Source organism: Crocuta crocuta, unplaced genomic scaffold, assembly GCF_008692635.1.
Source record: "Crocuta crocuta isolate KB4526 unplaced genomic scaffold, BGI_CrCroc_1.0 scaffold45, whole genome shotgun sequence".
NCBI classification, from domain to species: Eukaryota; Metazoa; Chordata; class Mammalia; order Carnivora; family Hyaenidae; genus Crocuta; species Crocuta crocuta.
In genome coordinates this window covers 1,550,108-1,679,828 of record NW_027530544.1, presented here as the reverse complement: position 1 = coordinate 1,679,828, position 129,721 = coordinate 1,550,108, and the positions used below count along the sequence as shown (strand labels likewise).

At 47.3% G+C, this 129,721-nt stretch overlaps 1 protein-coding gene across 1 annotated transcript; it reads right to left on the bottom strand.

Annotated features, from left to right (window-relative positions):
• Positions 1-8,608: 8,608 nt before the first annotated feature.
• PDIA5 (protein disulfide isomerase family A member 5) lies at positions 8,609-103,255 on the bottom strand. The gene is made up of 18 exons (XM_077767720.1): positions 103,240-103,255; positions 102,709-102,965; positions 82,258-82,384; positions 79,100-79,187; positions 68,577-68,660; positions 68,276-68,321; positions 63,999-64,091; positions 59,557-59,617; positions 51,371-51,438; positions 44,325-44,416; positions 44,146-44,217; positions 37,575-37,711; positions 24,931-25,001; positions 24,256-24,416; positions 20,205-20,335; positions 15,573-15,643; positions 9,188-9,322; positions 8,609-8,839 (listed from the first exon to the last, which is right to left on the bottom strand). Exons 1-18 carry the CDS (start codon positions 103,253-103,255, stop codon positions 8,759-8,761), a joined length of 1,791 nt encoding a protein of 596 aa, XP_077623846.1. The 3' UTR covers positions 8,609-8,758.
• Positions 103,256-129,721: the final 26,466 nt, after the last annotated feature.

Below are 129,721 nucleotides of genomic sequence, written 5' to 3'. Positions count from 1 at the left end.
GATTTTGCTGGGAAAGAATTTTCTAAATCTGTTTATCTAAATACACATACATATATACATATACATATATATGAATACATATATACATATACATATATATATGAATACATATATATATATATACACACACACAACCACACACACAAACATGCATACACACACAGAGAGCATACATGTTTGTTCATAAACCAAAAAAAGAAAACAAAACAAATTCTTGGCAGGATACACATCAAACTTGACAGCAGTTATTTCTGGGGCATGAAAAGAGAGGACAATAAAGACAGTTTCTCTCTCTCTTTCCTTCTCACTCTCTCTCTCTCTATACACACACACACAACTTGGTTATTAAATTAGTGTACATATATAAAATATATATTTCTATATATAAATATACATATGTACACACATAACATATATGTATATACATACATAAATATATAAATACTAAGTTAATAACTAGATACATTATTTTATATATAATATAAATGTATAATATATTTAATTATTAGCTAGGTACTGGTTGATTTGGTATTACAGAAAAGATATATAGAATAAAGACAACATTGTAAAAAAAATCAACATTGGTTTAGAATTTGAAGAAAAGCACTTGCTTGCTCTAAATAATTTCAAAATTTTTAGCTCAGACAAATCTGCCCCCAGGATGCTAGAAGAATGTGGCTGGCTGTGTCATAGTCCAGGAAAGGGAAGATGTACTAAGCAGGCATTTAGTTCAGTCATGACTAGTGGGGTCTGGGTAGATGGCAATGACCACTAGAAAGAAGCATCACCAACTAAAAGTTCTGTCGGTAATGGGGGAGACAAAGGGATCCTGGGTCACATCTGAGCTCAGCTACTCAGCAGCCCTGTGGACTTGGACAAGTTGCCTCACCTCACCTAACCTCCTAGAGCCTCGGCCTCCCCATCGCACCACAGCTGGGTGTGAGCACTGGATGAAATGGAGCAGCTAAAGATGCTTCCACACTGTAAGGGGTTGTGCCCAGATGAGGTGAAGCTTTATTATTCTTTCACAGGTTATTAGATCGAATTCAGCAGAGGAATGTGATTAGATACGGTATATCCAGACCTCAACAAAACATCTGATAACATTTTCCATTGTATTTTTCAGGCAAGGCTGGAAATATGAGTTGGAGGCTGGAGCAACTGAGTGGGTTAGGAACCTGTGGCATGGCCATGCCTATGGACGTTGAACTAATGGACTGACAGGAAATTTCTGCTGGCCTGTCGCAACCTTCCTAGGCCATACCCTCTCTTTCACAATTTAATTCTTATCAAACTTGCAAGTGACATGGAGTTAAAGATAGAAAGCTTGTCGGAGACAAAAACAGAATCTAAAACACCCTGTCAGGCTAAAACAAAGATGGATTTTTCAAGATAAAATGTAACTAAAATAATTTTGCCTTATAATTATATCAAAAATATAATTTGCAAAGATCTTTAAAAATTATAATTCCCAGAGTTAAAAAAGCAGGTAATTTCATATACTCTTGGTAACACAGAAGGAAATTGACAGTACATATAACACGCCTTAAAAGTAAGCACATTCTGGGGCGCCTGTGAGGCTCAGTCAGTTAAGCACTGACTCTTGATTTCTGCTCAGGCCAAGATCTCATGGTGATGAGATTGAGTCCCTCGTTGGGCTCTGTGCTGGGGATGCAATCTATTTAAGATTCTCTCTCTCTCTCATTGCCCCTTCCCAGCCCCACACACATGGCACATGTGCTTTCTATCTCTCAAAACAAAAGCATATTTTTACCCAGAAGGCCACTTCTGAAAATGTGTAAAATGACAAAACCAAAGATATCCATCCCAGCATTATTTATGACCAAAAATAACTATAAGTAATATACACATCTAATGAAACAGATCTGTAAGCAAAGGATGATATTCACATAGGATGAAGTACTATATAACAGCAGTTCTCAACTAAGGGTTGATTTTGCCCCTCCAGGGAATTTTGGCAAAGTCTGGAGTCTTCTGGTTGTCACAATCTGTTGGGAAGGGGAGGTGCTACTGACATTTAGCGGGTACAGTTCAGAGATATCGCTAAAACTTCTCCAATGTACAGGAAAGCTCCCCATGACAAAGAATTGTATGTCCCCACCAAATGTCAATAGTGCCAACAAACAGTGTTGAGGAGCTCTGTTATATAGTCTTTAAAAATTATGTTGAGGAAGAATATCTGATGATACACAAAAATATTTAAACATTTTATAAAAAATTTTCAAAGTTACAAAATACCAAAAGATTTCATTTGTGTGTGATAAAAAATGGAAAGACAAGACACCAACATACTGAGTAATAACTGAGGAGTAGCAAGTTTATGAGTGATTTAAATTTTCTTCTGCATGCTTTTCTGCAAAGTTTCTTATCACACCTTGAAGACCAGTGAAGAAAAAAATTCAATGAAAATGAACTATCAAGGGTTGGTCTTTTCTGTAAGCAGTGTGAAAAAGTTTTGATGGCTTCGGGTGACACTGAGCCTGCAAGCTTAGACTAGATTAGCCAAGTCCATTTTATAAGATCTGCAATGAGGGATTCATGGTCCTCTCCCCCATGCTGTCCAGGTCTCACCTGGACTCTTGTGTTCAGTACTGGCCACCATATTTTATCAGAAATGTAGGAGTTGTGTATTTACACAGTGCCTATTTATGCAGAGAAAGATGCACGTGAGTGTGTATCCCTATTTAGTAACTGATTTAGTAGAAGCAGTGATCTCAGTCTGACCCAATACACTGAAAATTCTCTTCAGGCAACTATAGGATGACTCCCTAGGTAAATGCCCAGTCTTTCAGAACTCCCTTCCTCTACTAGGTGGGGACAAAGTTTCAATCTGTCCTCAAGACGGTCAGGGAGGGGCCTAGAAACACACCAGGTCCTGCAGATCCTTGCACCCCCTGCTGGTCAACACTGCATTTGCTGTGGTGGCTGCTAAGGGTGAGCTGGAGCTGCTCGGGGGTGTTCTGTGCCTGTCTGCCACTGAAACCAGGGGCTTCCTTCCTACTTGAGTCCAGGCTGGGCACCACCTCACCCCTGCCAGTGCTGTGGACCCCTGAGGTTGGCTGTGATCTCTCTGAGGTGACACCGTCTAGCAAACCCAGCCAGATTTGTCAACTTCTGTACCCTTCTGGGGGAAGCACAGGAAAACTCCAGATCCTGGCCACAATGGAAGCACAGCTGCCTAGAGAGAGAGTTAAACTTAGGCCTCCCTGCCAAACTGGGCCACTAAATTGATATATTGAGGGCAGGCTTTTCCCCCCCAATGTATAAAAATTTTTTTGTGTGGGAGATTGGGGGAAGGGAAGCACTTTTTATTTTGGTGTAATTTTCAAACTTATAAAAAGTCACATATACCTTTTGCCTAAGATTCACCAGTTATTTACATTTGTGTCTTTGGCTTTATCTTTCTGTGTGTATGCATGAGTACACACACACACACACACGTGTATGCATGTATGTGCATGTATATACACACATGTGTAAGCATGTATACATGCACATGTATATACACATGTGTAAGCATGTGTATATACACATGTATATATATTTCTGTATATATACACATATATGTGTACATATATATTCTTTTCCTGAATCATCTGAAATGATAAAATCCCAGAAAAAATTTTGATATAGGCAGGATTATTCTAAAATTTATGTGGAAAAGGAACTACAAGAGCTAAAAACAATTTTGAAAAGAAAGGTAGTGGGAGAAATCAGTCTACTTGATTTCAAGACTTATTATATAACAAGTACATAAGCATAATCCTATATAATTGTATATATCATGCATTATGTATCATATATATATATATAATCAACAGAACAGAGAACCCAGAAATAGACCTCTGTAAGTACAGCCAACTGATTTTTTACAAAGGCACAAAAACAACGCACTGGAGGAGAGAGTCTACAGCAAATGTTGCTGGAAAAATTGGACATCCACAGGCCTGATCAAAGTTTCACACCTTCCACAAAAATTAACTCAAAATGTAACCTTTGTTTAAATGTAAAACTTCAGAAAAAAAAAAAGAAGAAAAATTTTTTAAGACCTAGGGCTTGGTGATGAATTCTTAGATATGACACCAAAAGCATCATGCATGAAAAAAAAAAGTCGATATACTTTATTATGCCAAAATTAAAAACTTTTGCTCTGTAAAAGACCCTATTAAGATGAAAAACAAGCTATAGATGGGAGAAAATATTTATAAGCCATATATCCAACAAAGGACTAGTATCTAGAATATACAAAGAACTTTTAAAATTCAACAATAAAATTTGAAAAATTAGAAAATGGGCAAAAGACATGAGTAGGCATTTCACTGAAGAGGATAAACAGCAAATAAACACATGAAAAAGTATCCAACATCACTAATTGCTGGGGAAATGTACAGTAAGACCATAATGATATCTTACTATACACCTATTAGGACAGCTAAGATTTTTTTAAATGATAATAACGACAATACCAAATGTTGGGAAGGATATGGAGAGACTGGATTTCTCATACATTGTTGGTGAGAAAGTAAATGGTAAAGCCACTCTGGAAAAGTTTGGCAGTTTCCTTAAAAGTGAAAAACACCCTTAACATATGACCTTGTATTTATATTCCTGGGTATTTATCCCAGAGAAATAACAATTTACATCTAGATAAAAGGCCACTTTATTCATAATGGCCCCAAACTGGAAACAACCAAAATATTCCCTAATAGGTAAATAGTTAAAATGTGGTACTTCCATCCATACCATGAAATATAGCAATAAAAAGAGACAAAATACTGATACATAAATTTGGATGGATCTCAAGGACATTACGTAGAATAAGAAAAGCCCATCTTAATAGATAACTTATTGTATGATTCTACTTATATAACATTCCCCAAATGAGAAAAGCATAGAGATGGAAAATAAGTTAGTGGTTGTCAGTATTTGTGACCAGAGGGAGGGGAAAATAGGTGTGAACATAAAGGACACAGCAGAAATCCTTACAGTGATGGAGCAGTTCAGCATTTTAATTGCAGTGTTGACTTTGCAAATTACACACCTGATTAAAGACATAGATGTGTGGAATTTCAAGGAACCTTGAATAGCCAAAATGACCTTAAAAAAGAAAAGAGTTGGAGGAATCTCCCTTCTTGATTTCAAAATTTACTATAAATCTACAGTAATCCAGTGTGATACTGTCATAAAGACAGACCAATGCAATAGAACAGAGAACCCAGAAATAACCCCTCGCATTTATAAATCATATCAAATGATTTTGACTGTTCACTGAGGAAAGGACAGTCTTTTCCACAAATGGTGGTGGGGAAACTGAATAGCCATATGTAAAACAACAAAGTTGGACCCTTTACATTTAATTCAAAATGGATCAAAGTCCTAAACATAAGGCCTAAAGCTAGGGACACCTAGGTGGCTCAGTCAGTTGAGTATCTGACTCTTGATTTTGGCTCAGGTCATGATCCCAGGGATGTGGGATCAAGCCCCATGTTGGGCTCTATGCTGAGCATGTAGGCTGCTTGGGATTCTCTCTCTATCTCTCTGTCTGTCTCTCTCTCTTTCTTCCTCTCTGCCCCTCTTCCTCATGTGCTTTTTCTCCAAAATAAAAATAAAATGAAATAAAAGACCTAAAACTATTAAAGTTTTAGAGGAAAACATAGGGCAAAAGCTTTGGATGTTAGATTTGGTAATGATTTCTTGGATATCACACCAAAAGCATAGGCAACAAAAGAAAAATATATATATACTGGACTTTATCAAAGGTAAAAACTTTTGTGTATCAAAGCACATTATTAAGAAAGTGAAAAAGACACCCCACAGAATGGTAGACAATCATAGATTACATATCATAGATAAGGGATTAATATCTAGAAAATATACAGAACTCCTATAAGACAGCAACAACGACCAAAAAAACCCCAAACAACCCATTGGGCAAATGGGCAAAGGACTTGAATTGGCATTTTTCCAAAGAAGATATAAAAATGGCCAAAAACAGTGAAAAGATGCTCAATGGCATTAATCATTAAGGAGATGCAAATCAAAACCACAATGAGATACCACACACACACACACACACACACACACTCATTCACTTCTGAACCTAGAGCATCACTTTCCTGTGTCTGGCAGAGGTCTCTGCAAGCCAAGCACCTCTAGAAAGGGAGGCAGCAGCGTGGGGAGGACAAGGGTTCGGGGACCAGCTCTGAAGGCTCCAGTTAGGCAGGGATGGGAAGTCACTGGAGCATTGGAGGCACGGGGGAAGCAGAGTAAGGTGGGAAACTGAGGCAAACCAGTGGGAAGGGGAAACAGAAACAGTAACCCAGAGGAGAGAAGCTGAGGTGAACGTTATGTCAAAGCGCCAGAAAGAAGACTGGGAATCAGTTCTCTCCTATCACGTATGCTTCCTGTAGAGACCTCAGTCTGCAAATGCAGGATCCAGAGGAATAGAGGCAGTGAGATGACAGCAGGTCCTCAGGGGTAGAGAGGGGTCTGCATGGAAGATCAATGAACCCCAAATGAAACAAGCGTGGGCATGAGGAATGGAACTAACCAGATGCCACATTACAGGCTCCATCTGCAGAGTTCCAGGATCGGAGAATGAGGGTGAAGGGTGCAGGAGAGAGTGTTCAGGCAGAGGGTGGGGGTGGGGAGTGGAGGAAAGGAGCTCTGTCCATGGAGGTCGCTGCCCAGAGCTTGGGTGAACTTACTCAGGTCATGCCCAAAGTCATGACGAACACCAGACATTCCAACAAAGCCTTTTAATTACAAAATCCTGCAAATAGAGAAGTCAAGAGGACGCCATTCCTTGGTGCTTTCAAGCCTTCACCGAGAAACCAGACCACGCAAATCTGACCTGGAGGCCATGGAATGGACAAAAAGAAAGCAAGCTCTGTGCCTTGAAGGTCCAGTGGTCCTCAGGCAGGAAGTGGCTTTTGTCAGGCATTGTTCTAAAGATGCAGTTAAAAACAACTTTTTTTTTTTTAAAGTAGGCTTTACACCCACCACGGAGCCCAATGAGGGCCTTGAACTTAGAACCTGAGACCAAAACCTGAGCTGAGATCAAGAGTCAGATACTTAACTGACTGAACCACGCAAGTGCCTCAACAGCTTTTTTGGAAGACACAAGCGAATCAGTTCCTCCCACAAGGGCTCCACACCACCATTAAGGAAAAGCATGTCCGTGTGCACACGTGCTCCCAAGAGCCCCCTGTAGAAATGGGAACCTCACAGTGTCAGGGTGACATGGCTCCTGTATGCCCGCGTGCAGAGCCCAGTAGGAGCTTGGTGCGTGTATTTAAATGCACGCTTTTTTCTTTCATGCCCATTCACCTGGGGCAAGACCAGAGGCCTTGCTGAGGAAGTGCGTGCTTGGGATTAAAAAAGGAAGGCCGAAGCAGCAGGGGGTGGATGGGGAAGCGGGAACCCCCAGTTTCCCCTAACAGAGGAGTGGCTCGTGTCAGCACAGCCATGAGGAGCTCTGCGGCTCTGTGCTGCTCTGGTCCTCCTCTCAGCAGACTCGTCAGCAAGGACAGATGCCACAGACAGGGGGACTTGTCTAGGAGACAAGGGTGCTCCTAAAGGCCAGGCCACCAACAAAACCACACTGTGAGCAGTAGGTGCTTGGGCAACTCCGCTTCTGAACTACCCAAATACAAGGCAGGACGGCTGCTCATAATTAAAGTCAAGGCAGGGCTGTTCTCCCTGTGGAAAAGGGCCACTGAACGGCTAAGCAACGTCACAGGGTGCTCTGGCTCTGACAGCACCGTTGGGCAAAGAGCCGGTTAGTCACCCAGTGATGCAGAAACATGACCAGTGTGGGAAAGCCAGTCAGGAGAGAGATGTATGGAGGCAGGAGGCAGAGTGAGGCATCAGGTAGAGCAGGGGTCTGGGCGGCACCCATCCATGGAGAACATGGTTGAGGGAAGGTTTGGAGGTTTCTGTGGAGGGGTGAAGGGGTGCTGACCCAGAATCTGCATGCCTACAGAGAACATCCAAATGAAACAAGCGTGGGCATGAATGATACCTGTTTTGTTGTTCTTTTTGAATTTCCATGTGTTTCATCCAAATGAAACAAGCCACCCACATCCCCCACCCCACCCCCTTTCTAGCCAGCGTGCAGACCAAGCAGCAGCACAAAAGCTCCTTCCCCACTCCATTCTAGATGCCCCTGTGAGCCCAGGCTTCACCACAAATTCATCCCTGGAGACTTAGCTTTTCTGTAAAGGGAGAGCAGGGAGGGACTGGAGAGAGGAACAGAGAAGACAGAAATAGTTGAGGAAAGAGAAACATGTAAATGAGTTCCAGGAAAATGCACACATGCTGAAACCACAATGGTCCAGAAAAGGCTAGTACTTGGTTACCGTCAGCTTCAGCATCCCGTTTTCCCTGATTATCTTAACGCATTTTCTGTCCAAACCAGTCATTTCCAACAGCATATTCTGCGGTCTGATCTTGTTCTGTTCTCCCATGGCTGATAGAGGCAGTGCCCACACCACCCTCCTCACGCCCTCCCCCCTGCCTCCCAGAAGAGGACTTCATGAGTACCCACCTGTTACTACAGGCTCCGTGGAAACAACCCACACCACCATACAATTGGTTTAACTTTATTTCAAAATTGTACAAAATGGCCATAAGTGGCTATAAAAAATTTTGTCTTCAGAACACGTGGAAATTCAAAAAGAACAACAAAACAGGTATCATTCACAGTGTAATGGAAAAGCTTTCTCTGAGGCAGAAATTACAACTCTTCCTTCTTCTTTCCTAGTCTCTCGTGGTCTCCTTCCCGGAGCGTTCGAATAAAATTGGTAAACCCCAATTCCTAGGAGGAATGGGAAGAGAAAGAGAAAAAGAAAACTTTAACCCGATGCGAACCCTCTCTCCCCTTTCCCTGATGCTCCTCTGGACAGAGAAGTGGCTAGTGGAGGCAGCTGGCAATGTGGGGACGGTCTGCTTGGCCACTGGAGAGCCCTTTCTGACACCCTGGAACCCGTCCCTGCCCCTGGAGTCGGAGTCTGGGACAACCTCTTGGGGCACCCTTCCAGCGAGGCTCACAGCCCTGGCTTCTCAGCTGAGTGCCACCGCTGACCTCCGTTGTGCCCAGAAGCCTCCCTTTACTGCCCTCCTCAGTAGTTTCCCTGCCCCAGGCAGTTGCATCTCCCCAGCTCACCGTCCGATCGCTGTCATACTTCTCTGCAAATTTCCCGTAGTGGTAGTAGTGGAATGTGGGGTAGGCCTTGATGGCCTCCTGCTGACACAGGTCTTGGTTTTTGTCTCTGACACAGTCAACAGCAGCACAGGCGATCTACAGGCCCAAAGAAAGGGTGGGTCAGCACAGGACGCCTCCCATCTGAGACCAGGGGCCAGGACCCTCTGCACATAGACGGCACGACAGGCTCACATCATGTTCTTTTTTTTCTCCTCAATGGCAGGGATGAGCTGAACCAAACAGCCCCAGCCCAGAGCTCCACAGAGACTCGTGATGCTTGTTTCCAATTCTCAAGGCAGCTGGGTAAGGTTAGGGGACTCAGATTGCCACGCCCGCAGACTACCCTTTAAGAACAACAGTATAATGACCATCAAGGAAATCATGACCTGAAAGCATCTGTCAACACCACAGGTTTTGTGAGGCTCATTTCTATGAGGCATAGTAGGACTCATTCATTTATCAACTAACACTTCCTGAACATCTATTTGGGGAGGCAGGATACCACCCAGATTAAGAACAAAAGCTTCAACATCAAGTTTCCCAAGTGCAAATCTTGGCTTGGCTGCATATTAAGACTTAAGGTAAATTACCTAGCCTCTTGGTGCCTCAATTTTCTCATCTGTAAAATGGGGGTAATGACAATGCCTCGGTTACCAGGAAATTATGAAGACTGAGTCAGAGAATTCAGGGGAGGTGAACTGGCCACAGGACCTGGCACAGGGTTAGTGGTCGGTAACTGTTAGCTGCTGTTATAATCACGCCTACCGGCCCCAGACACAAGCCCTGTCTCCAGTAGGAGCTCAGCGTCTGGTCAGGGGCATCAGATAAAGAGACAACTCCGAGGCATGATAGGAGGTATGATGTGCAGAGGCGGTCCAGGTGCCAAGGAAAGTGGCACAAAGGGGCTCTGCCTGGTTTGCATCTGAGCGGCAGCCTGAAGGAGGAGGGGAAAGAAGTTCCAGCCAGGGAGCACATCCCAGGAAGTGAAAGTTAGTTCAGCAGGACTAAAGCAACCAGGGTTTTTAGTCAGAAGGAGGTTCTTGGCTACTGGCTTCTTCCTGCCCATCTAACAAAGTCCACATGCTGGGTAGTGTTTCCTTATTACTTATTGTTTTTTCAAAATAAGGTATCAAGCAAATACAGAACCTTTTTTCTGTTGCAGTCACAAAGCAGGGAAGCGGGGGAGAGGATCGCTTAATGGGAACACACCATACACAAGCATTACAGAAGAGGGGAGGGCAGATTCTGAGGAGAGGCAGCATTTACCCAAGTGCTGCTATGTGCCAAGCCTGTCTAGATGCCAGGGGTACAGTGGTGACCTTGAAAAAGTGTAGTCATTAAGTGACTGCCATCCTTACTGCAGGAAGGCAGTTAATAGACACAGAACAAGTGAGATCATTTTAGAGCCCAGTGAATGCTCCGAAAAAAATTAAAAGAGGGTGATTCAAGAAAGCAATAGCCAGAGGGGCGGCTTTACAGCCAAGGAGGCCTTTCCGAGGAGACGGCATCTGATCTGAGATTTGAGTCAGGAGGAAGCGGCAGGTGCAGGAAGGCCTGAGCAGAGAGCACCCGCGCAGAAGGACCAGCCCATGCCAGGACCACAGACAGGGACAAGCACGCTGCCTTGGAGAACCAGAGCCCATTAAGGCATTGACATTGAACTACCACCATGCTGGAAAGAAAGTTAAAATCATTAAATAGCCACAATTCACATGGTGCTATGGCTGCGGGCTATTCACAGTTGGATGGAGGTTCCCTTTCCAGCTAGGAGAGCCCTGCAGTCCACCAACAGTCACATTTGCTGGTCACTGACCTTGTGTCTGAGTGAGCAGGGCCACTGCTCTGCATGCAGCGGGACTGACAGAGTGACGTGTGGCCTGCGCTCTCTCTGGTCACCAGCGTGCCACACTTGCCCCTTCCCCGCCCTCACGCTTCCCTCCCACTTCAGCTCCATAGCGGCTGTACAACAAGACTCCTCAGAGCAGAGTTTGCAAACTTACTGCGTGCAATCCATATCTGGCTTTCAGTCCTGTTCTGTTTGGCCCACACACAGAATTTAAAAAAATAAATAAATAAACCTGAATTAGCTGCCAACCTAGAAAAAGAGCCAGAAGATTTTATATAAAAGTTTGGCTCTCCAGCTTCTCTTTAAATGCTGGATTTGATGGCATGTGCTCTGCATTCCCAGGCAACGCGTGGCTCAAGCAGAGGGCAGCGGACTCCTGTGGCCGGGTTCGACTGGTCGTTTGCTGGAGTCTATGCGGAGCCCGACTCACGGGGCCGGCAGGTGGGCCCCCCACAGTCTCCTGAGAACCCCAGCTCATCCTGTAAAACATTTTCTGAATTATTTAGAAATCTGAGGCTCCTCTGGCTGTCCTCGGCGTTCCATTTCTTGGGGCCCGGCCCAAGGGGGAGACCTCGCACATGGGGCAGCACTCTGCATCCGGCCCTCCGTGAGCGGCCAATGCTCCTGTGCTATGCTGAGAGAGAGTGTGATGGGCGCTGCTCCAGGCTGCTGCTCTCCCTGCATCTGCTCTAAATTATGAATTTAATTTGTATACATGCCCCGGAGCTGTGGGAAATACAGTGTATGGTTTTATAAATTGACTAAATTAAAAATGTGTACTTACTTTGAATCCCCTAAACTACCTGCCAGCCACATACACACAGAGTGCTACTTCTGGCTGCAAAGGCTCCTCTACCTTCCGTTTCTACAGGAGGAGAGGAGTCAAGCGCAGCTCCTTCTAAAGGAAGTGGCTTAGGGAGGGCCTGTGTATCTCAGTCGGCTAGGAGTGGACTTGGGCTCCCGTCATGATCTTGCAGTCTGTGAGTTCAAGCCTTGCTTTGGGCCCTGTGCTAACAGCTCAGAGCCTGGAGCCTGCTTCAGATTCTGTGTCTCCCTCTCTCTCCACCCCTCCCCCATTCACACTCTGTCTCTCTCTCTCAAAAATAGACATTAAAAATATTTAAAGGAAGCGGCTTAGACTCTGGAAAGACGACAGCAAATATTCCTCTTCTCATCTATCCTCATTTCTCCTGTCTAAATGCCTGCACCCCTTACACCCACTCCAGATTTATACTGACTGAACTACAGTACTGAATGTACACTATCACTTCGAGATTTGCTCCATGGTACTTGGTATCCTGCCACGGCCCCTTGGCCAAACACTTGCTAACTGGCGCCCATAATTCTTGGCTGCAGGGAACCACTGCGTCAGGCCAGTGATGGATGAGGCTTGAGAACATGGTCCCTTGTAAGGTCTCCAGGGCCTGAACCTAATCACCCATGCACTAATCTGCTCATGAACCTTCCTGCTCTGGCTCCTTCCCTGTCTGCTCCCCTTCTTCCATTCCTGAGGTTGTAGCCTGGGACCATCTCCCAAATAAACCCCCTATACACAAGGGCCAGAACTGGAGTTTGCTTTCGGGAGACATCTGACAATGCCGATTTATATGGTTCTGAGCTGCCCCTTTCCAGCTGGACAAGTGTGACAGAGTTTTTTAACCTCTTGAAGATTCAATCTCCTCTTCTGTCAGATGGGAGATTAATAATACCTAGTTGGTTAAGCTGATGAGGACAGCATGACATAATGCTCTCGAGTATCAGTGGAAGAGTTTTCAGAAATATCAAATAAATTATTGTTTCTTCATTCAGTCAATACTTACAGAGGTTTTAGGTGGCAAGACTGGAGGGGATTCAGGGACAAACGAGGTCCCTGCCCTCAGGGAGTCTTCCTTTCTGATGGACCGAGAGCCTTGTAAACACAAGGGACTAAACACACCAGGGCCAGGGTTCCATCTGCTCCTGCTAAGGGCACCTGTCCTGGGATGCCCTTCACACCTGCCCAGAGCTGCCTCCAAGGCCAGCCCCACCCCAGCCTCACCTTGCCAGCCCAGCGGTCGCCTGACCCTTGCCTGCATCCACCCACTTCCACCTCGGGTCCTTGTCCTCCGTGGCCCCTTCCCTACCGTCGTCTATTCCAACACTAGTGGCATGCAGCCCTTTCTCCGCCCAGTGTGTCAACTGCTAAAGTTCTCCAGTAAGCTCCTGGGAGGGGGTGGAGGCCCCCTGGCTAAAATATGAGCTGCCTCATGCGGCTTTATTGATTCAGTAAAATAAATCTCTGCAGGAGCTAATATTGACTTTGGCTATGAAAATGGAAGTGAACAACCAACTGCATATTGATTGGGGAAGGAACAGAGACTGGCTTCTGGGTAGAAAAAAATACAATTCCAGCTAAGAAGTGGCAGCATGGGGTGTCTGGAGGAACGAGGAGTCAGGAGACTCTGTTCTAACTGTCAACGACACGCCGGGTGTCCCTGGGCAAGGGACACGGTCCTCTCTGGGCCTTGACCCCTCATGAATAGGAGAGGGCTGGATGGGCCACCAGTCCCCAAACACCAGTGGCCAGTACAAGAGCCGGCTCTTAAAAATTACAAATTCCTGGAACTGTAACTAGACATCATCTGATGTGATAGTCCTAGGCTGCAGCCAGCGATCGTGGCACCAGTGACTTTTGTCCCCCAGGCTGAGAACAAAATGCTTCCCTGCTATCACTGAGAGCTGCCTCCAGGAACCCCGGGCCTGGCAACTGCCTGGCAGAGAGGGATCGAGAGATTAAATGTGTTCCTGGACATGAGGGAGGGTGATCTCTGGCTTGGAATAACGGAAGCTGGGAGGAGAGAACAGAGGGAATAACACAGAGGGAATGACTCCAGGAAAAGGCAGGTGACGTTACTGGCCTGAGTTAAGACAAGTGAGCAAAGGCATATCAGCATCTCAGAGAAGAAGGGGTCCCCGTGGAAATGGAGCCCTTGTGCATCGGCAGATGGGAAAGAGGAAGAGGAGGGCTGACTCTCAGCTGCTCACTGTGGGCAGAGCCAGCCTGGCCCTGCCTGGACTGATGTGATCCCTTCACAGATCCTGGAGCCATGGAGACCTGAGCGGCCCAGTGGGGGGCGGGCAGGGAGACCCCACACCTCAGCCATTCTCCTGTCTGCCGAGTGATCTGGGTGAGGGATGAAGGGAGTCAGTGTGGAGTGGCTGACAATCCGGGGCTGGCTCCAGGGAGTAAAGACCTCCCCACACCACCCAACCAACACCCAGACTGTGAGGGAGTCCTGCCGGACCGCACCTCCCCTGGCGGACCTCCCGCATGCACTAGCCCTGGGTGGCAGGAGGGGCAGGCAGGGAGGAAGATGGAAGGTGGGAAGCCCCTTCCTGTCACTCCCCTCTCAGAGCAGGCCAGGTGGCAGGCAAAGGAGAAAAGGAGATGGGAGCCATAGGGGCACAGCCAGAACCTGTGGGTGACTGACAGACATCCTGAGTCCAGGGAAGGGTTCTGGGGTCTGAGTCATAAGTCTGCCCCCTCCCCACTGAGGGCCCCAGCCTGGCTCTCTCTGCCCTGATATCCCTGTGCAGCTCTCACATGTCATCACGGGGGCAACCCCCGGGGGGTCCACACATGTGTGTCCCTCCTCCCTGGGCTGCACCTGAGGACCTCACTCAGGACAACGTGAGGCACTGCAGCAGAGATGCGTGTGACTTCGAGTCTGGGTGTGCGTGTGCACGCTACTGGGGCCTCTTGGGTGACCAGAGTCCCAGGCTGGGAAGAATCATCTAGGGCAGTGCCCTGATCTTTGAGAGAGGAGGACTCGAGGCCTGAAGGGTTGACGTGACTTCTCCAGGTCACACAGTTTAGCACAGCCAAGCTGCAATGGCCTGAGTTCCCAGGTCTTCTCCTGCCACACAGCCCTCTGGCCCCAGAATCATGTGCTCTCACCCAGCAGGGACCCACGCTGCTCTCGCTGCTGGAGCTGCCTGGGGGACGTGCCCGGGGGTCCCCTCTGCCCCCACTCTAATCCGATCCCGTAGCCCTCGCGTGTTAATTTTATGGTTCATGGGTTGGCAGCTGCAGGAGCCTCTCACTTTGGCAGGATGAGGCTCTGCAGGCAGCCTTGCTCTCCTCCACCGTGGCCGCCTCCAGTTGACTTTTGTTGAATTTTTTTATTTGTAGTTTCAATTATATAAGTAATGCGTGACTACAAATCCTACTGTAAAAAGATTCAAGCACTAAGAAAAACATAAACAGATGACCCCTTCACCGCCCCCCTCCTTCCAATGAAGGGCCGTAACGGTTCAGTGTATCCCTTTTAGCTGCCTTTACAGCCTCCATTCAGCCTGCTCTATGCTGCCTTTATGAAAAGAATGTCCCGGTTCCCAGGAATTCTCTGATCTCAGCAGAGCCTATTCAGGAAGGAGAGCTGAATGGAAGGGAGGAAGGTGTAGAACTGGCAGCAGAGCAAAGTCAGAGGCAGGACAAGAGGCAAAGAGGGGTCTCCTTACCTTTCGGTCATCTTTAAAGATGTCGGCAGTGGCCGTAAAGTGTGGGATGACCTTCTTACAGTGCGGGCACCCTGCGGGAAAGGGAAGGACACGGTGATGCACGTGTAGGGGAGGCCACAGAGCCAGGCGTCCCTCCCAGAGCCGACAGAGAAGCCTCTCCAGGAGCTCCCCTCCACTCAACTGACTGGTGGGGGTGGGGGGGGCTTTCGTCTGACTCCCACTGCTTGCACACCACACTGCCAGAATCCTGTGTCACCTCCGCCACTCAAACACTGCCCTGTGTTTCTGTCGTCAGCACGAGGGCTTTGTAGGAGTCCCTGTGCAAATGTCAGGTCCACTACTGCCCGGGACCTCCCACCCCACAGCCTCCTGTCACACAGCGGGTCTAGGAGGCTGAGGGTGGGGGAGACAGTCACTGCAATCTTGCTCTGCAAGCTCTGTCCATGGAGGGCTGCCCCGGGAGCTACAGCAGAGGCAGCATTGAGCTTGGGAAGGGACAGTGTGCGTTCAGGCCTCTCTGAGCCTGTTCAGAGCCCGCTGCTCTTGCCTTACGGACAGTGGTAAATCTGTCCATGTCATACTGAGTACACGGGACTGAGAAAGGCGGTGGCAGGAGCAACCATCTGAGTCTCCACTGCTCACGTTTTGCTGCTAACGTCTACATTCCCAGCAAATCCCTACTCCACACCAAGCAGCCAGACCAGGCCCCAGGTCTGCACACTATCCTTCTACCCTCTGCTCTACAATCAAACTAAATCCTGGATCTAGGGACAGGAGACCCAGGTCAGTCTAAGAGGAGAATAAGGCACTGGGTTATCAGGGCCTGGGTTCCTGCCTGTGGAGAGAGGCCTATCACAATGGATGAGGACCCGTAACTCCGGAGGCCCAGCATGGGACAGTGGTGCTAGTGTTACCTGAAGTGACAGACCCCCTTTCTTGGCCCTTACAGCATTAGCAGACCCTCAGCATCAACAGACCCAAACCCGAGCCTACCTCTTTCCAGCGTTCCCCAGATGCTGAGCACGTCTGCCACGAGATCAAAACTATCTGAAGGAGGGTTTCCCTGACTGTGGTAACTAAGTCTGATCAAAACACAGGTGCCAGAGGCCAAATGCCCTATGGGGAGAGGTGGTGAATGGTCAGGCCGGCCAAGGCGAGGAAGAGAAATAGCTTTGCTCTTCTGCTTTTTCTCTCTCTCTTTTTAAAATTTTTTCAAAATGTTTTTATTTATTCTTGAGAGAGAGACAGAGCATGAACAGGGGAAGAGCACAGAGAGAGGGAGACACAGAATCTGAAGCTGGCAGGGTCCGATGTGGGGCTCGAACTGGTGGACCGTGAGATCATGACTTGAGCTGAAGTCGGACCCTTAACTGACTGAGCCACCCAGGTGTCCCTCTCTCTTTAAAATAAAATAATAATGACTGACATTTCAAAGAGTTTTGTGAAACCAAATTAAAGCTGAGCTACAACTTTAATCTGAATGTAGTGGGGTGCCTGGGTGGCTCAGTCGGTTAAGCATCCAACTTCAGCTCAGGTCATAATCTCACAGTTCGTGGGTTCGAGCCCCACATCAGGCTCTGTGCTGGCAGCTAGCTCAGAGCCTGGAGGCTGTTTCAGATTCTGTACCTCCCTCTCTCTCTGACCCTCACCTGCTCATGCTCTCTCTCTCAGAAATAAATTTAAGAAGTTAAAAAAAAGTTTTTTTAAATCTGAATGTAGCATTTGGCCAGTTCCTGAGATGGGCAGGACGCCCACGTGGCCTGGCTGGTGGAGCCGCCAGCTGGCCCCAGAACAGTGTGGACAGTGATGGGGAGCGGCAGGAAAGGGCTTCTCCTAACATCCACTGCAGGTGTAGAGAAGGGAGCTGGGCTGGTTGTGAGTTCTATAAGAACAGAATGCAACAGAGTGCCTAACTGGTGGCAGATACTAACAGATGACTTTTTAACAGCCTCAATGGCAATTACAAGAACACGTTACTAGCCTGACCCAATAGAGGGAAGAATAGTTCAAATTCACGAAAACTTCACACTATAAAGGAATGATGGTTTATCTAGAGGGTACAATTGCTAGTTGACAAGGCTCACCAGAGCACCATCCCTGCGGCACCTAGCAGTCCCCCGTGGGTGGCACACAGATGCCCACTAATAGCATTAGGCTGGCTGGAAAGAAGTTATCCTCTCCTCCAAATCTGGCATCGCTATTAATTTTTCCTTTCTAAGTTCTTTGCTTACTGAATGTATAAAGGTAACTGTCAGCCAAGTGCAAATTCCTATTACCATCAATTTAAAGTATCCAGGTCTCAGATTAATCACCTTCTGGTGCATCTAATTTTATCATTATCCGAAAGAAAGAGCATGGCAGATGAATAACTGGAGGGGAGGCTGTTTTAGAAAGGGGGGCATGAAGATGTTCCCAAGAGGTGTCAGGTGGTCCAGAAGAGGCATGATCTTTTAATCTGGGCTCTTTAAAAAGGTACCATCTATGTGCAGCAGGAAAGCAAAGAAGCTTCCCAGAGTCGGGAGACAGAAAAAAAGACCGAGGACAGGACAGAAAATTCCAATGCTAGAGACTCAGCCAAGCTGGCCTAAGAAGGGCAGTCACCATGACCAGACCACTGAGAGCAAAGGGGGGCTTGGACCAGGAGAGGACAGTGAAACAGCCAGAGGAAGATCTCTGTAGAAACTGGGAGGAGGTGGGAGGACGAGGTGGGGGACATAGGGAAGAGGTAGGAGGTCGAGGGGACATGAGGGGAACTGGGAAGTAAGGGACAGGTTGGGGAGGTGGAAGTGGGTGGGAGAAGGGAGGTAGGGGGACATGGGGAGGTGGGAAGGAGTAGAGATTGGGGAAGGCTATGGGAGTTGACTTTGGCTTTTCCTTTACACCTTTATCAGGTATGTGATCTTTCTTAGTATTGGGTTCTTCATATTTAAATAAGCATAAGGATGTGTTATATACTACATATAAATAAATATACACTGTTTTCATAATGGAAAAAATTTTAAAGATTTGCCTTTGGATAGATCTGCCTCCCTGCTGAGCATCTCTGGAGAAGAGTTCAGGCACAGGAATGTGCAGTAGCAAAGGGAAACTCTAGGTGCCAGGCCCTTTGTCAGATGCCGCGTCGCTCAGTGGAGCGGCCCTGAATGGGCTGTTTTGAGTTGTTTCTTGCCAGAGTGTGCAGACTGTGAAGCCATTGAGGCGTGGCAGGGACCATGCCTCCTTCCCTTGAATCCTGGGCCCCAGATAGCATTCAGAACACAGTGGTTCTGTGAGGGAGGTCGTTAGCACCCCAGTGGGGCAGGAGTCCTGACTCCAGATGTCTGGGGGAAAAAGGAGAGCAATTCCAGGGGAATGTATAATCTGGACTTCCTCAAGTCCACCCAGGGATCGGTCAAGGAAGGATGTCTGCTTCTGCGGCCAGGGTTTCACTGCTGCTGAGAAAGCTCGTACTCTCTGAATTGCATCTATGATGGAAAGAAAGCGCCAGCCCAGGCTGCGGGGAGGCTCTTTCGCCACAGTGCTCCAAGGCCGTGGGTGGTCACACATCTTCCGGGTCTTAGTCCTGCGCACAGCATTCTGCCCAGAAGAAAGACGGCTTCTCAAAATCCACTCAGCCTTCTAGGCAGGTTGTAAGGACAGAGGAGGGCAGTGAGAGGCTCTGCAAGGAACGGAGAGAGCCCAAGGCCAGCTCCCACGTGGAGAGGAAAAGCCGAAAACAGAGGGACACTGGCTGTCTGAGGGTCTGAGGCTGGGGAAGGCGGGCAGGTGAGAGGGAAGAGAGACGTTACGGCTTACTGACACTTGGAAAGTGGGGCAGGAGGAGAGACAACAGGAGGGCTGGCTACAAGCAAGCGGGGTTATGACTACATTGGGTTGCGTGGCTTCTCTGTAGAGCGAAGCTTTATTATCCCCACTCCATTAAGCTGGGCTGTAACCCGGGGGAGAGAGACAAGGGCAACAGAGGGGTGGGAAATTCAAGAGACTTCCCTTTGAAGTATCACTTAACTTAAGATGGAACACACAAAATCCAAAGGTCACAAACACACGTGTCACTTCTTCAACTGAAACTTTGATTAAAATGGGGATGGAGTGGGCAGCTCACAAGAATTGCTGTGCTTTCCCCACAGATTCAAACCCAATGGCGTCAAAGCCACGTGGGGAAGTCAGGGGGCAGGACTGGGCTGGGGGTGCTCAGGAAGACCAGGAAAGCAGAGGCCAAAATGGGTCAGCTAAATTCCAGAGTTTGAAGGTGAAGTCAGTACCTGGTGGAACAGAGGGAGCCAAGGGATAGACGGAAGTGGCAGGTGGGAGGCAGAGAGCCTAGAAGATTCCAGGGACATGAGGAGACTGAATAAATTTATGGCAGGCTCTTGCCATAAACAGCAGCAGAGGGCTTTACGACTGATGTGAGCAAGGCTCCCTGGAAAGAGGGAGAGACCCTGAAGAGCTAACAGAAGGAGGCCTTGGATTTGGAAGAAACTCAGCCTGGAATGAAACTGAGGAGCCTTGTTCATAGCAGGGATGAGCCCAGGGTCCACCTGTGGCTGCGCTGTTCCCTGGTGGGGGATCTTCCTGGTCCAGTCTGGCCCAGCCCTCCACCTCGCACACTGGTGAGCGCCCCCAGCTACTTACAAGGGGCATAGAACATGACCAAGGTGTGCTTCTTCTTCTTCAGCGTCTCCCGGAAGTTGTCCCCTACCAGGTGCAACACGCTGGTCTGCTGCTCCTCCCAGGTGGGCTCTGGGGGTGGAGGGGCCTCAGGGCTGCAGGAATGGCAAGAGGGGAGACAGTCGTCAGGGGAGGCCTGTGTAAGAGCAGGCACTTCCACCTCCACCCACACAGAGGAGCAACAAAGAAGAAATCACTTTGCATCCTTTCTAAACTTTAATTTAAAACCTGAGTTTAAACATGAACAAATCTGTACCACCAGCAAAGATATTCTGATTCCCTCTGAGGAACCTATTAGAAAGCCATTTTGTGGGGTGCCTGGATGGCTTAGTTGGTTAAGCATCCGACTTTCACTTGGGTCATGATCTCGCGGTTCGTGGGTTCGAGTCCCGCGTCGGGCTCTGTGCTGACTGCTGGCTCGGAGCCTGGAGCCTGTTTCAGGGTCTGTCACTCCCTCTCTCTCTGACCCTCCCCTGCTCACGCTGTCTCTCTCTCTCCTAGAAATAAATAAAACATTAAAAAAAGAAAAAAAAAAGAAAGCCATTTTGTGACGGCGTGGAAGACCTGGGCCCCTTCTAGGGCACGGCAGTCTCTCTGGGGGTCAGCCATCATCTTGCCATGGGTACAGAAGTTGTTTCCCCTGGGTTCCCTCCCCTACTCCCTCCTGCCTCTTCTGGGGCCCTGAAGGACACTCCATTATCTTCTGCTCCTGAGCCTCTATGCTGGTGGAAAGACCAAGGAATGAGGTGGGTCTGGATTCAAATCCAGATTGCTTACCACCTGTGTGACTTTTTACCTAAAGTCACCTATTTACCTATTACTAGACCCCTCGGAGCTTCATTTTCTTTTGTGTTACATGAGTACAATGATACCTACTTCGTGGGAGCCCTGTGAAGAGCAGAGACAGTGTACATAAGGCACCTAGTCATGCCAGTGACTAACAGCTGCTAAGAGCCCATGTGCTCTAAGAAATACTGGGTGTTCACTGTGTTTCTAATTTTTCAGCCTTTTTCTGTCCACTAGGTCTCTCCACTGTGCTTCACAAAAGGACAGATCTCGGCATGGCCCCTGTGAAGGATGACACACAAATTCATGAAGCGTTCCATATTTTTTTCGTGATGAGAACTGGGTTTTATACATAAGTGATAAATCACTAAGTTCTACTCCTGAAGCCAATATTATACTGTTACATTAACCAACTAGAATTTAAATAAAAACTTGAAAAAAACAACAACCCAGAAACACATGGACAGATCTCAGGGTCTTTCAAAAGCCTTCTGCACCCGGTGCTGCCACATCATCCCCTGCACTCTCTTCTTCGCCCCTGCACAACTGGTTTCCACCCCTGGCTTCAGCCCTGGCCCCAGCCCCGAACCCAGCTGAATACAGCCCTGAGCCAGTCCAGGCCCATTCATCTCTCAGAAGTCCCTTCTAACAAGTGTTCGCAGGGTCTCTTTCCTCTTCCGGTTCTATCTGAGCCCCTGCAATTTTCAGAAGATCTCATCCACTTGTATGGCTTCCATAATTCCTGTGCCTGAGGATGACTAGAGCCTGGACCTCTCAGCAAGGCTCCCTAATTCCAGGTGTTTTTGATATTTCCACTGGAAGGCCCCACCTGGAGGTCACCCCAATCCTAACAAAACTTGGGACGGATCACTCTTTCCCCTCCTCTACACCTCCCAAACCAGCTTTCCCCCCCACCTCTCCATTTTGGTCAAAGGCACCCCACTCTTGTGACCAGGACCGGGCCTTCCCAGCCATCCTGTCCTCCTCCCTTCTCTAGGTCCCCTGCCCTAACGCTGGCTCATGGTTGACACTGCCCACCAGACCTCCCTGCGCTGCCTTATCCCTGAATCCTGCCTCCCCGGGGTGGCCTGCTGGAGGGCATGTCTCAGTCACCCATAGCACCTGAGACGGAGGACTGAGGCCTGTCACCCAGGAGCAGGGTGAGGCACGCTGGCTGAGGCCGATGGTGTTTCCAGGCTGGTACACTAGTGTACCATCTCAGAGCTATCTGCTGTTCGTGCTCCACCTGAGAATTCTTTCCGAGCTCCCACTATTTGTCTCTGGGCAAGGCCGCTAACCTCTCTGAACCTAAGTTCCTTCATCAAAGAAAGAGGAATAAAAACTCCTGACCTCACAGGATCTGAGGATGAAATGGGCAACAGATATAAAAGCAATTGGCAAAGCCTGGGAAGGTATTACCACTTATGTGGCACTACTGTCAGTTATAGATCCAAATAACAGCTGGCATCAATAATAAAAACAGCTTCCTTTCTCTGAGTATCGCCACCCCACACACAGTGCTGAGCACAGTAGTCTAATTTAATTCTCTAGAGGAGTCTTTGGGGAAGTGTCTGTTTTACAGATGGGAACAGGCTTAGCGAGGTCAAGTAAATGCCCAGGGTCACAGTCTAAGTGTAGGTCTCTCAGACTCCATATTCCATGCTTTTACCCTCAGTGCTTTTCAGGTGCTCCACAGCAGAGACTGTGCACAGAACAGACACAGATCCTCCGTGCTCACTACTTGCAGCCAGGTCTCTCCCGATTCCCTCGGCTCTCCCACCACAAGCACAAGCACCAAGAACTTGCCCGAACCCCCACCCCGCTCCATCCTCCCAGTGTACCAGCCCTGGCACCGGGGAAGCGGGTGTGAATAGCAACTGCTTCTGCTGCCAGAAGGCCCAGAAGAGTAACTTGTCCCTCCTGGAAGTGAGCCACTACTCGCCTCTGGTCCCTAAGAGGGAGGCCAGGCTACTCTGAGAACCTGCCGCCGGTGATGAGCAGGACAGAGTGGGAGAAGCTGAGATTAGGGTCTGGCTAGTGCACCCCCCTCTTCGCAGGGGTCTTTCATGAATCTAGTGCTACCTTTGCTCCCATTCCATAAGTGGGTATTTCTTGAAACACTATGGCTGTGGGTTCCATTCCCACTTCCTGAATCAAAGCTAGATTCAAAGGAGAAAGTCTCCTTAACTATGTCCTAACAATGTCCTCTCAAGCAAGGCCCGGGGCTTCCTCCATTTCCCAGGGCACCTGTGTGATGGTTCTTCTCTCTCATAGGACAGGGAAATGCTAAGGTTCCTAAGACCTTGGGTGAGGAGGAGGTCCTTGGGCTAGTAATTATGAGGCTCCTCAGGTTCGCTGGACTTGCAGGCTGTTCCGAGCTGAGTTGTGACCGCACCTACCTCCTACCCCCCCATTTACATGTTGAAGTCCCAGCCCCAAGTACCTCAGAATGTGACTGTACTTGGAAACAGGGTCGTTAGATAATTAAGTTAAAATGAATCCACTGGGATGGGCCCTACCCTAATCTTACTGGGGCCCTTCCAAGAAGAGGAGATTAGGACACAGACACAGAGGGAAGACTGTGTGAAGACGTGGAGAGGAAGAAGACAGCCAAGGAGAGAGGCCTCAGAAGAAACCACCTCTGCTGACGTCTCATCTTGGACTTCTGGTCTGTGGAACTGCGAGAAAACACACTTCTGCTATTAAGCCCCCAAGTCTGTGTTGACTGTTGTGGTAAGTCAGCAAACTACTACACACAGAGGGAGCTGTTCACAATCTGTATTGTAAGCCCAGACGGCCACAGGCTGCCTCATGGACACACTACCCGAGGCCTAGTCAACCACCAGCAGACCCGGTCCTGGGTGAGTCCAGCTCTGAATGTGCAGAGCTGTGTGTGTCCTTTGGTCATCAAAGCAGGTGGCATAAAACGCATGATGAAGCCTGAGGCTAGGTCATGGGGAGAGAGGGTCCTCTAAGAAGACCGACATGCCACCTGCTGGCACTGGTGCCAGTGAAACCACATCCAGGGAGGCTACCAGTGATGTGCTGCATGAGGTCATGTGGCCAGCACACCTGAGGTGGCTCAAGATTGGGGAAATCAAGCCCACCTTGGCTCTTGTGGCCCAGAGCCAGGGTCAGCAGCCCCTCAGGTTCACTCTGTCCCCTCCAGGCCAGCTCCAGTGGCCGCCAGCCAGGAGTCAGGGTGTGCTACCGAGACTGCCACACTTACTTTCGCATCCACTCAATAAAGTTCTTCTTTGTTCTGAGCGCAGGCACTGCATGTTTCTCTCCGTTCTTAAAATACTTCAATGTAGGAAACTCGGAGATGTGGAATCTTTCTGCCAGGGCCTTGTTGACAGTGGCATCGACAGCTGCAAGGACACCAGAGCTCTGGGATGGGGGAGAGGCCAACCATGCATGACAGCCTCAGACACCGTGCTGGCAGAAGAAAAGCCCAGACGCCAGCCCCCAGCAGCCCCGGCCCGGCCAGTATGTCACTGGGAGTGGCTGGCTCCATGAGCTCATATATTCCAGGGAGTGACCGGACACTAGAAAGTCCATTATTTCTCATTTGTAGGCTGAAATGAGACTTTTAAATCTGCCCTACCACTGAGGCTGTGTAGACTGTGCCTGTTCCCAATAGCCAGGGTCCCAGAGAAAAGAGAGAACTGTGAGGCTTCACCCCAGAGCCATGAACCTGGGTTCTTGTGGGAACATGGCCCCATCATCTCCCTGCTAGGGGCCCCACTATGTATGACATATATACTCGGGGACAGTGAAGTACTGTAGACCTCAGGGACCAGGAAAGTGGCTGTGGAGCCTGCATGGGAAAGTCACTGTGATTATTCGTATCATTGATTCTTAAAGAAAATGGTGGTGGGGAGGTTAAGGAAAGGAAGCTTACGTCTGCTTCTCCATGGAGGACTTCTGCCGCATTCTCGAACTCTGGCTTCATTTTCTTACAGTGTCCACACCCTGTGGGAAAAAATCAAGAGAAATCATCCCCATAGCATGGAGGCTCCGGTGATGTCCCCTGCCTCTGAAGACAGCTGGGACCTATTCACAGACACCAGGGGGACCTGACAGAAAAGAAGTAACACCAGCTCAGAAAAAAGAAATCTTTTCCCTAATCTACTTGGTAGAGGTGTGCAAGAGGCAACAATTAAGTCACTACATGAAAAACGCTGGCCATATATATCTACAGGTCCTATACTGGACTATACATACATAGGTCCTGTGTGCCTCCTCTAAGAGCTTCATATCCTCACAATAGCCCTGCAAGGTATAACCTGACATTATCTCCATTTTATAGATGAGAAAATTAAGGCACCAAGAAGGTGGGTGACTGGCCAAGGCTACGTACACAGCCACAGGTCACAGAGCTGGGCCGAGAACCCAAGCAATGTGGCTGGAGGCCACAACCACAGGCAGTGTGTGTGTTTCCCAGTGCCACGCCATACCACCGCCATCCCCTTCTCCAGGGCAGAAGGGAGTCTGGGCCTTGAACCGGGAATAAACATTCAGAGAAGCAAGAATACATTCTAATTGTCCCCACAGGAGAGGATGTATGATATGATAGGCACAGGGATCAGGCTTGTCATTTCCAAATGCCTATGAGTCTTGGTATAAAGATTGTTCTGCCCTCTCCTCCAACCACACACATGCAGTAGCGTCATAAATAATATTAAATAATAAAAAATAAAAAAATAAAAAAATAATAAAATTTGATACATTAAAAAGCAAGCAAGCACTTTGATAGGTGATGTCAGGACATTGGTACATGGCTTGCATTTTAGTAGACTGCTTTTCCAGCTTCTAACACTGCAGGGGCTGTGAAGCGAGGAGGTCCAGACTGGCTCAGGCTCAACACGGCTGAAAGGGGAACCTGGCTGTGTGGAGGCCACACCTGAAGCAGGCTAAGCAGAAGGCAGGGACAGAGCTCAGCCTTCTCGTGGGGGGTACTGCTGTGTGGAAGCCGACAGCACTGCAATTCTGTAACTGACTTGGGCAAAAGGAGGCAGACAGACACACCAATATTAGCCGAGGCCTTCCACAGCCTCCAGAAGCCACCAGGCCATGGGAAGGGCTTTCCTGCTTTCATCTGAGCACTGGGCTGGGGCAAAAGTTTCTGTCTCTTCCAAGGTCATTTCCCCCCCTCCTCCCCCGCCCGAAAAGCTCAGCCCCAGGGGGTGCCAGAATATAAACACGCCCCCTCCATGCCTGCCTGTCCTCAGTCCATGTTCACCCGTCCCTCCTTGGGACAAGGGCTTTCACAGCGGCCGTGCTGCATAGTAGAAACTATGCATCCAGGCCAGAGCTGGCAAGCCCCTCTCCTGGACAGAGCACTCTGGGAGCCATGAGATGACTCTGTGGATGGAACTGTCCTAGTGGAATTCAGCCCAGGGAGCAGCTACAATGCTCAGCGGCACCAGCATTTTGTTCCTCTTCAAATGGGCCCAAGGATAAGGGACACCTGTGGGTTCATGGTCTGCCTACAGCTGACTCAAGATGCCATGAAGCATGGGGGTATCAAGGTCACCACTGACATTGAAACATAAGAACATCATTTGCCAGAAATGAACATTTAGTGCTATCACAACCCATTTGTCACTTTCTAAGCAATCAGGTTATAAACGGTTTTTTGTTTGGTTTTGGTTACGTTTGTTTGGAACTAAAAACATGTTTTCTCCAAAGAAACAATTTTATACGCAGATTCTATGCAGGTTCTCAGGAATGACTACAAAAACCCATTTAACAGAATGTGCCTGAAGCATGCGGAGCACACAGTGCTGTTTCTACTCCACTGAACTGTCCCCCAGATGGAAAATATGCACGACCTGGCTCTGGGCACCATGCAGGCCTCTCCCTGCAGGCAACAGCTCCTCAAAAAGGCCAAAGAGAGAGCATCTTCCTCCACTCAGGGTGGGGCTCTGGGCCTTCTTGGGTCACTGACACTCTGGAGAACTTAAAAGCTTCTCCTTCCCCTCTCTGATGCATATAGAGTCCAAATGTATATATAACTTCATAGGGATCCAATCCCCTATCTGGCTCACAGACCCCAGCTAAAAGCCAAGGCATACAAGGCCAGACTTAAAGGCATTCTTTCCCATGAGAGGTGGGGCAAGAGAGCACAGAGCTGTCCCTACAGGTGTCCGGGCTCAAGTATCCATTCACACCGATCCACATGTCAGGAGTAATGGAATATTCTANGGGAGTTCTATTGTTAGTTGCCTGAGGAACCTCCACACTGTTTTCCAGAGGGGCTGTACCAGTTTACATTCCCACCAACAGTGTAGGAGGGTGCTTAATATGGACTATATTAAAATGAACTTTTTGTTATTGTTCTCATAGTAAGCCATTCTCTGGAGCTTATGGTCAAGATGAAGGGGTTCTAGAACTCTTAAAGTGGACCCCCACTCCACCGGCCTGCCTCCAGGCTGACAGCTCCTGGCAGCCTGCCCCAAGGGACCGCCCCATTTTCCTGTTCCCAGACCCTTCCGGACTGGGGTGATGGAGGCTCACCTTGCATGAAGAGAAGTCGAGAAAAGGAAGCTCAGATGAACTCCTAATGCTGATCTGTCACCCAAGAATTCAGCCTGCCCTGGAAACGAGGGAATGAGTGGACAGGGCCACCCACTCAGTCCAGGAGGCACAAGGGAGACACCAGGGCAGGCCTACAAATACCTGCGCTCAAGACGCCAACTGGCCTCTAAAAAAGGCAGAAGAGGCAGGGAGACTCACCCGACCACCCTCTCCCATAAACAGGATATGAGTGGTATCGTCAGGCCAGTGCCAGCAGGGCACATGGCCAAGGTTGGCAGTGGGATGGAGTGGGGATTGGGGGAGGGAAGACAAAGAAAAGCCAGCCACTGCCACCAACAGAAAACCACTGTTTCTTTCCAAAATGTCCTAGTCAATGTGGCAGGAGCCCTGAAGATGAGAGGATTCACCTTCATACCTTTATCAAGTTCCAGCCCTTTGATGCCACTGCCCTGCTGGGGCAGCAAACAGACTTCCATTATCACCAGCCAGCTTCTATCAGTGGTGGGCCAGGGATGGACTCTGAGCCTGCGAACTGGCTCACTGGGAGGAAGGGTCTATCACAGACACGGGAGGGACACGTGGAAGATATGCCAGGAAATGTCCAGCCTCTTTAGCTTGCACTCATGCCTCTCTCCTGAACTTCCAGCCCTGTCTCCCAGGACTCTCCTTACAATAATAAAAGTACTTGCTCACTGTACTGGGCTTTGCCAGCCCAATGAGACATGCGGAATGCCCAATGAGACATAAGCTCATTAGAGTCAGAGATGGGCCCCAACATGGGATTGAGGTGGATCTTCCGGTTGGAGTTCCCATCGCTGTGTCCACATGAGCCCACCTTCCCCCCAAAGTTCTTCTGTCCACCAGCACCCACTCCTCATCATCACAGCCCCTGCCCTGGTAGACCAGGCATCTTTACACAGTGCCTACCAGGCTCTGGCCCCTACCTTGAGTCCTTAGTTCATTCCACTCCCACCAAACCAACCATTTCTCTTCTACTCACAAAGTACTTATTCATATATTTCCATGGCATTTAATTTTGTACTGCCTTGTGACTGTTATATCTCTGTCTTCTGATATTTAGGAGCCGCCAGAACATCTTTTCAAGACATAAATCAGATCAAACATCCTTGGTTATAACTTTGCAATGGCTGCCCATCACAGATAGATCAAAATCCAAACTCTACCATGGCCATAAGCTACACACCATCTGACTCTCCTACCCACCAACCTCAGCTCTAGTCACCTCTCTCCTGTCCTCTGCTCTGCAGCCTGTGGCCTTCTTTCTGTTCTATCACACCAAGCTCACCTCTACCACATGGCTCTTTATGTTCTCTCATCTGGAACATCATCTTTCCCCCATATGCATGCATGGCTAACCATTTCACATCATTCAGGTATTAGCTCAAATGTCACTTCCACAGAGAAAATTCCCTGACCATCTAACCCAGAGTAGCCTCACACCATCATGTTCTCTTCCAATATCCTGTTTACTTTCTTAACTGTACTCAAAAAAAAAAAAAAAATGCAGTAATCGGGAGGCATCTGGGTGGCTCAGTCAGTTAAGCGTCCGACTCTTGATTTCGGCTCGGGTCATGATCTTGCGGTTCTTGAGTTAAAGCCCGGCTTCAGGCTTTGCACTGAGAGTGTGAAACCTGCTTGGGATTCTCTGTCTTCCTGTCTCTCTGCCCCTCCCCAGGTTGTGTTCTGTCTCTCTCAAAATAAATCAATAAACTTAAAAAAAACAACAACTGGAGTCATCTTCTTTTTGGAACCTGTCCATTCCAACTGAAATGCAAGCTCTGTACAGACTTGGCTGTGTGTCTAGCTCACCAGCACATCCCTGGTACTGACGATAGGAGTCCACACACTTTCTGGATGAGCTAACCTCATGCCCACACTGTTCAGGTTTACACCTGTGCACACAAGGTTTAACTGGACTAAATTCTTTTGGGGCAAGAGTCATGCTTGTACCCGAATAGCTGCTAGTTTGACTATTTAGTATAACCAGCAGCCAAGCCAGTTACTGTGCACATACCCTCCCTTCCCCACCACCATTTATTCACTTCTGCTCCTTACAAGGTCTGGAAAACATCTCTGGAAATCTCCAACATCTATGGATTTTGTTCTACAGCTTCTCGTTCATACCCTAGAGTACTCTTCCCTTTGCTTGTAGCATTAATTCCCCCTGCTCCCTGAATAAGATACTAAGGCTAGGCAATAAACTTCTGTAAAGAGAGTTTATGACAAGGAGACTGACCAGGCCCCACAGAGGAGAAAGGTCTGGCCAAGCGAACATCTCGCTTGCTGGCACCCACCTGTTCTGGAGCCCTGTGGGTCATGGGCAGTGCCTGCCTTGACCCCAGCCTGGCCTTCAGGATGTCCTGGCCATGGGGGCTGCGTGAGAGCCAGAGGAGGAGGTTATAGAGTGGGAGCAGGGCTCCAGCCCACTGCGTTTTAGTGTCCTGATTGTGATTTGATAGGCCATTAAGCTTTATTGCCAAACTTCCTTGTTGGGTTTTTATCATCTGTATAAGTGCACTTACACTGATTTTCATGACCTGGCACAGGGGCTGTGTGTTGACTCCTCAAGCACATTCTTTTCTGGCTTCAGGGAATGTTAGCCTCCCGTCAACCCCAAGCTTTCCAATTCCTCTGGATTATATTAACTTTAATTATACCTATGATTTTATTACAGACCAGCTATGGAGACTTTCCTGGATCCTGGGACCAGGATTTTCCAGGGGACCAGATAAATCTGCACAGGTCTCATGTAACTGGGACTCTATAGGAGCCTGAGTTTTCCTATCCACATTCCTGCTGCCTTGCCTGGAACTTGGCTGAGGGCATGTCAGGGAAGTGGGGCACCTACAGATGCCAGCAGAAACACTCACGTTTTAACACTGTGATGAGCACCCCCCCAGAGACCTCAGAGCTCTTTCAAAGCTTCTAGCTGTATACACAACAGAGCTGACTCGTAGATACTCACAGATACTCTGGAGCAGCTCACACACTGATGGATGTCTCTATCCATCACACAGCCCTCTTCTTGTGGAAAAAGAGAGTGGAGTTTTTTTTTTCTCTTCCTTTACATTACTGGAAAATGTAGATAACAAGCTTTTAAAATTTTTTCTTCCAGGCTTCTATCCTAAGGAAATAATCTGACATGTGGACAAGTATTTATGCATGAAACTGTTCTCTGCAGTGTGATTTATCATAGGGAAATACGGTAAACAACTCAAACCTTCAACATTATGGTGCCGGCTAAGTAATTTATGGTGCCATTATACAATGGAATATTATGTGACCACAAAAAGCATGTACAGAAAAGCATTTTTAATAACATAAGAAAATACAAGATAATTTTAAGAAAAATTTAAAGGAAAACCATGCATGGAAAAAAGGACTTAAGGAAATAAAATTAAATCCTTCCCATCTGGCACAAGAAGATTAAGAATACAGTTGAATTAAAGAAGAAGATGAAAAAAACCCAAAACTATTAGAACAAAATGCAGGGCACTGGTTTTTTATCCTAGTGGTGGAATTCCCAAACGATCCATGAATCCCAGAGGTCAGGATGGTGAAAGGCAGGCTTGCAGAAGGCTCAGGGGTGCAGGTTTAAATCCTGGCTCTACCTTTCTGGCTAAGTGACCTTTGGCCTGTTTCTCAACCTTCTGGTACCTTTCTGTCCTAACCTGTAAATTAGGGATAATCATGATATCTACTACCTCTTAAGATCTGTTGTAAATATCAAATGAGTTAGTAGATGTGAAGTTCCTGATCCATAGTAAGTGCTCCATAAATATTCTACTCACTATTTGATTAAAAAAAGGAAGCTCTTATACAATGAAAGGCACCATAAAGAAAGTTAGAGCTAGTAACAGACTACAAAGAGAACATGTGGCACACAGAAAACATATCAAGATCACTATCTATAAGTACAGAGTTCCAGGTCGAGAAGAAAAAATCCGAGCAGAAAAATGGGCAAAAGATACGACTAGGTGGTTCACAGAAGACCTATGGAAGGCTGACTAGCACATGAAAAGATGCTCAATTTCTCCAGAGGCCAAGGAGCTGTGGACAAGTTGCCCTTTTGCCCAGTGCGGCAGGAACAGAAAAGGCTGACAGTATCCATGGCTTGTGAGGATGCAGACTGTCACACACTGCCAGGTGTGGTGAAGCCTTTCTGGAAGGAAGCTGGCAGTATCTGTCGAAGCCCAAGCACACTCATCATGCGGTCCAGAACTTCAGTTTCAGGAGTGAGTCATGAATATTTAGACATGTTCCCAAGTACCTATGTTTACAGATATTCGCTGCACTGTCTGACTAATCAAAGACTGGTGACCAACATCTATCACTAGGGAACGGTTTAAAATCTATACCTCAATTATTAAATACTATTCAGCGGTTGCGAAGATTGATGTACATTTATATGCCAACATTTACATGTACACAAAAACAGCTTCAAGACCCACTGGTAAGTGAAAAAAAAAAAGCAAGCCACAGAAAAACAGACAGGAAATGATCCTATTTACATAAAAAACCCAAACTCAAAACACAGGTAGAAGGAAGAAGCACAAAAGAAGGAGAAAGATATTCCAACTGGTAGCAGTGGTCAACCCTGGGAGGGGGTCAGGGTAGGGAGCGGGGACTTTCACTGTTCCCACTAGATTCTTGTGTATCCCTTAAACCTTGCACTGCCAATAATAAAAACATTGTTGATATTGTTCTTACGTTATTTGTGCAATTAAAAAATAAAAGTGATAGCATGAAGGAGTTTTACAGCATGATAGCTACATAAACCCACAAGTCAGAAAACACTCTATTTACCTATATGTTAATTTAAAAAATTTTTAAAAACTAAAAACAAGGGGGAAAAAGAAACTGGAAAGAATGACGACAAAAAGTGAAAAGTGGTTGCTTCTGGATTAATGGGATCGTAGGTAGTTTTTTCCCCTTGATCATTTATACTTCTCTGTCCCTTCTAGATTTTCTACAAAGATCAATAAGACAGAAAGTAAGAACTAGAAAATCTGGGGCCTGACAGGGCTCTGCTACCCAGCCCAGGGAGACAGCCCAGTTCCTGAAAGGCAGGCCAGGCCCAGTGGCCTCCAGCACACACTTCTAAGAAAACCCCCGGACCTGCTGTCAGGGAAAGCAGGTGGATGCGGCAGGGGTGCATGGGAGGGACAAGCTACTCCCCGCGGACACTCTCCCTGGGAGCCCCCTTTGCTCCTTTTCCCATCCCCACGAGGGTGACGCCCACTCAGGCAGTGTCCTTCCCTGGCCCAATGCAGGGCTGTGGACACACGGAGAGGGGGGAGCCGGTGGGTGTTACTGCAGCCAAACACACAGTGACAAGGTGAGGACAACGCATTGTGACTTTTCTCCTTCAGGACGTTGCAGAAAGAAACAAAAGGCTCCAGGAGCGGCAGTAGTCAGTGTCCTGCCACCACACCCCTTTTGGACACTGTCCTCTGTGGGGTCAGAGAGCTGGGCCTGGCGCTGCAGCCTCCCCCAACCATGCCAGGCCTCACACCGAAGGCCAGACGGATGCAAGGGGGAAGCGCTGAGCCATGGAGGGCTGCCCCAGGGCCACGAGTGAGGCCCCCACTCTATCCCTGCCCTGCGCAGCGCACACCCTCCTCTCATAGCGCACTGCTCACACTCAGACGGTCATCCCCAGGAGGCTCAGCCCAAACTGGAAGGCAAGGTTCATGGGGCAAAGCTGCTTGTAAATCTCAGCTCCTGTCACTGTGGTGTGATGCGGGCCAGGACTGGAGCTAACGTATGTGGAGGACCCTGCACCGGGCTGAGCCTGTGCTTATTTGCTCTGACAACTTAGGCATCAGATGTAGAGGCTGCAGAAGGATCTATGTGAGGTTTCTATCCCACTCCAGCCAGCAGGGAAGAGGAAGGGAAAGAAGGTGAGCAAGAGGAGCGGCTGAGGTGGGAAGTAAGTGGCAGCAAAGTTGGAAAAGAGAGTAAAGAAACAGGAAGCCGCTGGAGGTTTGATAATAGCGACAACAGATGCCCTTCCTGCCAGGAACCCAGGGGGGCAGCTCCACAGGCACCCTGTGGAAGTTCCAGGCACAGAACCAAGTGATTCGCCTCTGGAACTTACAGGTGCACCCACCTGGGGCAGGCACCATTCAGGTGGAAAGTCAAAGACCCTTTCCCTTCCTGGCCTTTCAGAGTGGAATCCGGGAAGCATCGGACACTGAGCACATGCTCTTTGCATAGAAAGAACACTGCAAAGAGGGGCCATGGCTCTTTCTGGGAGTCAGTATCAAGAAAGTTAATTTTCTTCTCTATATTTTCCCATATTATCCTTTTATAAAATGTATGTGTGCTCCTTTTTAATTACCAGAAAGTCATAAAAATAAATTTGGCTTTTTAGTTTGAGCCCTATTTCAGTCGGTTGGCATCCTTAAAAACCTTAAATGCAATTGTCTGATATTTTAGCTAGCTATCCTTCTTCCTGCTCTAACCCTTGCAGATTTAGAAGTATGCTTTGTTTTTAGAGTGTTAACAAAACTGCTGAATAAAAAACAAGTACCACCCTCTATAGAGGAACAGGCTGGACTCACAGTCATTCAGCCCCAAGGAGGTGCTCCCGTCAGGGCAGCCCCATCCCGCCCCTCTTATCCATGCAGTCAGGAAAACAGAGATTTGCTTTTGATAAAAGAAAGACATGCTAATTGGTGAACCCAGTAATCGTGTCCCAAGAAACAGATGAAGCACATCCAGCAATCCTTAGTAGAAGCTATGGTCTCATGTGTTGAAAGATCCCAACTTGTTCTTCTAAGCCTCCAAAATGGTCTACTTCTAAACCACTTCCTGTTTGCTCTGGGATGGAAACCTGTAATACTACTGATTTCCAGAATTCACCTTGTATGCGCTTGGGAAACCTAGGACAGTACTGCCAGTCTCTGGCCTCCTGGCATTTGTCCTTTTCTCCGGGTCAGATGCCACAAAAGAGGTTTCCCAAGCACTGTGGGTTCTGTGGGGCACTCCAGCATCAGACGCATAGCCTGGCAGCCAAGGGCTCTGTGCCTGCAGCTCTCCCCTCCTGGGTTCTGAATTCTCTCCAAACTGCGTGCCTTCTCTCCCTCCCCTAGTGACAGACCATGCTCCTGGATAGGATAGTACTGTGCAGAGAGATTATTCAATGGAGAGCCATTCTCTCTGATGGGAACTTGAACAGGCGGCTCATCAGGAAGTTTCCCCTCATGCTACTGCCCTGATCCCTATCACTCCCGGTCCAGCAGAAGTAAACCCACACACGCACACACATGCACAGCCAGGGGCCTATCAGTACCTCGTCTGAGAATGCAGGGGCCCTCACAGGCAGACACCTACCAGCAGAAGCCACAGATGTCTCCTGTTTGATAAGTTTGAAATCAAAGCTCCTTCAACAGGGCTCTACACAGAGTGGGGTGGCTTTCAAAATATTTATTAATAACAATGACTAATGGGGAAAACAAGAGCCATCTGGTTTCTAGTTCTCTTTTTCTAAATTAGCTTTAAACAACTTTATTGGTTTGTTTTCTCATTTCTTAAGCCCTTACTCTATGCCCACAGATGACCTTGGGTGGGGGAGGGCTGAAGTAATGAACAAGACCCTTTTGGTTCTGGGAGGGAAGAGGATGGGTTATGAGAGTAACGGACAGACAGACAGGCTCCAGGCCCCAGACCCTGTAAGCACCAGCTACTACAATGGATTGCTCACAACTGAAGACTACAAGAAAGAACACAGACAAAAATTACCAGTGTGCAGCTCGGGTTCTTAAAAAGAAAGGGCTTAATAAACAATTATTAAACAATTCCAACATGGGGCGTCTGGATGGCTCGGTCAATTAAGCATCTGACTTCGGCTCAGGTCATGATCTTGTGGTTTGTGAGCTCAAGCCCCGCTTCAGGTGAGCCCCACTTCTTTCTCTCTCGCTCTCTTTCTGCCCCTCGCTCACTTGTACCCCCCCCCCCCAAAAAACAACTCCATTGTATCTGGTACAAATTGTTTTGGCATAATATACAGGATTCACCAAAGGGGATCCACACTCTTCAGGCTGACACCCATATACCACAAACCACAGCTCATACCACTCTGTACTGTGTCAGGAGCTGGGTAGGCTCTCTTGATGCAGGCTGCAAGGACCAACATGTAGGGGTGAAGTTCCCAGGGGGGAACTAAACACAATCAGCCAGTACTGCTGGGACAGGGATGTAGGCGGGGTGATCCCAACTCTAGAGGCAATGTAACTTCCTGCCAGACTTGCTTCCATCAGCAGCTCAGACAGGGGCCAGGAGAGCACATCTCAGCCAGGAAGGCGCTGCAGGGCTCGATGGCGGGTAGCCTTTCAGTTCCCGCCAACCACAGGGACACGCTCACTAAGGCCCTGGCAGGGCTGGGGGTGAAGTGCCCCCAAGGCTCCATCATCACCCTTAAGCAGGAAGCTCTATGAAACTGAGTTTTTTGGGTGTTTTGTCAGTTTTCTAGAAATTCAGAAAAAGGGGTGTAGAAATATTTTCATTTGGATTCTCTTAAAAATTTGACACTTATTAGAAAGAAGGGAGCTGGGGAAATCCCAGTAGTGATCTGCTTATGAACAGCTGCCAACTAACCAAACTCATGTGATACAGCAGAGGAAGGGGAGGGCGGGGAGTCCAGGGCTCAGCAGTACGGGACTTACAGAGCAATGGACAATTTGTGCCATTTCTCTGTGAGACAGTCTCCTTCTCTGTAAAGTGGGGCTAATCATACTTGCCTTTTGGCGCTGTGGGGAAGGTGAAAGATGACCCTGGGGGGAGCCACTTTATCACCACAGGAGGATACGGAGCTGTTGGCATAAAGATCCCTACACTTTCGACGATTAGTACTGCATTCTCCTCACTGGTTATGTCTCCACGGACAGGACGCTTATGACACTGATCTATAAAGTAGTTATTTCCAGGGGCACCTGGGTGGCTCAGTCAGTGAAACATCCAACTCTTGGTTTCGGCTTAGGGTTCGACCTCAGGGTTTTGTGGATTTGAGCCTGTGTCAGGCTCCATGCTGATAGTGCAGAGCTTGCTTGGGAATCTCTGTCTCCTCTCTCTCAAAATAAATAAATAAACTTTAAAAAATAAACCCAAAGTAGTTATTCCTTACTTGTTTTTCTTCACAATTTCTTCCCTGCCATCACTGGACCAAAGATCTGGCAAGAGGCAAGAGCACACACCCCCAACTCCCACCTGCCCCAGGGTGCTGAGGACCCACCTTGTTCACTCACAGCGGTGGGCCCGCCTTTCCTAAGAACTCTGAGTCCCAGGGCTGTCATCCCCTTGCTCACCTCTCCAGGAGCAACCTTCTCCCTCTTGGAAACAAATTACAACCAATTTTCCATTCTCCATGAGAATGGGGAGGATCCTGGTGTAGAAAACTCCTGAGCTACAGGTCTCCCAGCCATTATCGCAAACACCTTTTACAGCACTCACACATTTCCCTTCCTTGATCTGCTGTGGCCACTTCAGGGCCATGAAACTTTCAGGTGAAGCAGGAGGAAGGCATTTTAGATTCTAGGGGATCTGAGGCTCCAGACCTGGCCTCCCTGGGCCCTCTCGGCTCCTGGGCAAGATACAAGCTCTGTTGGGGCCTCAATTCCCCCCACCTAGATTAGAGGCGATTACTATTCCAGGTGGTATTTCAGGACCCCTCCAGTCCTAATTCCTCCAATTCTGGGAAATTTGTTTGCATTTCCCCATTTATGCTGACTTAGAGGAAGGTGCTCAGGGCCACTAGGTTGAGCTGAGAAACACCAGAGCCCGATGAGGACCTGGGTGCTGTTCCAATGGTGATGCAGAGTGGGCTGCGTGCGCCGTGGGGGTGGGGAGCCTCGCCTGGCGCCAACGCGTCCTGGCATAGAGGAGGCATCTGACAGGCCAGTGCTCACTGGACTCGCGTCCCAGAGCAGTGCCTGTCCTATGCTGAGACAGTAAAGGCTGTGGCAGGAGCAAGGTTCCACTCACATGGGGCGTGGAACATGACGAGAACAGAGGAGTGTTCCTTCACAAACTGGTCAAAGTCTTCGTCGGTCAGGTGATAAACGGAGCCGCCCTCATCTGCCCAGGGAGTCTCGGGGACCTGGGGCTGTGGCGGCTGCGGACTGGAAGACCAAAAACAGGCAGAGCTCAGAGCAAGCCCGGGGCCTGAGCAGCCCTTACGAAATCCAGCCCCCAGGCGAAAGCCCCCACCGCTTGGCGTGGCCTGCTGCAGGGGCTCACCAGAAACCCCTCAGTGGAAAAGCAGGGGTGAGCGACCTGGCCCTGCCCGCCCTGCCATCCCCTCAGAGCCCCAGAGGTGCTGAGCTGATGTCTTCTTATAAACGGTGCTTTCAGCTAGAGCTCTCTAGTCAGCTCAAGAAACCCCACTTCCTCCCAGGAATCTCAAGGTTCTATAGCATCTCAAGCTCTTCCAAACTTTCAGCAAACTGGCAAGAATAAATAGCAACAATAAAAAGTGACCTTTGGAAAAGCTCTTTGTTGTGCTTGGTAGCTCCCCACAGGCAAGTGCAGAGAGCGGGGAGAGGAAAGACTGGGGCGGTGGGGGTATGTGCAGTCATATGGAGGAAGGAAAGAGGCCGAGTGTCTGAGAAAGACCAAGTCTGGGGACTTTACCCCTTACCGGGGAAAGGGCCAGGAAGAGGAGGCGGCCACATGGGTGGTGCGAGGTGTTCAATGACCAGTGTGGGAGGAAGGTCATGATGAGGAAGAGTACGGCCAAGGGAAGCAAGGTCGGGGGCACCCTAACCTTGATGGCGTCTACACTATGTCACTAAACCTTCCTAGAGACAACTGGATAACTGGAAGGAAGTTAGCCAGTTCTCTCGGAAGCAGAGAGCTGGGACAGGGAGCCGGGCTTGCAGGTCAGTCCAGATCCCTGTTCCCCACCTGCTGGCTGAAAACCCAGGGAAGCTGTCAAAGCCCCCAGGAGCCTGCTTCCACCTGAGATGACGGCATGCCAGTATCTGCGTCACCAGTTGTTCTGGGGACAGGCTTGCAGGGGCCCCCTACTGCTCCAGAGATGAGGACAAGACTGCTGGTGACACAGAGCTCCGGCTGCTTTGCTGCCACACGCACCTTTGCCAGAGCGCCTTAATTGCCCCTCTAAAAAAACCCTTTAGGATGACAAATGTGAAAAGACAACCATTGTTTCCTGCCTTTGAGAGACTACAGAAGGAAAAGAGTGTACAGTTCCAGCAGCCAGAGCTAGAAATGACGAGAGAGAATGTGGCCGACACAATGGAATCTGCTGAGCCCGCCCTGCACTAGCAGAGCGGAACCTGCCCCTCCCGCCCCACAGAGGGTCTGGGTTTGATGTCATCTTCAGAAGCGCTCCCTCCTGGTGGCCTCAGCCACCCTGGACCCAAGCAATGGGAAACAGTAGTGAGAGGGCAAACCACTTCCAGCCCATGCACGGCAACGTCAGATGGGGCTGGGGATAAAATCGAGCTTTAGAATGAGTCACTAGCCAGACAGCGGTCCCAGACCGACACCAGGAGACCTGGGCTCCCATACTTGGGGGCTTCAAATACCACCAATTCCACTTCAGGGAATGTATCTTTCCAGTATACCTGCACACATGCAAAGCCATGTATGTGTGAGGTATTCACTGTAGAGTGATCTGTCATGGCAAAGACTAGAAACAACCTGTGTTGGTTGGTAGGAAATGGTTACATGAACTGCAGTCCACCCACACTATGGAGGTTCAGCATAATGAAGAACAAAAAAGCTCTTTATGCATGGACATGGATAGACCACGGGACATACTGAACAGGCCATAATGTACTAATTTTTACAAAAAATAGGGAGAGATAAAAGAAATTAGTAATCTGCATTTGCTTGTATCTGCTTAAAGAAACTAATCAAAGTTGTTGCCTCTAGGGGGCTGGGGTGGGGAGCAGGAAGAAGGAAACACATGGAAGCAAGACTTAATCAATGTAGGATTTTTAAGTATCTTTCTAAAGAATCATTTTTATTACGTAAATGGAATCTATTCAAAAATTAAAATAACTTTTAAATATCCTGTGACAGCACGGAATGGAGAAGCCGCGGCTTAGCTGCTGTACAAATGTACGAAAGTGCCTGAGAAACTTCTAGTTAAGCACAGAGAACACACTCTAAAACCACCAAAATAACAGTACAAGACTTAAAAAGAAGAAAGTAAGAACACACAGAAGGAAAAAGAACAGGAAAGAACACAACGGCGAAGACAGAAAAAGAGGTCAGTGTGATTTTAGAAGCTAGGAAACCGACCTAGCAAAACAGAAGGCAGAGGCCTGAGGTGCTGGGTGTGGACAGGGGGCGGGGGCCAGACAACCACACCCATAGTAAAGGCTCTGACGGACCCCGAGGCATCAGCCCTGAAAGCAAGGCTGTGGTGGGGGCTGTAAACAAGGGCACACGGGAAGCCGGAGTGGCCAGGCCCTCAGACCCCGGTGCCCACGCTAGCAGCCAGGTGAACACCCCTCTCCCACCCGGTAGACAATAGCGGACTCTCTGGAGAGCATTGCCAGGGCTGGGCACAGCGGCAAGAGCACTCCCCGGACAGAGAAGGGCTGAGGAGAAGTCTGAGGCCAAAAACAATCACTAAATAATGCCCTTTACCGTCTGACACAATCACTAAATAATGCCCTTTACCGTCTGTCTCCCTGAAGACTGGGCTCCCACTTACCGCTGTACCTCCCACACCTACCACACACACGCCCAGAAGATGCTTTCTGAATAAATGATGGAATGAGAGCAGAAGAATGGCTGAAGGAACTGGAGTGTTAATCTGGAGAAGACGTGGGGGACACAGTAGCTATCCTCAAATGTTTCAGATTGCATCAGGAAGAGGAAATAACATTTATTGTCTATGGCTCTGAAGGGGAGAACCAGCAAGTGGAAGCTCCGAAGAAAGAACCTTCAGTCAATAGAAGTAGAAGCTTCTACCTTCAAGAGATGAGAGGGAGAGAGCCATACTGGGAGTCACAAGAGCTGGTCTGAGTCCTATTTCCTCCATTTACCAGGTCTGCGGCTTAGGCCACCAGCCTGACCTCAGACATCTACAAGATGGATAATTTGGAGACCTTTCCTTACTTCCTAGGTACACCTAGACAGATAATGCTCCAGAGTGAGACATTTTACAAATTTATAAAGTACTACCTGAATGTTCCTAGATATCATTCATAACTGAAATCACAGAAATCATTAAAACATGAGTGGGTGACCTCAACATGAGGCAAGGCCCAGTTTTCTAAGGTGTTTGAGTGGGACTGAGGTAGGTAACCATACCTGTTCTAGAGGTAATGCACACATTATAAGGGAAACTCTAGGGGCAGATTCACTGATGTTTCCATTCCCTTCCAATACTGCGACTCTGATTTCCTGTGCTCTCCAGACTGGGAAGTTCACACAGATCAGATCCCTATCTGAGGCAGGTGCCTATGCCACAGATGAGAAGATGCAATAAGCATGAGAAGTCAATAAAACTTTGTGAATGCTTGCTGTTCATTGCTGGTTGGAATAAAAATACACAGGCAGAAACGGGTGGCTAAGTCAAAATGGACTGCCACATATATACCCTGTATGTGCCAAGCCCACTCAGCAGCATGAAACCTACAGAGAGGAGAATGAGAAACATAGCCAGTGGGAGCCCAAGGGGGAATACCTGCCATGATCAACACACCTACCCCAGGGCCCTTGCACACTCAGACCCCAAGGTCTTCACCTGGTCTCACTCAGTGCCCAGTGGCCAGCCACTCATTGGGGGCAGTGGGGGAAGGAGATATGGATTCCTCTCTCCTGGACTTCTGAAAGTCATCCAGAGAATTAGCAAGGCCAGATCCATTCTCATCCTTCTCTACTTGGCCACACATAAGCCCTGAGCAGCCAAGAGGGAGGCCCAGGGAAGAAGGGCAAGGAAGCAGGAAAGGTGAGAACACTGCTACCCACTAAGATGTGGGACAGAACCGGTAAAGACATAAAACACCTGGCATGGTGGGGGAAGAGGGGCACTCCTGGGTGATTCAATCAGTTACGCATCCGACTTCAGCTCAGATCATGATCTTGCAGTCTGTGAGGTTAAGCCCCACATGGGGCTCTGTGCTGACAGCTTAGAGCCTGAAGCCTGCTTCCTATTCTGTGTCTCCCTCTCTCTCTCTGCCCCTTCTCTACTCACACTCTGTATCCCTCTCTCTTTCAAAAATAAATAAAACATTAAAAATTTTTTAAAAAATCACTCGGCACAGGGAAAAATCACACACAGAGCTGGGTACCTGTAGGGGGAAATCTGCAAAGAAATTCACAAAAACATCACAACACAGTTATCTGACAGTGGGGGAAGAAAGGACTTTTCCTTTTGTTTAAATATATTTTTAAGTTTTTCTGTAATAACCTATCTCACTTGGAGAGTGTTGAAATGAGGAAAGATTTTTAAAAAATTAAGGCAGCTGGCAGCACAGTGACATCGCTAGCTCGCGCTGGGGTATGAGAGGAGGCAGCTCACTGGGGGTCCTTCAGGACCTACTCTAGCTGTGCTGGTGGGGGTGAGCTGCAGCCATGCCTTTGGGGGAGCTGCCCCCACGAGTGCCCCTGACTCAGTGATCAGGAGTAGTTGGGCAACTGGGCAGGGCTGCTCAGGGAGACCCCGATGCTGCACCCCCCTACCCTGGAGTCACCCCACCAACCTTCTCAGCCTGGAGACCAGCGCTGAACCAGGAGCTGCCAACAAGGTTTTCTTCCCACATTCTGACACAGGGTGAGGAGAGGGCGGAAGGAGGGGGTGGGAAGTGGGGAGGCGCTAGCCCAGGGCTGCCTCAGGGTCTCAGTCCAGAGCAGAGTGTGGTGGAGGAGGTGGGGTGGCAGCGGGCAGAGGGTGGGGGGTGGGGAACAGAGCGCCAGGCTCCAGTGGGGAGCTGATCACCTGTCTCAGAAACTCCACTGAGGTGCCCCCTTGTGCAGGGTTAGCAAGCCAGGTCTGAACACTTCTTAAAAGAAAACTAAATCTTATCCTTCCAAGAAGATAGGAGTGTATTTTGAAACCAGAAAAGGTTACAGAAGGGGAAAGGAAGCAGACAGATTTTATGCTCTGGTGACAAAAGAGATGGCTATTTGTTGAAACCTTCTCCCAAAGCAGAGTGAGCTGTGTCTGGCTGGAGGAGAGGACATGCTTATTATCAAATGAGAAAGGATACCAGGGGGGTGAAGGCCCAGGTTAAGACAATGAATACACAAGATGGGGGGCGGGGGGGGCACCTTCCCGCGCAGAGACTGGAAATGAGTGATAGATGGGGACAGACATGTGGGAATGCTTCCAAGAAACAAAAGATGCTATGCAAACACAGTGCTGCCGCTGTGTTTTATCTCCTGGGGACTGACACAACAGAAGACTGAGATTCAACAGTTAGAATCTGACAGTTTGTTGTTGTTTTGGGGGGGGAAGGGTACAAAATTCACCCTCCTTTCCCATTCTGAAAATGCACATTTTCCACCTCCATATCTTTGGATAACTGATCTTTTAACCTTCTGCCCTCGGGGAATGGTGTCAATAAAGAAGGGGTAGGGGCTCCAGCCAGAACTCAGGGGAGCTGCCGCTGCCCAGGGGCAAACCTGGCCCCGCTCCCTGTCACCTGCAGGGGCCTGGACAAGCTCCTTATCGCTGTGCTCTGCTACCTTTTTCATTAAATAAGGCTAACGACAATGTCGTCCTTACAAGGCTGTTCTGAGGATTACATGAGAATCCACAGAGAGTCTTTAGAACAGGGTCAGTCACAAAGCAGAGTCCCCAGAAATGTTAGCTGATTATTATTCCAATAATTATGCACAAACTGCCATGCACCGGCAGTGACTAGTAAGCCCCAAACCGATGACAGGTAGAGCCAGAGCAAGCAGGGTTAAGTGTTCAGCTGGGGATGGCCCGAGGACACTGCCAGAAGAGGTGGCCTCTCCCTTGCTCCTGTGACGGGAAGGGGTGGGAGGGGGGACAGACTCCTCCTTCAACACACCAGTCAAGGTCATGCCAAAGCCACACGCCTAGCATGGTGGGGGTCCAGGTGAGGGGTACTCTGGGTCACAAGGATCTATCCCGTTACAAACAGGAATCACAAGGTGGCCATGAAGCAGCGTCTGTGGGGAGTGCACATGAATGGCAAACACTCTGCAAATCGAAGGTACGAGAGTATTTCCCAGGTGCTTCACAGCACCTAACACAGAATTATGTTTGAAATAAGTGTTCAGTTGACAATTCAATTTTCAGAGAGACCTGCAGTCGCTCTCTCAAAACTGACATCCGAGGCGAGAAACACCCTTGGCCGGCAGATAGTAAGGGGAAAACGCTGTTTGAAACACTGTCACCGTGGCCAGTCACACCAAATCCTCCTGGCTCCCATACCCTAACCCTGCAAAGACCCCATCCTCCCCCTAGAAGCAACCCAGAAACCACTGCACGGGCAGCACAATGGGCCCTTTGCCTTCCTGCTTCTCTTCTCCAGGTCCAGCCGCAGCCCTGTGACCAGGGCACCCTCCCTCCAGGCACACCTGAGGCAACCACCCCACTTACTTTTTCAGCCACTGCACAATGTCCTCTGCTGTGGACCCATAGTTGTCATACTGGAACAGAAACCGTCCTTTCCTGTGAAATGTGGACAGACAACATGGGCTCAGCCAGGGGTGCAAATGCCATCCCAGGGCGGGGGGCAGGGGAGGGGGAAGCGAGCGTCCGAAGAGAAGCAGACTTACTCGAAATAGCAGATGGTGGGGTAGCCTCGCACGTTATACTCCTCCTTGATGTTTTCAAATTCTGAGGGGTAGACGTTCATCCCAGCCAGCACCTAGGAGCAAAGGGAGAACAGGCCTATGGGTCCACTGCCCCACAGACGACAATCCTCGCCCCCTCCCACCCCGCCTTGTCCATGCACAGCCTATCCGTCTATCCCACCAGAAATAGATGAAGGGGACAGAGCCTCACAAACTGACGTGCAGCCCTGGGCAGTGGGGGGAGCACGGCAAGCTAACCCAGCCAGGAATGAGGGCTGAGAGCTCTGGAAGACGCAGGGTCCGGGCCAGGTGTTACCCTCTGTACAGGCGTTCCTTTTACTTGCCTGCAGGGGTGCTATCCCAGAGTGAAACCAAAGTTCTGAGGGCTGAAGAAGGCACTTGGCTTTGCCACCAAGTTCAAGCAGGTCCTAGAGTGGGGCCGCTGCCATCCAAATATATTTTATGCCTCCTCCCTGCCCCTGTCAACTAAAGTTGCATTCCTCTCTTAAGTTACAACCACTGCTCAGCCTCCCCACAACGTCCTCATGGCCTGTCCTCAGTCTGTCCACCCAGGTTTTGTGTGCAGTGTTCTTGAACCTCCCAGCTTGCATGTGGCCAGGGAAGAGTGTGGCTCTTGTGACGGTCCATATGCTGGACTCTCCTCCCTCCAGACTCCCAGATCCCCCACCCCTCTCCTCCTGTTTGTAACCATCACCTACAGCCTGACTGCACCATCTCCGAAGTCTGAAAATGTTCTGACTTCAGGGGTTCCCATATCCAACAACCCTAACTGGGAAAGGAGAATTTTAGTAGCTGTGTGACTGACAACAGGGCTAAATACTAAGAACAACGCAGAGTCCTCTAAAACTCCTTCCCTGAAGCAGCAGTCTTTTCTAGGGCAGGATCAGGTGCCTGGAAAGAGGACTTTGAATCTGTTCCTACAAGAGAATGAAGATAGAGTGGCCAGATATAGGAAGGCTGTTCCACAAAGCAGGGCAGCATGGAGGAGAGGGGAAAGGAACTTCAAAAACCCAGGAGCAGTTATAGAAGCAGAGAGAAGAAACCCGGGAAGCTCATTTTGCTGAACAACATAGAAGGAAACATAGGAAGAGGAAAAGGATAACAGCTTCAGTGGACAACAAACTTGATTCAGAAGACTGCATCCACTGAGGAATCGTGGGACTCTGAGCAAGCCACTTACCTTCACTGAGGCTCCCTGTGTGGAAGACGTGGGGCGTTGAGAATATCATAGGGCTCTTAAGAGAACTGAACCAGCACAGAACTGATGTTCAGTAATCATCAAGTTCTTGATTTCCTACCAAATCCTCCTGGTGATGAAAGCCTCTGGCAGCACCATCCCCAAGAGGCATCTAAACAGGTCTTTCTGGGGCACCTGGGTGACTCAGTTGGTTGAGTGTCCAACTCTTGATTTCAGCTCAGATCATGATCTCATGGTTGTGGGATCAAGCCCTGAGTCGGGCTCTGCACTGAGCATGGGGCCTGCTTGGGATTCTCTCTCCCTCTCCCTCTGTGTGTACATATAAGTGTGCTTGCACTCTCTCAATAAGTAAAAAACATTAAACATTAAATTGTTTTATGTACCTAGCACAATGCCTTAGACACACAATAAATGTTTACTAAATCACTGATTTCCACACACCCCCATCCCCCATCATTTGTGGGATGCTGCAAGGAATACAGGGAGAATTGGCCTGAAATAGAACTTACTAGAAGCCCTGGAACCCTCTAAAAGCCATTCTGTTCATTTCCCAGACTGATTCAGCAGTCTGTTCCAGTAATAATTGCCTACTTTAAAGTTCTTTTTTTTATTCTAATTGATCTCCCTAGTGTCAGTGCACATCCACCATGAGATTAATCTTCCACATCCTCCTCTTTCATTACATCACTTCCCTGCACAAAACCTTTCAATTCCACTAAATATGGGCTAGAATCTAACTCCACGCTCAAAGATCATACTGTCCCTATCTCATTTCTGAATTCTTCTTTCTTACAAAACCCTTAATTGTATACCTGCCAGAGTCTAGGTTTTTGATTCTCCCAGGAATTGAATAGCCTGAGACTTCTGCACAGGGAGGAAGTTGGACTGCTTGCTGTCTAAGGCACCTTGCAGATGGGTAATATACCACAGTGGCCAGGAGCCCAGTCTCAGGCATCAGGATGCTGGGTTCAAGTCCTAACTCCCCACTTAGTAGACACATTTCTTTGAATAAGTCAGGTGCCTCTGTGCCTATTTCCTCATGAACAGCCACCTTTTGTGACTGCTGTGAAGACTGAATGAGATAGTATAGGTGAAGGATCTACAGCACTTCAGAATATGCTAGCTGTTTTCACCAATACTACGAAGCAGCTCTGAACTCTACCCAAATTTCCAGAGCACATGCTTCTCATCCCTCTGCTTAGGATGCCCACTTCCCGTCTCTCAGTCACTACCAAAAGCTTATTCATCCTTGAAGGCAAATCAAATCCCACCTTCCCGGACAGCCTTTCCAAGCCACCTTTGCTTGTGATGAGCTTTCAACTCTCTGAGTTTCTGGAGCACTCTTGTACCACTTGGAGGCATTTATTAATGAGATAAATATTTTTTGAACAACTATGTATACTCTTTGGAGTCTGGAAAGCCAAATGAGGCAAAAGTGGCCTCAGCCTAAAAGTTAAGGCCACAATGCCTGACCCGGAGCCACACGTGCCAGTGCCGTCCAGTTAGTGGGACCCTCTCCGCCTCATGTTCAGCCCATGTCCTGACAGGAACAATCCTGGATGCCTAGCAGAGCAGACAACACGTGTACTGGTGCTCGAGGGAGAGGAAGACTTCCACAGACATTTCAGAAAGAAAATGTGGAAGCAAGGCAAGACAAGATGCAACCCAAGACACAGGAATATGCTAGTTTAACTAGACTGTAGGACACAGAAGGGGGCAGGAAGAGAAGGCTGGACAGGTTCATGAGCTCACTCTGGAAAAGCCGTTAATGCCTAAGAAACCAGGACTTTAGTGAAGAGGTGATGGAGGGTTTTCCAGCTGCATTCGTTTCTTTTCTTTTCTCTTCTTTTCCTTTCCTTTCTCTCTTTAAATATAAACAAGTCAGGCTGTAAGGGGCAAGTCGTGGGTCAGGGAGAGAAGTAAGCAGTATTCGGCAACCACCCTGTGTGGGCTAACCAGGGCCTGACCCAGGATGGCAGGCAGGGAGAGGGCAGAGGGCATGAGGAAGAGACATGTGTGAGGACGCCCTAGGAAAAAGGCATGCTGTCAGAGGAGCCTGGGGTACTTGGGAAGAGTCATGAAAGAAAGCTGGCAGTTTGCTAGATGGAAAGGTACTGAATTTTATTTTAGACACTGCATTTGAGACACAGGGAGAAAACTCCAGACCAAGATGTCAAGCAGGGAATCTGATACATGGTACTGGAGCTCAGGGACTCAGGCCCCATGGAGCTACATTTTGTTGAAACTATGGACGTAGATAAAATCACTGAGGAAGAGACAACAAGAAAAGCAGTGTCAAGCCGTTACTCTACTGTGCTAATAAGAAAAGAGGCTGAAAAGAAGAATCTTGGGAGCACCCTCATTTAGTGAATGGGAGGAACAGGAAGTACAGAGCAGTAGAGGGGGTCAATCATGTGTGTCTATGAAGTGTCTGCAGCTCACAGAACTGTTTCCACATGCCAGGCACTTGCTCTTCACAGCAACCTAGTGAGGTGGGTAGGGTTTGCATTATAATCCCATTTTACAGACAGGGAAACAGAGACTCCGAGGCTATTTGCCCAAGATCTCCTTGCTGGTTAGTTAAGAGCCAGGTCCAGGGTCTGGTCTGCACAAGTCTGTCACCATGACCAGCCCATGTCATGGCGTTTACACCTAGATGGCCCATCATGGCCAAGATTAACAAAAGCCTCGGTGTGGACCTTGGTAACTAGCAAAGCTGGGAAGAGGAGGCAGATGGGGACAGGTTCGCTCTGATGGCTGCTCTGAAACAGGGAGCAGCAACGGCTGCTGACAAAGATGGCAATTAGCAAGAATAGATGGGACAGACACCAATGATTCACCAGACATCAATGACAGCAAAGAGAGGCAGAACTGAGTTTGGAAAATGGCAAAGGCTGAGCACCCCTGATCTGGCCTGGCTCCCATCTTAACATCATCAATTTGGACACCTCCCAAGAAATCTGTAGAGAAGGGAGGTTTCTGACCCTTGCCACAGACATGGACAAGCCAAAAAGGGCTCGCGGATGACAGAGACGACAAGGAGACTGGAGGTGCCAGTCCGGCTGAGTCTCAGCAGTGGTGAGGAGGTAGGCTTCTGATTTCTGGGGACTCGAAGCACATCTCTGCCCTGCGTGGGAGGATGGAAAAGAAGCACGCTTCTGGTGTCCTCCTCTCTGGGGAGCTGCGGCTGTACCAGGAGCCGTGGCCTCCAGAGGCCTCCCACAGCAGTTGGTGCCCATGTGGCCGGACCTTTCCCTATTTATGGAGCTGGGAAAGGGTGAGAACTTTCAAAAGGTGTTTTCCTAAGAAAGACAAAACGTACCCCACGCATGTTCCTTCCCCAGTGCAGAAGGAAATGAATGCATTCACACAACACAGATGCCTTAGGCCAAGGGAACTAATACCCAGGCAAAGCTGGGCTTGACCAGCCAAGCTCTCCAGGTACCCAGACAATCCCACTGAGTTTTCTGTAACGTTGTCTAGGGAACTGGGACAGTCATTTTGTACATGTCTTCACTTGGGTGCAGGCAGGAAAAGCAGGCACTGTTGTTGTTGTTTCCTTTTTTGGAAGTAAGTAACCCTTAAAACAAATAATCTTCAAGGATAATCTTGAGAAAGAGCCTAGTATGAGCCCAGGGCAAAGGGCAAGCCCTCAACTCACAAGCATCCTTCTCGCTTTGTTTCTGTCCTTTCATAACTAATGCTCTGAATTCCTTTAAAAAGAGGAACATTTTTAATGTAAATACAGAGCCTAAATTAGACATGCTTGGGAGTGATAAGCCACATGTTCATTCATTCACTTATCAGTATGTATGGGGTACCACAAGCGTGGCCCTGTGCTCTGTGGTGAAGAAATAGATGTGAACCAAACAGTGCCCCAGCGCTCAGGAAGCTCACACTACAATGAGAAAATCATACTATAATAAGTATCAATTAGTGAAGAAAATGATCTGGAATGAAAGCAAAGATGGCAGACCTGGCCATGCACAGCAAGGACAAACTATGGGAGCATGGAAGGGACTGGAACACTGAGTTTGGCAGGTAGATGCACCATTGGCTGAGAATCTTCCAGAAGGTGCACAAGACCAGCACCAAGGCCTCCTCTGCTTTGGTGGAGCTGGCCAGGTATTTGTGATCTGACTGGGGCTGGAGCTATTTAACTTCCAATGCACCGCAGAGTTAGGAAGTTGAGTTGGGAGTTTTCTAAGGGTATGCGAGTATGGGTAGGGAGAACACTGGGTAATTAAGTCTTTTCTCCAGGCAAAATAATCATGATATATGCTATCTATTGAGGCCCCAAAGTGCAAAGTGAAACTTCCCCCGAGTGATGTATGCGTGCCCCAAGGCCAAACATCTCCAGGCGAGTTGCTAAAAATTCATTAGTGAGAAACAAGCAGGACCTTGGTACTGCCCCAGAATGAGGTCAAAAGAGAAAGCACTGGTTCTTTGCAACCCAGTCTTGTAGCCAGCTAGGCTAGCAGGGCTGTCACCATGTCCAGGTGCTGCCATGTAAACTTTTTAAATTGACTGAATTAATCACCAACTTCATTTGATCTGTAAAGATATGATTAAGTTTTTTTTTATTTTTTTAACATTTACTTATTTCTGAGAGACTGAGAGAGACAGAGCACGAGCAGAGGAGGGGCAGAGAGAGAGAGGGAGACACAAAATCCAAAGCAAGCTCCAGGCTCTGAGCTGTCAGCACAGAGCCCAATGCAGGGCTCGAACTCACAAACTGTGTGATCGTGACCTGAGCCGAAGTCGGACGCTTAACCAACTGAGCCACCAAGGCGCCCCTCATGATTCAGTTTTAAGACCTCAGAACTCCCTTAGTGGGACTTTGACCAGCCCCGAATGGTGACAGCCCTCCTCCCCACCACCTTTCATAAAGAGTGTATGGATTTTTCCATGCTCCCTAGAGGAGCCAACAGCTATTTTTCTGTCACCAGCAACAAAAACAAAACAAAAAACCCTCAATATCTGTGTGGCTCAGGGTACATGCAAAACTGGATAGACACACAGCACAGAAGAGACGAGGCTGGCAGGTGGAGGCTGCACAGAGATGACCTGGACCATCAGTGTGTGGCCCTGAGTCCCGTCTTCCCTGCCCTTGCTGCACAATCCTGGTTGTTGTTCTTTCCTGAGGCCCATTTCCTCAGGGGCTCCTTTTCCCCCTCCTGTCCCTGAGAGATGGGCATCCCCGAGACAACCCTGCCTCCTGTCTGCTTCCTGCCCCGACACACTGCACACTCTCCTTCAGAGAGTACCTGCGAGCTCAGTCTCCTGCGCCCCACCTGGACTGCCTCTTTTTGCTGTCGTTTCCATGGCTCCTCTGGCCCCAGAGGAACCAGATCCATGGCAAACCTGGCAGGAAACTGCCTTGTAAATCTGCTTGTGCTCTGGGCCCACCACCAGTCACCAGGCCCCTTTTGCTGCCACTGGGCTGCCCAGCACCAGGAGCCTAGGCCCAATCTGGAGACTGGCCCTGATGTTCTGTTCACAGACCCTGCCCGCCCAGCAATACCACCTTTGCTTCTCACTTGTTTCCTGGCTGTTTCATCACTGGCCTCACTTGGACAAGCACTGAACTCTCCTGGTCCCAGCAACTGTCGGGAGTTCTTACCATCCACCAAGAACAGGTGTGAATCACATGCCCAGGGCTCAGGTCAGCAGTGGGAGGGTGACTCCTCGAGATTTTCAGAGCTGCCCTCTCCCCGCACCCTGGGCCCCTTCCTCCCACTGCCTCTCCAGGTGAGAGGGAGAAGTCTGGGACCCGGCCAGCCCTGCCAGGCCCGGGGGCCTCACTCACAATGTGGCCTCGCAGCTGGGTCGCGGCCTTCTGGAAATGTGGCATTATCCTCTTGCACACGCTGCACCCTGGTCACAGATAGGAGAGGAACAAACTTGGTTAGAGTGGGTGCCCGGCCCTTGCGCCCTGGCTTCCCTCCCCTCAGGCTAACATTTACCAGCAAACATTTACCCAGCCTGCAGAAGGGCAGAACTGCCGCTGGCCCTGGGGACACGCTGGCCCAGGGGACACGGAAGGAACAGGAGGCCCCGCCCTCCAAAGAGCGTACAATCTTGATGGCGTAGATCAGGACACAGCCCAGCAGTCCCTCGATAAATGTGGGGCTGACTAAGCAAATGTGACATAGCTGGAGAAGGGCAAAAGCGTGGAATAGTTGAGGGCTGATAATGAGTTCAACAGGAATTCAGGGAATCCAAATAGGTGACAGGGAAGCACAGTCAGGGACTACAAATGAACTTGAATCAGATGCCATTAGGAAGAAAAATGTACAACCACAGGAACAATGACTTTTGGGATTTCAAAGCCCCTTTTCTTACATCAACAAGAATAAGTGGGCAGTGAGTGGAGATGGGTTGAGTGTGAAATACTGGCTCTGGCCTCGCGGGAGGAGCACACCAGGCCAGGGTCGGCACATCTGAGTGCCTGTCCTCTCTGGAGGTGCTGCATGGCCCTAGACTGGTCACCTCTTCTCTCTGGGCGAGAGCTCCTTCTGGCAAATGTGGAGTGTTGGAGCAGATCACCTCAGGCCCCCTCCAGCTCTGACATCAATGATTCTGTGATGTCTCTGGCTCAACCCTCTGTGGGATTCTGTGGTCACTCTTCTCCTGGGAGGATGAAGGCCCCCCAAGCCTTGGGGGACACAGGGCTGACACAGCCAGGCCCCAAACACCCACTATTACTTCAGAGTGACCTTGATTTAAAACCTCTGCTCCCCCACCCTGCCCCTGCATCAATCAGAGCAGGCCACATTTCGGCAGTGACCCCACAGGACATGTGTACCAGTTTCTTCAGACACAAGGAATTCGGACATGTCAGGCTGTTATTCTTTCTGACAGCCACTCTGCTGCAAAAGGCTTTGAGATGCACCTGAAGACTGTAGACACCAAAGCTGACTGGACTTCCGTGTCAGGCTGGATCTCATCCCAATGTGACGGGGGGCAGGGCCACGCAGCGGCAGGCGGACAAGTGCTAACCCATGTCTAGCTAACACCCTGGCAGACTGTGGGCAGAGTAATACAGATCGGAGGGGTGCTCTCATCCACGGGGCAGATACACACGCTGGAGAACCGTGAGCAGGACCAGGGTTCCACTGGTACCTCCCCAGCTCCATGGTCCCTCTGTGACATTCCTGCCCGGCAGACAGAGGGACACACACTGTATACACGCCGGCCTGGGCTTGGGTCTGTGCCATTAATTCAGGCTCAGCCTCAGGGAGACTCGGGACAGTGAGGGCGGTTGCATGGTCAGCCCACGGCATCTGCCCGCAGAAGACAAGACGTACCTCTCTCCGGCAGCTGCCACACGCAGCCCCATCCCCACAGGTGTCATGAAGAAAAGAACAGGACATTTGTCGGGGGACATTTCCTACTGTGGGGCACTCGCAGAGGAGGTAAACAGGTACAACAAGGCCAACCTGGCCAGGCCCCCATGCTCCACGGTGGATGCCACACAGTAGGGACAACAGGGTGGGGGGTGGCGCACACAGCAGACAAGACTCTCAGCTCTGGGAAGTATGAGACCCAGGTCTCCTTTTGACTGGCTGCTGCCTGTGTTAAGCCTGAGCAAGTGGTGTGAGCCTCAGTTTTCCCATCTGTGGACTGGACACAGCGTCTGCCCTGCTGAGGGGCAGAGCCAACACTTGGGAGGACAGAACCGGACACTCAGCAGGGGAGGCACCATCAGTATAAGACCTGAGTGTCTGCTCCTACTAGGTCTGCGGGGGCAGGGATGGGGGGAACGATACTCCACAGGCAACAGAGGATGTCACTCCCAGGAAGGAAAATAAGTGGGGAGGGGGAGTACACTTGGAGTTCATCCACTCTTTACTCAGTGGCTTGATGAGATGGGGCATGGAGTCTGACACCCACTGGGCCATAGTCATCAGTCAGGGGCTTAATTTATGAACTGTCCCCACAAAGGTAATGTCTCTCTTTCAGCTGTGCCTGTCTGCAGCCTGCAGCAACATTACCCTCATGTCCCCCCAGACCCTCATGGGTAGAGCCCAGCAGCTCTGGGAGAAGAAGTTAGTGAGGTGAAGAGGTGACGGAAGAGTAATAGGAAGCTACAGGCCAAACCAGTTTCCAATTTAACTTGACCAAAAATAGAGCTGGTACTGTGATCCCTATCTGAATCCATCTTTCAACGGATTCACCTGGGAGGCACGGGAAGAGAGAAGACTAATTGTTACTCTCAAACCCCTAAAGTTACAGCAGTCACCCTTTCATTTTCTCATTAATTCTGTCAACATTTACTGAATAAACAGTAGGTCCTAGGGACCCAGATTCCTTGTCACAAGTAAAGCCTCCCACTGCCTTTGGGTTCATTCACCCCAAACATGATCAAAGGATCAGAGTCCTAAAAGACTTGCCAATTATGGAACTGGTGTGTTTCCAGGAATAAGCTGAATTATGAGGCCATGAAGGCTTGAGTGGACTAGTATATAATAAAAGCACAAGTTTGTTTCAATAAAAAAAACAACAAGAGTCCTGGGGTTACCTGGGACCCAGGAGGCCATCCAATCTGACCCCTCCACAAATTTAAACTTAATATCTCTGAGTTTTCTCCCTCCCTTCTCGACTATTAATTGCTCTGTGACATCAACAACAGACCTAACTTCTATCCCAGCTCTCCATTATATAAAGGTAATAACTATGCTTGCCTCTCTGCCTGCTATGATGAGGAGGAAGGACACCCTCCCAGACAGCCTGGGAAAGGGGTAGGAGGAGAAGGCACACACATTCTAGTGCAAACTGCTAGGGAACCACTCTTTGTAAGTGATGGACTAGTGTCATTATAATGAAACCCACATGGCTATACCATGATCCTGCCTTGTGTCATGAACTATATACAGACATATACTTGGTTTTCATCTCATCTAACCAATACTCTGAATCCTGAAGGGTTCTGAGATAAACCAACGGGGGCCCCCTCCTCAAGGGGCTGGGTAGGCAGGACAATTCCTGAAGCAACTCACAGCTGAGCAGTTAATAAGAGCCCTCCAAGGAGAAACAAAAAGGGTGAAACCAACTAGTGAACATTAATGAAGATAATGACCCAAGGTTAAAGTGCATTCTGACCAAAGTGACTATTCTGAGCAAAGCCTAATCTAACAAGAAGTAGGACACCAGGGCCTCCTTTCTATAGGCAGGCACACCCCCAAGGCCAGCGAGGTGTCTGAGAGGAGGCTGGGTTAGGGGGACACCCAGCAATCAACAGGGGCTGGGTAGAGGCTATTGTCATGGTGAACAAACTACAGGCCTACCTAAGTCAGGCAGAACCACCAGAACCTCATAAAAGGGCAGCTATCCAAGGAGGTATGATCATTCAGGTGGAAATGGGAGGGGGCTTTGTTCAAAGAACTTCTCAAGAAGGGGGATTCAAGCCAGGCTTAAAAGAGTAAACAGAAATGAAATGAGAAGTTACAACTCATATCACAGAAATATAAAGGATCATAAAAGATTAGTATGGACAATTAGTCACCAAAAAGTTGGATAATTTAGAAGAAATATGCAAATTCCTAGAAACATACAATCTTCTAGGACTAAATCAGTAAGAAACAGAAAACCTGAACAGACCAATTACTAGCAAGGAGATTGACTCAGTCATCAAAAACCTGCCAACAAACAAAAGTCCAGGACCAGATGGCTTCACTGATGAATTCTTCCAAACATTCAAAGATTCAATATATACTCTCCTCTAACTCTTTCAAAACATTGAAAAGGAAGGGAATACTTCCAATACATCTTATAAGGCCAGTTACCCTGATACCAAAACCAGACAAGAATACCACAAAAAGAGAAAATTATAAGTCAACATCCTTGATGAACATAGCTACAAATATCCTCAACAAAATATTAACAAACCAAATTCAACAAGACATTGAAAGGATCATTAACACAATCAAGTGAGGGATGCAAGGATAGTTCAATACCTGCACATCAATCAACATTATACACCACGTCAGCAAAATGAAGGATAAAAATCGTAAGATCATCTCAATAGATGCGGAATAAAAACTCAATAAAATTCAACCTCTATTTATGATAAAAACTCTCAACAAAGTGGGTAGAGAGAGGGCATATCTCAACATAATAAAGGCCATATATGACAAACCCACACCTAACATCATAGTCAACAGGAAAAAGCTAAAAGCTTTTTTCTTCTAAGATCAGGAATAAGACAAGGATGTCCACTTCTGCCACTTTTATTCAACACAGTATTCCTAGCCACATCAATTAAGAAAGAAAAAGAAATGAAAAGCATGCAAATAAGAAAGGAAGAAGTAAAACAATTACTATTTGGAGATGACATGATACTATATATAGAAAACCTTAACAATTCCACCAAAAAACTGTTAGAACTAATAAATGAATTCAGTAAAATCACAGGATACAAAATGAATATACAGAAACCTGTGGCATTTCTACACACTAATAACAAACTAGCAGAAAGAACAATAAAGAAAACAATCCCATTAAAATTACATCAGAAAGAATAATATATCTAGGAATAAATTTAACCAAGGAGGTGAAAGATTTGTATACTGAAAACTATAAGACACTGATAAGAGAAACTGAAGATAACACAACTGAAAAAATATTCCATACTCATGAATTAGAAGAATTAAAATTATTAAAATGTCCATACTACTCAAAGCAAACTACAGATTCAAAGCAATCCTTATCAAAACTCCAATGGCATATTTCACAGAATTAAAACAAATAATTCTCTAATTTGTATGTACCACAAAAGATCCCAAAGAGTCAAAGCAATCATGAGAAAGAACAAAGCTGGAAGTATCATGCTCCTTGATTTCAAACTATACTGCAAAGCTATAATAATCAAAACAATATAGTGCTGGCAAAAAAAAAAAAACAAAAACCAGACACCCAGATTAATGGAAAAGAACTGAGAGCTCAGAATTAAACATATACATAGCTAATCAATTTATAACAAAGAAGTCAAGAACATACAACAGAGAAAGAACAGGCCCTTCAATAAACAGTACTGAGAAAACTGGTCAGCCACATGCAAAAGTATGAAACTAGACCACTATCTTATCCCATATGCAAAAATTAACTCAAAATAGGTCAGAGACTTGAATATAAGACCTGAAACCATAAAATTCTTAGAAGAAAATGTAGGCAATAAGCTCCTTAACATCAGTCTTAGCTATGTTTTTGTGGCTCAGACTCCAAAGGCAAGAAAAACCAAAGCAAAAATAGACAAATGGGACTACTTCAAACTAAAAAGCTTCTGCGCAGTGAAAGAAGCTATCATCAAAATGAAAAAGCAACCGACTGAATGGGAGAAGATATGTGCGGATCATATATCTGATAAGAGGTTAATATCTAAAATACATAAAGAATACATACAGCTCAACAACAAACCAAACAACCCGATTAAAAAATGAGTAGAGAATCTGAATAGACATTTCTTCAAAGAAGACCTACAGATACCAACAGACACATGAAAAGATGCTCAACATTACTCATTATCAGGGAAATGCAAATCAAAACCACACTGATATATCATGCCACACCTGTCAGAATGGCTTTTACCAAAAAGAAATAACAAGTATTGGCAAGGATGTGGAGAAAAAGGAACCTTGTGCACTGTTGGTAGGAAGGTAAATTGGTACAGCCACTGTGAAACACAGTATGGGGATTCCTCAAAAAATTAAGAATAGAACTACCATATGACCCAGCTGTTTGACTACTGGGTATTCATCTGAAGAATATAAGAACATTAATTTGAAAAGATATATGCACTCCTATGTTTATTGCAGGATTATTTACAATAGCCAATATATGGAAACAACCTATATGTCCATCAATAGATAAATGGATAAAGAGCTGTGATGTACACACACACACACACACACACACACACACACCCCAGAATACTACTCAGCCATAAAAAAGCATGAACTCTTGCCACCTGCAACAACATGGATGGACACTGAGGGGAATTATGCAAAGTGAAATAAGTCAGAAGGAGAAAGACAAAAACCATATCATTTTACTTCCATGTGGAATCTAAAAACTAAACAAAACAAAACAAAAAGAAACTCATAGATACAGAGAACAGGTCAGTGGTTACCAGCGGGGAACGGGACCTGGGGTGTGTGAAGGAGGGCCACTGCAGGGTGATGGATGATAGCCGCTGATACTCCTCCAAGCCAGGGACAGGCCAGGGCACATGCACATCCCACCACGCAGAGCCCCTCTCTCTCCAGTCTTTGGTTTTCTGAAGGGCATAGGTAGATCACAGAGCCATAGCTCTGGGGGCCTCATACAGGCTCTATTCCAGGGTTTTTCAATCTGTGGGCTGGGACCTGTTAGACTATAGGGTGGCCCAGGCAGCATATTTGAGGCTTTGCACAATATACTGTCAACTACTCAACTCTGCTTAGCTTTTGAGAGCAGCCACAATGTGTAAACAAAGGAACATGTTTATGTTCCAACAAAAGTTAATTTACCAAATAAGACGGACAGTCCATGGGCCATAGTTTGCAGATCCGTTATTAGAGGTTATGAAATAGTAGGAAAAACCAAAAACTTCTGAATAAAACAAAATAGACTGGGATGCCTGGGTGGCTCAGTCAGTTAAGCATCCGACTTCAGCTCAGGTCATGATCTCACAGCTTGTGAGTTTGGGCCCCACATCGGGCTCTGTGCTGATAGCTCAGAGCCTGGAGCCTGCTTCGGATTCTGTGTCTCCCCCTCTCTCTGTCCCTCCCCAGCTTGCACTCTGTCTCTCTCTCAAATATAAATAAACATACATACATACATACCTACACACATACATACACACATACATAAAATAGAAAAGAGAAATCATGCATACTACATCTGGCAGAGTGGATAGCAAGTAGTAAGGGTAAGTATGGTTTTTGTAAAACTGTTGTTTCAGCTTATTTACTTATTCAACTTATCTACTATAAGTATACATAAGTGACATGTATACTTATAGCACTAGGTTGCAATGAAAAATATTTTTACATTAATACTAGGAAATACAGTCAAAAAGTCTGAAAGCCACTGCTCTGATCCAACACCTTCTCTTATACAAATGGAAACTGAGGCTGGGGCAGGGGATGCCTGCGTGACTCAGTTGGTTAAGCATTCGATTTTGGCTCAGGTCATGATCTCACAGCTCCTGAGTTCGAGCCCCATGATGGGCTCTGTGCTGACAGCTCAGAGCCTGGAACCTGCTCCTGCTTCAGATTCCGTGTCTCCCTCTCACTGCCCCTCATCTCCTCACTCTCTCTCTCCTTCTCAAAAATAAACATTTTTTTAAAATTAAAAAAAAAAAAATGAAATGGAAACTGAGGGGCAGGGAGGTGAAGGATTTGAAGGAGAAGGATTTGACCAAGGTCACCCAACTCAGTGTTGGCATAGCTGGAATTAGAACCTGGATCATTGTCATCTCAATGATCTTTCTGCTGTTCCCATGGCTTCATGCCTCATCGAGAGAATGAACCAAAATATGAGGCCCTTTTCTCTCTGATCCTGATCCCCCCACACCTCCCAGGTGGCACCAGCAGAGGTGTGCAGGAGCCAGAGCTGGGTGAACGGCTACCCCAGGGGCTGGACAGGCTCTGGCTGGTGAGCAGCAGTGGACCTAGCGAGTGGGCATGGCTGCACTGCATGTGGCCCCACCAGGCACACAGCTGGTGGCAACAGAATTCCTGGGGAGGAGACCTGTGCTCTTGCTAGGTGGAGCTCTGGGCAAAGAGGGCAAAAAGCTGCTGATTCCAGCGACAGAAAACCTGATGTGGGCAGCATGAGGGGAAGAGCCAGATGAAACGGCAAAGAGGCAGAGAAGGAGAGGTGGGGTGAGGGACGCACTTCACATTCTAAGAGGCCTGGGGCTAATTCCCATTCCCCCGCCTTCCAACCCCCAGCTGCCTGTTCCAAGAGGCTGAACAATGAACTCTGGCCCAAAGGAGAAAGGTCACTCACAGGGGGCATAAAACATCATCAGGAGGGGCTTTTCTTCCTTCTTCAGGAGCCGTCTGAAGTCCTGAGGCACAAAGAGAGAACATCGCAGGTCACACACAATAACTCAACAGGGAGGCGACATGCCCCACCCCCACCCCCCACCCCGCATTGGGGGTGGGAGGCGCCACCGTGGCTGGAAGAGCGCGCCGGCACTTCAGACGTCCCACGCTCTGACTTGGGGTTTGGGGCATGCGGCCAGAGTTTCAGCCTGTCAGGACAATCTGTACTACCCCTGCATATTACACGAGGAAACTGAGGCCCTGAGGGGACACACGGCTTTCCCAAGGCCACCTGGTGCAATGAAGTGGTCAGGACAAACTACTAACTTTCCTTGAAGCTCCGCCTGAACGATTAAAAACCTGTTAGCTATTTGTGTCCCCTGAGGCTCAACAAGGCTGCCCCCTCATGTGATTTATGGAGTGGTTTTATTGTAGGGGGGGTGGTTGTTTTCGGGTGGCCCAACTTGGCTAGATGGGGATCTGCGGGTAAGGTGACACAGGGCTAACCCACACTCACTATCCCTTTCCCCAGCCCTGCGGTCGTAGCCCATGTGCCCAGGAGCCCAGCATGTGCCCAGAAGCACACGGATGAGGCGTGCCCCCTACCCCCACGAGGTTACAAGCCAAACAGACCATCTGTATTTGTAGAACCCTCAGAACCATGCCTGTCACATTATTATGCAACCATAATTATTTGTTAAATAAACACAATAAATGCAAAAAAAGACATTTCTACATTTCACAACAGCGCTAATGGAGAGACTTCAGTGTAAAGCAGGGTTAGAGACCTTTCTTCCAACGAAAGTCAACAATGTTCCGGAAAAAGAAAATCTATCAAGGACTGCAGAAAAACGCAATGACAGAGCATGTTTTGATTAAAATAATTTGCTTCTCTAACCAGTTTCCATAGAAGAAAATTAGAGGTTTTCCTCTTTTGAATAATAAGGAAAATAAAAGGAGATTGCAAAATGTAGCTTTCTGGCAGCAACAAGGCAGTAGGTAAATAGATGAGGCTCCATCGGCTCTATGGAATACTACTGCACCATTAAAAACGATGAAGAGGAATATTTAATGTCACAATAAGATATGCGTGTTACATTAAGTGGCGGGGGGAAAGCAAGTTGGAAAGCAGCATATAAAATGTAATGACACTTTTGTGAGTAAAAATATTTATGTATGCATTATGTTGAAAGCCTGGAAGGCTACAGAAAATACCAGGAGTGGGTCTCTCTCGATGGGAAGGGATAAAGTAACTTTTTTCTTTTAAACTTCAGCTGTATTTTCTAAATTTTCAACAATGAATATGGATTACTTATAATTTTTCAGCTAGATAAAAAAATTACAAATGTTTTGTAGGGATTTAAAACATTTATAATAAATTCCGAAAATGTTCACTCTTGTTTACATATCTAGAATTACATAATTCTACTTACTGTAAGACAGAATTAGCTACTAAGATCTTTGACCCTGACTATGGGTAGAAAATGCAAATGCTTTGAAAATGATCTTCCGAAATCCCTGGAGGAAAAAAAACCTGGAGATCTGAGAGGAAAAGGGTTTTCTGAGCCTGTAGCAATCCGATTTCATACCTTGGGTAGTAACAACTATTACATTACATTCAAAGATACTTAATTACCTCAACAGTGCAGAATACTGAGCTCACAAATACATTTGGCAATTAACCTGAATTTGGAACTTTTAGTTGCTTTATGTGGAAATTCTACCTGGAGAAAGGCAGCTATACCTAAACTTCTACAGAAGAGAAAATAGCACCAAGTATAACAAGAGGATTGCCTACAGGTGTGAAAAAATTTTTTTCTGCTTAATATTTCCAGTTACAGAACGATCTTATAAGTTTCAGGACACGATCATCTCAGGGGAAGGAGGCGGCAGGCAATCACTGTCCAAAAAGGCTAGAAATACGCATTATCACAAAATCTACCCATGAGCAACAGTGAGTTTAGGCTGCTTGTTTTTACATGACTACTGGCACAAATGCTACCACCTCCTAACATCTGCCCCTCTTCCCTTGCCCACGACATACTTTTTACCTTCTGATGATACTGGCATCTTCTATCCCAGAGAAATGTTGATGCCCAGCCCCTTGATTCAAATCGTCCAGCCCATAATTATCACACATGATCCTTCCTCCAGAAAGCATAAATGGCCTCCTTTTCTTTTGGGTTAATAAGCATTAAGGGTCAATAATTTTAAATGAAAAGGGAGGGGAGGCAGAGGAAGATAAAAAGTACATATCATGTTATCAAGATAACAAACATTCTCTAGCTCCTATCACAGAAACAAATCACAAGTGTTGGCAAGGATGCAGAGAAAAAGGAATGCTTGTGCACTCTTGGTGGAAATATAAATTGGTGCGGTCACAATGCAAAGAGTATTGAGGTTCATCCAAAAATTGAGGGTAGGAATTCCATATGATCCAGTAATTCCCACTAGTGGGTATTTACCCAAAGAAAATGAAAACACTAACTTGAAAAGATATACATGTCCCTATATTTACTGCAGCATTATTTACAACAGCCAAGATATAGATATAGAAGCAACCCAAGTGTTCATCGACTGATAAATAAATAAAGATGTGGTGTGTGCATACACACACACACACACACACACACACACACACACACACACACACACAGTGGAATATTACTCGGCCATAAAAAAGTGAGTTCTTACCATCTGCAGCAACATGGATGGATCTAGAAGGTAATGCTAAGTGAAATAAGTCACACAGAGAAAGACAAATACCATAAGATTTCACTTATATGTGGAATCTAAGAAACAAAACAAATGAACAAAACCAACCAAACAGAAACAGACTGATAAAATCAGAAAACAAACTGGTGGTTGCCAGAGGGAAGAGGGTGGGGGCATAGATGAAACAGGTAAAGGGGATTAAGAGGTATAAAGGTCTAGGGGCACCTGGGTGGCTCAGTCGGTTGAGCGTCCAACTTTTTTTTTTCATGATCTCGCAGTCTGCGGGTTCAAGCCCTGCATCAGGCTCTGTGCTGACAGCTTAGACCTGACAGTTCAGACCCTGGAGCCTGCTTTGGATTCCATGTCTCACTCTCTCTGCCCCTCCCTTGCTTGCATTGTCTCTCTCTCTCTCTCTCTCTCAAAAATAAAACATTTAAATTTTAAATTAAAAAAAAATTTTTTAATGTTTTATTTTTGAGAGAGAGAGAGAGAGAGAGACAGCGTGAGCAGGGGAGGATCAGAGAGAGAGGGAGACACAGAATCCAAAGCAGGCTCCAGGCTCTGAGCTAACTGTCAGCACAGAGCCCGATGCGGGGCTTGAACCCACGAACCGTGAGATCATGACCTGAGCCAAACTCGGATGCTTAACTGACTGAGCCACCCAGGCGCCCCCTCCAAAAATTTTTTTTAAATGAGGTATAAATAAATAAATAAATAAAATAAATAAGTCACAGGGATGAAAAGTACAACATAAGGGAATAGCATCAATAATACTGCAGTAACTTTGTATGGTGACAGATGGTAACCACACTTCTCATGGTGAGCACTGGGTAATATGTAGAAGTGCCGAATCGCTATGTTATATATCTGAAACTAATATAGCACTATATGTCAACAGTATTTCATAGATTAAAAAAAGGACATTCTCCTTCCATCTACAAAATAGCACCGCTTGCCTCACAGACCATCTGGAATATAACAAAGACGTTCTTGCCCGTCCCTAGGTGAAGACACAGCCAAACAAATGAGGCATGCACATGTCACAATACACGGATAAAGATGTACATTCAGGTTGGGTGGGGCAGGCTTAGAAAGGAGGGATAGGTTGTACGGAGACTATAAATCAGAACCACTGTTCTACCCCCTGACTCCCTAGCCCAGCCAAATCCAGAAATTAAAGCTTAAGAGGGTAAATAATTTGCTCAAATTTACATGACTTAGAATTGTAGAGATCTGACCCAAGTCTCTGGAAATCCAACCCAACTTCTGAGATAATTTTTAAGGAAAACAAAAAAACAAAACTCACTTTTAAACACACACACACACATACACACACACACACACACACACACACACACACACAGACAATCCCAGCAATGACTGGCTTACATAATAAGGAAAGGCCATTAAATGGATATTTCTATGAGAAAAGTCTAAACACACTGAAATACATTAAATAAGATGGTGAAGAATGGAAGGTCTCAGGCAGCCAGTCTGATCTCCTGTGGGGCCCGTTGTGGAGCTGGGAAGGAGAACAAATATTAGGGGCCTGGTGGCCCAGCTCCCTTGGAGAAAGCACAACTGGTGTCTGAAAAGTCCCATTTCTCATTTCTTTGGGCATTTCTCCTAGGGAGACCCTGGTTGGGGGAAGCTTCCAGTGTCCACCAGAATTGGTGGGGAATAAGTTACCTTTTCACTGTCAATGTGGACAACATCTTTGGCTCCAGGATCTTCCTCCCACAGTGGGGGCCCTTTGGGATCCTTCAGAAAGGCCACTATGGACTGAGGAAAAGAACAAAGAAGGGAAAAGTCGTTTTAGCCAGGGGAAACCAGGAACCTGCCCCACCTCCCTGCCCAGAGACCCACGTGCCTGGAGAAGGTCTGCACGTGGCACAGGGGCAACGGCGTGGGGGCAGGAGTGTCATTCTATTGCCCACTGACATCACTGCTGAGGGCCCTAAAATTGCACCCCCACCACCTCCACCAAAATTTTTCAGCCACGTGACACCTTACTCTGGTCAGCTGATCCATAACTACTGTGTCGCTTCATGGACAGAAAAGAGGAGATTTGAGACAATTCATTGGCTTATTCAAACCAGAGACACACTCATGCTTCTACTAAGTCTCATCTCCTCCAGGAAGCCTTTCTGACCAACTTGAATAAAGGTCTTCAGTGCTGCCCAAGGATTCCACATTCATGCAGCCTCCAAACTGTCAATCGCACAAGCAGGTAAGCACATCTACTTGTCATCTGCTCAATATTTTGTGATCTAAACTGGTTTGGGAATGCGTTAAATCGTGATCATCCTCTGTCGGGCTCAAGGCAGGAAGTTCCTGGGGACAGTGTGCTCATCTCCATGGTACTTCTAGTTGTGTACTTCTCTCCCTGAACAGCCCCCTTCCAGACACCCAGGATGAAGATATAACAAGGACCTTCAGGATAAAGGGCTTACCTAGCCTTAGTCATGTGGACAGTGACTCAAATCTCACTCCCTCTGGGGAAGACACAATTGTCCCATGTGGCAGCCATGCCCCTCCACTGCCCTCTATCCCTACCACATTTCACTGGTCCAGAACAGAAGTGGCCTTCCCTCAGACAGCCACTCTGAAAAATGGTGCTCAAAGTCTATGAGAGCCAAGAACAAGTACCAGAAACCAGCCAACCTCCATCCCTCCAACCCTGGAGGGGAGTGGCTGGCCTCCATGTCAACAGACTGAGCCTTCAGTGTCCCCATTTTGACATAAGATTTTATGATCTGTCCACTTCAATCACGTACCAAAGAACAGATGACAACCTGAATGTGTCCACCACGCGGTGGGAGGGAGGAGGGCTGAGGTGAGAAAAGGAAACACTTTCTTAGGAAGGCTGTGCACGCAGCCCATCCACTGGTCACACACACACACAGGACCTCTGTGAGCTTCTTATTTGGGAAGAGCTACTATGGAAAAATGGGAGACAACTAAGATTTCGTAGAATTTTAGTCAGGTAATGCTCTCTGCCGTTCCAAATGGGGCTGTGAAACGCCTTCTGGCAAGAAGAAAAGGGCCATTTCCACATGGCAAAGGCAGGTCTGCCTCTTCTGTCCATGTCACAGCTTCCCTGTGACACTATAAGCCAAAATGGAACTGACGGAGCCTCCTGAAACCCATACTCACAGGAGCTGCACAGGCTCCTGCCCACTTGGGCCATGTGAGAAAGATGCTTACAGGTGCCCACCTGTTTCAGAAAATACCTGGTGCAGGGGTTCTCGATCTAGGGTACACGGCACCCTTCAGGGGTCTATGAAACCCCAGACTCACACGAAAGCACTACTTTTTAAAAAAAAGTTTTTTAAATGTTCTATTTGTTTCTGAGAGAAAGACAGCATGAGCAGGGGAGGGTCAGAGAGAGAGGGAGATACAGAATCTGAAACAGACTCCAGGCTCTGAGCTGTCAGCACAGAGCCCAACGCAGGGCTCGAACCCACGAACCGTGAGATCATGACCTGAGGCAAAGTCGGACGCTTAACTGACTGAGCCACCAGGCGCCCTGAAAGCACTACTTTATGTGTAACTTTACTTAACATTTACATTTACTCACACAGCAACATTTTACATGTACTTTATGCAAACACACTGTTTCTAGGAAGAAGATTCATGACCTTCAGTTGATTCTCAGTGAGACTCGGAACCCAAAATCAGTTAGGAACTACTGCTCTTGGGGGGCTCCTGTCCAGCACAAGGAGAGTTAAAGGGCTAGCACCGTCTCCCATTCCCCCACCCCACCCCTGCCTCAGCAGCAAGGAGAAAAGACAAATGTGGATGCAAAGAGGAAAGGGGTGACCTCTTCTAACGGAACAACTGAAATAATCATACTGCAATCTTTTGCTTTTCACGTAGAGATTATTCTTGTTTAACTGAAGCTGGTGATTCCATCCATAGGTTCTCTTAAGTCAATGTAAGCGATGAGATTTCGGCAGGGAGCAGCACTGGGAATACCCCACTCCCCTGGCCATCCTATCCCTGGAATCCCAGGGAAATGGACCCACACCCACAGCTTGGTTTTCAGGACATCTATGTGTCTGGGAAATCACAATCACAGCTACATGGTCTTGGGAGAAGGTCATCAGAGGGTCATCTGAGTCGTGGCTTCCAGGTATCTCCAGTCCTCACCATTGATATGTAATAAGGATTTTGCTAGATAGGCTGCTGACGAGCAAAAGGCCACTCATCCAGGAAGTTCCCCTCTTTGAGCTTCCTGCCCTTTGCCCTCACTTATCTGGTCTCTGGCTTTGTTAGGAGCCACAGGATGGTGCCTGTGACCGGGCTCCTGCAGACTCATACAGGATAACAGCAACAAGAATCAAAGCATGAGCCTGCAACCAGGGACCTGACCCTGGCAGGGACTCCTCCATCTCTTGGAAATGGAGGCCCAGGGGGAACCTTGAGAGGAAAACCAACCTGTGACCAGGGGAGGGCACTGTCTCAGCTGCTCCTGCTGAATGGCAAGCAGAAGGGCAGTTATGGGAAACACTATGCTGCTTACCCTTGCCCTGAGAACTCCAGGGACCCCACCCCAGTCCCTCATGGCCCTGGGGGCTTTGGGGGAACCCTTGGACTAAGGATGCCCTCTCTTCACTAAAGATTCTGACCCTGTCCAACACTCAGCCTGCTTCACCAGCTTATTGATGCAGAAATCACAGGAAGGATGAAGAGTGAGCAGGTGCCACACACCCAGTCTTTGTAAGGGGGTAGACAGAGGCCAGGACTTGGCCTCCCCTACCTAGGCAAGCTCAGACCACTTGGGGTCCTTGCTCCTTCCCAGCTACCACAGTTCTGCTATTTCCTGCTCCATGATCCCAGGACAAACTGCTCAGAGGGAGCCGCTAAATGTAAACTGAACACAGCCTCCAAAGACAAAACAGAAAGCTCCCAGCACCCCCTTCCATCACTGCAGAGCACTTCCCCTGCCCTGCCCAGCTACACGTTGTTCCTGGGGAGTGCGTGTTCTCTCCGAGGGCTTCAGCTGACGTCCTAACACAGAACAAGAGGCTTAAGCAACTCTAGTTGGTAGAATTTTCTCTAAGTGTCTATCTAAGTGGGTGTTAAGATGAGTAATCAGGCTGATTCTGTATAAGCTGTAAAGCTGTAGCAACTTAAAAAAGAATGAGCACTGGCAGATAAACAAGAAATGACCAGGGAGCTGAGGGAGAATGGCAGAGAGGGGCACTGACAGCTGCACAGATGGATGGACAGGAAAGAATGGAAGGAGTTGGAGAAAGGGAGACAGAGAGAGGAGCACGAAGCAGGAGATTCTGAAAAAGTAAGTTCAGTCTATGTTGAGAACAGAAGATACACATGGCCCCAGCCAGGGCAGAGGCACACCGCCTGGACCAGAGATAGAGAAGACTGGTCTGAGGAAGAGAATGGGTATCTGAAGGAAGAGAATCCAAGGGCAAGAGAAGGACTCAGGGTGGGGGCAGCTGCTTTGTGGTGACAGCACCTGCAGGTCAAAGGCCCTCCACACCTATTTTCATTGATGCTTTTCCATCTACTTCTAAATTGGACTTGGAGCGGGGGAATGACTCGGTGACATCGGCATGTCATCTGAAACGAAGGACATCAGCCAACAGGTGNAGACTCCAGATAGCCAGTATGGACACTACCTCAGAGATAAGAGAGGGCTTCAAGCCACAGCAAAGGGAGACCCAGGCCGCTGGAGGAAAGAGGCGTAACATCACATGCCTCACCGGAGGACTGCTGATAGAGTCACACACTTATCTGCCAGGCTGGCCATCCCCATTGTCCTAACAGTTACAAACTTTTCCAGATATTCTGCTGACATGTGCTCTAGAGATAAGCATCCCTCAGGTCATTTGAAAGAGCTATCTGTGCAATCTGCCCTTCCTTCTCTCCGAGAAAACCTGCCAGGCTTTTGGCGTCTGTTCAGACTCTACTTCTGCTGAGAATGAGGGAGGTAAATTTACCTTAAATGTCATAGCTCGGTTATATTCAGTATGAAATGCACCATCCCTGTCAAATGAGGAGAAAGAGGTGTTAACTTTAAGGATGGTTATGAAGATACATACCTTTGGTTTCCTGCAGTATCTTGTAACATTCAGCTACTGAACACAGTTCAAGATTTTTTTTCAAGAAAGAACTGTAAATACAGAAGAAAAAATCATTCTGAAATAAAATTAACCTAACTGAAAACCACTATTCACTGGGCATACCAATGAAAGCTTTCTAGCACTTACTTGGAAATTGGACATGCCCACGTGTACTTACTGGTAATGGAATAATTCAACCTTTTTGTCCTTTGGGCTCAGGTCAACTTTCATCTTCTTGCACAATTTTCTACTCTCAGCATCACTGAAAAGACACAAATGTCGGGAACCATTTGTTACCTGAGGTCCTCACAAAGGTGTTGACAGAGTAAAATCTGCTCATGGCCTAAGAAACGCCTGGGACCTTGGGAATTCTCAATAGCAGGGAAGGCCCTGACTATAGATGGGCTCTCAGAGAACTGGAAGAAGGAGAGTCACCATAAAGATATGGGCTGATCAAGAAAGACAGAGACAAGCAGAGGGGCAACACGGACTGCTCTGGACAAAGCAAGTCCCAACGAGTATAGGGGGTGGACAGCCCATTCCAAGAAGAAAAACAAACTACACTATAGATTCGTGGTTCCCAGTCCTGGCTGCTCATCATCACCATCTGGGAAGTTTAAAAAAATATGGATTAACCTGGCTCTTCCCAGATCATTACTTCAGACTCTTTGCCTAAGGCCCAAGCAAGTTTTTCTTTTTAAAGCTCAAATGTGGACCATATGCCACCTGCTATATGCCAGCTGACCAGGATTAAGAGGAAAATGTCCCACAAGGCTGAAGAAGTTATGAAGTCTGAGCAGGCACTGGAAAAGCTACGGGGAGAGAGGAGACCACTTCTGCGAGGTGCAGACCTGCACTATCACACTCTCACAATTCTTCTAAGAAACGTCCGTCTGGTGCCACTCATGGTTTACAGAGTGCCCACGCCTGATCTCATCCCACTTGGTTTCCTTCCTATTAGATCAATGCACCTCAAAATGTGGTCCCTACACGAGCAGCACCAGAACCACCCAGGAACCCGTTAGAAATGCAAATTCTTGGCCCCATCCCAAACCTGCTGAATCAAAACTCTGTGGGTACTTAAGCAACTATGTCTTCAGGAGCCTTCCGGGTAATCCTGATACATGCCACTGTCCTCACCTGGCTCATCTTCCCTTCCCTCACCTCTCTGAAATCTGGCTTCCCCTCTGGCCTCCACCAGCCCCTCAGAGACCCCACCTGTCTCATAGCTTTCCCCATAACCTCACCACACTCAGCCAAGTCTGCCCGATGACCAGCCACAGGCAGCCAGCTACCCTACCCACGCAGGGCCCTCTCCCCAGATCTGCATGGGCTTAGAGAGGGTATCTTGGCCACCCAACTCTAATGGTTCCCGCTAACCACACCACATGAGAAACTTGGTTCTGCCAGGTATGAAGTCCCTTCATCTCCCACCTGTTTACATATCTCACTACCTTCTACAGCCATCAGCTGCATACAGCTGTGTACCAGCCCCAGTACAGATAGGCTAATTCAACCATTTGGCTCAATTCTAAAAGCAACACTCATCAATGGACAAGCAAAACTGTGGGACCTCATTTTAAGTGTAAATACACACTTCGCAATTCAAAAAGCCTGTCTTACTAGAGAGATGTGTGTAGGTCAGAGAAGGGGCCACACTCCTGCCCCCACCCCAACTCAGGCCCAGGCTTTTCCCTCCCTATTTAGTCCTGCCTGTGGTAGCCAACACTACAGCCACTGGCCTGGCAAACTCTGCAAACTCAAAAGAAATGCATGATGAATTCCAAAAGGAAAGGCTAAGGACATTACAGCGGCTGCTCCCCCAAGGTGGCAAGGCCATTTAGAGAGGGAATCCAGAGAGAAGTGGATAAGCAGAGGTGAGCAGGAGATCAAGATGGGCCAAGGGTATACATCGGAAAGCTCCTGAAAGGGCTGACCATGGAATCATTGCTGGAAACTCGTCCCCTAGAGCCCCGTGGGGAATGCCATACCCGCCTCCAATGACAAGGGCTATTATAGTTTGGGTTTCCCCAGCCCACAGGGGCTCTGTGGTGAAGCCAGGCTGACAGGTGGTCGATGTGTTTGCAAACGGCTGCATCTAAGGTCTCCTTTCCCTGCCTGGGTTAATTCCCCAGGAGGGAGGACTCCACTTGGGATGTTTACAACCATTCACTTAGCACTTGCCTTGTCCAGCTTTGTTCTGCCGAACTCAACTGTTTCTGGGTGACCACCTGCCGTTCACGCAACTGCAACAACAATCTCAAGCACCTCAGGCCTCCCTCAGCCCCATCCAGGCATCCAGCAGTGGCACCCAACAGACCTGCCCACGCTGCCACACCTGGATGCTCAGACTTTGCGAGGCAGCCACCCGGAAGGGAGAAGCACCACCCCATGCTGGCACTCTTCCCTCGAGCCTGGCTGGCAGCCTCTTACTGTGACTTTCACAAAGCAGAGAGAGGAGGGACAGGGCTCAGAATCCTTCTAACCCCAATCCCTGCTGCTCTGCCAGAACCCACTCCAAGGAAAAGCCTCGCTCCTGCAGCGGCAGGGTCCCCGGGGAGCTCAGGCCAGGCTTAGGGGCAACGCTCCAAAGCAGCCAACAAGGCTAAGTGGGGCTGGAAGGGAACACAGGTTCTCCCACCTGTTCCTCAGCGTGGACCCCTGGCTGCGGGTCCAGCCCTGCCTTTGGCCTGCAGCCCCCACTCCGGTTAAGCGAGTCACAGCTGTCTCTGCCAGAGGATTCCTTGTTGCAGACCTGGTGCAACCCCCACTTCTCTCTTTCGGTTATGACACTCCCCCAGGATTCTCTCTCCTCTCCTGCTCCCTACAGACACACACACAAATGTGTGCAACATGCACGCTCACAACAGTGCACAGTTCTCAGAGGGGTCACTGGGGAGGTAGCTTCCTGGCCTATTTGAGAGCCTCTGGCACAGACCCCAGAGCCACAGCTAAGCACCTCCCACATTCCCATACTCCCTTCCCCGCTGTCTTTCTCTCCATAGCACCCGGCTCCACATCTGACCGTGTCCACCGTCACCTCCATCAGAAATGTTTGCTCCATGAAGGTGAGGGCTTTGTCTTGTTCCTAGCTGCGTCCCCAGGGTTACAACAGCAGCTGGCACCTAGCAGGCACTCTCTAAATAGCCGGAGTGAAGGACTGAATGAATGAATGATGCTGTCCTGTGGCTGCCGGGATGAGGCTTGCACTTCCGGCTCTCTGGGTTCTGTCCACTGAGCTCCAGGAATCCTGCCAGGTGACAATTCCTAACAGTATTTCCTCAGATTGGCTCCCCTTCCTCCTGTTTCTCAGACTATGTAAGTGTGTGTGAGTGCACATGTGCGTGCATGCACACACATACACACGTGTGCTAACTGTTCTGTACAGACAATAAAAGTCTTCAGAGTTCAAGAAGGGAAGAGAAATTACCCAAGCTCAGGACCTTAAAAGGATCTGGGTTGATAGATTAAGCACAATTAATTGATGTACTGGTTACCTCCCTCTCTACCTCCCTTTCCCAGCCAGTGACTGAGGCTCTAGGGGGAAAAAGGCAGGGAGACAAAGGCAGTGATCAGGGAAAGGAGAGGCTTCATTGGAATGCAGATGGAGGGAAAAACCCACCACGGAGCAGAGTGTGGACTGTCATGCAAAGGCCCTCACTTGCACACCCTGACTCTCCTCCATCTGCTAGGGAGGCTGCAGCCCCACCCTCCTCTGCCTGTTTACTCACCCGCACCTGCTACATCCCATCCCACCCTGCCCCCTTGGCTTTCCTTACACAGAATGTGGAGGAAAGATTACAGCGGCCTGGACACACTTCCCTCCCCACCCCCAGCCCAGGGAGACAAATGCACATGCACGTTTTCATTTGTATTTGTTGTGGGGTGGCTGCTGCAGGTGCATGGTACTGTGTTTTCTAGATCTTCATGTGCGGTCATGGTCATCCAAGAGGCTGGCAACCCCACTCAAGAAGTCAGACCCAGGGATGAAAGGCTGGGGGTGACAGCAGGAAGGAAAAGAAGAAATGAGATGCTGGAGGCTCAGGGAAGGGAGCTGTGACTTTCACAAACTGCAGCCTAGGTATCAGACCCTCCCTGGAGGAAGGCCCAGCTGCCAGCTGGGGTGACTGATGACATCTAGATCTGGCTCTGCCATCAGCCAGCCTGTGACTTCTGGTGGGGCCCTTGGTTTCCCGAGCTGCAAAATGCAGCAGTTGTCCACACAAGGTGAACGGAGCTTTCAATTCCTCTACAGGGTCCTGTATTACTAAAACATAAAGTGGGTTGCCTATACCCTGATGGATGAACCAGGAGCCAGAACCAGGACAGAAGATGGCGACTCTGAAAGAGCTGAACCTCGAGCATTCTCTCCAGCACCCCCAACCAGGTCCTCACTCAGCTAGCCGGCATCCTTCTATCCACGCAAGCCGTGGGCAGCCTCCTGCTGCAGGGCAGAAGGCAGACCACACTGTCTTGGCCAAGGTGTGCTCTCCTGGCTAACCCAGCCTTTCTGGATTCCTTTGCCCCATCAAAGCAACAGTAAACCTCTTTGTCCCATCTGCAGGGTCTAACATGGTGGGATTCTGAGCAGGTGGAATCTGACCTCCAAGAGTGGGAAGACAGAAAGTGTAGAAAGGGCCTCACCACAAGATATTAAAAAAAAATGGGAGGAGTAGGAGCGAGTGGGCAAGAAATACTGTCAGGGTAACTGCTAGGTGACACATATCCAGGACAATCTGAACGAACAGAGCTTGGGGATCTTGAGGCAGGAGACAGCCTGGCACAGCTAGGCCTTAAACCTGGACCAGCCTTGATGGTCACATAGCATCGCCTAATGAGGGACTTGCAACACCAGGGATGCTCCCAGGTTTGGCTGTCCCTAGTGTCCCTACCTCCAGAAGGCACAGAATGAAGGAAGACTTACACAGCACAGTTAATAAAAGGGGTGGGAGTAAGAAAGAAGGGTGTGCCCTTTCCGCCCCCCTCCTGTGCCCCCACCTGGAGAGTCTCAGGCTGTGCTCCTCGGTAGGGAGCACTCGAATGAGTAAAGGGCAATGTGTCAGGAGGCATCTGAAGCCACAACATAAACACAGCACTTCTCCTGGGAGTCCACTTTATCCCCTGGTAAGTGATGTTCAACATGCTTACACATGAAGAAGCAAATGCTAAATTCAAGTAATTCTTAGAAGAAAACAGAAGACTTCAAAATATGTTATGCCTGCCCTGGAAGGCTCCAAGCCTTGGATGTGGGAAGCCAGCACTGCTCTGGGCAAACTAAAGCAGATGGGAGAAAGAGAGTGGGGAAGAAGGAAACTGTGGCTGGGTAATGACCTTAAACCCCCAGGAAAAGAAAGCAGTGAGCTCCCGATATGCTATGTGGCCTCTGCCCAGCGAGAATGGGCCCCAGGAATTAACATACCAGGCACGGCTCCCGCCTGCTGGCTCGGGCTCGCTGCCCTGACAGCAGCACTCGGCGCCAAGGCCGAGCCCGATGCCAAGCTGCAGGGCATGAGGGGAATACCAACTCCCTCACACACAACCCGCTTAACAGCCGGACAACCACCACCGGCCAACCCGAGCGTGGCTGCTGAGGTCTGAGCCAGGAGGCGGAGGGAGGGGAAGGGAGAGCTGACAAATCCAGGGACAGAATCCAGACACCCTACAGACACCTCACAGCCACAAGCTACCGGGCCCGGGACCTGGGACCAGCATAGTTGGAGGAGAGGGGGTTCTGCAGCCACACAGGCAAGGGGAGGGCGCGGAGAGCAAGGAAATTGAGAACAAGGGGAAAAGAAATATCTGTATAGAGACAAGAGGAGGAAAAAGACCAAACAAATGGGGGGAGGCAGGGACCCAAAGATGAGAAGAGGAGACAGAAACTAGTAAGGAAGAGGGAACAAAGCAGGAGAAAAGACAGAGGCTCAAAGGGAAAAACAGGAGACATAAGAAGCAGATGTCCAGAATAGGGGGAGACACAGAAAGACCCCCCAAAAGACTGGAGGACACTTAGGTGCATACACACCACACACCAAGGCTGGCAGCTTCTAGGGTTTTCTGAACCAGGCTATTTAGAGATGAGAGCAAACTAGAAGATTCAACTCCACAGTTCACACAAGTATAAACTGAAGCCCAGAGTGGGCAGTGACTTGCCAAAGGTTCCACAGCTATGAGCTGTCAGAGTCTGGACTCAAAGCCAAACCCCATGACCTGTAGTCCTACAAGTCCCACTGCACTCCAAACCTCTTAAGGGTCAGAGCAAATCATCCTGTGTGCTGAGGCTGGCTCTGCTGCCCAGGACTTGGTTTAGGGGCATCCTCTCAACAACCTAGGGATCCTCACCCAAGAAAGAGCCACTGAAGAATGCACGTACCACTTCTCCCCCTCAGCTTCTTCTGAGAATGCTCCGAATAATCCTGCCCAGATGCAAAGTAACAGTAAAGAGGGATCTCACATTTATATTCTAGAAAACACTCATTTACTGGGACCTGGAAAGAAGGCAGAATGTATACTATTGTCCCATTTTATAGACGAGTAAACAGACCTGTCCAAGGACACAGGGCTAGTAAGTAGCAGAACAGACCCTTCAACCGAGGCTTCTGCCATTATTTGGCTCACCTTCAAAGACACTTCACACCTGAGCACTGTCTTCCCTCGCCCTAGAATGTCCCCTGATCCCTTCACCTGCCCTTTATTTTTTTTAAGTTCATATTTATTTTGAGAAGCGGGGGAGGGGCAGAGAGGGAGAGAGAGAATCTCAGGTAGGCTCTGCACTGTCAGCACAGAGCCTGATGTGGGACTTGAACCCATGAACCATGAGATCATGACCCGAGCTGAAGTCTGAGGTTTAACTGACTGAGCCACTCAGGACCACCTCACAGGCCCTATAAGGGAGAAAAGCAGCACGGGCTGCTCACTCAACACCTTCTTGTCACCTCCTCCCAAGCCCTGGCATCCTCATTCTAGCCTCCAACCTTTTGCTGGCAGGGCAGGAAGCACAGCTGGAAAGGATGAGAGATGGGGACCCTCGGGAAGGCCTACATGAGGGGAGGCACACTCTGGCTGACCACCTGCTATTTAACAACTGCTAGGATAAAAAGCGAGCAGACATTGGCTCCATTTCACCTGCTCACTCCACTGCAGACAGCAAGAAAAAGTGTTCCCAAGACCGCCTCTGCCCATCCCCGGAGCATCTCATTCAGACTCATAAATGCAGACCGAACACACTTAGGACACGGCGACAGCTTTCATCACCAGGCTCCGGGGTTAACGCGGTGGGCTCCCCTAATGGTTTAGGAGGCATGTTCCGAAGGTCAGGAGCAGGTGTGGCCGAGCACAAGGGCAGACCCATCACCCTTGGGGAGCTTCTGATGTAATGGTGATCGGTGAGAACTGCTACCCCCACCACCCCAGTGGCGTCCATGGACTAGAGTCCCGAGTTCTGTCCCTTGGGCTGTCCTGGGAAGATTTCGGTACACCGTACCTGTGATTTCAAACTTGGACCCAGATACCCCTGCTTCCAACACAATCCATTAGAGCTCCATAATCTATTTATCTAAACTATTTTAAAAGCTGTTTAACATTTAAGTTTATACTTCCTCTTAGAGGAATGAATTGAGTGGCAACTACACAGAACAGTCTATTCCTCTGTCTTAAGGTTACCTCTTTAGGCTCTATGATGCCTCCCTAGATTTTCATTTTAGCACATCGAAAGTCACAGGATTATTTCTCCCATCGGCACTTTTATTGACTCCAGACATCCTGTCTCCAAACGAGTCCTAAATTCTAATGTTCTTAGTCTGTCTTCACACGCTAACCCTAGCCTCATTTAGTCCTGCCTGTGCACAGAGCTGAGCAGGACTGTGGCCTCCACACCCATCAGCAGATGACCCCAGGCAGTCCTCCGGACAGTCCTCCGGGCCGTACACAGGGAGCTGCCTGCAGCAAGAGCCAGGGCACTTTAAAGACCTGGTACTCAAAGTCTTTACCCCAACTTGGAACTCTCCCTTCTCTGTGAAGCTTTCTCAACCTTCACCGGCAGAATAAAGTGAAACCCCTCTCATATACAGCCTCCATTCACTATACTTCTCACACGGATTGTAATCACCTGGTTCGATGTCTGCTTCCTCCTTGCACACTGAGCTCCTGAGGACACTACTGTCCATCTGTGTACCTCAAGGCACACAGTAAGTGCTCGGGAATGTCAGAGGTGAATGCAGCAACTAAATCAAAGCTCTTCGGCCCATTTCTGCCACGTACAAGCCCAAGAACTTTCCATGATAAGGCTCCGTCGGCTTGGCAGAACAGGTGTTATCCTCAGATATGGAGATTCCAAAGTACCCTATCCCCTCTAATACTGATGAAGGCTAAGTACCAGTTACATAGCACACTCTTGGTAAAACATGGGAGACTGAGACATACCTACAAGACAAGAACACTTTTAGGGGCACCTGGGTGGCTCAGTCGGTTAAACTGTCCAACTTTGACTGAGGTCATGATCTCACAGTTTGCAAGTTCGAGCCCCATGTCGGGCACTGTGCTGACAACTCAGAGCCTGGAGCCTGCTTCGGATTCTGTGTCACCCTCTCTCTCTCTCTGCCCCTCCCTCACTTGTTCTGTCTCTCAAAAATAAATTTAAAAAACATTAAAAAAAAAAAGAACACTTTTAGACTAACTATGAAATAGAATTAACCAATGGCCAAGATCTTATCAAATGTCTGGGGACCAGTCTCTTCCAGTAAGTTGATGTCTGATAAATCAGGAGGTGTGAGGCCAACTAGGAGCCTGAAGCCACACACAAACACCACTACAGCAAACACCACTCGGCTAAGACGACTTCTCCTGGTCTCATTCAGCGCTTTGCCAAAATATAAATCTCTTCAATTCTCTTCAGTCATGAGCAAGGTAAACTTGAGGCCATCAACGTATAAAACAGTTGTATCCCAGAAGTTCATTTGCAAAACAACTTTAGGGGCACCTGGTTGGCTCAGTTGGTTAAGTGTCCAACTCTTGGTTTTGGCTTGTGGTTTGTGAAATCAAGCCCCACGTGGGGCTCTGTGCTCATAGCACAGAGTCTGCTTGGGATTCTCTCTCACACACTCTCTCTCTCTAAAAATAAATAAACCTTAGAAAACAAATTTAAAAACTCAGAAATTTATTTTTTTTAATGTTTATTTATTTTTGAGAGAGAGAGAGAGAGCATGAGCAGGAGAGAGGCAGAGAGAGAAGCAGACACAGAATCTGAAGAAGGCTCCAGGCTCTGAGTTGTCAGCACAGAGCCCAACATGGGGCTCGAACTCACACACCCCAAGATCATGAGCTGAGCCGACGTCAGATGCTTAATGGACTGAGCCACCCAGGCGCCCTAAAAAACCAGAAATTTAGAACTCAGATTGAAGAGGAAAAAGACTATACTGCAGCACAGCCCTAAAGCTCATTTAACCCACAGGGTGATAGCTAGGCTGTGGCCCAGGCAAGAACAGCCACAGCAAATGTGAAGGTTAAAAAGCCCCTTCTGTAAGCCATCCAGGAAAAGAACTGCCTCTTTTCCCAGCAGAGCCCCACCTCTTCCCCATAATTGCAAGAGTGCAATATCCTCCTTTCCCCTCCTCTTCCCCGACTCATACTCCCGATAAACCTAAGTCCAGGTGAGAAGTGGCTGGACACAGTGACTCTGGAAACTCTTCCTGTCCACGTAAATGCTGGTATCAGGGCCAAGTGCAACATAGAGCTTCGCATACACTAGGTGTTCAAACATGCAAAGGACAAACCCGCTCTTAGTGACCTTTCCTATCTAAGTGCCTTTAATGCATTTATGCCAATCTAGGCCAAATTGGGAGCTAATTATGTAACAAGGGGGTGTGTGGGTGTGTGCGTGTGCATTGCATGCACAATGCACTGACCACAGAGAGATGTGGAAATTATTCCTAATGACTGAAAGGAAAGGGAAGCTGAGTACACCCTGGCCTCAAACTCCCACACTTGGAAGAATCAGAGGAATTTCATCCAGGAATTCCCCATACTAGGAAGGAGCCCCCCCTTCCTACAGACTCCCTCCTGTGGGCTGGTGTGTGATCCTGCCACCTTAACACTGACAAGAAAGTCTTGGGAGGAGGGAGGTCAGGAAGGAGGGGAAAGAGGAGAAGCTGAGAGCGCCAGCACCAGGACAGGCAGCGGCAGGCAGGGAGGCACAGGTCAGAAGAGAGCCCTGGAAGGACAAAGCCCTCTGTCCAGGACTGACACATCTAACGGAGCCTCTAACGGAGCCACGTCGGAAGGCAAGCAGCTGACTCCACCACCTTTGCACCGAGGGCAGTGGAGACCTCCATCAATGCCCTGGGCTGGGGACGATGCCCATAGTCTTGCTGCCCCTCACGAGCAAGCCCACTGGGTCCCTCCGAAAAGAACCTTGTCTCTCTGGTCATCAAGGCCCCCCTCTCTCACCCACTGGGAAGAAAACAGTCAAGTCACACAGGGCAAGAGAGTAAAAAGGGAGGAAGAGTTCTGGGGCTGGAAAGAGCAGGTGGGAGAGCAGAGTCCACAAGTGGCCCTGAAGCAGGGTTACGGAGGCTTTTCTGCAGCAATCTCTCTAGCACAGCCTCTCCCCCACAGGTTAATCACGGACAGCTCCCCCATACACACCCTCCAAATCCCCCAAGGATGCCCTGCCCTCCAGCCACCACGCCCCACGTCCCCAGGACATACCCACAGTCTACCCAGCAGATGGTGCCTTGTCCTTTCACTGCCTGGGCCACAGTGGACAATAACCTGAGATGACTTTCCGCTGCAGCCTCTGTAAAAAAATTAAAAATTAAACATCTGTGCCCAAGTGCACAAGGGCCACCCCTGCCATCTTCCTTTAGGGGCAAGGAAGGATGGAGAGCCATCCTAGAGGGTTGGTCCTGAGTGCCAGTTAAAACACGGACCCTGTGATCAGTAAGTAGTTCAGGTAGAACTCTTCGCAGAAACCCCTGCTCTGGAATCCTCCCCACAGACACGGAGACCTCAACTCACCCCTCTGATACGCCACATCTCACATATCACTCTCCCAAGAATCTCTCAGCCAGGTCCTCAACTCTCAGTAAAATCTCTGACTCATTGCTTTTCTGGGACAAACTGAAAATTCTACAATCAACCCATTACAACTTTATAACCAATGTAGGGAACAAGGTTGCCAATTCAGCTGACAAGAGCAGCGACCAGATCCTTCCTTCACTTGTGTATCACATCTTCATCTTTACTTGGCAGGGGCTCAGTACAACCTTGTGGTTAAATGAGGTTTATATGGGACACTGGTCCCAGATGGACCAATGTCAAGTGTACCCAAGTCACATTTCACAGCCCATTTCCCCAGAAGCAACAGAAGGGCCAGCCCTGGCAGGACCTCAGGAGTCAGCTGCAAAAACATGGACTAAACCTTGGGGCAAGGTAGGGTGAACACAAGAAAGGAAATTTCTCGTTTGTCCAGGTACCTGGGCGAAGCACTGGAAAGTACTATAGGAGGCCAGGTGCTTGGGGATGGAGCCTCTGTGGTCAGGATTTCAAGGCTGCCAGCTTGCAAGGGTGTGCTGCAGAGTGGCTGTGGCCAGTGTGTCCCCTTCCCCATCATACCTGTGAGCCCACCACGCAGACACTGGTCTGCTGCCTCCCTCACCAAAAACCAAAAGATACATCCCAAAGCCAAGCAAAACTGATGTCTGGATTATTCGCCTCCACAGATGTCCTTTTCTAGTGTGGATGATGGTGGCTGTTTGTGAATACAAAGCGTGCTGAGCCTTTCATGCAAGTGAACAAAAAGCATCTTCCTAGGGGCGCCTAGGTGGCTCAGTCGGTTGGACGTCTGACTTCGGCTCAGGTCATGATCTCACGGTTTGTGGGTTTGAGCCCTGCATCGGGCTCTGTGCTGACAGCTAGCTCAGAGCCTGGAGCCTGCTTCAGATTCTGTGTCTCCCTCTCTCTCTGACCCTCCCCTGCTCAGGCTGTCTCTCTCTCTCAGAAATAAATAAAAAACATTTAAAAAAGTTTTTTTAAAAAAAGCACCTTTCTAGGAGGTACAGGGAGCCACCTGAGGGAGGCACTCCCAGGAGCCCCCACAGGCACCGGCGGAGGAGGGAGCATGGCAGAGGTGGACAAGGCCATGGCCCCACTGCTCATCTGGGCCGGGCTCAGCAGCAAGGCAGGGGAAAGGGACGCACTTCTTGGGATGGCAGGAGTGGAAAAAATCCAGTTACTGCACTGCTCCAAAAACCCACTGTGGGTCACGTGTGTCACAGCAGGCCGGGGCAAAGAGGCAGGAAGGTAAAGTAGTCACCTGGGTCCTGCTGCCCCAGCAGTCGGAGGCAGAGTGGGGCCTGGTCAGCAGGAAGCACTGGAAGCCCCAGTGCCCACAAATGAGACAAGCGTTGGCTGAGGGCAGTAGAGAAAATAAGAGCAGTCTGGGCCCTGCCTCCCGCCCCACAAGCCCCTATCAAGAGACCCCACCTTTCCACTCGCTAACTAACCATAACCATTTTGTGATCTCGGAGCCCCTCCTCACTGCAGGATTAACACGCTTCCTCCTAGCCTCCAGCAGAGGAGGCACAGAGGACCAGCTCCACCATCTAGACCTCAGTCAATCAGCTATTCTCCCTCTGCTTCAATTTCCTCACTCGTACACTGGATGTTATCTGACAAGCTGAACCGCCTGCCTCATGGAGGCAAAGGAGCAAAGAGAAGTGTGTCACAGAAGGTCCTCGCGGTCCTTGTCAGATGCTGAGCTTATGTGACGGAACTTACCCAGAGAAGGAAACTGCATGTGTTCCTCAACTGGCAGCCACCCGGCTCCACGAGCATCCAAGGCAAGGAGCTCAGGGCCCTCTACCCCAGGCCTCAGGAACAATTCTGTTTCTCCCTTGCCTCGATTTCCCCCCTATTCCTGACAAGAGAGATGCCAGACACATTCTGGGCTCCCGACAACAACCTCAGGAAGTGTGTGCCAGGCTCTAAAAAGGGCAAGCCATAGCATGTGCCAGGGCGCTTAGAGGATGCAGGCTTCAGGACAGACACACGTCCAAAACATCCATCAGCCCCTAGTGCCAATGAGTGTCGAGGATGAGCTGCCAGGGAGAACTGTGCCCGGAACCGGCCCAGCCACTGGCTGTTGCTTCTCCAGGGCACAGAAAACTTGGCAACCTTAGGAGCGGTGAAAACACTTAACTCTGCTGGAACAATACCAACAGTCAGATGTTCAAAGTCGCAGCCAAGAGCTGAGCAAACCTCTCTCCATCCACTATGCCCTTGCCAGCCTCAAGGTCAGAAGCGGTAAGCCACAGTCCCCCTGTCCCTGCCTCCTGCACTGAAACTGCTCTGCTGGAGCCCACTGCAATCTCAGTCTCATGTTCTGACCCCAAAGCGGGACAGATGGGGGCCAGGCAGGGCCAGGGCTGCCAGCCTGGGTGCGTGCTCCTGAGCCTGGGACCAGTTCAGCTGGCGACAGGCTGACCCAACCAGCTAATCAACAGCTCTGGCAAAGCCAGCCCATGCCTGTCCAGGAAGCCAGAACATCCAGCCCCACGGACCACCATCTTCCATCTCCCTTCACATACATCCTCTCCCTCCTGAAGGAGTGAGGACTCCAGAGGCTCTTCCCAAGAAAAACCGATTATGGGGAACTGAAACAACCTCTCAGGATCCCAAAGAGACAGAATTAACACCCCTCTGTGCCTCTGCCTCATCTTCTAGGGAAAGCGGACAAGCCCGATGACCCTCGGACCCTCCCTGAGTGGCTTCTAGTCCTGAGGTCTCTGCCTCTCCCCTGTGCCCCGAACCCAAACCGTCCCACCTCTGATGGAGGACCCCCCCCCAAGGCCAGGTTGGGCACTCACCAGATTTGGAGTAAAGCACCAGCACATTATTCCGGGTCCTGAGAAGTTTTTTCAAGTCCTTGGGGTCAGAAATTCTGTCGATGAGTGAGGAGACCTTTGTGCAGGACAGCCACGTCGGCAGGACCACCTGGGGATCAAAGAGCCAAGGACCGTGAGCCCCAGCTTCCCGCCAAGCCCAAGGAAGAACGGGCGCCCGCACAGTGCTGCCTAGAACACATTTTACTTCAGACGGATAAGGGCACACCGACCCTTCTCAGGACACTACGTCAACCTTTCCACCTCGTCCCTTCTCCAAGTCACCAACACCTCTCCCCCAAGGCACTTCCCAGCCCATTCCCAGTCTCCTCTTCAGGCACTTTTGCCAAGCCGTATGGGCTGCATACTACATAAGCATGCTGCACGCATGTACGTTCCCCCGACTCCAGCAGGACCTCCCTGGGAGGTGGACGTCTGGACTGCCCACTGCACCCCAACACCATACACCAGGGCGGTGTTCAAAAGCCATCCACCTAGAAGCACGGACGCACAAATCCACAGAGAAGTAACATCACTTCTCACATTTAGGATGGGAATGGAAGGTTTTCAGCTTTTCCCACTCAGCCAGTGATCTCAGGAAGCCAGCCAACAAGAAACGAGCCAATTCTTCCCAGAGAATCCTGAGAACCCTGAGCGCTGGAGGCACCAGGCACCTCTGCAGGCACAAGGAGGGGTGGCCGGAAGCAGGCTGGGGGAGGAGGTGTGTTAAAAGTTCGCATAAGGAACAGTCATACAGCAGATCCCCTCACCCGGCCTACACAGCTGGCCACTTGCCTACCTGGCAGAAAACACGGGGCTGCTATGTGGAGAGACTGAGAAAGGAAAGTTCTGCTGGGAGATACCAGGCAGGGGGTAGAAGTATGGCCCTGAGAGAAAACAAGGGGATTTAAAAGAAAGTCTATACACTGAACCCTGAGATCACCCATCTTCAAGCCCCTTCTCCCCCCACATCTCCCTTCCCTTTTCCAGAATGCCGCCAGTCTTATTCCCCTAGGCAGGACATTAGAGAATGTTTCTCTGAAGAAATTGAGAAATACAAGAAAAACAACCTAAAGATGGCGATTTGGAGATCCTCCAATGAAGCAACTAAGTTCCCACTGAAATACCCACTGTGAGGCCCTCTCAGTAAACAAGTGTCCTCACCTCCTCACACTCACAGAGTCTCCAATGCCCATACCAGTGCCTTGCTATTCAATACAGATAACCCAGGTTCACCAGATATTTGAGGAAAGCCCTCAACACAAAAGGCAGGGATGAAAACAAACTGAAATAAAGATGATACTCAGAAGAAAAGAAAAAGAACAGAAAAAAACAGCAAAACTGTAATTATTAGTCTCAGAAATGAAATGTTGCATCCATAAAACAAGAATTGAATGCATGAAAAAGGAATGAAGAAAATCAGGAGAAAAGATCAGAAAAGTAAGATAGATCCATTAAGTGCAAGTACCAGATAAACTACAGTAACACCTTGGATTGTGAGTACTTGTTCTGCAAGTGTTCCATAAGGCTAGCAAATATTTCTACTAAATTTTAACTTGATAAATGAGCGATGTCTTACAATACAAGTAGTTCATGATGCCAAACATCACATGATCACAACTGAGCCAATTGTTCTCTCTCTCTTCTCTCTCTCTCTCTCTCTCACTGCAGGATTGTGGGTGACCAGCTCCCATGCTTAGATGCTTGGTCCCAGGCTGCAGTGTTTGGGAGAAATCAGTGATTTTTCAGAACACTGAAAGGTGCCCACAACTGGCACTAGTTTACTTTTTGTCACTTCAAAGCAACTATGGACAGTCCTTTGCTTTTCCATAGTAGACCTAGGAATGCTTTGTTTCATTCTAGGTCAGGCTGCCTACAGATATGAACCCCTTTCCTCTGCTGCCTTACTGCCAGTTACATTAAATACAGTATATGACAAGAACTTATTAATACCATACTATAGTCAACATCCGTGTGAGTGTACTCAGTGGCGCCCATGCAGAAAAAGATTCCATGGAGCCAACAGATAGCAGTGATTCCGTTAGTGATAGTGAAAGTCATCCTACACAATAACCCTCTTCTCTCTTGTCTCCCTCACACCAGTAACAAAGGCTTTCAAAATTTAAGTGCAGGTTACTTTGTTTATTTTTCTTTATATTTTGTATTTTCTTTATTATTTTGTAGTATATTATAGAATTATAATCATTTTTATATGAATATTTTATGGTTGTGGAATAAATCTTGTGAGTTTCCATTATTTCTTTTTAATTATTTTTTAATGTTTATTTATTATTGAGAGACACAGAGAGACAGAGCATGAGTGGGGGAGGGGCAGAGAGAGAGGAAGACACAGAATCTGAAGCAGGCTCCAGGCTCTGAGCTGTGAGCACAGAGCCCAATGTGGGGCTCAAACTCACTAACTGTGAGGTCATGACCTGAGCTGAAGTCCGAGGCTTAACCGACTGAGCCACCCAGGTGCCCCTCCATTATTTCTTATGGGGAAATCTGCTTTGATATACAAGTGCTCTGGATTACAAGCATGTTTCCAGAATGAATTATGTTCACCAAACCAAGGTTTTACTGTAACTCCAGAAGAAGAAGTAAATATAGGAAAAGAAATTATCAAAAAAAAAATCATTCAAGAAAATATCCCAGAATTGAAGAATGTTAAGTTTCCAGTTGAAAGGGCCACACACAATGAGTAAAAAAAAAAAAAAAAAAAACAACCACCTTTAATTAAAGTACATCATTGAAAACTTCCAGAAAACTGCTGAAAAAGAGGAGATTCTGAAAATTTCAAAGAAAAAAAAATCCCAGCACATACAAAAGACCAGGAGTCAGAACTGGCACAAGACTGCTCATCAGCACACCAGAGGATAATGAAGCCTTGCCTTCATGACTCTCATGCAACATGATCATCAACTGGAACTTTATACCCAGCCAAACTATCTCTCAACTGTGAGTACAGACTTAACTTAGACTTAAGAGCCACCAATATACCTTTTCTCAGGAAGCTACTAGAACTCATGCCTTACCAAAACAAGTGAATAAAAAATGAGAAAAGACATGGAACCTAGGAAACAAAGGATCCCACAGACAGAGGCAAGGAGAATTACTATGTTGATGGTGAAGAGGAGTCCAGGACAAATACCCTGTAGTCTATAAAGCAACCAGCCCATAATGGAGCAAAGACAAAGGGTTATGGATGAATGAGACAGTTGTAGATTATCTGATATACTTGATTATATTGATCAGTTAAATGATCTGACCAAGGTTACATAGTTAATAAGTAACAAGACCAGAACCTGAACCTAGTCTATTTAACCTGATGCCCTGTCAATCCACTGCCTCTTTGCAGCCCGAAGTCTTGAGCTGCCTCTGAGCTCTACCACTCAGTAGCTAAGATGCTTAGCCAACATGACTCAACCTTCTACGGCTTAGTGTCTTGCATCTGACATGGAGATAATGATACCTCCCTAGTGGGACTACTTTGAGGATGAAATGGGGTAACTTATTGAACATGCTTTATAAATCATAAAGCACTCCAATAGTATCAGCTACCATAGTATATAATACAAATTTCCATCTCAGCAGAGTAGAAGATAGAAATGTGGCCATATTCTAATGTTTCTAAATACAATCTACCATTGGCATTCAAAGGTTCCTTCTCCCTAGGGTAAAACTATCCAGGAGGAAGAGTTGAGGAATTATTTCACCCTCATTCTGCCCTGCCAGAGCCGTGTATAATGCCTGAGGGCCCACTGGCCTTACATAGTCCACCTTGAGAGCTCGTCAAAAAGGTCATTCCATTATATTATTACATGTTATTCTACTGCTCCCAGGGAGCTAATGGACTTCAGAATAAANTCTCTCTCTTCTCTCTCTCTCTCTCTCTCACTGCAGGATTGTGGGTGACCAGCTCCCATGCTTAGATGCTTGCTCCCAGGCTGCAGTGTTTGGGAGAAATCAGTGATTTTTCAGAACACTGAAAGGTGCCCACAACTGGCACTAGTTTACTTTTTGTCACTTCAAAGCAACTATGGACAGTCCTTTGCTTTTCCANCCATAGCTCAATGCACATAATTAAAGGGAAAAAAAAAAAAAGAAAAGAATCTGTTGGAAAAACACATTGATGCTGCTCTGTGTTTAATCCTCAGATAATATGACCAGTCAGGAAAAACAACTGCCCTTGCCCAGTGCCTCGGCACTTTGATCTGTAGACCAGCCCTCCTGAGACTGGCAGGCACCTATACTTCTGGAACTGGTGAGAAGGAAAGGGGAAAGGAGGGAGGATGGGTCCAGTGCCCACTTGGCCAGGCAGCACAGTGGCATGCTGCTGGGCCACAGTGACAGCAAAGTGTCTACCGCAGAAACCTCAAGAGTCAAGTCTTATGGCATGCCCACAACTTCCTTTCTAAAAAAACCCAGTGAACCCCCAGATTATCTAACCAATAGCCACCCTCAAAGTAAAACCACTTTCCAGCCAGCTCTCAAAGCCTCTGACCCAACGTTCACCCTCACACAGCAAAGAACCTAAGCCCAATAAGAAATACACTGAGCAAACTGACATTGCGTGAACACTGTCACCCAGTATGCCAGGACTTAAACTGGGCACTGCCCATACCAGCCTGGTTGAGAGCTCTCTATCGAGGTGTCTCCTCCCCACCTCTCCCAATCCCTACTCCACCCATAGAAGGATGGGTTTTCTCCAGTGTGGACAAGTATGGGCACAGGAGAACAGGACTAGCCTACAGAGGCAGGATTTGGAGATTTGGGAGCAAGAGAGAAGAAAGTCAGGATACCCAGATCTGAGGGAACCAGAAGCCTTGGCTGCTAGAGCTAAGACGCCAGGCTTAGCATCTCTGGGGGTTGGGGGTATAAAAGGCCCCTGGGAGCCTCGCCTCAGGTGGACCATCACCTCAGCTCACAACCATGTCGCAGTCAGGACTGCCCTTCCCTCCGTCCCCAAGAGGCCTCTCCTCCAGCCACTTAACATTCTCCTGTCTCCTCTGCTTCCATCTATTTTAACCTCTGCAGTGTGCATGCTCCTTCTTTTCCTTAGGATGCAGCTCCAGTGAGCCTTGAATCGCCTTGCCAAGTGCCTTCCTGCAGACTTCGTAAGTCACAACCCACAAACCCTAATAACAACAATAATAACAACATTAATGATGCACAAACCCTCTGCTTTGTCAAGCCCTCAGGGGGGAGAGGGCAGCGTGTGGGAAGCAGCCAGCCACCTTCCCAGCCAGCCAACTGTTCCTGGGTGTGGCAGGCTCTTTACATTCTAAGTCACTGGCTTCGGATCTTTCTGTTCCCCAGCCCTCAGCTTTAACAGTATTCACATCAGGGCTAAGCTTCCCCCACGGCCTGGGCTGAGACCCAGGAAACGTTCCCCCCATGCAGGGCAGAACACTGCGGAGAGGGCCAGCTGCCTCTGTTTCTGCTGCTGGGGAATCTTCCCCACCAGCATCCCCTGTCCATGTATGTACCCACTCTTAAAACACCATGCCCGTCCATCACAGTCACAGCGGCCTCCAACCTCCGACCCCCCACACTCGGAGCACAGCCTGTCTTCAGGGGCCCAGCAACACCCCAGGCTGCTGGGCGCAGAAGACCTCACCCCACCTCCACCACAGCTGGGGTCCTCTCATCCTCCAGGTGCCCGACTGCTTCCTGCCCATGTCAGGGCAGGCCTACAGGCCCACTCTCATCTGCCCCTTTTGGGGGATCTCCACCCCTCAGACAGCACAGAAAGAACACTGCTTCTGGAGCCAAAGAGGCCTGGGGTCAAACCCGGGCACCATCATCTAGCACAACATGACGTCCCAGAGCGTCATCTCCCCACCTGTAAAGTGGAAAGGATAACACTGATACCTCCTTTGCGGGCACAGCTGAGGATTAAATGAGGGGAGAGAAAGCACACAGAGAACCTAACATAATGCTTGGCACACAGAAGTACATAATAATCATAATTATCTTTATTAGCACTATTAGTGAGACAAATCACAGAGCAAGAACAACAGTGAAATGGGAACCACCTCTTCCTCTCCAGGGGCCTGGCTGCAATCAGGCAAAACAGCACGTCCAGGCAGGAAGGAGCGTGCACGTACACAACATTCAGGATATGATCTGAAACCCGCAATAATCACCCATCTGCATGGCACCCCAGACCAAGAGGTCACGCAGTACTGGAGAATGCTCCTTCCAGATTCTGTGCCCATTTGCTCCTCACGAAACCTAACAAGTGGGTGCTGGCCTCATCTCCCAGATGAGGAAACTGAGGCTCAATGAGGTTAAATCGCTTACCAAGGTCACACAGGAGGTAAGCAGCAGAGCTAGGACTGGACCTCGGGTCTCCCAGCTCTTGGACGGAGGTGGTCTATTTCTCTCAACCCCACAAGCTCCCTGGACCCAAGCAGAAAAAGAGCACCTCCTTCCCAGGCAGGGCCCTTCAGAGCAGCCAGGAAAAATCCAAGCTTCCAAAATCCCACAGCAAGAAGGGATTTATAACCCTCTACAGTGCCCTGTTCTCAGGACCCTGGAGCAATCAGCCCAGATGTGCTGTTAACCAGAAGTTGTGTATAGGAGTCTGAGCCCCTTTTCAGCTCACTGTCTCCCTCTCTAACACACAGCACACTTAAACTCCTCTCTTCACTTAACCTCACCCACCAGCCCCACCAGACTAAAGAGATAAAGAGAGGTACATTTCTGGAAAACAATAGGGGTAACACTCCTTGCCATATTATACCCTCTGCTTTAAAAAGCTCCAGATCTCTGGGGTCCGTGCCAGCACCCTCATGTTCTCTGTTTTCTGTAGCTGGGGAGGCTGGCTGTCATTACAGATTCACTATTCAATGCGGATCATGAAGCCAGAGGTATTCCATTATGTAAAGACAGCTTGCTAAAGAACGATTTGAAGACAGAAGTTTTAGCATTTAGGAAAAGGGGTGGAGGTGGGACTTGACCTTTTTTGCTCTGTCACCTGAAAAAAGATACCCTTCCTATGTTGGGAGCTGTGAAGAAACCGGTTTTAATTTAGTGTAACCCACATTTTGCTCAAAATAGTTTTTAAATGTCAGAATCTAAAAGTCTAGACTCTTAAGAAGCTGGTGGTAAAGGGATCCAGGAAAAATGTTAAAAACAGATGACCTGAACCCAAGGTCAGAGAATTCAAGCTGACTGAGAATTTAGAGCTGGAGGTTTCGGTGGAAAGAGCCAGAAACCCAAGTTTTATACTGACTTTATCTATTGGTTTTGTGACCTTGGACAAGTCTTCTCTCTTCTCTAAGTCTCTGTAAAATGAAGGGACTTAAAATGATTTCCGAAGTCCTTCACAATTGTGACATTTTGATAAATGTATCCTCATGACATGAGAGAAGTACTGCAAGGTAATTAGACCTTGTGACAGAAACTGCTGAGTTTCTCTGGATGTGTGGCCACCCACATTAAAAGCCCCTCCTCTATATCCCTTACAGCAAGTGTGGCTGAGCAACTAAACTCTGGCCCCTCAAATATCAGCAGAAGTGTTAGGAACTGTCCCTAATAGACATCTGGGTCTTCTTAGTCCCCTCCTCCTCCTGCCAGATGGAATTTAGACAGATGGCTGGAACTCAAGCAGCCACCTTGAGACAATGAGGAGAAAGGATTTGTTGAAGAGCTGTAGTAGTAAGATCAAAGGTACCTGGGTCCCTGACCCACAGGAGTATGTGCTGGCCCTAGAACACCCCTTCCTAGGCTTCACCATGAGTGAATTACAACATGATCTCTGTAAGGTACTATCATTCAGGGCTTTCTGGCAGATATACAAATGCATCTTGAGTCCCTACTGGAACAAGAGCTTAAATTAGAAAGAAATGTTAACATTTGCTCCAGCTTTGATATTTCAGTGTCTCAGGCACTAAATCATGTATTACACTTCAGGTAAATTGTTGTAAGGAAGGAGACAGAGGGACTATCAAAGATTTGGTTTACTGTGCTCCTCCTAGTTACCCAAGTTTCACTATGCCTGTTCTCATCAGGTGTCTTGCTCACATGGTGACGACTACCCACAAATGAAAGGAAAATCAGTTAGCAGCTGTCCAGTCTCCCTGCAACCTCAGGCCTTTACGACTAAGAGGACCCCTGCAGGAGACCAGGAGGCTTGAGCTGGGCTGGCTGGTTTTCCCAAAACAGCATTCCTCACATGCCATCTCAGGCCTCCAGGTAGCCCTCCAGAGCCAAGGACTCAAAACTCCTGCGGCTGCTCCACATAGTGGGCCTACAAGGCTAAGAGAACTAAATATTTCCAAGTCCATGTCCTCTGCCCTGCCATTTCCTCTTACAGCTTCAGTCATCAGAAAGCTCAAATTCCTCCCTCTCCCTTGCCTCTCTATCAGCCTACTACACTCTGAAGAGGGTAAACACATTCCTTCCTAGGACCCTGGAGGTGAACCTCACATGTGCCCTCACATCCCTCACTGTCCTGAATGACAGACCTTAGACACAGACATGCTCATGATTCTCAGGGCTTTCCCAATGCTGGCAGCAGAGTGTTCGAGCTGAAAAAGAAAAGATGTGCTATATTACTAAAATTTATTTGGGGAGATAAATATCTATGCTTTCATAATTCAAAATAGAGGAAATTAATCCCAACACAAATCTTGACTGGTGGGTCACAGTTAAAAAAAAAAAAAAAACTGAGGAAGATCATTAATGAATCTCTTAAAATATGGCGCCCAAATGTCACAAAGTGCTGGCAAAAGTACAATTCTTTTGGAAAGCTATTTGGCACAGTTTATCAAGTGTCTCAAAAGTGTTTATGCTCCTTGACTTGGAAATTCCACTTTTGGGAATCTGTCCTGAGGAAATTAGCAGGAGGTCTGACAGACGACTCACACGGTTCTGCTCGTAAGAGCCAAAAATTGTAAACAACCTAAATATTCAAGAGCAGGGGAATGGTCATTTAGAGGAAACCATTCAACAGAATAATACAGCCATTTATATGACGTTTTCAAAGATTGTGCAATAAAGAAATATTTGTTTTAATGTTAAGTTTCAAAAAACAGAGTTCATATGTACATGGTATGATTACAACTATGCACAAAATTATGCTCAAAAAAAGACTAGGAAGAAAAAATGCACCAAAGTAAAACTTCATCCTTAGATAGATTTCATTCTTCCCCTTTGTCTGTTTTTCTCAGTCACCATAACAGGTATGTCCAATTTAAATCTTTAAAGAAAAAAAATTATCCCCACTTGGCCACCATCATGGAAATAATTCACAATCTCAAAGCATCACCCCACAAGCAAATATAACTTCACAGAGGAGAAGCCTGGCAGAGACCTCCTTAACTAAGGGACCAGAGTTAGCACCACCAATAATGAATGGGTAAAATTGACACCGTATGCCTCCAGATATAACGCGCTGAACAGAAATATCATCAAAAACCCAGTTGAAGGACATTCTTCAAAATTATCAAGGTCACAAAAGACAAAGACTAGGAAGCTGTTCCAGATTAAAGGAGACTGAAGAGGTATGCCAATTAAATTCAACGTGTCATTCTGAACTGGGATCTGAGCCAAATGCCACATTCCTGATTTTGATCATTGTACTCTGGTTATGTAAGGGAATATCCTTGCCTTTTATGAAATATTTAGGGGGCAAAGGTGCATCATGTCTCTGAACTTTATAAACATTGAGGGAGAATGTGATAAAATGTTAATATGTGTGGAATCTGGGTAAAGAGCAGATGGGAATCCTTTGTATTCTTCTTGCAACTCCTCTGTAAGTCTGAAATTAGTTAGAAAAAAAAATCTTACCTAAAAAAAGACAGGAAAAAAAAATAGATGCTGAGAACACAACCAAATACTGTCTACCCCCTCCCCCTTCCATAGGCCTTCTGAAACCCTCCGCCGGCCGGCCAGCACACACAGTACTTTCCCATGGAAGAGGAGAGAGAAGAGCTCATCTGCCATTCCTCACTTCCAGCTAACTGCCTGTTCCAGCTAACTGCCTGCTCCTTTGCTCACCTGACACTGAGTAGTTTTTTATAGGAACTATTATATGAAATCTGCAAAGCACTTTACACGCAACACATACCTAGAAGGTCTTTGACAAGAGACAGAGAAAAATACAAAAGAACGTTAATTTTTAAAATATGGGTAATTTATGCCCCTTAATAAGGCAAATTTTGAGCATCTGTCACCAACCACCATGGCAAAACAGCACTCTTCACCAGGAATGAAGACCTAACTTCAAACCAAGTTTGGGAATTTCACCACTGGTACTTCCCAACATGCAATGTCTATCCTACAGCCTTTGAAATAAAAACAAGCACCAGAAATCCCTGAAAGGGGTGTGTGTGTGTGTGTGTGTGTGTGTGTGTGTGTGTGTGTGTGTGTGTAAGACAGACAGGGCCTGGCTGAGATGTGGACCCCAGACTAGCTGCAGCCAAGGAGCTAAATGTGCTTATTATTAAGAGATAGACATGGGAATGCACTTGGCAAAGAATAGAACCCAAGAGAGAATTCTTCAGTTCCCAAATTCGGGGCCTAGGGATCAGCCCACGATAATGATAATAGCTCCATGGACAAAGTGTTTACTGTGTGCAACTGAGCAACTCGTATGCCTACCTAATTTAATCATCTTGCAAGAGACTGCAGCAGGTACTTGTAGTACATCTATTTTATAGGTAAGGAAACTGAAACTAAGAGGAACTAAGAAACTTGCTCAGCATCATACAGCAGGAAGGTGAGAGAGCCGTGACTCAGACCCCCGTCTCACAGGCGCCTCAGCAAGAGCACGAAGACCACAGATTCCCGGAGCCACACACATCTCATCATTTGTTCTTCCGAATACAAAGCTGGCTGCGTTTCTTGTATTTTGCTTCCTTTAAAAACTGTGCCTTACCTGTGTCTACACAGTACAGTTTTCATCCCCTATATTCCCTGCAACATGCGGCTGTCAACAAGGGACAATTCAGGGGCAGGACAACTGATTCCAGAGCTTATAAAAACAGGTTTTCTTATCCTGAAATTGCAACTGCAGTGCATTTAACCAGGACTTAAGTCCCTAAAGCTTTTAATGTTTTGAAAAACCTCTCCTAACGCCAAGAGGGCTTTGGGCCCCTGCCAGCCTGGTGTGCCAGGCCTGCTAACGAGGAAGAGCTGGTGGAGGGAACAGTGAATTAGGCAGCAGAAAAGGAGGAAGGGCAGGTAAATTCCCACTCTGGAAATCCAACTCTGACTCAAAGCTCAGCTAATTGATAAGAAAATAACAATTCAAGTGCTCATGACCCATGGTGTACATCCGTGCTTTTACACACATTATCTCTCTCAATCCTCTAAAGCTGAAAGTTTAAACCAGTGTTTTCCACCCTTTAGGACTCAACCCAAGAGCTGAGTCACAAAATCAATTCAGTGGATTGCCACCAACATTTTTTAAGTGACATTAAATAGAAAACATCAGTATATACCACAAATAGCAAGACTGAGCATTCAGTAAAACATTTATATCTGTTATATCTACTTGGCTATAATGTAAAATGAACAATTGTGCTTGCAGGAGTCGCAGTAAAAATATTTGAAAAACTGTCACAAACAATCTGTGTGGGAGGTCGTACTATCCCACTTTATCCCACTTTAGAGATATGACCACTGAGGCTCCCAGAAGTGAACAAACGCCTCTCGAGTAAAGCCCAAGATGGCAAAGCCAGGACTTGGCCCAGGTCTTCTGAGCACAGTGAGTCACCATGAAGGCTCCCCAGTGGTACCCCTCAAGCCCTCCCCACCCAAAACAAGACAGGAGAGGTCGGCAAGTCTGCCTTCCCTTCCAATACAGCCATTAAGCACAGCCAACTGAAAAGGGCCACAGTGACAACCTGATCCATCTTTCCTGGCTCCCTGCTTGCCTGCAGTTCCCCGCACACCTTCAGGAACAGCAAAGCAGTGCGCACTAGAGCCAAGTGCCCCCTCACCCTGTGCCTGGGGTACACGGATCATGACCTGGGCACAACTTGGGCCCCACCACTCAGCCCAGAGCAGCAGCAGCCCTGGCTGGCAAAATACTATCCACCACACAGAATTAATGTTGTTAACTTGTAAATCTGCCTGGTTAGCATGCACACCAGCTGTAAGTATAGGCTTTTCAGAAATAGATTCCTAGGCCTTACCCTTGAAGAACAGCATCTCACAGATCTGGGGAGGCCAGGAATCCAACTGTACGCATGGCCTCTTAAGGTGGATCCACAGCCCGGTAGGAAAGCCTCTGACACCGTCCCATCTTTGGACCCCAAGTCACTTTCCTCTCAGATCTGCCCCCCACCCCCCACCACCAGAGGCTCTCTGTGAGGACTCGCAATGACTTCCACATGGAGGCGTTACAGGTGCCTCCAGTTCTCCTTTGCCTCAACCTCTTGACCCCCAGCAGGATGCTCTTGGCCTCCCGTCTACCTCTCCAGCCACCCTTCCTATCCTCTTTGTATTCCCTTGTCCCCCCAACCTCCACATGTTGAGGTTCCTCGGGGCTCCCTTGTTGCACCTTCTCTTCCCTCTCTACACTCTCCACAGGGATCTCACCCACCTCCTGAGCAGCACCCCTAAATTAACATGTCCAGCCCAGACCTCTCTCCTCAGCACTACACCCTCACATCCTGCTCACTCTGTTCCTAAACAGGGGTCACATAAAATTCTCAAAGGTTAAAAACCTAAATCTCATACAAATAGCGTATTTTGAAAGGTTACTCAACTCTGTTTTGTTTTAAGTTCATTTTGAGAGAGAAAAAGAGCAAGAGAGGGACAGAGAGAGAGGAAGAGAGAGAGAATCCCAAGCAGGCACTGTGCTGATAGCACAGAGCTTGATGCGGGGCTCGAACTCATGAACCATGAGATCATGATGCTCAACCAATTGAGCCACCCAGATGCCCCAGGGTTACTGAACACTTAATAAGTGACCCACTAAAATAGCTACATCAAAAAAGGCTATAAGGGAAAAAAGGTTTAAAAAAAAAGAAGCTATAAGAAACTAATATGTGTATGGTTCATGAAAAAAAGAATGCTGCTGTAAGACTGCTAAATTAGATCACAAACTGGTTAGTGTCCTGCATGGCAATCACCTCTGAGTCTCTCTTCTCTACCAAGCAGAAGTCATTTGCATCTTATCTACCTTTAGAATTTGGGTCCTAAAGAATAATAAACAAAGTTCTATTCCCTGGAGCACTGGATGGCCCTTAGGTGACCCTCTTAGACAATGCTCTAATAGGACATTAAAGAGACACTAAAGCATCTTTTATTTCTACGTTTTTGGATTAATATTTACTTATTTATTTTGAGAGAGAGAACGAGAAAGAGCACATGTCGGGGGCCAGGAGGAGGAAGGGAGAATGGGAGAGAATCCCAAGCGGGCTCCAGGCCGTCAGCACAGAGCCCTACATGGGGCTCCATCTCACGGACCGCCAGATCATGACCTGAACCAAAATCGAAAGTCAGACGCTTAATCGACTTTGCCACCCAAGTGCCCCTGGATAATTCTTCTTTACACGGGGTCTCTGAACTTGAGTGAGAAAAAATACTATCTTTATTTTCACTAACCTCTAACTGAAATTTAGCCTTACATTTATCATGAATATAGGTAACAAAGTGTCTGTGACTTTGCCACCAATAGAAATCATACATACTTTTAGCCCTTATCCCCCAGAAACCACATTTTTCTCATATTACAGTAAGTGCAGATATCTTGAAAACCTGTTTATGCTCATCACTAAATATTACCAAAAATATCAAACTCGCTAGATCTTCCTAAATGATACATTAATAAAAATAAATATTTTGTCATGTATTTGGTATAGGATTTGGTAACTGTATTTCAATATCATTGGTTTCTTTTGTTATATTATGCATTGTTTCATACACTTTAACATTATTCTAAGAAAGTCCTGAAAAGCCTTCCCTGACTCCCTGCATTAGGTTAGGGACCCATGTTACACATTCTCTTGTCACCTTGTAGTTCCTCTTCCTGGCACTTTACTACCTGAATTAAATAATAAGTTCCTGGAGGAGGGGATGGTGTCCATCTTATTTATCATTATGTCCTCAGTGCCTTACCATGGTATGTCTGACTCATAAAAGACCGTCAAGAAGTATCTGAGAAAGAAAGAAAGAAAGAAAGAAAGAAAGAAAGAAAGAAAGAAAGAAAGAAAGAAAGAAAGAAAGAAAGGAAGGAAGGAAGGAAGGAAGGAAGGAAGGAAGGAAGGAAGGAAGGAAGGAAGACAGGCAGACTGGGGCACTTGGGTGGCTCAGTTGGTTGAGCATCTGACTCTTGATTTCAACTCAGGTCATGACCCTAGAGTCATGAGATTGAGCCTTGCATCAGGCTCCCTGCTGAGCATGAAGCCTGCTTAAGATTCTCCCTCTCTCCCTTTGCCCGTCCCCTGCTCATGCTCTCTAAAATAAAACAATTAAAATTTAAATAAAATAAATAAAAAAGGCCTGTGGGATGAATGAACATCTGTGACACATGTAGCATGTAGATGCTGGTCTACATTCCTTAGAAATAGGAGCATGTACCACACTGTGCCCAGGACCTAGCAAAGTCAGACCCCTGGACAAAAGTAAACCCACTGTTCTTGGCAAGCCAGTCCTACTTGGCCCAACAACAGAACTTTCCAGCCAACCCCACTTCTCAGCTCAGATACTAGATCGCCTCTATATTTCAGCCCCAGCATAAGGCTCTCAACCTAGATCTCCATTAATACCTTCCAAAGCAAGGATTAAAGCATCTGCTCATGAGTCAAAGACATCTGCTCGTGCCAAAGGGTTAGGGAAATAGTAGGATTCTTTGGGGGGTCGGGAGATGGACACTCTACTCCAACCCCAGCGAAGTGCAATGAAGCGAGGCATAGGGTCATCATCAGGCCATCTGGGAACTGGGTACACATCAAACTGGGGACTCACGATGACCTTGGAGAATAAGAAGGCACCAAAAGGTTATTCTAACCCCACAGTCCATGTGAGTGTGTTTAACCCCCCACCGCATGATTGCAAAGCTAATTATTTAGAAGTAGTTTCACCAAAATGAAATATGTGGGAATGCTTTGCAAACTCCAAAGCCCTCTACAAATGTGCCAAGAGTTTGATAACTCTCATCAATAGATCACCTGGGTAGCCAGAGGCTCCAGCCAGTACTGCAGGGTGGGCCAGGCAGCCCAGCAATGGGTGGGCACCCCTGCTTCTCCCCTCTCCCACAGGGATCTAAGATGCTAGGTGTGAAAAAAAAGGAGGAAGGGGAGACTGGGGGGTCAAAGAAACTGTGGACGTCCTGGTAACATGAGAACGTAGGCTCCTTACACTCCATGCATCACTCTCTGACCCACTGTCACTTAGCCACCACCACCAAATGAGACACGAGAGCCCCACAGAACAAAACCACAAAGCTGGAGCAAACCCGTCAGGGAGGCAGTGTGGTTGGTATAATTCTCAAGAGAGTATCCACTTTCAGAAGAAAGGGGAGAGAAACATAAATCTTTAGACCCTGTGCAGCCCCCTCTACTTCCTCCAGAGGCTCTGCAAGGGCCCCCTGGGGAGAGGCAAGGAGTGAGTCAAGAGCCTGGCTCAGAGGAACTGTGATGGGGAGAATCTCAGCAGCAAGCCCCCCAACTCACAGCCTGCAGCCTCTGCTCACACCCCCTCTCACCTCCTAACGAGCTTCCCCAGCACCTCTCCTTCCCAATTTGAGATACCTTCCCTGGCTCCCATTTATTGAGCCCTCCCATATACCAAGCACTGTGTTGGGCACATCCTGTATTATTTCTGATGCTTTCAACTCTGCAAATGGATATTATTACCACCAATGACAAACAAGAAAACTGAGGCAGGGCCCAAGGTCACACAGCTCCTGAGAGTCCAGCTGGCTAAAAACCCACGTTCTATCCATTACATCACACTTGACTTTATCTTATAGATACAAGAGAAGAAAGTGAGAGGAAGAAAGTGTTGTTTTGGGAAAACTAATCCAATCTCTTCCATCTCAACCCAACCCTACACTGTGGACTGGATGATCTTCTTATTAAAAGCGTTCCTTTCATCATGTCTCTCCATTACCTACAGAATCAAGTCCCAAAAGCTTTGCCAGGCACTTAAGATTCTTTACAATCCACTTTTCCAATGTGATTCCCTCTCCCCAGACTGACCCATAATTCCTCATTGCTCGTATTTCGCTCCCGGATGGTTTCCTTTCTTTGTTTCCAACACTAGTTCCTCCGGCCAACTATGGACTGGGGAGGACCACAATGCCAGGTCCCGGGCTAGGTGCTGAGGACACCAGAGGCAGAACAGGGAGGATCCCCACTGTCACAGAGCTCGGAGTCGGCCTTCATAAGGACCCTTCTCGAGTGACTCAGGGCCCTCCGCCTCACCCCTGCCCAAATGCACAGCCCTCAGCGTTTGCCACCCACACAGTACTCGGCTATTCCTCCCACGGAAGTGCCAGTCCTGTTTTAAAATTTCCTCTATAATGTGTTTATTTCTGTGGGGAAAGTGCACTCCGGGTTCCAAAAGGCATTATAAATGGCAATTAGGCCCCCAGGCCAGCCCACAAAAGCCTATTAAATATATAATGGTGTAGAACCTAAATACGTATATATTAAAAGCTCTGCGGGAAAGACCAGGGACAAACATCTCCTGCTTCCTGCACCTCCGCCCACTGTCCCACCAGGTTCTGAGCGTCAAGCCAGCATCAAGCCACCGTCAAGGGCAGAGGCCCTAGCGGTGGCTTGGGAGGAAGGAAGCAGGTGGAAGATGGGGGGCTGGGATGACAGAGACGGAGCAGGAAGAAACCTGATTTATAATTCAGGAGCCTGGCACCAATCCCAGCTCTGTCTTTACAAACCCAGTGGCCTTGAGACCCTTCCCTCTCAAAGCCCTGCTTCTCTGAAATGAAAGAGCTGAGTTATATCAGGAGCTGAGTTATCTCAGACTTCTGAATCTCAGAGGTTGGCAAAATATACTTCTCAAAATGTATTTTACATACTTTTAAAACATTTTAAAATATGTGACGTTTTAAATACACTATATAACATATATAGTTAAAAATAAATTTCATCGGGGCGTCTGGGTGGTTCAGTCGATTAAGCATCCGACTTCGGCTCAGGTCATGATCTCACAGTTTGTGGGTTCGAGCCCCGCATCGGGCTCTGTGCTCACAGCTCAGAGCCTGGAGCCTGCTTCCGATTCTGTGTCTCCCTCTCTCTCTTCCCCTCCCCTGCTCACTCTGTCTCTCTCTTTCTCTCTCTCTCTCTCTCAGAAGTAAATAAAACATTTAAAATTTTTTTAAAAATAAATAATAAATTTCATCTAGAAAAGACTTTCTTTTAAAAAAAAATCACGATATACTATCACTACTTCAATTTTTTCTAAAGGACACTGAAAACCACCCCTTGCCTCCAATATGGACATCACATCAGAAAAATGGACAAGTTTTTAAACTAAAGTATCTGGATACATGGAGAAACAATTCACCATTGTTACTTTTCCACTGTGTCTATGGACCAGTGAAAACTGTCACAGCCCAGCTCCAATCCTTGGCTTGATTGGAACCACTTAAGCTGGGTGACTTCATATCTTCTCCAGCTCCAACACGTCTCTGAGGACTGGATGTAGACTACATCAAAATCAGCACGGATGGCCTGAGGAAGGGGCGGCTGCAGGGAGGAGCTGAGAAGCGCAGCGGGAAGGGGCTATCAGCTGCAGGGGTGGGGACAGGACAGCACAGCCTCCCCAGGCCCAAGGGCTGAGACACCTAGCCGGGAGGGAGGGGCTGGAACCAACCTGTCCCAAGTGTTGACTATGACTCCTCATCCCAGTATTCTTGTGCAAGACCGGAAGAAGGAACCTTTTTTCCTTAATTTTTTCTTATCAAAAAACAAATACACATCCGTATAGAAAACTTGGGGAAACAGAAAAAGCCATAAACACAGAAATAAACAAAAGTCACCCACAGCCGTGCCTTCCCGAACAATCGCTGTTAACATTCTGATGCACTGCTAATTCCTCAACCACTTATGAAGCTATCTTCAGCCACTCTGGGATTCATTCTGTACCTTGATTTACCCCTAATTATCAAGCACTTTTCCATGTCCCTAGATATTCTTCATAAGCATCATAAAATATTTTGATAGTTAACATGGCATTCTAGTAAATATAAATATGCTTTATAAACCTCAGTTTCTATGGCATGGACAGGACCCAAAGTCATTTAACCATGCCGTTATTGTTGAGCATTTAAGCCATTTCTATATTTTTACTATTATGAAAAATTTGTAGGTATACATTACAGTCCCTGAATTTCTATGGATCCCTTTACACTGTTTCATGTCCCTTGGGTCACAGTCCAGTGCTCTGCACATATCAGCTCTCAGTAAATATTGAGCAAACAAGGAAACCCAACACACTCCCAAGACCTGGGAAGCCCTTATTGGATGGACCAACAGTTTAAATTTACAGAGGCCCACCCTGGTGTCCACCAGCCACTCAGCACTGGCCATGCACCAGACACCTGCTGAGCCAAGCCAGGGGTGGGGAAAGGAGAATGTGAATTTCACGCTGCAGATTCCCAGGTTCTAGTGCTCTGGCAAACCTACCCACCCTTCCGCACCTGGAGGTGGAGGGCACCAGAAGACCTTAACTGCCTCACTGACTCCCCTCCGCCACTCCCTCCAGACTGCACAACCCACTGCCTCAGGAAAGCCACGCCGACCTCTGAACTTCCCACCAGATTAATGAGGTGGCAGCCAGCACCTCAGGTATTAGTGCTCACTGCCCTGTCTTATTTGCTCAGAGGACTGGCTCCGTTGCCCAAACCTGGGCAGCACCTGAGGGCAGGGACAATCTGTGCTTTGCTCTCCATCCAAAATCCAATCCAGTGCCAAACAATGTCATTGATAAATAAATGGTTGCTGAAAGAAACTTCTTTCTAGTCAGATTCCCAAGCCCTCTGTTTTTTGAGAGACAAAAAAAAAAGAAGAAAGGAAAGCAGGACCCCCTAAAACAGCTCAAATGCAAAGAGCTGATAGGGGTCCCCACTGGAGCTGGCCCCTCTGCACGGCCCTGCAGTACCACCTGGCCCAGAGATCTGCCCAGGCCAGCTGGCTTCAGAAAACAGGATGCAAACAGATCATCCATGAGAAGACACAGGGTGAAGGGACACTGCCCCATTCCAGACTAGTCCTCTCTCCCAGAGGGAGAATGGTCAGATCTGGGGAACAGAGAGCTTCCTTTCCCACCCACTTCCAGACAACCAGAAAATACAGGGGCACTCCTCCCTGGTGATCCCCAAAAGGCAGGATATTGGGGAGATGGAAGTGTTTAAAGCAACTAAGTCCACACTCCAGTTTTTCTCCTCCTGCTGCCCAGCATCCTTGCCACACCCAAAAGAAAAAAACTGAAAAATCTGGGTTGGAGAGGGTACCCGCAGCAGAAAGTTTCCTGGAACTTCAGGGGAAAACAGGAGCCAGGGTTGTCCTAAAACAAGGGAGATGGACCAGAAGTTATGGAGAGATGTGGAAAGAGGCCACATTATCCCATCACACACCCACCACAACACCATCACACACCCACCACAACACCAAGGCCAAACCCGGAGAGCCCTGGGCACTGTGGACAAATACATACGCTCTGGCCTCTTCTAGGGATGCCCTGGAGCCGCCCCCGCCCCACCCCTGCCCCTGCCAAGTGTAGCAAACTCCCCTCAGCGAGCCCACCACTCCCAGCACGCTGGCTCACCCCTCCTCCACTCCTGTATGATTTCTGCAGTTCACATAACTTCCTCCATCCGACACCCTCTGATGGCTTTGGGGGGAGGGGGTGTCTTTACCGTCCCCATTTCGTGGATGAGGAGACTAAGTCACAAGCTAGAAAGTGGCTGAGGTTCGAACCAGGGCACTTGGGTGTAGAAGCAGTACTCCTCCGCGGACCCCACCCAGCCCTGCCTGCAGGCAGGGGCCCAGGTGGTGACCGGGACTTTCTCTGCTGCTCAGGGTGGAAACCAAGAACAAGGTGCCCTAATGCAAAGCTTCCGGCAATACAGGTATAAAACACCCTTTTCCCATCCCGCACTCACACAGGTGCAGGGCCCAGAGTATGGGCGCGGCGCACCCTCCAAACCGCCTGTGTCCCGCCCTCGCCGCCGGCTGCCCCTTGCACCCCCACAAAGTTGTGCCCGCGGCGCACACACTGAGTGGCCCCCTCGGACTCCTGCGCCCTGGAGGGCTCCGCGGGGAGGGCATGCGGACCGCCCCGCTGCCTCCCCGGCGGCCACGGGTCCCCGCCTGCCCCGCACGCGTGCCCCCACCCCGGGGCTTGGAAGCAGCTCCCCGCACGTCCCGCGAGGGCCGGGAGCAGGGAGCGCGGACCCCAGCGTGGGGAGCACATGCCGCCCCTTCCCGGACCCCAGCGCCACAGCCTCACCCAGANCCGCCCCCCCCCATCCCCCGCCGCCGCTGCCTCCGGCTGGCTCCGCTCTCCACTCAAGCTCCCGCGCCCGCAGCTCCGCCGGGTCCAACAGCCTCGGCCACTTCCCAGCCGCTCCCCGCCTCCGAGTTCCCGGTGCCACGTCTGCCAAAGCATGCGCACCAGACTGGAAGAGGCGGCCGGGAAGAGGTGCTTGCTGGGAGTCGTAGTTTGCCGCCAGGCTGGGCTGGGGGCATCCAGGCGTGGATTTGGCCCTAGGGACACAGAGGCGCATGAGTGGAGTGCGAAATGGCGAGGTCAGCCAGTAAGGGAAGACAGTTAATTTGCAGGGCTTGCTCTGTGCCCGGAGTTTCAGATACAAGATCTCATTCAGCTTACAGAGAGAAGTTTATTTTCCCTACTTTGAGAATGAAGAGACAACCCAGAGAATTTAAGTGATTTGACCCAGACCACAGTTTGCAAAAGGCCAGCACTGTTTGTGAAGGGTAGGAAAAGCCCTCATTCCCTACCTCCCAGGCTCCCACCTACATTGTCTTTTGTGCATTCGGAAAAACTTTATTGATCTATTGGAGAAGTTACATCTGACTCTTGTTTTCCGCTCTGGTCATGATCTCAAGGTTTGTGGATTAGAGCCCCACATTGGACTCTATGCTGACAGTATGGATCCTGTTTGGATTCTCTGTCTCTCTCTCTGTCTCTCTCTCTCTCTCTCTCTCTGCTCCTCCTGCACTGTCTTTCTTTCTCAAAATAAATAAACTTAAAAAAAAGTTAAACATAGATTACTATATGAATTAGCAATTCCACTTCTAGGCATATACCTAAAAGAGTTGAAAATAGGTACTAAAACACATTTGTACACAAATGGACCTAGCACTTTTATTCACAATAGCAAAAGTTGGGAACAATGCAAGTCTCCCCTGAGGGATTAACGGTTAAAAAAATACAGTACAAGAAGAAATAGGCAGAAGACGTGAATAGACACTTTTCCAAAGAAGACATCCAGATGGCTAACAGACACATGAAAAAAATGCTCAACATTGCTAGTCATCAAGAAAATATATATCAAAACTACATTGAGATACCACCTCATATCAGTCAGAGTGGCTGAAATTAACAACTCAGGAAACAACAGATGTGGGCCAGGATGTGGAGAAAGAGGAACCTTCTTATACTGTTGGTGGGAGTGCAAACTGGTGCAGCCACTCTGAAAAACAATGAGGAGGTTCCTCAAAAAATTAAAAATAGAATTACCCCATGACCCAGGGATAGCACTACTAGGAATTTATCCAGAAGATACAGGAGTGCTGATTCGCAGGGCCCTCATGAACCCCAATGTTTATAGTAGCACTATCAACAATAGCCAAATTATGCAAAGAGCCCAAATGTCCATCAACTGATAAATGGGTAAAGAATATGTGGTATATGTGTGTGTGTGTGTGTGTGTGTGTACACATATATGTAGAGAGAGAGAGAGACTGAGAGAGAATGGAATACTACTCAGCAAAGAAAAAGAATAAAAATTTGGCCATTTGCAAGCTGGAACTGGAGGGTATCAAACAAAGTGAAATAAGTCAGTCAGAAAAAGACAGATATTACATGTTTTCACTCATATGTGGAATTTGAGAAGCTTAACAGAAGACCATAGGGGAAGGGAAGGAAAAATAAGTAAAAACAGAGAGGGAGGCAAACCATAAGAAACCTAAATACAGAGAACAAACTGAGAATTGATGAGGGTAGGGGCTTGGGGTGGCGGGGAAAATGGGAGCTGGACATTGAGGAGCACACCTGTTGGGATGAGCACCAGGTGTTGTATATAAGTGGTGAATCATGTGAATCTACCCCCAAAGCGAAGACTACACTGTATACACTGTATGTTAGCTAATACATTATTTTAAAAATATATATATAGTACATCCATACAGTGGAATATTATTCAGCCATAGAAAGAGAGGAAGTACTGATACATGCTATAATGCAGACGCACCTGGAAAATATCTATGGAAATATTATGCAAATAAAGAAGCCAGACTCAAATGATTGCATATTGTATTATTACATATATATGAAATATCCAGAAATAGGTAACTCCATAGGAACAGAAAGTAGATTACTGGTTGTCTGGGACTAGTGGGCAAGAGGGTTTGTGGAATGAATGGTCAGTGGGTATAGGATCTCCTTTGGGGGTGATGAAAATATTTTGGAAGGAGGTAATGGCTGCACGACATTATGAACGTACTAAATGCCACTGAATTGCCCATTTTAAAATAGTTGCTTTTATGGTAATGTGAATTTTACCTCAATAAAAAATGTTTAAGAAACTTTATCAAACTCATTTCATGTGCTAAAACATTCTTGCATGCAGTTATTCATTCAAAAGTATTTAGGGGCGCCTAGGTGATTCAGTCAGTTGGGTGTCCAGCTCCAGCTCAGGTCATGATCTCACAGCTCATGAGTTTGAGCCCCATGTTGGGCTCTGTGCTGACAGCTCAGCCTGGAGCCTGCTTCGGATTCTGTCTCCGCCTCTCTCTGCCCCTTCCCCACTTGTGTTCTGTCTGTCTGTGTCTCTCTTTCTCTTTCTCCCTCAAATATAAATAAACATTAACATTTTAAAATTAAAAAAAATTTTAATGTTTATTGAACACCTACTACATCCTGAGGTTCAAGATATACAGCGGTGAGGTTGGACAAATGTTCTGTAGAACTCACAATCTATCTCTTCTGCCACCTTCTGAGTCTAAGTCACTGAGACCCTCACAAGTCTCACCTAAGCAAGGGTAAAATCTCCTGATGCATTTTCCTTCATACCCTCTACAATGCATTTGTTAATGTCCGTTGGATCTTGCCTGTCACTTGCCTGAAACCCTCCAGTAGCTTCTCATTGCCCTTCGAATGAAATTCAGACTCCTCAGGACCCATAAACCCAGTGTGGTCTGGTCCCAGCCCTCTAGACCTCAATTCCTGCCTTGTCCACTTGGCACCAGTTACACAGATCATCATTTTCCTTCTCCAACCCTTGAGAGCTATTCCCACTTCAGGGCCCATACTCTTCTTATTCCCTCTGCCTCAACACTTTCCCCGGTCCTTGGTCTGATTGTCTCCTTCCAATCCTTCGTGGGTCTCCCCATTTATAGGAGATTTTACCCTCCCCACTCCCAAGCCCCTTATTCTCTAGCTCAGGTTCTGTTTGTTCTTTGCTGGCAGACACTCACCACAATCTGCAAGTACTTAACTTAGTTGGTGTGTTCCTTGTCTGTTGCTACAACTGAGATGTAAGTTTCACATCCCTCTTGTTTGCCAGCTAAGTTCAAACCTAACACAGGACCTGAGCCTCTGGTAGTTCTTGGAGTTCTTCTTGATGAAAAACTTAATGATTAAATGAAGTGATATGTTGGGGACTTTCAGAAATTCCTGAGGCAGGTTGGGGACAGGGCATCCTCTGCATGATCTGCTCTGCAACGTTAAGCTCGTGATCTGTATGTGGGAGAGTGGGCCTTTCAGCTCCATAGGTCTCTAGTTCTCATCTGTAAGATGAAGCAGCTGGTGAGGATGTTAGAACAACTGTACTCTCATACATTGCTGATGGGAGTGAACACTGGTTCTACTTTGGGAAACAGTACATGTACAAAGTATGTAGAAAGATGTTCATAAGGTTTTTTTAAATTTTATGTTTATTTATTTTTGAGAGAGAGAGACAGAGCGAAAGCAGGGGGGTGGGCAGAGAGAGAGGGAGACACAGAATCTGAAGCAGACTCCAGGCTCTGAGTGGTCAGCACAGAGCCTGACATGGGCCCAAACCCATGAACTGGGAGATCATGATCTGAGCTGAAGTCGGACATTTTACCGACTGAGCCACCCAGGCGCCTCATAATGATTTTATTCATAGTACCTGTTGTGAGCTAAATTGTGTCCCCCAAAGTTCATATATTGAGAGTCTTAACCCCCAGTACCTTAGAATGTGACTATTTGGAGGGAAGGACTTTAAAGAAGTAATTAAGGTTAAATGAGGTCATTGAGTGGTCCCTTATCCACTATGACTGGTACCCTTATAAAAAAGGGACATTAAGACCTACACACAGGGAGCCTGGGTGGCTCAGTTGGTTAAGTACCCACTTCAGCTCAGGTCATGATCTCACAGTCAGTTCAAGCCCCACATCGGGCTCTGTTCTGACAGCTCAGATCCTGGAGCCTGCTTTGAATCTTGTGTCTCCCTCTCTCTCTGTCCCTCCTCTGCCTGTGCGAGGTCTCTCTCTCTTTCTTTCTCTCTCCCCAAAATAAAATAAACGTTAAAAACCTAAAAAAAAAAAAAAAGCTACACACAGAAGGGAAGTCTATATGAAGATATGAAGACACAGAGATAGACAGCCGTCTACAAACCAAGGAGAGAAATCCTCAGGAGAAACTAGCCCTGTGGAGAAAAGGGAACACTCATGCATTGTTGGTGGGAATATAAATTGGTGCATCCACTGTGGAAAACAGTATGGAGGGTCCTCAAAAAATTAAAAATAGAACTACCACACAATCTAGTATTTCTGTTCCTAGGTATTTACCCAAAGAAAACAGTCACTAATTTGAGAAGATATATGTGCCCCTATGTTTAGTGCAGAATTATTTACAATAGCCAAGGTATGGAAGCAATCTAAATGCCCATTGATAGATGAATAGATAAAGAAAATGTGTACACACACACATACACACAAAGTATCTAATGGAATATTACTCAGCCATAGAAAAGAATAAGATTTTGCCATTCGTGGCAACATGAATGGAATTAGAGAGTATTACATTAAATGAAATAAGTCAGACAAAAAAGACAAATACCGTGTGATTTCACTTATATGTGGAATTTGAAAACAAAACAAACAAAAACATAAATACATAGAACAGAAATACCGAGAACAAACCAGTGGTTGCCAGAGAGAAGAGGAGGTAAAATAAATGAAGGGGATTCAGAAGTACAAACTTCCAGTTATAAAACAGATAAGTCACAGGGGAAAAAAGTACAGCATAGTAAATACAGGCAAAATAGGTGAAAGGGATTAAGATACACAAACTTTCAGCTATAAAATAAGACTTGATGATGAACAGTACAGCACAGGAAATATAGTCAATAATATTGTGATGACTTTATATGGTGACAGATGGTAACTACACTTATCATGGTGAGCAGTGCATAATGTTTAGTATAGAATCACTGGAAACTAACATAACGTATGTCAACTATACTTCAATAAAAACATAAATAAGGGCGGTTGAGTGTCCAGATCAAGCTCCACATTGGGCTTCACACTGAGCATGGATCCTTCTTAGGATTGTCTCTTTCCCTCTGCCCCTCTACCCTACTCTTGTGTCTCTAATACACACACACACACACACACACTCACACACACGGGGGTGCCTGGGTGGGTCAGTCAGTTGAACATCCAACTCTTGAATTCAACTCAGGTCATCACCCCAGGGTCATGGGATTGAGCCCTGCATCAGGCTCCAGGCTGAGCATGGAATCTGCTTACAGCTCGCTCCCTCTCTCTCTCTCTCTCGCTCTCTCTCTCTCTCTCTCTCTCTACCTCTCTTCCTCTCCATCTGCTTCTCTCTCTCACTCATGCTCTCTCTCTCTTAAAATTTTTTAAAAAAATAAATAAATATTCTTCTCCCACTCCAACAAAGAAGCCTGCCCAGCTAACACCTCAATCCTCTACTTCTAGCCTCCAGAATTGTGAGAATGAAAATTTGTTGTTTAAGCCATCCTGTCTGTGATACTTTGTTATGAAACTCTAACAAACTAATACAGGAGCCCAAACAGGAAACAGTCCAAATTTCCTTGAAAAATAGATACTTAAATGATAGCATATTCTGCAATAAAAAAGAACAAGCTGTGGATATACAACATGGATGAATCTCAAAACCATGATGTTGAGTGAAAGTAGCCAGACAAAAAGGACATACTGTATGATTCTGTTTATTAGAAGTTCAAGAATGGGCAAGTGTGATCTGTCATGATAAAAGAAAAATAGGAATTATCAGTGTGGAGTGTGGGCAGAGGGGGAGGGGGAGGGGGGAGAGATCAACTGGGAAAAACCATAAGCAAACTTTCTAGGTGCTAGAAATGTTCTGTATCTTGATTATAGTTACATAATAGTCGACATATATAAAAACTAACTTACTAATTGAGCTGAATTATTGGAGCTATATTCTAAGATTTGTACACTTTATTTAAATCAGGCTCAATTTTTTGAAAGTCAAAAAAAAAATGAAGGGTGGGGTGAATCTGCTAATCTTCATTATCCATTATAAGTCTTATACCTCCAGAGTCCAAGGCTGTCTAAAAGCTCCTGGATTGGGAGGAGGACCGAACTCTGCAGCAATGTAACTGCCAAAAAGGGAAAGAGCCCAGGAGAGGAAGGAAGGAAGGAAGGAAGTCATGAGGCTGTGAGCCAGAGAACCAGAGGCAAGGGACTGAGAGGGAAAAATAAAAATTGCCAAGAAAACAAGCCATTTAATTCTGCAATTGAAACTAACTAAAATGAGATTTATGGCCCTTCTGGGAATGTTTAACAGTTCTAAGCTCTGCTCTCCTTGAAATATTAGGAGACCAGCACAGGGCAAGCGCTGTCCCTCCTCCATTACAGCCCTCAACGGGAACCATCCGTTTTCCAGCAGCAGCCCCGCGGGACCAGGCTGGAGAAACTTCTTGTCCTGCGGTTTATTGTGAATGGTGACACCACCTTATATTTGTGTAGCCAGTTCCTCTTCATCATCTTGACTGGGATGAGGGCTAGCACAATGACACTCAAGTGAGGATGAGCATGGCAGAACAAAATAGGAGGAATGTTGGGCCCAAAAAGCCAGACACAAACAGTATATTCTGTATAATGTCACTCATATAAGATACAGAAAGGGCAGGGAAGGATGTGGGGAATCCCTGGAAGGAATCTCTTGGAGTGCTGGGTTCTGCGACCGAGTACAGGGCACCTGGGTATGCTGACCCTGTGGAAATTCATCACACACTTTCATGGATTACGCTGTACATATGTTAGATTTCATTAAGTCTACAATTTAAAAAGAGGACAAATGAGATGGAGGGAAAGAAAAGTCAGCTCTGAGAAGGGAAGGTGAAAAGCGGGGGAGAGATTCTGAAGAAGACATAGCTGGGAAACCATTCAGTGATCCCTACATCTGGGTAAGCAGCTATTCCCACCAAAGAGAGATTGAACATGAAGATTCTTATTGACCTGGTTTCCCGGGTGCTGTTCACGAGCCTTTGCCTCTGCTCATCACACTTGCTGGTATGTCGCTCCACCCACACTCCCCTGCTCAGCTGGTACCACCCAGGTTGGGCATCCCCTGCTCTGAAGAAACTCAACAGTCTCCCACCAATCTCCCCCCACCCTCACCAAGTCTGGGCCTAAATGTCCCTTCTCTGTGATCCTATAGTTTCCCATGTGAAATGGGGTCCTTAAGAGCATGGACTATGACAGATTCATAGACAAAAACAGTAGAACTGTAATTTCCAGGGGCTGAGCGGAGAGGGGAATGAGGAGTTTTTGTTTAATGGGTACAGAATTTCAGTTGGATGATGAGCAAGTTCTGGAGACAGAGAGTGATAATGTTTGCCCTGTAGTGCGAATGTGCTTAATATGGCTGAACTGAACACTTAAAAACAGTTAAAAATGGAGGATAGTCTTTTCAACAAATGGTATTGGGAAAACTGGATGTCCATATGCAAAAGTACGAAGTTGGAGCCTCACTCACACCATATACGAAAATTAACTCAAAATGGATCAGGGACCTAAATGTAATAACTAAAACTATAAAACGCTTAGAAGAAAACATATGGGGAAAACTTCATGACATTGGATTTGGCAATGATTTCTTAAATATGAAACCAAAAGCACAAGCAACAAAAGTAAAAATAGATAAATTGGACTACATCAAAATTTAAAACTTTAATTCTGCATCAAAGGACATAATTAACAGAGTGAAAAGGCAGCTACAGAATGGGAGAAAATGGCCAAAAATCGTGTATTCGATAAGAGGCATTAAAGGAAAACCAAAACAGAGGCCACAGTTTGAATATACCCCTAGACCCAACAGAGTCACATAAACCAAAACTTAACACTGCCTGATTTTCCCATAATACTGACTCCAACCTTAAAACTTAAGCTTTCTTCAGATCATATGATCTTATAGCTTCCTGGCCAATCAGATACAAACAAGCAAAATTTTATTTATTTATTTACTTTACAATTTTATTTTTAAGTAATCTCTATACCCAACTTGGGGGCTCAAACCCATAATTCCAAGGTCAAGAGTCTCATGCTCTCCAGACTGAGCCAGCCAGGAACCCACAAACAAGCAAGCTTATGCAATGAAAAGAAATGTAAGATTCTAGTAATCAGTCAGGATAGAAAATAAGGTGTTCCCTCATTCATGCTTTATGAACCAAGCTGTGAATGCTGAAAACAAGCTTCTAACCACTTTGGGTTTGAAGTCTCCCTGTTTTTGAGCAGTTTTTTTCTTGCTCAATGAAATATTCATACCAAGTAAAGCTTTCTGAATGTTTCTTTTGAGAGGAGTAAATATCCAGGATATTTAAAGAACTCCTACAACTCAGTAACAACAACAAAGAAAACAATTCAAAACTAAGCAAAGAGGGGCCTCTGGGTGGCTCATTTGATTGGGCAGCCAACTTTGGCTCAGATCATGGTCTCACGGTCTGAACCCCACTTCTGGCTCTGTGCTGACAGCTCAGAGCCTGGAGCCTGCTTCAGATTCTGTGTCTCCCTCTCTCCCCACCCCTCTCTTGCTCGTGGTGTGTGTGTGTCAAAAATAAATAAACATTAAAAAAAATTCCTTAAATAAGCCAAGAACTTGAATAGACAGTTCTCCAAAAAAAAAGATATACAAATGGCCAAGAAGCACATGAAAACATGCTCAACATTACTAATCATTAGGGAAATGCAAATCAAAATCACAGTGAGCTACCTCCTCCCACCCATTAGGATGGCTATGATTAAAAAAAACAACAGTAAATAATAGGTGTTGGCAAGGATGTGGAGAATTTGGAATCCTACTCTTGGTGGGAATATAAAATGTTGCAGCAGCTATATTATAGTATGGTGATTTCTCAAAAATTAAAAATAGAATTATATAATCCAGCAATTCCACTTCTGGGTATACACCCCAAAGAATTGAAAGTAGGGTCTCAAAGAGATACTGATACATTCCTGGTCATAGCAGTACAATAGCCAGGTGGAAGCAATCCAAGTGTCCACAACAGATCAGTGGATAAACAAAATGTGGTCCAATGAGTTGATCCTTGAACAACACAGGTTTGAACTCCGAGGGTCTACTCACAGTACAGTACTAAAAATGTGTTTCTTTTCCCTATGATTTTCTTAATAACATTTTCTTTTCTCTAGCTTACTTTATTGTAAGAATACAGTGCATAGTACATATACGAAATGTGTTAAGTGACTATGTTACCAGTAAGGCTTCCGGTCAACAGTCGTTAGTTAGTAATAAAATGTGGACTTTTGACCATGCAGAAGTGCCCTGAACCCCTGTGTTGTTCAAGACTCAACTGTACATACAATGGAGTATGACTCAACCTTAAAAAAAAGGAAGAAAGTTAAATGTGCAACAACGTGGATGAACCTTGAGGACATTATGCTAAGTGAAATAAACCAGTGAGTCCGTTTACATGAGGTACCCAGAGCAGTCAAATTTCTAGAAACAGAAAGTAGAATGGTAATTGTCAGGGGGTTGAGGGGAGGGGGAACTGGGCAGTTGTTCAATAGGTAAAGAGTTTCAGTTTGATAAGGTGAGAAGTTTTCTGGAGATCAGTTAGTTGCACAACAATGTAAACATACTTACCACTCTAGAACGTACGTACACTTAAAAATAGTTAAATAGTTGGGGTGCCTGGGTGGCTTAGTTTCGCTTAGGTCATGGTCTCGCGGTTCGTGGGTTCGAGCCCCGCGTCGGGCTCTGTGCTGACTGCCAGCTCAGAGCCTGGAGCCTGTTTCAGAGTCTGCGTCTCCCTCTCTCTCTGACCCTCCCCTGCTCACGCTGTCTCTCTCTCTCTCTCTCTCTCTCTCTCTCCTAGAAATAAATAAAAATATAAAAAAAAATAGTTAAATAGTTAAGATGGTAAATTTTGTGATATTTCTATTTTACGATGATTGTTTTTAAATCAAAAGTATAAAAGAAATGAAATGTGAAAATTTCAAAATAAATAAAAGAGTAAGACTTTTCAGGTTTTTTTTAAAAGGGTGGTTAAAATGGTAAATTCTATGTTGTGTATATTTTACCACAATTTAAAAATATATGTGAGGGGGTGTCTGGGTGGCTCAGTTGGTTAAGGGTCTGACTTTGGCTCAGGTCATTATCTCAGAGTTCATGAGTTCGAGCCCCACGTTGGGCTCTGTGCTGACAGCTTGGAGCCAGGAGCCTGTTTTGGATTCTGTGTCTCCCTCTCTCTCTGTTCCTCCTCTGCTTGTACTTTCTCTCTCTCTCAACCTCTCTCTCTCTTTCTCCCTAAAAAATAAAGATTAAAAAAATTTAAAAATAAAAATATATGTGAAGTGTGACCTTAGAAAGGCATGGGTTTGCATCCTGTCTTTGTCCTTTACTAGCTGTGTGACCTTAGAGAAGTCATGTGATTTCAGATGCCCATTCTGTAAAATGGGAATAATAGTACTTTCCTCACAGGGCTATATTGAGGATTCAGTGAGATTATATATGCAAAATATATAGCTAGCATTTCTACTGTATGAATATTTATCTCTTATTTGATAGCCTTCTTTACAATACATTACAGTCAGCCATACTAACGCCCATACCTCAGCACACACATGCACATTAGATATGATCTCTTGAGGACAAAGAGATGTTCACCTTAGTCCTCCATGGTCAGGCCAATGCCTGGCATAGAACAGGAGCTCATTAAATGTTTAAAGTGAAGATTAGCAGGAGGGTTTGACAACACAGGAAAGGAAACCTTCTCAACGTTAATTTGGACAAAGAGAACAGACCAGTCAAGACCAAAAAAGAATCCTCACAGGTGCGGATTAGAGTGTATCCTCCCAAAACAGGGGTATCAAGGGATGGCTTCAGGGTCTCTGTCAGCCCCTTGTTTCCATGGCAGGCCTGGAAAAAGTGTGGTTGTCTTTTGATAATAATTAGTAACTCATTATTGGACATTGACTGAACATTCATCATAGACTTATTTGCAGGGTCTCTCCCTCTGACATTTCATTAAGAAAATATCACATTAAAAAACCCAGGTTCTCAAGTTGGTAAGAGCACTTTTCTGCTTGTCTTCTCAGAGACTGATCCCTCTCTCCTCACTGCCTTACCTCCTTTCCACCCGCCTGTCCTGGCTGCAGCTTGTGGGCTGCTTAAACCCACAGCCCCTCAGGCTGATGAGCCGGCCTTTGTCAGAACAGCCAACCTTCCCTCCACCCACCTCCCAGTCTGTGCTTTTAGGCCTTTTTAGAAGCCTGGACCTTGGGTGAGAACATAGCAGCCTGACACTGCATCCCGACTCCTTTGTCCTGGTCAAATATCCTAGAGGGTTGTGTCCCTGACCTCTCTGTTTTTCACTTTCTACTTTCCTCTCAGAACTTAGCTCTCTAACTGGCTTCACTACAGGGCCTCAGGCTCTAGCTCATTTAAAAAAAAAAAATCTGTGGCTTGCTAAAACTAAAATCCAGAATTGACCTTAGACGATACCATTTTCTTCCTTAGCAACGGTCTTCGCATTATTGAAGACTTCAAGTTTACATTTAAAGCCCAGTGTCAAAAGCCCGCATGCCCTCATATCCTCTACCTTGTGAGGTCATCCTTCTGTTAATAGTTACATTTAAGTGACTCAAAACCTCATCCCACCCATGGTGGGAAACCCAAGACCTTCCCTAACAAGTACCTCTGAGGTTTCGGGGACAATGGAGGGGTGGGATTCTGAGAAGTCTCAGGGATAAGAACTCAAATCCAGTCTCCAGGGACACATTTGAATCTCTTTGGCTGGTTTCTCCCTACCTGTGCCGACACAGACACAAACAGGATGCAGCCCCTTTTCCTTGACTCTTGGAGGCAAGCGTACACAAGGATCCCGCAGTTTTATAGAGGGTTTTACTGATTATGGAAGAGGGTTGCATTATGCAGCTAATGGGGAACACCACAAACAGCAAATGACCTAAATGGAATAAATAATAAAAGCCTGTGTCATTCTGTCCCAAGGGTCTCCTCACTGGCTGGGGTTTCTCTTCCCGCACCCTCCCCCCCACCCCCATCACTATGTTGCTGCCTCACCTCTCTCTGGATCTGTGGTTTAATCAAAATATATTTGGTCTCTGTTCCTGGTTCCTGGTACAGAGCTTCTGAAACCCTTGAGATTTCCCAAGTGGTGACAGGACTGTATTTTGTTATTCATAAGGAGCCTCTTTTGACTATACCTGAGTTTATGCTAAAGCGTGATTCAGGATGGAGCCCCTAGATAGCTTCTGGCTGGGACCTATCACCCAAAAGACCCAACACCTGATTAGAATGTGGGAATTTACAGCCACCACCCTAACTTTCAGGGAAGGATTGGGAGCTGGAGACTGAGATATAACAAACACTCTCCAACAATAGCATTTGGAAAGCCTCTGGGTTGGTGAACCCGTTGATGTGCGGAAGGTGGTACACCTGGAGAGGGAATGGAAGCTCTGTGTGCCCCCCCTTCCCCACGATGTACCTTGCTCAGTCGGCCATTTCTGAGTGGTATCTCTTATAATACGACTGTAAACACAAGTGATGTGTTCTCCTGTGTTCTGTGTATCATTCTAGCAAGTTATCAAATCCGAGAGAAATTGTGGGAACCCCAAATTTATGCTTAGCTGGGCAGAAGTGTGGGTCATCTAGGGACTCCATTTGTGGCTTGCATCTGAAGTGGGGGCAGTCTTATAAGAACAGGCCCTTAACACATGAGGTCTGTGCTAACTCCGGGAGTGTCAGAGTTAAACGATTGGACGCCCTTGGAAGAATCAGACAGGATTCTCTGTGATGTGCATGTGATGCGAATCCTTCTGTGATGTCCATTGCTCTGTTGGTGGGGGAAGGGGATGGAGATTTGGGGGGATCCGCACAATGTAGATCTTAGAGGAGTCAAGATCCTGCTTCATGTAACAGAAGTCCCTGGGGCCATATTGCAGGCAGGGTGTGGGTACCATGGTCCAACTCAGCCAATCAGCTCTTTAGGCCAGTGATTTTATCTTTAGAGCAAGTGCTACCAAAAAAGCAGGGAATGTTTACAAGAGGAGCACCCGTGCCTGGGCAGCAGGACTCACAGTGTCTATTGCTAACGAGCTAACAAGCTGTTGCTTAGTGTCACCCCGGCTGAGCTACTGGATACCAGCTTCCAGCCTGTTTTTCCAGTTCTCCAACTTTCCTGGAATGGTTTTCACTTAAAAATATGTCGACAAATTCTTTGGTATCCCTCTCTTCAGGAGCTGGGGCTTAATCCTCCTCCCACTGAGATTGGGCTAGATTTTATGACTTCCTTCTCATGGATAGAATATGGTGGAAGTGACAATGTGTGACTTGTAAGACTAGGTCATAAAAAGCATTGCAGCTTTCTCCTTACACTCTTTCTTAGATCACTCGTTCTAGAAGAGGCCAGCTACCTTAGGGACACTCAGGCAGCATTATGGAGAGACCCTTATGCAAGGGAAAAGAGCCTCCTGCTAAAAGCCAATGATGTATTGAGGTTTCCTGCCAACATTCAAGCGAGTGAGCCAATTTGGAAGCAGCTCCTTCAGCTCTAGTCAAACTTAGATGACTGAAGCCCCTCGCCCCCGACATCTTGATGTAATGTACTAATGGACCCTAAACCTGAACCACCCAACGAAGCTGTTCCCGGGTGTCTGACCCCACAAACTATAAGATAATAAGTGTGCGCTGTTTTTAGCGTCTAACTTTTGGGATCACTTTGTTACATAGCATAAATAGCTAGTGCACTTCCGGATTCTGTGAACCACCAAAATACCTTCCAGTAAATTCTTTTTCTGTGTCACTTAGCTGGGGTTCACTTCTGTTGTTTGCAACCAAGAGCACTGGCTGGTACCACTTCCTCAACTCTTCTCCCTCTACGCCCAGCCGTGGCCCCAGCCTCTTGCCCTTGCCCCTTTATCAGGCAGGATAGTTCAGGCTCAGCTCTCTCATGATCTCACCGGCAGATCCGGGTCATGTCCTGAAGGCTTCACCTTTCACCCTCAAGCAGACTGTCCAGGTGTCTTCGCCGCTGTAAATCAGCCCCGCTCCTCCCTGTGAAGGTACAAGCAGTTGCATGCAGACTGCTGTGGCGGTAATCTACTTACAGGCCGCCCCGTCCCAACTCCTTGCCGTCCGTCTTCCACACTCATCATTGCCTCACTGCTCCCTGGGGGTTCCCATGCCCTCCCCCTCAGGAGTTAAATCGCCCGGTCTCCCACCCCTAGGAACAGTCCTTTTGCAGCCTCTCTGCAGCTTAGAATGCGGCTCACTGAGATCGCCTCCTGGAAACTGTCTCCTTCCTCTATTTCTCCCACGTTGCACGTGCTGTGCTCCTGCTCCGCGCTCCAGCTCTCAGCTGAGGGTGCCCCGGGGGCTGCTTCTCCTGCCGACCCCTCTCCCGAATGCCAGGACACACTTCTTTCTGTTCAGTTGCTTCAGTTAGCTCAGTCTCTGGAAGCCGAGCTCATCAGCATGTGAAAGCCCGCCCATCTTCTCGCCTGCCTCCCTCTTTCTATTAATGGCAGCATCCTTCCTTCTGGAAACCAGGCTCCAATTCCCTGTCCTCTCTGACTTTCCTTCTCAGTTACTGAGTGCCACCGCGTCCTTTCCCTCGGCACCCACGTCTCTCTCCAGTCACTCAGGTCCAGCTCATGTGCCGCACTCCTGCTCCGCGGGCACCTCTCCTCCGCTCTCCCTGCTTCCATCCTTTCTCCCCCAAGTGAGAGATCCCTGAGGAATAGACCCCATCCTACTCCCTTAAAGAGCTTCAAATATAATCGAAGTATTGGGCTCCTACTGCACGTGCATTATTTATGACGGTTTGCATGCAGCCTAGCAAAGCCATTGTGTGACAGCTTAAACTGAAAACAGGAGTTGATTACTCCCAAACAGGGGAGACGTCCTAGAACCCAAGGACAGGAATGCAGCCAAGCCTCAGAACTGGAAAATTCTTGGGACTCCACAGGATTCTCTCTCCATCCCCTCTCTGCCTTTCTCGGCATCTGCTTCTTCGACTCCCCCACAGACCGAGCTCTTTTGGTCCTCAGCCCCTTGCAGAAGGATGGTGCCTCATAGGAGCCAAGGTTTATTTTTATCCCCACCACTCAAGAGACCACTCCCCAATGGGAACGGAGTCTCTCAGTCCCCGTTTCCAATTTGCAGGTGCGTGAGTCAGGAATCCTCTGCTTGCAGGTGATGGACACGCAACATAACTAGCGTGGACAAGAGCATAATTTGTGGCTCTGATGAACAGGTTTCAGGAAGGGCAGGGCTGAGGCTAGGCCTCCTGGACAGAGGGGAACCGGGACTGGATGTCATTCCTCTCTCCACTTCTCACCTCTGCCCAGGAGTCTCCTTTCCCTAATGTAAGCTTACTCCTTCCACACGTTAAAGGACACTAATGGCACCTGATAAATCTTGGCTCCCGAGAAGGTTGGCTCTTCTCCACAAAATCCAATTTAAGAAAATCCTTAGAGTGTACTCTAATTAATCCAGTTTGGGGCATGTCTTGTCACTCTGGGGCCAGGTGGGAGGGGTGCCAGACACGAGTAGAGGATAGAATACAGACTCTGGAGTCAGACTGCCTGGGTTAAAACCTGGCTCTGCTATTAATTAGCAGCATGACGGGGCACCTGGGTGGCTCAGTTGGTTAAGCCTCTGACTTCAGCTCAGATTATGATCTCACGGTTCCTGAATTTGAGCCCCACATCGGGCTCTGTGCTGACAGCTCAGGGCCTGGAGCCTGCTTTGGGTTCTGTCTCCCTCTCTATGCCCCTTCCCCACTCACACTCTGTCTCTCTCTCTCTCAAAGACAAATAAACATCATTTTTTAAAAATTTAAAAATTAGTAGTGTGATGCCTGAGACTTAAGCTCTGTATTCCTCTGTTTCCTTATCTGTAAAATAGGATAACAACAGGACCCACCTCACAGATTGCTATTAAGATTACATTTAGAGTGCCCACCACAAAGTAAGGCTCCGTAAGTATTACCAGTGACAGTGACAGATTACAGTGACAGCCACAAGGAGGGAGCAGGAGTAAACTTTCCGTGAACCACATGCTTGAGAGGGAAGGAGCAGGTCACCAAAAGGAGTGTGTATGACTTTTGTATGGCTGGCTGCCATAACAGAGTATCACAAACTGGGTGGCTCAGAACGGAAATGTGTTGTCTCAGCTCTGGAGCGTGGAAAGCTGAAGTGAAGAGGTGGGCAGGGTGGTTCTTCTGAGGGCTGTGAGAGAGAAACTCTTCCAAGCCTCCCCACCCCTCCCCGAACCGTGGCCTCAGGCATTCCCCCCTCCCCATCCCCCAGGACTCCAGATTTAGTGGGTAGAGGTGAAAAGGGTGCAGCATGGAAGCCAAGCACACAAATGACCTTTAAAAGATTCTCTCTGCGGGTGTGGTGTTTTATGGGGCTCCGACAGAGTCTGTGCTATTTTCTGTCTCTCTCTCCCTCTCTTTCTCTCTCCTCTTTCTGTCTCTCTGTCTCTCTCTCTCTGTTTCCTACTCTGAAGGGCTCTGCCCCAGGTCTGGAGGAATTCAGGCCCACACTCAGGTGGTGATTGACAGTTAACCATTTCCTGCCAAGTCTGATGGGTCTTGGCTGCCGCAAGGGCTACCAGTGAGCTTCAGGCTGCGGCATTGCATTGTCAATAGTCGATGATGGCATTTCCTCCTCTCCCCCAACACAGTTCCAACCAGTTCACCCTCCTCCTGCCTCTCTCCTCAGCTCAACCCACACGATGGGAGGCAGAGGAGTGATTACAGCAGACTCTGCAGGGGAGGGTCCTGCTTGCCTCTGAGACCTCTTCTCTGCCATTGACGTCCAGGCAGGTGAGCTACCTAGCTCTTCACTTCCCATCTCGTCTGGGAGCCAGCTCCTTGGCACCCTTTGATGCCACCCAGGGCTCCACCGTGTGTATGGGGTGGGGACAGGAAAAGCTGTGGCAAAGGAAAATTAGTATTTCCTGGGACATCAGAATCCTGCCGCTCTGGAATTTGCTCTGAAGTACGGAATTGAAAAAAGAATGCTGGGGTCAGAAGCTAGATGTCTGGAGCCTTGAACACTAGCCTACTTCTTACTGGTCCCGATTCTTTCGCTATTTCTTTACTTCTTTGAGTTTCCGTTTCTTTGTCTATAAAACAGGAAAAATACTGACCCGACTCATCTCAAAAGAGATAGCGGTCACACTTTTAGAACTGTAATGTGCTATGAAGAATGTATAAGACTATTATTACTATTGTTGTCTCCCTTTCCTGCCCCTCTGATATTGGAAAACCTTATTCTAGTTTCTTTTTTTTTAATTTTTTAAGTGTTTTATTTATTTTTTCAGAGAGAGAGAGACAGTGCGAGTGGGCGAGATACAAAGAAAGAGGGAGACACAGAATCCGAAGTAGGCTCCCAGCTGTCAGCACGGAGCCCAATGAGGGACTCGAACCAACAAACCGTGAGATCATGACCTGAGCCAAAGTCGGACACTTAATGGACTGAGGCACTCTGGGGCGCCTGTAGGTTCTTAAAAATACAATTAAAAGCACACATGCTTCAGACACAGTACAAGCAGGAGAGAAGGACCTGGGAGGAATAGCTCAAACCCCTTCCTTCTTCCTATGCCACCACTCCCCTCCTCTTCCTCCTATGCCTCCTAAGATGACAGCTCCTGTCCATTTCTCATGAAGCTCTTTAGACACATTCTGTGCACGTGCAAATGACTATACATTCAGTGGGTTCTTTTTATCTCCAAATCAGGACACGCTGTACGTCCCTTCTGCATCTGGCGTTTTTCATTCAGTATTTTGAAGAACCTTTTGTTTGAGCACAAATAAACTCTGTATTGGCTGTATGACACTCCACAATGAGAATGTACTATGATGTGCTTACCAATTACTCAAAGCTGGACATTCCCATTCTTTTAAGGCCCCTCAGGCTGGCAGCTTGGAGACTCTACAATTGTCCCTGACATTATGCTCTTCTGTATTTCTTGATCTCTGGAATCACTGGACCTCTAAAATCAGGGTGTGGGAGCCGGATGCAGCAGACACATCCGGCCTCAGGATGGGAGGAGCAGTGGGAGACTTTTTGGCACCCATGGTTTGAGGCCTCCCTAGGGCACAGGAAGCAGAGAAGGAAGTAGGTCTGCGATGTCACTCAGAGTCTTTGCTTCTGTTGACATGTGCTGCCTCCCTGCCTGCCTCTGAGTCCATCAGGGAGCCTGCTGGCTCACTATAGTCACCTGGGCAACTTCTACAATCTCAGAGCTGACGGCTCCCCTAACCAGTCAAACCAGAATCTCTGAAGACCAGCCCAGGCCATTAGTAGCAGTTTGGTAAGATTTTAGGTGATTGTCTATTGTACAACCCACAAGAACTATAGTCCAGAAGCCTGCAGATAATAACGGCATGATGAGCCGGAGGGCCTTTACTTTCTTCTCTCTTTCAACTCTCTGAGAGAGAGGATTATCCCACAGCATACAACTCAGAATGCATTTACCCAGCGTGCATACATGCTGTATGCATGAGGTGGTTTTTATTGAATTCCTTGCTAGGTTTTTATTTGGTCACCTTTTTGACTCTTCTTCAAAATTGTTTATGTAAATTGGTAAGACACTTTTAGCAGGCAATTTGGCAATATGTATCAAGAGCCATAAAAGTCCGTAAGAGTTTAGAATCATTGGCCTAACATTTCCACTTTTGGAACCTGTCCTAGAGAAATAACATAAATATGGGGGTGGGTGGAATGCTATATGCACAAATGCTCATTGCAACATTATTTATATTAATGGAAAACTGGAGAAACAGAAATGTCCATGTTATAGGAATGGGCAAGTAAACTGTGGCACATCTATTTGGTAAAATATTAAGTAATCATTAAAATCATTAAATGGTTATGAAGACAAAGCAATAACACGGAAAATGCTTATGCCATAAAGTCAAGTGAAAACACAAGATACAAGATTGTGCAGACACACTATAATCGAGGAGCCTAAGTAATGCCACTTTGAAATTAAGGCCTCCATTAAGAGCAACCTCGGGCTGCATGTAGCCCCAATTCCAGGAAAAGCCTCAGACTGCTCAAGGCTGAAGCCACCCTGGGACCACCCTCAGATCAGCCAATCAAAAAAGGTTAAAAATATATGTGTAACATTCCTGTGGTCTGAGTCAGGAACTGGGGACTATAGATAGTTACTTTGTACAAACTAGCCAATCACTCACCACTTGCCTAAACCTCACGTGGGCCCTTTGAACTCACCTCTTAATTGGTCATTTTCAAAGCATTCTCAAAGGTCATGATTGGGTCCTGCCAAAAGTAACGAACACCTCACAGATACTGAATGGTCAAAACTGTTACTATGGGTGCTGTACAATTATGATTGGTACTTATGTGATGATGCTATATGTACAACGTGTGCACTGTAACACCCCTGTCCCTTACCCCATAAAAACCCTGCTCGCTATTGTTCAGGGCTTCACCCTGCTGCTGCTGCGCCGGTTGATGGGTGAGCCCCTGCTCGAGTTTGTAATAAAGACCCTTATGTATTTGCATCGGTGTCAGCTCCTTGGAGGTCTCAGGGGACTTGCGATTCGGGCACAACATAATCACTACTGCATGCAGGGAAAACTAAGTGTGAAGGAAAAAAATCAGAAAGGAAAAGAACAAAAATGCTAACATAGATTATGTTAGGATGACGGGACTAATTTGTTCTCTTCCCTACTCCCCACGATTTTATAATATGATTGCATTACTACTTTGGTGAATGGGGAGCCTGGGTGGCTCAGTTCATTGAGCATAGGACTTTGGCTCAGGTCATAATCTCGTGGTTCATGGGTCTGAGTCCCACATCGGGCTCTGTGCTGACAGCTCAGAGCCTGGAGCCTGCTTCGGATTCCGTGTCTCTCTCTCTGCTTCTCCCCCACTCACTCTGTCTTTCTCTGTCTCTCAAAAATAAATTTAAAAAAAATTTTAATAAATAAAAAATAGGTGGAAATAAGTAGTAAGAAAATTCTGCCTTGTGCGTATTCTTATGTCTGTATGAGACTGGCAACACCCTGATGATGAAATCACTACACACCATGCTGAACCCACTAAACAACACCCAGTACCTCAGGCCTCACCCAGCACTTCACCCAGAGCATAAGTCCTAATAACAATGGGTCAGAAGTCAAAGGATCTGGTTTTTGGTCCCTGCCCCCATTTTATCGTATGACCTTGAGCAAGTCGTTCCTCCCTTCAGAACCTCAGTTTTCGCATCTGTGAAACAATGGGTTTACCTTGGAGAATGCCCAAGACCGGTCCAGTGCTGCGAGGTGACAGTGTGGATGGTGCTCATGAGCCACAAGTGCGTTCAGATTCCTTGAATGGGAGACTAAGAGGCAGAAAAGTGTCCCCCCGAAAATGTCTGCAGACCAGATGCCTTTGCTCCTTATTTCTATATTCATAATCGCTCTCCCTCCCCATCCTGTATTGAAATCCTTAAAAGTGTAACCGAATAAATGTAAGGCAAATCACACACCTCTGTTCAATATTTGGTAATTTCTCTCCACATCACTCACATGCAGTCCTGATGACTTGTAAATATAAGTGCTTCTGGAATATGCAGGAGAGCGCATGGAGCCAAACAGGAAACCATGCTCCACCCCCACTCCTGACTTTTCATCTTGATAAAGTGATTTCCCTCAATAGGCAGAGGACAGGGAGTCATAAATCAGTGACAACACAGCTCCTTGGGGTCTGTGCAGCCCTCTGCTCGGGAGAGATGGTTCTCTTATGCAATGTGGATGCACCAGCCTGGGGCTACAGAATAACAGGGAGAAAGGTCTGGGGTTGTTAAAAGCAGAATCATTCTGATGGGAAGGGAAATTGAAACCTCAGGATTTAAAGAGAGCAATAAAGGTGATGATGGGAAACGGAAGGCCTCACTCATCTGACAGGAGGGGATAAACCGGTTAGGATTAGTACATTTTCCACATGACTGATGTTTAACTGTTGAAGTGCCAGGACTTGACCTTTAACCCCATTAAGAAGTTTCTCCATCTTATGAATTTCTGTATTATAATTTAGCCTTTTCCTCAGAACACAAGGGAAAAGATCCAAGAGTATATCATGTGTCTATTTGAGTGGTTGTCCTTTCCCTACTCAACTGTGAGTTCCGTGAAGTCTGGAACTCTATATTCTGCTCCTAAAGACATGCCTGGCACAGAGTGGGCACAGAGACATATTTGTTGAAGGAGCAAGACCCCACTGTTGTATAATATGCTGTATTATGAAGGACTCATTGCTACTATCAGAAAATGGCTGTTGCTAAGCTAGGCAAAAATGGAGATGATCTGGAGGATTTATGGGGTCTCTAATTGCAGTCTGAGCAGCAGGAATTGACTGGGACCAGGCTGGAGCCCTGCCCGGGGAATAAGGGGTGAGAGGGGACCCAGGGGAAATTCCTTTTTCTCATCTCTGCTTGTCTTTGGGCTTATCCTTCCTTATTCTCTCTCATTGCTGACCACGTTTTTCTGTTCTACAGAATAATGCTACCTTCTTTTCAGTTTATTGGTTCTCAGTTTTAGAATGAGATTAACCTTTCTTTCTGGGTTGTTTCAGTTCCTAAACTTCAGTTGGGTTCATGTGTATCTTGGACCAGTCAACTGTGGCATGGGTTGGGGGGTGGTCCTGGTACCAATAAGATGAACGCTCTGGAAACCTTGTAGGTGGAGGAGGGTGTGGGTATGGATCCTCGAAACAATAGCATCCACTACATTCATATTATCTCCTTGAATCTTTATAATAAACTTCTCAGACAGGTGAGCCTGTTGTCTGTTCTTTACAAGAGGAAAAATAAGATTGAGAAAGAAGAAAGAGTTTGCCTGAGACGATACAGCTGGGGATGGGGAGACTGGAGGCAGGAGTGTTAGCAGGTAGGTGGCATCCAAGCCTGGGGTGTTCCTCCCATGCCATGCAGTCTCCCGTCAGCCTCCCAAACACTGGCCATCACTTTGCACTGTGGTAATTGTGGCAGACAGGGTGGCCATAGGGCTAAATGATCACTGACCCCAGGAAACCCTGCAAATTGCTCTCTTGGAAAACCCCGAAGTCAGCTTGCTTCTGGCTATTTGCTTTTCTCTCATAAAGCTAGGTGAAGGTTGTATCCTGCCTGCTTCTGGGGGCAATGTACTGCAAAGTTGCCTTTCTGCAAAATTAATTAGCGAATCAAAGGCCAGAACAGCTTTCTCCCCAGTGATTGCTTGGGGAGTGATAGCTTCTTTCCCTTCACCGTGGCCATCCGCATCTTTTAACCCTCTGGCAGCCATGAAAACCATATCAATTGTTCCCTACCCTGTGAACTACACTGGGACCCACAACGCCTTCACATGTGGGAGGTTTATGTTTGAATGTGTAGGAAGATTATATTTGCCATTGCCAAGAAGTTGTGCAAGAGTGCTTTGACACCAATTTATTCAAAATATCATTGATATTATCATCCTCTTTCTCATCAGGTGACACTTTTCTCCAAATATGCCACTGATCATGATTTCCTCAAGTTCTTTTTAATGTTTGACTTTTGACAGACTCTCAGGCACAAGCAATATGAAAGCCATATCTTTAATATTGTCACAAGATGGAAGAAATCCTCTATGGTGTCTACATGATAAAGCAGCTTGCTCATGACATTTGTTTTGTAATAATATTTCATATTCAGCATATCCCCTGGTCCATGGACCAGATCAGGGAAGTAACATGGAGTGGAGAGGGTGACGAGGGAGAGAAGGAAGCTGGTAAAAATATTATCAGACCATAACCTCAGGGAGCATTTTATAATAATCTAGTAATAGGATAGCTTTGCTTACCTAGGGAGTTCTGTGGTTCTCAAGTAATCTTTCATATAAGATTCAAAAGGATGTTAGTACCGGTTAAGAAAAATATCTTTGCCTGACAGGAACTGCAAAAATTTTAAAAGAGATTATAAAATGTTCAAGGAAAAAGCCTTTCAAATACAGAAAACAAATCCAAGTGACTGAAAAAATAAAAAGATTTACCATTAATTCACATAATAAGACGTCTAAAGGTTGGGCACCAGGGTGGCTCAGTCTGTTGGGCATCCAACTTCGGCTCAGGACATGATCTGACGGTTCGTGAGTTAGAGCCCTGTGTCGGGCTCTGTGTTGTCAGCATGGAGCCCACTTTAAATCCTCTGCCCTCCTTTCTTTCTGTCCCTCCCCCACTTAGGCTCTCTCTTTCTCTCAAAACTAAATAAACATTTTTTTAAAATTTTTTTTAATGTTTTTTATTTATTTCTAGGAGAGAGAGAGAGAGAGAGACAGCGCGAGCAGGGGAGGGTCAGAGAGAGAGGGAGTCACAGACTGAAACAGGCTCCAGGCTCTGAGCTGGCAGTCAGCACAGAGCCCGACGCGGGGCTCGAACCCACGAACCGCGAGATCATGACCTAAGTGAAAGTCGGACGCTTAACCGACTAAGCCACCCAGGCGCCCCTAAATAAACATTTTTAAAAACAGAAGTCTAAAGGTGAGACAGTTTTAGAGCAGGTGAATTAATTCACTTAACATTATCAGTGATCTAAGTTTTATCTACCTTTTCTGTTGTCCAAGTATATTAGTTAGCTTTCCTCATAGGCACCAGAGAGCTGCACCATCTCTAGGCATCACATCCTCACACACCACCACCCGGAGGCAGGAGAGGGGCAATCTCTTGTTGGTGCCTTTGTTTAAGACTAAGCAATCTCTCTTGAAATGTTCTACCCAGCAAATGGATACTAAAATCCTACTGAACAGAATTCAGCCAAAGAACAGAATTGTCCTTTTTACGGCAATCACTAGCAAAATAAATAGAATTATTTTGAACGACTAAGACTAACTGTTGGACTGGGACGGGGTGACATATCCCTGAAATACATGCTGCCTGGCATCTGAACATTGCACATATTATTCTATTAGCGAAGAAGCGGTGGCAGGGGGGACAGCTATCAGGCAGGGCACCCACAATGTCTGCTATAGGGCTCAACACACATTTCTTGATTTTAATCTATTTTATTCTGCTTAAACCTCAGGACATTTGATTCACTGACACCTACTGGGATAGAGATCATTAAACCTCACATAAAAACAAACCAACTTCAGAAACACTATAAAACTGTTCAAGAGAGACAGTATTCTGAAAACAGTTTCTTGAAAAAGCCACGAAATTGGTCTATAGCTTCATGATGAAGTGATTACTTTTCACTAACTTGGTATAACCTTCTAATTTTGTGTCTCATTTTGAAATGCCAAAGCAGCCCTTCAGAAAATACGTGACTCCATCAACCATACTTGCTCATTCAAATCCATATGTTATTTCCATTAGCACTAGGCTAGAGGGATGGCCATATGATATGTGAAATAAAAACTCCATCCACATCTATCTGTATGTCTGGCTATCTACCTACCCACCTGCCTGCCACCTTTTATAACTGTCCATAGTCCACCAAAGCTGAGATGTGCTCTGTGACATTTTCATTAGAGGAACTTGGAAATCCCCCTCATCAGAAGACACTGGTCACATCACCAGTTATGTTCTGAAACCACATGTAACATCTCTCCAGTTTGGCCCATAGCGTGAGGGAAATTTCCAGAGATCTGGGTAGAGGAACTAATCAGTGGTGGTGAAGAAGTAATTCCAACATGCCAGGCCTGCCTTCAAGGTCCAAGAGTCTGGAGAGAAAGTCCAATTGGCTTAGCTGGGGTACGTGCCCTTCTCTTAGCCAAAGTGAGGGGGGCACCTTGATTAACATGTCTACCAAAACCACTGCCTGGAAGAAGTCATTCCCCACAGGGGAATCAGGGAGCTGTTGGGGGAGGGAGGTGGATGCTGGCAGACAAACACAGCCATCCGCAGCAACAGCAAAGCAATGGCTGCAGATACACCATCAGTAAACAGGATTCATAGGATGTAATAATAAAACAACTTTTTTTTCTGCTTCCCACGTCTCTTTAATCCTGCTTAGTGAAGGAAATCGACTTTCTGTCCCGGAATGTCTAAACTTTACTCATTTTGAAATAGTGAAACAGCCTGTGATCACTCGAAGATGCAAACACAGTCTTAAATTCAGTAATTGAATGTTAATGCCATTAGCGCTTTAATCTTCATTCAGAGATAAGGCTTCACCCCCATTCTCCAACTGGGATCAGTTGCAGGCAAACTGTCTGCCTTTGGCAATGAGAGTGGTCAGCCTATTTTCTCTTCTTCTCACTGCCTGCTGCTTTGCATCCCTCCGTGGCCACAGCAGGGGAAGAAGGCGTGGAAAGGAGGAAAAGAAAGTTTCTGTTGAACTGGGACTATCATAAAATGGCCTTGTGTGCCTCATAGCACAGTGAATATTTAACACGGACTCTCTGATGGCACTTTCATGTGTCTTTTTGAGGCTTCCCTGCTGTGTGTCTTTGACTGCAACTCTCTTGCTCTCAGCCTCTGAGCAGTCCATCCACCTCTCTTGCCATTTAGGTTCATGGGAACAGACACTGGGCTCCTGCACTCCCCTCTTCCAACTGTAGGCGTCACATATCTAGTTTTCTGAGTGGTCCTGTTGGATCCCCTTCACTAGGCTTGAGTTGATGGATAGGCGTTGGCACCCCACTCTTAGGGGTGTGTGTGTGTGTGTGTGCGTGCGTGTGTGTGTGTTTCTCAGCACGACACTCTCCAAGAGATCCTCTTAAAATAATTATTTCCTCCCAATTGCCATCCCCTGTACTTCATTTATATGTTCATAGAATGTGAATGGTTCAAGAATTATGATTTTTTAAAATAATCTTTGCCAACAGATGGCAATGGTATTTTGTTTTCATTTGTATTTCTTTGGTTATTAATGAGGACCCATTTTTCATACACCCTGTGGATGTATCTAACAATCAAAATAATTAACAGAGCTCTTACTATACGCCAGCTACTTTGCTTATGCTAACTCATGTAATCCTCACTTGGACCTATTATCATTCCCATTTGGCAGATGAGGTCCAGAATGATGAATTAACTTGGTCAAGGTCACACAGCTAGTGGGTCCTGCTCTTGAGTGCTCTTGCCTGACTTTTCCACTATTTCCTGCTCCATTCGTTCTGCTCTGCTTCTTCCTCTCCTTCCTCTTTGTCTTCTCCTTCCTCTCCTTATCCCTCTTCATGCATTCTTCATTTTCCCAAGGAACATTCTGACCTTACGAGCTGTGGTTACCCTGTTCAGTTCAGTTCCAACCCACATACAGTGAGCACTTAGCCATCCTGAGCACTGTATCAGGGGCTGATACAGGCAACTGCAAGCCAGTATGAGCAGAGGTCATCATTTAATAGGGAGAGTACACACTGCACATGTATAGCTCGTGGCAATTTCCCAAGTGCGTTCACAATTCTCCCACTGCAGTTCTTGGTCTCAGAAAGGTTAGACGACTTGTCCAAGCTCACACAACTAAGAAGTAGTGGAAGAGAGACAAGACTATGAAGGCTTCTGGCATACAAATCAGCCATCTTCGTCTGAGCTCTTTACACCTTTCCTACTTTTATCATTTTGTTGTCACTCCACATCCAGGGACATTTGTCATTAGAATAGCTTTAATCTCCACTTTGGGGCTATGCCTGAAGTTTAAAGCCTGAAAGGCTGCTCTCTGGTTAATTGAAGCGTTACTATAGCAACAGTGACAATAAAAACCAGAAGAGCAGGTACAAATTTCACATCCATAGGTTAGGGTGTGCAAATGTGTAACTTCATTTTCTTATAACTCAGGTTAATTTCTG